The sequence below is a fragment of the Sphaerodactylus townsendi genome, linkage group LG16 (genome assembly GCF_021028975.2).
Source record: "Sphaerodactylus townsendi isolate TG3544 linkage group LG16, MPM_Stown_v2.3, whole genome shotgun sequence".
NCBI classification, from domain to species: Eukaryota; Metazoa; Chordata; class Lepidosauria; order Squamata; family Sphaerodactylidae; genus Sphaerodactylus; species Sphaerodactylus townsendi.
In genome coordinates this window covers 27005797-27117810 of record NC_059440.1, presented here as the reverse complement: position 1 = coordinate 27117810, position 112014 = coordinate 27005797, and the positions used below count along the sequence as shown (strand labels likewise).

General features: G+C 48.0%; 4 protein-coding genes across 9 annotated transcripts; all 4 read right to left on the bottom strand.

Moving 5' to 3' along the window:
- Window positions 1-605: 605 nt before the first annotated feature.
- SSU72 (SSU72 homolog, RNA polymerase II CTD phosphatase) lies at window positions 606-41769 on the bottom strand. The gene is made up of 5 exons (XM_048518950.1): window positions 41518-41769; window positions 24165-24308; window positions 7011-7150; window positions 3867-3985; window positions 606-1302 (listed from the first exon to the last, which is right to left on the bottom strand). Exons 1-5 carry the CDS (start codon window positions 41595-41597, stop codon window positions 1201-1203), a joined length of 585 nt encoding a protein of 194 aa, XP_048374907.1. The 5' UTR covers window positions 41598-41769; the 3' UTR covers window positions 606-1200.
- A 1004-nt stretch (window positions 41770-42773) lies between these two features.
- LOC125445877 (actin-related protein T2-like) lies at window positions 42774-47674 on the bottom strand. Its single transcript, XM_048519302.1, has 2 exons — window positions 47658-47674; window positions 42774-43893 (listed from the first exon to the last, which is right to left on the bottom strand). The coding sequence occupies exons 1-2, from the start codon at window positions 47672-47674 to the stop codon at window positions 42816-42818; spliced, it is 1095 nt and encodes a 364-aa protein (XP_048375259.1). The 3' UTR covers window positions 42774-42815.
- Window positions 47675-51771: 4097 nt separating this feature from the next.
- FNDC10 (fibronectin type III domain containing 10) lies at window positions 51772-55679 on the bottom strand. Of its 2 annotated transcripts, none has more exons than XM_048518512.1 (2): window positions 54658-55679; window positions 51772-52948 (listed from the first exon to the last, which is right to left on the bottom strand). In XM_048518512.1, exon 1 carries the CDS (start codon window positions 55427-55429, stop codon window positions 54731-54733), a length of 699 nt encoding a protein of 232 aa, XP_048374469.1. In that variant the 5' UTR covers window positions 55430-55679; the 3' UTR covers window positions 51772-52948; window positions 54658-54730. The 2 variants fall into 2 exon arrangements, with proteins under 2 accessions (XP_048374469.1, XP_048374468.1); XM_048518511.1 differs by having other exon boundaries at window positions 51772-52952; window positions 54658-55676.
- A 6061-nt stretch (window positions 55680-61740) lies between these two features.
- LOC125445871 (Golgi integral membrane protein 4-like) lies at window positions 61741-99158 on the bottom strand. Of its 5 annotated transcripts, XM_048519291.1 has the most exons (15): window positions 98997-99154; window positions 98162-98755; window positions 87647-87721; window positions 84522-84571; window positions 84103-84156; window positions 80668-80818; window positions 78875-78957; window positions 74414-74566; window positions 73038-73340; window positions 71659-71795; window positions 70143-70354; window positions 66510-66571; window positions 65757-65927; window positions 64035-64106; window positions 61741-62325 (listed from the first exon to the last, which is right to left on the bottom strand). In XM_048519291.1, the coding sequence occupies exons 2-15, from the start codon at window positions 98346-98348 to the stop codon at window positions 62224-62226; spliced, it is 1812 nt and encodes a 603-aa protein (XP_048375248.1). In that variant the 5' UTR covers window positions 98349-98755; window positions 98997-99154; the 3' UTR covers window positions 61741-62223. The 5 variants fall into 5 exon arrangements, with proteins under 5 accessions (XP_048375248.1, XP_048375247.1, XP_048375250.1 ...); XM_048519290.1 differs by having other exon boundaries at window positions 98162-99155; XM_048519293.1 differs by lacking the exon at window positions 65757-65927 and having other exon boundaries at window positions 98162-99158.
- Window positions 99159-112014: the final 12856 nt, after the last annotated feature.

The window sequence follows — 112014 nt, the reverse complement described above, 5'->3', positions numbered from 1 at the left end:
GAGTTGGCAAAGTGTGCAGAAATTCCTATCCTCTCTGCAGAATGGGGACTCATTTTGCCAATTTCACGTTCTCTGTTTCACTAGCAGTATTTTGAATTGGATCACGTATAGCACGAACAGAGAAATATTCCCAGAAGCGAGCTCTCCGTTTCCCCCCTCTGCTGTGCCCCCTGAAATAGCACCCCCCCCCATCATACAAACATTTAGTAGAGTGGGTGGGGTCAAATAGAATCAGCAAGGAATGGGGAGAATTGGGAGAGACAGCCCTCTTGGCTGTTCTGGGTTTTCCAGGCTGCGTGGCTGTGGTCTGGTAGTTTTTGCTCCTAATGTTTCGGCCACATCGGTGGCAGGTAACTTCAGAGGCAGGTCACAAGATGTATTTCTCTCCATGGCACCATTGCAACATTTTAAAATCCTCTTAAAATGGCGGCAACGTCACATGGCAATCACGAGGAGACCGTCACACTGGATTTCATTGGGATCCAGGTCAGCAGAGGGAAATGCTGATATTCTAACAGATCCAGTCCAACAGGGGTTGATTTCACTGTCCATAACCCTCATGCAAGCCCTCCCTGCAATAAACCTGACGAACAACAGGGCAGAAATAGAGCGGTTTGGATTTATTGGAGACTTCCAATATCATTCTTAATAATATACAGATATTTATCCCAGTCATACTTTATATATCCCAGACATTCAGCCCCTTCTATTAAAATAAAAAAGGTATTCCCATCCTCCTCCACAAAATAAACCTCCAAAACAACTAAAATAAAACCTTTTTAAGCTGGAAAATACAAACAAGACCATTCTGGAAATATTATCTTTATCCTTAAAACCCTCCTTGTAACTGTTAAAAGTAGGATATTGAAGGGAAGAGGAGAGATGGCGAAAAGGCTTTTCAAAAATCTTGATTTTTTTAATCTCTCTTAAATAAAGCAGCTTTTACGTTTATAATAATTTCCTTTGTTTTCATACACATAGTTCGTCTTTGGTGTTTCAACATCGAAACACCCAAAAAAAGTTTAAAAAAAAACACCAAGGAAGGAAGAAAAAAAAAGAATTTAAACAGCAACTGTGAGAAAATGTAGGTCGTAAAGTCACTCTCCGAGGAGAAGGGCGAAAGTCCAGTCGATTGAGAACATGACTTCATGCTTCTTTTGTCTGCAATAGTAAGGCCTAGAGGAGGAGACAGACGTGCTTTCAATAAAAGCAGACCGTGTGCAGAAAAGTCCGTCCACTTTTCTCTTCGAATTCTTGTAACAACTCGTCTATTTCATTTTCCATGTCTTCCGTGTGCTGTATCTGGAGGGGGAAGAAAGGAAAAGGGGCAATTTACTCCACCAAATCTATTTCTGCCAACTTTTTGAAAACCTGAACAGAAAGAAAAAAACACGGCAGGTTTTTCTTCCCCAACCTTGTCCACTACAAGAGCTTCGTTTGGGTGAGATCATCTATTTGATTAATTAATTTGGACCCTTTACTTGGAGGAGGAGGAAGAAGAGGAAGAGTTTGGAATTATATCCCCCCTTTCTTGCCTGTAAGAAGACTCAATGGGGTCAACTTTCTTGCCTGTAAGGAGACTCAATTTATGATCTCCTCCCCCCCCCCCCAATAACAAACACCCTGTGAGGTGGGTGGGGCTGAGAGAGCTCCGAAGAACTGTGACTAGTCCAAGGTCGCCCAGCTGGCATGTGTTGGGAGTGCACAAGCTAATCCGGTTCACCAGATAAGCCTCCGCAGCTCAAGTGGCAGAGCGGGGCATCAAACCCAGTTCTCCAGATTAGAGTGCACCTGCTCTTCACCACTACACCACACTGGTGAGAAAAGAAAAGGATCAGAGACATGGTGATGCGGAGGCGAAAGCTACGCGAGCCAAGAGAAAGCACCAAGAACCCCGGTACTGGCCCGAGGTACTGGGTTCCTTCACATGGGATGTAACTTGGATGAAGATACTCTTAAGATTCTAAAAGAGGCAGAATTGAGTCTTAATGAGCTAAATTCCAGATCAAGGTGTAGAGCTCTGAATAGTCAGCCTTTGAATTCTGCAGTGTGAACTGTTATTTGTTCATGAAGCTTATTTGCATGTATTTTCAAACGCGGTATTCTGTTGCTACAGAAAATAGGGACATGGAAAGTTATAGAAGCCCTGAGTCTAAAGTCTTAAAAGTTTCCTTTTCTGGAACCCATGGCACACAGCGGCTTTCCCCGTATTTCAAGCGCTCAATTGTGCGGATTGGGAACTTGCTTTAGGCGAGCCAAAACACCTAGAATGCGAAATTCTCACTGGAAATTGTGGAACAAAGAACGCAATAGGGCAGCGATTGCTTTAAAAAAAATGAGTTTAAAGAACGTCTGTTGTTTTTCCAGCTGGTTCATTCAAAATGTAAGCAGAGTGACCTCGTTTTGGCAGGCCAGAGCCCTCCGGAGAGAAAGGTTCTATTCCCAGGTTTGCTCCAGGTTTCTTGACCCACTTACAAACACAGCCGGTCCCCATTTCTTCATGTAGCAAAGACGACAGACGCTCACTGTGCTTAATATTTGATTGTTGATGCCCTCTCCTAGTGGGCTTGCCAAGCAGTTTGGACATGTGCAGCCAAAGCTGATATTGTGTTTCGTACACACATGCCATGACACACACACACCACAGGAAGAGCATTGTAGGTTGGGAAACCACACGTCAAAGGAACGGTGTGTATCCCCAAATCCCTCTGTTCAGAAGAACCGGTCAAGATGTTACACGAATGCTGGTTGTGTTTGCCTTCAATGTGGGTGGAAAATGCCGTCAAATCAGAGCCAACTTATAGTGACCCTGAAGGTTTTTCAAGGCAAGAGACGGACAGAGGTGGTTTGCCGTTGCCTGCTTCTGCACAGTAACCCTGGACTTCCTCAGTAGTGTCCTATCCAAGCACTAACCAGGGTTCACCCTGCTTACCTTCTGAGCTCTGATGAGATACAGCTCAGTCAAGGCCTGGATGGGAAGAAGTTTGGATTTATACCCCACCTTTCTCTCCTGTAAGGAGACTCAAGGTGGCTTACAAGCTCCTTTCCCTTCCTCTCCCCACAACCGACACCTTGTGAGGTAGGCAGGGCTGAGAGAGTTTCAAAGAACTGTGACTAGCCCAGGGTCATCCAGCAGGAATGTAGGAGTGCAGAAACACATCTGGTTCACCAGGTAAGCCTCTGCCACTCAGGTGGAGGAGTGGGGAATCAAACCCGGTTCTCCAGATTAAAGTCCACCTGCTCTTAACCACTACAGTGTACACCATGCTGGCTGTCGCTTTGAGAGAAACTCTGAAAGCTTCACACTAACACAAGATCATTGAAGCAGATGGTGGGGGAAGATGAAACACATACGCCTGAACCAAAGAAGACCATCAGCCTTCATGGGGCCCCTGCAAGCTTCTCAGGAGCACTTGGCTGCACATTTTGGGAAACTGGCTGCCGGACTACAGTGTTCGTTGGATTGGCCCAGCAAACCACACACTGGGAAAGCTTGCACATGTGCGCTAACAAGAACAGGCGTGTGATCTGGCTTTCCAAACCAGAGGCTGGGGGGCAGAAGAGGCGGGGAGGATCACCACCTTACAATGCTCTGTTTGGGAGTTCCTTTGGGCAACCCGAGCAGCTGTAGTTCAAATTTTCTGGTCTGATTTTGCAAGTCTGTTAAGTTCTCTCAGTTCTCGAAGGCAGCATATCTGTGAACAGCGTGCCGAGTAAAGGCACAGGAAAGCCGCCACCTTCACGCCCTGCTTCCTGGGAACAGGACACCAGACCAGAGGACCCCTCGATTTGATCCCCAGTTGGGGTCTGGAGTTTTGCTTGTTTTGGCACACGAAAACGCCCCGAATGGCAACTTTGATACTTACACACTGACAGAGCTCGCAGATAAGAAAAGCCCCCAACGTTGCCTCTTCGTGATTATCCTGAATGTCCACGTTTATCACGTGTACGGGCTGACACGTCTCCTGTTCTCTAGAATTTAAATCTGAAACGGACACAAAGGGACACAAACAAGGCCATGAAGGTGACGTGAGATAAACACATTCTCTCCTGTGAAGGAAAACCCTCACCAGACTCGCCCTTCTGAGCTTTAAAATGAAATCCTGAGTTCTTCAGTTTGTGCACCTGATGAACTGCAGCACGGTTATGCAACCTGGACTGCAGACCCAGGGAGATTCGCTTCCTCCCCAGGTCAAGGTGGTAGAATTTAGACACCCACGTTGGACCGTGGCAGCTGAGCTACTCACAAGGAACAGCCACGAAGGGCATCTTGCCAGCACCTTACACCGGACTCCATTTTTGGTATGAAGACCTGCCCAAGTTATCTTTTGCACATACTTCTTTCCCAGTGGTGAAGCACAAAACAGAACCTTTCTTCTTTACAGTCCAAGGAAGGGTTGTGACAACAGAATCATGTCTCTTTCTGTTACAACGGCCTCCCTGTCGACCTCCCTGGCTAGGGAAGATTGCCTAGAGACCACCCTGCAGAGCAAAAGCCGTTCCCCTTAAGAGGAACTGTACCTGAGGCCCAATAGCAGAACCTACATCAGCAGAACCCAGATTTGGGAGCTCTTGTCTGACTGCTCCGGCTCAAATGCTTTCTTGTTCTAAATCGCTCGGGTTTTTTTTTTAATAAGTCGGCCGCCAAATAAACCTGCGATGGGTCGATTTGACACGATGGCGCGTCTTGAGAAAATATTGTTCCACGCGTAAGGTGAGAGCATCTAAGCAGATTGTGGAACGGTGCAGACAGCCAACAAAGCAACATGGACTCTGCGCAGCCTCAGGTGCAGCTTCTCCAACGTTAACGGCCCTAGTTTCTTGCATCCTCTCTACTGGAGCCAGGCCAAACAAAGTGAGCCAGGCGGGCCGGCTTAAAAATCTCATCATCTGTTCCTAGCAGGAGCTGTCAGCGGGGTTTCGCGCTCTCTCTTGTGCTATTTATGCGAAGAACCGCATAACAGAGTGGGGGGGGGGGGAGGAGAAGGGGAAAGAAAGGTGGAAATCAGCATAGATGGACTGCCCTTCCCACCCGCTATAAAATAAGTGGCTACGCATAAGCACGCTTCTCCAGGAGCGGCCGCTGCCGAATCGAGTGGCAATTTCATTCATCTCTCGGCGAGGTGGCTTATTAAAGCCACCGGAGAAAGTTCTGAACCACTTCCCTTTAATGCACTCCGGGCTCTGCAGCAGTCGAGTGGACGGCCCCCGAGCGAGGGCACGGCGCTCAGCCTAGCCAGTGAGGGACACCCCCCCCCCTTTCCTCAGTCCCTGGTCATTTTTTATTTATAAGATGCCAGCTTCGCTCGGCTGCTTTCTAATTTGCAGAAGATCCGCCACGTTGCAGCAGGAGACGATGCGCAGCCGGGCGCCGAAGACAAGAGTGGCAGCCCTGCCAACGTGGCAAGAGGCTGCTTAACTTTGCTTTAATTGCACAGGATTTGTTTGACTGCCTGGTTTTTTACAGGGAGGGAAGAGAACAAAGGCAGTTGTTGGTTTAGTTCAAGTCGCTTCCTATGCAGCCATTTACACATCTTCGCTTCTGCCAAAGGGCGGGCAGGGCGCTTTTACACACCCAAAAGACCTACTGGGTTCTGTCCCATCCTTCCTACTCCATTTGCCCCTGCACACCCTGATAAAGGAACCGGTTGTTTGAATGCCTGTGGTTTGAATACTGGAGCCGAGAGGGGGAAAATGTCCCCATCCTATTCTACTATGAAGCTTGCTGGGCCAGTCCCCTACCTCAGCTTAGCCTACATCACAGGGTTGTTGAGAGGCACCGCCTGAACTGTATAACACCTGCATGCTGAAGGTGGCAGGAGTGCATGTCTGAGGGCAGGAGTGAAAAATATGGAAGTGCACCATATCCGCTCCAGTGGCTACGGGTCCTGTGTTAACAGGGACGAGGCTGTAAGCACTGACTGTCCTTCTATCAACCTTAACAGGAGGATGGGTATTGACGGGGTCTGCTCTGTGCTGTCACGTTGACTGTGGAGCAGCCTTTCAGTGCACTCCTTAAATAGACAAGTCCACGGTTACACAGATGCAGACCACTGGTCGTTCTGCCTCGGTGATGTCTATTCCGGCTGGCAGCGGGATCTCAAGGTTCTTCTGACTACCAATTCCTAATGGCCGCTCTCTGGGATGCTTTAGCAGGAAACACGGGGGCCTTCTGCATGTGAGCCACGTCCTGTGCCACCAAATCAGACACCACCACCACCCCACACTGGCGTGGCTGTGGCCCAGTCATTTTAGGGACCAAGTTACACTGGTTTGATTCTCCAGAGCTTTTGCTTTGTCACCTGTTTTACCACCACGAATGGTTCTAGCAGGGAGTTTCATACGTCTCTTCTACTACAGCAGTTCATGGAGGTTAAATTCACATAAGGCTTTATTTCAGACCATAAAGCTGCTTTGAAGATCATAGGGTGGGAAAGCAGGGCAGGAACGGTTAGAATTTAATCATTTCCCCAGCAATTGTGCTTGAGAAAAGATATTTTTTTTTGGGGGGGGGGGGGGGGGGGATGGCTGGCTCGAAAGCTACCTCCCAGAAGGCTGACCACAGATACCAGTCCCTGATAAGAACCGGTTCCATGGCCAAGAGGGTGTATACTTTGAGCTCTGGCCTGTCCTGCAATTCTGCACCAGTTTACCCAAATTCTGCAATCTAAATTCTGCAATTGATATAAATTACACAATTCAACCAGATGCACAAATCCTTCTCAGGCAGTGATTTTAAAAAATTATCATCATTTGATTGGCTAGCTCTGGGGAGAAGCTCCGTAGGGTACTGAATGCCGTCACCCACCCAATCCCGTCCCACCGTGGACAGCTCCCTAGATAACTCTGCTGGCTGCACAGATTTCAGAACCATATTTCTCAAGCTTTCAAGAGGGGCTTTAATATTTCGAGAGAGATGTTAGCACGGCAAGCCGGCTACATTCTGGGGCTCCCGCAGGACGGCCCAGTTGACAGCTCTGCCCTGGCTGGAATTCAAGGGCAGCCCTTACCTTCTATTACTTGATCGTAGACTCTTTCTTCGCACGTCAATATGAGATCAAAGACATCTTTGCAGTTCTGGAATCTTTCCGGCCTTGGCTTGATCCGCTTGTTTCTGTCCAACATGTGCAAAATCCCGTTCTGTGTATAGCTGTGGGGGCCAAGAGTTAAGGAACTCCAAAGGCAAAGAGACTTTTTGTTCAGACAAACCAACCTGGCTGTGGGCAGGGACCGCAGCTGTCAGCGGCACAGGTGTTTTGAATTACAGGTTGTTTATTTTAAAAGGGTGGAGCAAACACCTGCATGGCCCCAGCGCTCAATACAGCCGTGCCTGCTCCCGAGAACCCCGAACTCCCAACTAGACCCAAGAACCAATTCAGATATTCAAGAAATACCCTTACAAATGCCTCGGGATAAGCTCCCCAAATCTTCGCATTTCAAAGAGCCGTAAACAAGCCGGTGGGGGGGGGGGGAGTTTTTGGATTAGGGCTACAATGTTGAGAAGGGTGAAGAGGGGAGTGTAGCCCCATTTCCCAGACAGCCCCCACCCCAAGATGTAGCCACAGCCAGAGTACGGATAAGACAAATAGACAACCAGCGTTTTATCTCCCCACCTTCCCACGCGATTACCCCCACTTCCAGATTAGAATCCACCTGCTCCTAACCACTACACCACGCTGGCTCTCAGTTATTTTGACACTCAACCATTCCACATACAGGTTTGCAACGAAGTTCGAAACCTGTTTTCTTAGCCAACTCTGGTTTGCATTAAGAACAGTGCCAAAATATTGATAAAATAGGGATGTGACGGAGGAAGGACGGGCGATCCTGTATGGAAACAGGCAAGAAGCCTGGGATCCGGTCAGTGGTGGGATTCAAATAATTTAACAACTGGTTGTTTACAAGCACCATTTTAACAACCGGTTCTGCCAAAGTGGTGCGAACCTGCTAAGTCCCACCACTGGATCCAGCACCCAAAACTTTTGGGGCCCACATGAATAATATTGTCTGGTGTTCAATGAACTGTGAGCAACATGAAGCTCACAGAACAGGACTTTCCTTCCCCCCTCTCCCCTTCTTCCACTACAGCTCACCGTGCCCTGCCCCAAATCCTTCTCCCAAGATACAGGGACCCTCACAAACAGGACGAGGGGCCACGTGGGGGTCTGCAGTAGGAAGGGGACTTTCCTTCCCCCCTCTCCCCTTCTTCCACTACAGCTCACCGTGCCCTGCCCCAAATCCTTCTCCCAAGATACAGGGACCCTCACAAACAGGACGAGGGGCCACGTGGGGGTCTGCAGTAGGAAGGGGACTTTCCTTCCCCCCTCTCCCCTTCTTCCACTACAGCTCACCGTGCCCTGCCCCAAATCCTTCTCCCAAGATACAGGGACCCTCACAAACAGGACGAGGGGCCACGTGGGGGTCTGCAGTAGGAAGGGGCACAGTCAGTTAAAGTCACCCTTCCGTCAACAGAAGGATGTTTCCATCAGTATGGAATAGCCTGGTGCAAGCTGTTACGTCTTCTCGGGGGAGCGCACTGCGTTCCAGAGGCAAGGTTGCCAAAACAACCTCGTGCCAGTCATCCTTCTCTCAGCTGTGACGATTGCGGGTGCTCTTCACATGGCCATAATTTGACGCGTGTCTTTCTTCCCCGCATCAACTCTTTTGCAATTGCAGAGAACATTGAGACAACGGTGCCGATCCCACAGGACGGACGCTGGGTATGGCTCAAAGCTGGGGCAAAGATCACCCGCTGCCAGAAGGAAGGTTCTTCAGCAAAACTTTCTGGCCTGGCAGCCACAAAGCAGGTTCCAGTACAGCGACCCCAGTTCACAAATGACATGGTAGCAAACCCAGGTTGGACTGCTCATGCGCAAAAAGGTTAGTGTCTATCCCAGATCCTTGAGTGTGCCTCGCAAGGACTGAACCCCGGACTATCTACCCCCAAACCCCAGCCGCTCCCCAAGCGAAACTCTTCTTAGATGTGTACCTCCTGGGCGAGAGGCTCTTAATAGACAAAAAGATTTCTGGGTGCCTCCACTCCTGAATCCTCTGGGATGCCTTCCTTCTCAAGTACCCTCCAGAAGTGGACTACAGATGGTACAGTCCCTCTCTGGATGCAACCGCCCTTACTATTCTCGTAATGTCTCAATGCCTCTTGGGAATTTTTCAAGTTGTACTTTAAAGAAAGGGGTGAGGGAAAAGTCAAAAGCTTGATTAGTTAACTGCTGCTTTGCCAAAATTATTAATAAATTTTTATTCTCAGTGATCTATGTTCTCATGTGTTAGCACAGGGACATGGGTTCCAGAGAATGGAACAGTTCCCCCGCCTTAGAGCTATCTGCATTATTTCAGGGAAATAAGAGTACTGTGAGAAAGTTGCAAGTGACAAGCTTTAGGTTTTCTTGGATAATCCCCTCTGGATAGAACTGGCTGATGAAGGATGTAATTGTACCTCTATTCTGCATTGGTTAGACCTCACCTGGAATATTGTGTACAGTTCTGGGCACCGCAATTCAAGAAGGATATTGACAAACTGGAACGGGTCCAGAGGGCAACCAAATTGGTTAAAGGTCTGGAATCTATGTCCTACGAGGAGAGACTCAGGGAGCTGGGGATGTTTAGTTTGGCGAAAAGAAGATTAAGGGGGTACATGATAGCCATGTTTAGATATTTGAAGGGATGTCATGTTGGTGAGGGAGCAAGCTTGTTTTCTGCTGCTGCAGAGACTAGGGCCAGGAGTTATGGGTTCAAGGCGAAGGAAAAGAGATTCCACCTAAACATCAGCAAAAACTTCCTGACAGTAAGGGCTGTTCGACAGTGGAATTCACTGCCTCTGAGTGTGGTGGAGTCTCCTTCTTTGGAGGTTTTTAAAGAGAGGCTGGATGGCCATCTGTCAGGAGTGCTTTGATTGTGTGTTCCTGAACTGCAGGGGGTTGGACTTGATGGCCCTTGAGGTCTCTTCCAACTCTATGATTTTATGAATCTCACATTTAGGAACAAGTTCTTCCATACAGCCATGCCAGTCTCAGCACCCTGTTTTGTAACTGTCAGCATGCACATTGTTAAATGTGGCCAGGTTTTTTTGCAAATTCAGCTTTACGCTTTTCTGTGTTTGCCTGGGCCAAGAATGGAACTCGGAAGCCAGCATCCAAACAGCCTCACCTTTATTATTTTTTAAAGAAGCTTCTTCCCTTTAAGGTAACAGCCTAAACGCAAACACTGGAGAAGCCAGGTGACTTCCACCGCGTTCCAATATTCACCATAATTTTGGAGGATAACTGTGCTGATCTGTGGTAGAATAGCTAGATCAGGGTCTAGTAGCGACTTAGAAACCCACAAGATTCTCAGGGTGGGAGCTTTTGAGAGTCAAAAATCCCTTCCTCTGATCTTGTGACACTGGAAACATTACAACGCAGCCCACCCACATAGCCAAGGTCTCTCCCCCGGCAACTGAGCCCCCCAGCAAGCGAATCGAGTGTTCTGCCAAGGACTGGGGGTTTTAGCATCTGCTGGGTGTGAAGAGCAAGGGAGCGGTGTGCTAATTATTCAAACTGAATGCCAAAATGCCTTAATGCCAGCTCAGCCTACGATTTCACACCTACATGTTGCAATGCACAATGCAGGAGGTTCTGGTGGGTGCGTGGCGCACTTCAGAAAAAAAATCAGGAGTTCGGCCAGCAACACCGACTGAACGGCACCTGTCTTGACTGGGTTTTGAGGACCGTGAACGGGAAACAGGAGTCTGCAAGTTACTGGCAATCTCTTGTGGGAAGCTCGCATGGGTAGGGATGTCTCATTTGCAAGTCTAAGCCCCATAGGATGCACAACAGGTTAAGAGTTGGGATCACTATTTTAGAAGGCCTGCTCTACTGTCTCATAACTGAAGAATTACGAAGTGCAGTTGAAGGTTAAAAGGTACCATTAAGTGGGTTGAATCTTTTAGATTGCAAATTGTACCATCGTGGGTGCCAACAAAGGCTCTTCCCCCTACTGTCGAATCTGAGAGGGAGTTCACAGTTCAGTCCTTTCTGCTAGAAGATAAAAGTGGCAAGGTTACATTGGCAGTAGCAACATTTTTGGTAGAGCTATTTAGATGGCAAAACCAGCAGACCCCTGATGTTGATTTTTAGTGTAAATAGTTTTGTATTAATAGTTTGTTTCTAGTGCAATGTTTACAGAATTTATGTGTTGCTTGGTTATTTGGCATTGTATTTTACGATTTGGACTTGGTTATTGCATTTGTATGGGTCAGTCGACTGCAATAAATAATTTAAAAATGGAAGAGGTTTCAGTCAGATATTTTGAATTGGGAAGGTGGGACACAGGGAGAGAAGCGCCAGAGGTTCAAATCTGTTTCCAAAAGTGATGTGAAGTATCTAGGTTGGTGACAGGAAGGGGGAAATACAAGGGACACAGGAGTTGCTAAGAGTGTCAGATCATGGTGGAAAGTGGGAGAGGGAATCAGCTGAAATAAACTATCAGGAGGTGGAGGATTCTCTCTCTGTGGATGTTTTTAAGCAGAGGCTGGCTGGCCATCTGACAGCAAGGTGGATCCTGTGAATTTAGACAGATTGTGGATCCAGACAATTTAGACAGACAGAGAGGACAGAGTCAGAATTCAAAATGACCTGGACAGATTAGAGAGCTAGGCCAAAACAAACAAAATGACATTCGACAAAGATAAATGTAAGATACTACACTACACTTAGGCAGAAAAAATAAAATACACAGATATAGGATGGGTGACACCTGGCTTGACAACACTACATGCAAAAAGGATTTGGGAGTCTTAGTAGATCACAAACTGAACATGAGTCAGCAGTGTGATGCGGCAGCCAAGAAAGCCAATGCGATTCTGAGCTGTATCAATAAGAGTATAGTGTCTAGATCAAGGGATATAATTGTACCTCTCTATTCTGCATTGGTTAGATCTCACCTGGAATATTGTATACAATTCTGGGCACCACAATAGATATTGACAAGTTGGAACGGGTCTAGAGGAGGGCAACCAAAATGGTCAAAAGTCTGGAATCCATGCTCTATAAGGAGACTTAGGGAGTTGGGTATGTTTAGTTTGGTGATGGTTAAGAGGTGACATGATAGCCACGCTTAGGTATTTGAAGGGATGTCATGTTGGTGAGGGAGCAAACTTATTTTCTGCTGCTCCAGAGGGGTTGGACTTGATGGCCCTTGGGGTCTCTTCCAACTCTATGATCATGAGAGTCAACGCTCAGCTATCGTGGCCCTTCCATACATGCTCTGGGTAAAGCCGGTTTCCACTTTGTGATCAGGAAGGAATTTTCCTCTGCGTCATATTGGGCAGGCATCCTGGGATGTCTGCTTTCCTCTGGACGTCGCAACAGAGCCCCGTGGCACAGAGTGGTAAGCTGCAGTACTGTAGTCAAAGGCTCAGCTCAACCGAGTTTAATCCAGACAGAAGTCAGGTTCAGGTAGCCGGCTCAAGGTTGACTCAGCCTTCCATCCTTCCTAGGTTGGTAAAACAGTTTGCTGGGAATAATGTGCAGATGACTGGAGAAGGCGGCAAACCACTTCAAAAACATGGTCTTCCTAGTAAACGTCATGATCACTTCATGGGTCAGTAATGACCCGATGTTTGCACAGGGGACTACTATGCCTTTTACTGGGCATTATGCAGAGGTCATGGTAGTTAGTATTTTCCAGTGCAGGGGTGGTGGTCTAGATGACCCCGGAGGCCCCTTCCAATTTTCTGTTTCCAGTCTTGGCTGTATATCACAAGCAGTCACCATGCAGAATTTTTAAAAACAAACTGATATTATCATGTAAGATTTTTTTTTTCAAATTTAAATAATCTGACCTTTAAGTTTTAGTCGTTAATTATACTTACTTTCTATTTTTATAGCAAATTATACATTGTGAATAATTTTATGTTTTCCTTGGAATGTTGTTCGTTTTAGTGGGAACTTGTTTTACTGTTGTTCTACAACTGTTAAAAAAAAAAAATCTGAATCCTGAATCCAAAGTCAACCCTGCTCAGCTTCCGAGACCTGGCTAGCAAAGGAGGAGGAGGAGGATTTGGATTTATATCCCTCCTTTCTCTCCTGCAAGGAGACTCAAAGGAGCTGACAATCTCCTTTCCCTTCCCCTCTCACAACAAACACCCTGCGAGGTGGGTGGGGCTGAGAGAGCTCCGAAGAACTGTGACTAGCCCAAGGTCACCCAGCTGGTGTGTGTTGGAGTGCACAGGCTAATTTGAATTTCCCAGATAAGCCTCTGCAGCTCAAGTTGCAGAGCGGGGAATCAAACCCGGTTCCTCCAGATTAGACTGCACCTGCTCTTAACCACTACGCCACTGCTGCTCACAGTACTTTCTGTTGTCCACCTCACTGCTGCAACTTAGGTCTGTTGGGGGTAGTGACTCTGCTCAGTGTCAAAATCCACGCTTCTAAACTGTCTCTCAAACATAGGCCCCTCCCACACTTGTAGAATAATGCACTTTAAATCCACCTTCAGTGCATTTTGAAGCTGGATTTTACTGTGTGGAAAAGCCAAATCCACTTGCAAACAATTGTGGAAGTGGGTGCTGTGTGGTTTCCGGGCTGTATGGCCGTGTTCTAGCAGCATTCTCTCCTGACGTTTCGCCTGCGTCTGTGGCTGGCCTCTTCAGAGGATCTGATGGTAGGAATGGAAAGCAAGTGGAATATATATGCTGTGAGGTCAAAAGGTGAGGCCATCTGAATAGAGTAGCCTGGCATGTGAGTCACAGAGAAGTCTGTAGCATGGGAGTAACAAAGAAGATAGCAAGGTCAATAGGTGAATGGATCTGAATAGAAGTATCCTGGTCTTGATCCTCTGAAGATGCCAGCCACAGATGCAGGCGAAACGTCAGGAGAGAATGCTGCTAGAACACGGCCATACAGCCCGGAAACCACACAGCACCCAAGTGATTCCGGCCGTGAAAGCCTTCGACAATAAATTGTGGAAGTGGACTGAAAGATTGAATCATTTGCAGAAGGGGCCATACTACCACAATCTGGCATTCATCAAAGTCTATTCACACACGAAGTGGTAGAATGATCAGTGCCGATTTCATACTGCAGGTACCAGGGTTCAATTTGGGAAAAGGATTTCACACCCTGCTTCTCCCTACCTTTAAGGAGTCACAAAGCAACTTACAAACTCCTTTCCCTTCCTGTCCCCACAACTGGCACCTTGTAAGGTAGGTGGGCCTGAGCGAATTCGGAGAGAACTGTGACTGGCCCAAGGTCATCCAGCAGGCTTCATGTGGAGGAGTGGGAGATCAAACCCGGTTCTCCAAATTAGAGTGTACCACTCTTAACCAGGACACCACACTTGCTCCTTATGCCCGCAAATCAAGATGGAGCAATTCTATGCCTGTTGTGCTTAGTAGTTAAGAGCAGGTGGGTTCTAATCTGGAGAACCAGGTTTGATTCCCCACTCCTCCACCTGAGTAGCAGAGGCTTATCTGGTGAACCAGATGTTTTGCCGCACTCCTACATTCCTGTTGGGTGACCTTGGGCCAGTCATGGTTCGTCGGAACTCTCTCAGCCCCACCTGCCTCACAAGGAGTCTGTTGTGGGGAGAGGATGTGAAAGGAGCTTGTAAGCCACCCTGAGTCTCGGTACAGGAGAGAAAGGTGGGATATAAATCCAAACTCTTCTAAAAATGGAGTTTCATACACAGTCAAAGGTGTCTGAAGTGGCACACTTTGAATTTTGCATCTACCTAATTTCTCTGGGCATCTGAACCAAGCCAACGAACTTCTCAGTAAGCAGATAAAATGACATATACAGATGTGATTACCACAGGTGTCAAATTCACAGCCCTCCAGATGTTATGGACTACAATTCCCATCATCCCCTGCCAGCATAATGGTGAGTTTGACACCTATGGAAGTGGCTGGGAATCACTGGCAGGAAGGAGTAAAAAGACTGTTCCATATTGAAGAGGTGAGACAAATGGGGCCTTTTTCAAAGCCAGCCAATGAACTCATGGCAGAAACTACATTTGAACCCAGAACCTCCATCTCATGCTGCCAATCATCAGCCTACATTATCTCTTGAGAAGGTCCTGAATATCTTTTGAGCACCAAGCAAAAGTATGGTTGTTCGTTTTACCAGTTCTTCCGTAAGCCTCCCTAAATGTGGCTCTTGTCTATTGGTGGGTCAAGTTATAAATTAGCATGGGTTTTATGTTATAAGCAGTCTCGAAAACTTGCATAGGAGACGGGATGTAAAACACTTTTAACAATTCCAAACCAGATCGCGAGCACTGCGATCGTGTAAAAGAGGCAGGCTTCAAGCACCCAGGTGCTGAAAACCTCCTTCCAGAGCTAAGCAGAGGAGGGAGTGAGGTGATTTGCTCAACTCCATGTGAACCCCTGGTGGGATCAGAAAGCAAACGAGAGAGGCCGGGCATGTGCCAGAAATGACGATTTGTGGTAGCAGCCATGACCTTGGAGTTCACTTGTACGGGACAGCCTTTAGAGTTGTTAGGTTATAAAATCGTTTCAATTTTGAATTAATTTTGTCCTGTGAGCCTACAGGTTAAAAAGCCAGGTACAAACACCACAGGTATGTCGAAGGCTTTCACCGCCGAATTCAACTGGTTCTGGGGGGTTTTCCACGGCCACACAGCCCAGAAAACCCACCAGAAGCACAGGTATGATTCAAGAAGACCCCAGTTCAAATCTTGCTACTGCCATGGATTCACACCGTACAGACGGGCAACCATTTTTCATCTACGGCTTGGGACACTGCTGCTTTGCCTTGTGGGATTGCAGTGAAGACTGAAAGCCAACGTTCATGAAATGTTTTGAATGCTCAAAAACACTACATAAACGCTGCCTGTCATTGACCATGGACCATTAGCAGTTTAGTATAAGCCCACGGTGAAATGGCCCAAGCAGGTAAAGGGAATTCTACAATTTCTTGGTTAGCCAATGGAATTGTTTACTTATGATAGAAAATAGAAGGGCTCAACTAAGAAAAGGTGCCATGTTTTCATGCAGTTAGTGGTGTGAAGAGCAGCACTCCTAGATCAGACCAAAGCTCCATCTCGTCCTGCTCAGTAGGCTCCACACACGGGGACGGGACAGGTTCACTCACAGAACAGGGAGGGACCGTGGCCACAAGCACACTTCTCCCATTTGCACGACGGCTGAGTGGTGTGCGTGGGGCGATTGTGAAGAGGAAATGCCCCAAGTGTATGGCCTTCCCTGTGATAAACGATGCTGTTTCTGGAACTCAGCTGATCACAGGGAGGTGTGTCTGCACATAAGCCCCATGCAGACCACTGGCATGAAAGAGTGGGGAAGATTTATACTCTCCCTTTGCACAAGTGAACACATGGATGGGATTGTCTGTACTGGGCTACTGCTGCTAGCCAATGGGCCCACACACAGTAGAAGAGTTTGTGATTTATATCCCACCTTTATCTCCTGTAAAGCAAGAAAGCAGGAAGGTAGGAGTGTGGAAACACATCTGGTTCACCAGATAAGCCCCCGCCACTCAGGTGGAGGAGTGGGGAATCAAACCCAGTTCTCCAGATTAGAATCCACCTGCTCTTAACCACTACACCACGCTGGCTCTCAGGGCACTGAGATCATGGTCTTCTTCTGCTGTTCCTTCCTAGGCCCAGTATTCAGAGGTTTCCTGGTTCTCTTCAGTCATCATGACTAAAAGACATGGATAAACCTGTTCCCCATACATATAATTCCCTTTTAAAGCTATCAGCACTAGTGGGCCATCACAATATGCCCACTGGCAGCTAATTCTCCATCCCTTTCCTCATCATCCCCAGCCTACCATTTGCATTCTTCACTGGTGCTGTGTACTGAGTTATTTTAGTCAAACTATCCGCTATAACCCCAAGAGGTGTGTACCTCTTGACCATGTGTTTGTCACTTCCTGCTGCCCTGCTTGTCTACATGTTGTCGCTGTCACACTATCACCCGGCTTGTCGCCAGCGTTTTAATCAAACTGACATTCATCCAGAAAGGAACTGCCCGTTTCTGGCAACGAAAGAGCAACACTTAATATCGCAATTGGCATCTTGAAGCATCCAACTGATTTTTGAAGGGGCTGACTGCTCTAACTTAAAGGACTGGGTATTTCCGATGCAGAGAATGGGATGGAAAGGAAATAAAACATATCTTGAAAAAAATGTCACTGTGAAACATGTCCCCTGGCCATTTTAATATTGCATAGGGGATTTATGGTCCTACTATAGAAAATGGCTTCTGGCCAATTAGGCTTTTCAGCTCTTTGACTTGACTGGGAAGATCCAAGTTCTTGGACCGTGCTGGGTGCAAAAAGTTAAAACAACTTGTAATTTCAAACCAATCAATATTTCAAACAGCACGTGCTGAACAGTGAGGTCCCAAACGCACATGCAGAATAATACACTTTCAATCCACTTTCACAATTGTTTGCAAGTGGATTTTGCTATTTCGCACAGTGAAATCCAGCTGCTGAAAGTGGATTGAAAGTGCATTATTTCAGTACACTGAAAGTGGATTGAAAGTGCATTATTCTGCATGTGCGGAAGGGGCCTACGTTCCTAAGGAGTTTTGTTTTCGTATATAAAGTTTGCCAAGAGTATAATGAGAAAGACATACATTGAATTTTAAGGTTAACCTTTTGACTTAATTATTTTAGCTTCTGTAGATTTATTTGATCAGAATAGAGAATATTGAAGAGTCCAATAGTTTTTGAAACCACTTTTTCAACGTAATCTGGTGTTTTGGTTTGCGATCATTTTTGGGAGTTTTGAATGTATATGTATTTGAAGGAATCGGCCAATGACTGTAATAATAAGATTGATTCAAATTCAGAACGTTTTTAGAAATTCTGCACACCGTTTGTGTTAGGATTAAACTGTGGTTCAAAGATAAGGTGGGATGTGATAACAGTTGTCCACACACATGATTTTCTAATGTGGGTTTGGTGAAGATGTCCAATCTGCTAGGTAGAAGATGGGATTTTTAAGGCATATCTGTTATGGAAGCCCGATGGTGTCTCCTAATGTCAATGTCTGTCTAGCATTTATATGAATATTAAAATGTATATGTATATTAATTTATATTTATATATTAAAATTACTCTCCAAGCGTTGGCAGGAAGATCTAAAAAAGTTCATACTGGAATTGAATCCCTAACATAGGCAGCAAAGCTGGAACCCAGAGAGTTCAGGGTGGGCATAGCAGCCTATTTAATGGGATTCACGGCATTCACAAGTCCTCGACCTGCAGGATTTTAAACAGAAGTGGAATTCACAGCTAGGGTTAAGGGATTTAAAAATAATAATAATAATGAGATTAATCAAATATTGTGTTAATTTGTTAAAATTGGTGGGGGTCAGTGTTAAGCCTGAAGAGCACACATTGGGTGTATTTTGTGTCTGGCGGGCTACCATATTTAAATAGAGGCTTTATATGGGTGGTGAGATTTGTTCAATTGTATGTTGTCTCAGGTGACATCTGGAAGGATAAAATACCAGCATTTATGGCAATGTGCAAGTGTGCTTTGAATTTAGTCAGTAGAATAATTGCTAGGATTTTTAATCAGTCGACAGCCCTTAGGAGAACATGCAGACTCTAAGGCCTCCGCCTATACTACCGGGTGAGATGACTGCCTATGCATTAATTTTCTAATAACAGGTTAACAGATGACTGACATGCTTCTCCTGCAATTAAGTGCTATTTGCAATGGTCAACTGATATGACTCAGCAGCCAGTGTTGTCACAAAAGACTATTATGCTAATAGACCCAAGCAGAATTCACAACTGAATCCTACTGAAATTAATCTGCACCAAGGAGACTCCCTTCTATGGGGAATTCTGGTTATTGACTTTGGAATGGGGTCCGCCAGAATGTGGGTTCCTAATGGATTCTAAAAGTATACTTTTTAAAGAAGAAGAGTTTGGATTTATACCCCACCTGTCTCTCCTGTAAGGAGACTCAAGGTGGCCTACAAGCTTCTTTCCCTTCCTCTCCCCACAACCGGCACCTTGTGAGGTAGGTGGGGCTGACAGAGTTCGGAGAGAACAGTTTCTAGCCCAAGGTCACCCCGCAGGAATGTAGGAGTGTGGAAACACATCTGGTTCACCAGATAAGCCCCTCACACCTGTAGGTGGAAGAGTGGGGAGTCAGACACGGTTCTCCAGATTAAAATCCACCTGCTCTTTACTACTACACCATGTTGGCTCTCTGTAACTGTCACTCTGTAACTCCTTTGTTATGTTTAGAACACACATGATATTGTTTTGTTGGTAATCACCTCCTCTGGTTTGGAATATGGTTTACATTGACCTTAGATAAAACTGCACTCGGTAGTCTTCAAATGTACAAAACAGTGCAGAGTTAACCCACTTACCCAAGGATTACCCATCCATTTTCCTTACAGTGGTTTCACCTGGTTTGCTACTCTCATTTTATTCTAGCAATCCTGTGAAATAGGTTCAGTTGAAACAGGACGATGGGCCCAGGGTTACTCAATAAACTTCATGGATGAACAGGAAACCAAATACGAGTTTCCTCCAACCCTGACCCAGCTCCAGGGCCCTATGTGGGTGGAAAGGCAGCATCCAAATGTGTGAAATAATTTTAAACACTACACCGCCTCTGCTCCCTATCTCGCTCAGCCCTGCCACTCTGACTACCAGCAACTTTTAAAGTTATCATTAGTTACTCGATTTTTAGGCCACCCTTTCCCATTGAGACCAGGTCAAGGCATCTCTGAGGAAAGGGACTTCCCATGAAGTTTTACTGGAGAACGTCAAAGATTCGACATGCAGGATGTTGTGAGTGCAAGCCATGTTGTCTACAACTCAACAATGACTGCCCACAATATTTCCTGGAGGCACCGATGTTTCTAAGTGTCTTAAAGGGGGAAAGAAGACAGAAATCCTGCATTTATGAGTATGCATTATGCTTATCAGTCATTGCAATCTAGAAGCTTAACCCCACCCCGCCCACCCAAAAAAACCCCTCATTTTTGCCCACACCTGCATTCCCCATTACTTTCCCTCTTAGAGGAAGGGGAAAAGAAGAAAAGGAAGGTTTCCCACGCCCCTTGCCGTTCTATGCAGCTTTTTACCTTGGCTTCCTTGCGTTCACCACTGTAGGGCTTCCTTGCCTGGTCAGGGTGGCTGCTTCCTCGAGTGGAGTGGTGGGGAGGGGAGATGGGATAACCAAAGCCTTCCAAGCAAATATCCAGTGTGTCTAGCTCGCACTAGAGAGGGGGAAACACCCTTGGGGCCAAGACGTGGGCCTACAAATCCCCACGTACTACTCATGTGCCGATACCAAGTGGAGACAAAGAGAGGAGCTGCCGCTTCAGACACAGAAGGCTGGAAGATGGAGCCCTCTTGTACCTTAAAGTAAGCAAATCTGGAGAGGAGGGCAAATCATCTGGAGGATGACTTCCGTCCACTTCTCTTTTCAGACTGCACAGTCAGCTGATAAAGGGCCTGCCTATCAGCTCTTCCTTCTCCCAGGGCTGTTCTTCTGTTCCTCTGTAGCCCCTAGGAGTTGATCACAATCCACCACCATCCCAAGAACCTTCCGGCCCAAAGATCTGCCTTGTGCCCGACTGTGCTAGGATTGGTTATTAAAGTCAGTATACAACGCCTGCTGCTTCATTGCTGCAACTCAGCCCAGAACCAAAAAGAACAGCTAGTCTGTTTGCTTTCCCAGCCCTCCCCGCTTTTTGAACAGGGCTCGGTCGCCACAGTGCAAAACACTGGTGGAAAGAGAACTAGACGCTTCTCTGTTGCAGGGCTGAACTTGCAAGTGGGGACAGGAGGACTTCTTATCTAGGTTCACAGCAAGCCAGTGCACATGTGGATCCTCACGTGTCCCAGGAGAATCCCCAAGTTAAAGTGGTCCACTAGTTTCATGAGGGCTGGGGGGCGGGGAGAATTGCTATTCCTGGTGTTTCCGAGACCGAATTCTCACTGAGATAGTCACCTGCTCTTGTTGGCGACTCTCATGACTGGGTCCTGCTTTTCTCTGCACACAGAAAATTAAGCTTGCCAGAGAGAAAGATTCAAAGCCAGCAATCTCAGGGCTGTGGAAAGTATTCAACGTATAGGAAGCTTTTTCTTGGGGGAGAATAGGCAAAGGCATTTGTTAGTTTTAGAAAACATAATTGCACCCTAGCTTTCTCTGCAAAGGAAATGTTAAGGCAGCTGATAGCTACAGTTCGGAGAAAGCTGGCCAACTGAACCCCTTCCCCCTTCTGCAAAGTCAATTTGAGAAAAGAAGGGCCAGGTGACAACCGGCAGCCCGAGTCTCTTCCCATCTCATGGTGGCGCCCTCCACCCCCCAGCTGAAAGGATCCAGCTTGGATATAGGTTGGCCACCTCAGTGAGAGCTAGGTCTGCGAGATGGCCTGGGGCAGATGAGCTTTCGAGGGCCACAGGTTCTGAGTTGCCCCTCCCCCCCCCCAACCCTGACCTCACAGACAGTCTTGGTTGATGGGCGAGGGCATCTGTCGAAACAAACCGACCCCCCCCCCCACGTGTGCTGTACAAGCCCAGAGCGGTCTCTGGCGCAGTTATGTCAGGTCAAGAAAACCGCCACTACTGGGAGCTGCAGGCTTCCGAGGTTTAATGTTTTCCCACCAGCAAAATACAAAACTGAAACTCTGCCCAGACAACCCAAGTCACAGTGAGCTGCGGAGGGGCGGCCTTCTGACACCACACCTTCGGTCTCTGACCATCATATCCCAGCCTACACAAGCTCAGGAGCCCAGTTCCACTGACCAACTGGATGGCCTTAATGCCAAGCTGTTAACTGTACTGGTTTTTGTGGGTGCCTGGTTGGCAATGTGCTCCTGACTCCACAGTCCGGGCAAGCTTTACTCCCCCTTTTTATATTTAAAAAGCTACTGGAATACCCCATCCAAACACAGGGAGTTGCCTACTGCTGACGGGCATTTGTTTGCAAGACTGGACTTCCCTCAGTGTGTCCACCTGGGAAAGAATACTCTCTTCCCTCTTCCTGTACAAAAGAAGCAGAAGGACCTTTTGCCACCTGGAATAGCCCTTCCTCCAGATTACAAGATTTTCCCTGCGTACATTCCACTGCCGCTAACAGGTCTGGGAAGATTAATTTTCAATTCCAGTTCTCAAGAAGTTCTGAGTTAGAATAACTGATATTTGAAAAAAAAAATCCAGTGTAATCCAGCATAAACTTAAGAGCTGTGAACAATTTAAGCTTCCTTTTTTTTTCAAATGTAGTTTTGTTTGCTTTGAGCGCCAGGCTGCATATTATTAGACCATGTGCCTTATTAAAAAGGTGTTGGCACCTTTTGTTATTAATCTCAGCAAAAGGACCAGGTCAGCCAGAATATACAGTAGGCTTACACTCTGTGCAAGTTTGCAAAGACTTTTAAATCTAACACACACAAAAAGAGAAAAATCTCCAAAACACCCCGGGATACTGAACACTAAAGATGTGCTCGAGACGATATTGAGTCTATACCCTTCGCGTTGAATACGGGCAAGCATGCTGACTCCTTGGCAACTCTGGTCTTCAAGGATGCATTTTTAGCTGCTCCAAAATGTGTGATCTGAGCTAAGAGCACATTTCCCTTGTAGACACGACACGGGAGGACCTAGGTTTTTTTTTTTAATTCTTACCTGCTTTACCGCTACACGAGCTACGTCACACTTTGGGGCAATCCACAGCCCTGCCCATAGCAAAGAATGCTCTTTGCACTGGCAAAGGACGGTACAATAGAATTATATAGAGGAAGGTGCCAGGTGTACTCCGTTGTTTCTAAGGGTGTGTTCGCACCACCGTTTTATTATGGCATTGGCCACAGGAAATGCCCCACACTCCATCATCCAGGAAGGAGTCACTATCTCGCCTCCCTTCCTCTCCCCCAATTTCCCCTGGGAGAATTTTAATGGAAAATGGGGTTAGTCGGACGCCTTCCTATTATTATATTGTTAGTATAGTGTTACCGCTGTTTTAATGTTTTTAATAACTTATTTATTGTATTTTAAGTTGTTGTACACCGCCCAGAGCCCCTAGGGGATGGGGCGGTATAAAAATGTAAACAATAAATAAATAAAATAAAACTATCTAATAGAATGGGGAGGGAAATCTCAGAAGGAGCTGTCCAAGGAGGCGGGTATAGCGAGGAGACACAGGATGCCGTTTTCTCTGTAGCGTAAAACAGTTAAAAGATTTTTGGGTAGCAAAAATACCTTTGCCAAGGTCTGGCTGAGCTTCCTTGAAGGAACAGAGAGATGCGACAGGTGGAAGGGTTTCTGGGTGCTATCATTTCAGTATTGCCCTCAGGCCTTAAAAGGAGGATGCTGAGAAAGCAAGAATAAGAGTTTGGATTTATACCACACCTTTCTCTCCTGTAAGAAGACTCAAGGTGGCTTACAAGCTCCTTTCCCTTTCTCTCCCCACAACAGACACCTTGTGAGGCAGGTGGGGCTGAGAGAGTTCTGAGAGAACTGTGACAAGTCCAAGGTCACCCAGCAGGAATGTAGGAGTATGGAAACACATTTGGTTCACCAGATAAGCCTCTGCCACTCAGGTGGAGGAGTGGGGAATCAAACCCAGTTCTCCAGATTAGAATCCACCAGCTCTTAATTACTACACCACACTGGCTCAAAGGAAGAAGCTCAAAGGAAGAAAGAGGCTTGTTGAAACAGGGGCAGGTAGATGGAGCAGAAGAGGGGAAGGCCAAAGGGGAGGGTTAATAAGAGGAAAAAAACTGGGAAGGAAACTAACCCACAGTGCAGGAATCACATACCAATCTGAAATCATATCAGCGGCTGCAAGCCTGCAGCTGTGATTTCACCGTTACAGGGCAATGATGGTGTGATCACTGGGTTGGGAGCCAATCCAATGCCGCAGCACAAAGTAAGGAAGTGCAAACACACCCTGAGAAAGAAACATTAGTCTGCCCCTAACAGTTCTGATGCATGCAGCATTGCTCAACAGAGGGGAAACCATTAAAGGGCGCAACCAAGAGCCCCGGCATCATCTGAAGCCCCTGCCTAGAACCGTAAAATACCAAGATCTTGCCACAGTCAAGTAGCAGCATGTTCCTTATGGAAATGGACGACAGACACCTTTCGCAAAGGTGAGCAGCAGCAGCAGCAGGGTTTTGAAAGGGGCATTCTGCAGGGATACAGTTCTTTGTCTTTCCTAAGCAGATCACTGTACATCTGATCGTATGTCGTTTTGAAATCGTAAACGTTTGGCTTGTCTGGAGCTGGTCCTGGCAGCTTCACGTGGGTCCCGGTCCCGAACGATCGGACGCTGAAGCCCCGTTTGCTGAAAGACAGGAAAAAAAGGGACAAGGGGGGGAGATATTTAATTAGCCTGGATTCCAGATTTGGGCGTCCCCCAAAAATGACAGCAGATGACAACAAGAGGGAAGGAGAGGCAAAAGGACTGTTTACAGCTGTAACAGGTTAACAAATCCGGCACACTGTAGATCACATCATAACAAGCATTTTCATTGGCTCGCAGCTGGGTCCATACCCAGTTCAAAACTCTTATGCCTCACGAACTACTGGATATTATGTAAGAATGCAAATTAACCTCACACTCATGCCTCATCTGATCCCAGGTATAAATACTGAGTTCACTATTAAGCCTTAAAATTCTAGTTATCAGCCACTCCAAAGTGAGATTCTCCATCATGATTGGGGGGGAGGGGTGTTTCACAAGTATTATCATAAAATATAGAATACAGACACTGCAGAACTCTGGTAAATACATTTACTGATTATTCTTGATGAAGCGATTAGACTACTTTGATTTTTCAGACATGAATTCTAAAATGTCTGCTTTTAGTCAAATCCCAACATAAACAGAATGAAAGGAAACCTGGGCAAACAGAGAAACTAAAAGAGTTCTCTTTAGTAGTTACCACAGTGGCCAAGAAAAGAGCCCAGAATTAGTTTCGTTTCCTCCTTTGGTTTCACGGGGCTGTATTTCTTTAAATATTCTAATCACTGCCCTTTCAAAGGCTGGCGACTTAAAAACATCCCTCAATTAGACTGTTCAGCAGGCAGTACTTCTGACCTTCGAAGACTCCATCTTCAAGTGCCTGAATTTGCCATTTCAGAATGCACGAGTCGTTTCAAAAAGACAGCCCTGCAATCTCAGAAAAAGTCAGCTGTGCGGTGAATAATTGGCCCTATTTTTAGCTGCTTCTTTGCAAATTAGCCCACATTGGGTTGCCAAAGTCTGGCCAAAGAACCTTCCCCCATTACAGATCAGCAACAGCTTCTGAAAGAGGGAAGGAAGAGCCATTTGTTTAAATATTGGATGCCGTTTCTGTCTCGAAGCATTGTATCACCAGGAAACAGATCTCTCCTTTTGATATTGCTATGGTGAGTCTGAAGCTTGCCACTTCTTCAAGGAAAATTCGTCTTCTCAGCAAACAGCTTGCCAACAGACCCAGTTACTCAAGGCAGCTTGAAGATACAGGCAAACTAATTTAAAAAAAATAACTGCTGAACTGATCCATCCTATTCTAGGAAAGGGGAAAAAAAATAACTGCTGAACTGATCCATCCTATTCTAGGAAAGGGGAAAATAATCTATCGACAGACAGGTCAGTAAACTGTGGGATGCCTTCTTCACGTCTGGGGAACCCACTCACCAGGTGGGGATCAATGCCAGCCCTGCCGGGTTCTTTTCTGCCCACTACAGGAATTGCCAGGTGGGTCTGTCAAATTAAAGCCCTGCTATGAAGCTGAGAATCACAGAATCACGAGCATCACTACTGGAGTTCAGTTCCACGGCTGGAATCCTGCTCTTTAAAGGAAAGGTTGTCACTGTTTAATGTTGTCAACAAGTACTGAAAAGTACCAAAAGCATTTTAGTGACTCTCTTTGCTTCCACGCACGAATGCTCAGGCGCAACTTTGTACACACACGCTGGATAGGTAAGTACCAAAAGTCAGAATGGCTCCAAAGGCACCCACTCACCCCACCCCACCCAAAATGTTTGAGAACATTGTTCTGGCAGATGCACATAGCACTGGCTAGAGGAATCCTTTCAGTACTAGGAAAATTAATGACTCACAGTTTTCAGGAGCCCAGATAACACAAACTATCAGACTATGGGGTTAGGAGGCTGGGGCCCATTTAAAGAACCAGAAACTATTGTCCATATTCTTTTGCACAGTCCACTGAATAATCAGCTGCACTCTCAATTGATTTATCCCTTTCTGCAAACCCCCAAAATGGAGGACTCAAAGAAAATTACATTTTTTTAGCTGATGACAATCCTGAGGTTACTGCAAGAGAAGCGGAATTTGTAGCAACTGTGTCTTCAAAAAGAGCTTTTCAGGATAAGTGTGATGTTCATTAACTAATCTTATGGCGATAAAATTATTTTATCTGTCTTCTGAATGCCACTAAAGGTTTCGATCGTGTGCGTGAGTCCCAGTAAGCCAGATCATGTGTCTCTTTCCTCCTCCAAAACCGTGCCAACCCACATTAGAAAAGAACCCTGTCATCCAGGAACAATAATCTTAATGCAACGGTCAAGAGAAGGGTTAATCTCATAAGATTTGATCCCAAGAGCCTCTAGCCAAGTTCCCTCTGATGGTAGAAGACTCAGTGCATCAGATGCATTTCTAAGACTTTATACTCCAGACCTGTTTCAAATCATCTAACTCATTTCGCACTCAGAAGGCAAAGTGGCAAAGGTGTTCCAGAAAGCAGTTAGATGCTCTCCCTCACTCTCTGCACACAGAAGACTAGGATATCAAGAAGTCTCCTAGCCTAGGCGTCTTCCCTGATACACGGGAGATTTTTTCCTTTGATTGGAGGAACATATAAACATGCAATTCCCTCCCCAGCCTGTCTTCAGCCACTTTAGTAATGTCATTTGTGGCATCAAGACCGAGTGACATCATAGCTCGAGCATCATAGTTAAACGGCCTTCTTGCTATCAACAGGTCGCAATACAAAGCTTGGATTAATCGCCAAGTGTCTTCTGCTACAGAAATTTACTGCTTCAACAGCCAAGTGCAAATATTTAACTACTCGAGAAGAGTGCCGCTACATTTGCAAGTGCGCTATGGCTTTGTAGGAGACGGTTCCCAGCACGCTGCTGTTTTCTTTCTTCAGAGGGGCTGGAGCTGGGTTTGCTTTTTTGCCTCAGCCCACACTTCAGGTTTATTTAGCTCTTACGGGTCTCAGGGACGACCTCTGAAAATAAAACACAAGCTTAAGCTGGTGAATCACCAATGTGATCGAGCTGCACAGAACATGACTAACTGCTGGCGGCAAGGGCTTTTCTGTCACCGGCAGTGTCAGCGCGCAAAGGAATTATTAGCCCCACTTAGAAGCAGGAAATAAGTACTTTGAAATTGCATTAGCGCCACTTGGCAGGTGCCAGAGACACACAGGTGGCACAAATGCTTACCCAACAACGTTACGCAAGTATTTGCAGTTCATGGAAGTGCTCTTCCTGCACTCTGGCAGTCATTACTCAGTCACACAACACACTCCCAACAGAGAGCTGCAACGCTGGCCAAAAGCCAAACATAGCTGCAATCACCCAAATGATTGGACATCCGCAGCTGATGATGGTGCCATCATATTCAGCAATGTGGAATCTATGAGGATTCAAATCCGGCAGATATTTCAGGCATACGAACAGTGAGGATGACTCTTTCATTTCAACAAGTAATCCTCTGAAATTAGGGAGAAGAGGGTGTGGCTTGGGGGAGAGCAGGTATGTCATCCGCCCAAGACCCAGGGATTCAATCTGGTTGGCCACTGTGTGAATAGACCACAGGACTTGATGGGTTTTAGTCTGATCCAGCAGGGTTTTCCTTATATTCTATTCCAGAGGTATCCAACTCTGGCGCTTCAGATGTTCATGGACTACAATTCCCATCAGCCCCTGCTGGAACACTCCTGTTCTAATCTCTGGCATTTCTATCTGAAAGATCCTGAGTAGCAGGTGCCCCCAAAACTTTTTTCAGCCCCAGATTCTAAACAGCTGTTGCGTTCAGTCAGAGCAAGCACTACTGAGCTATATGGACCAACAAGTGTGCTTGCTTTATCAATGTAGTATCAACGTCCCCATGTAGAAGTGCAAGTATCTATGTTCCTAGAACTTACAGAGTGTAAAAATGGGAGGAGAATGCAAGTTTGCAAAATTTGCAAGTTTTGAGAGGAGAATGCAAGTTTGCAAGAATATCTGTTTTTTTTTCCTTTTAAAATCATCTTTCTAGCCCTTATGGCTAGGAAAATCCACTTGAAACTGTGTGGGAATTCATTGCTATACCAACAAAGAACGACTGGATTCTGAAAGTTAAAGAATATTCAGAAATGGCAAAGTTGACAACATTATTAAGAGACAACAGTTTGAACATTTTTTAGAAAACTGAAACCCTTTTGCAGAGTATCTTTTGAAAACCTACTCAGAGAGGTAGTGGCAGGGTTTGAAATCTAAAGGAAACAGTAGGTTGTAAACATTGGAATAACAATCAGGAAATAACTTCTGAATTAATATCTTAATTATACAGGCATAAACCTAGAGATAACTTTTAATCAAAGATGTGATAACTGGAAGTCAATATATGATGTGCAGTGGGCTTGTGTTTTTTTAGTCCATTTTATGTGTGAAAAAATAAAAAATATGTTTAACAAAATAAACTGGGTGGGCATTGCTTGCCTATGACACAAAACTGAGAAGCTTTGATGAACAGGAAGGTTAACAGCAGAATGTAGTTCCCACCTGCACCCATATAAGTGTACCCATTTGTTTTCTGAAAATGAGCTTCTCTAGAATTCCCTCTCAGGGCTTTAGCAATTAAGACAGGTGGTGACCAGAGAGAAGGCATGGTCACCATGCAAAAACAATTACCCCATGAATAGTTTCAGAGGGTAGCTGTATCGGTCTGCAGTGGTACACATGGATTCAAGCCCAGGAACACCTATAGACCAACAAGATTTTCGGGGTACGAGCTTTTGAGAATCAAAGTTCCCTTTTGTCAGAGAGCCCTCGGATTGACACTGAAAAGGAGAAGGGAGTGGGAGAGACTGCGGAAGAAGGGTTTAAAATTTACAGCATGCTACATTTTGAATTACTATAAAATGATGTACAGATGGTTTCTAACACCAAAAACATTGGAACAATTTATAAAGATGTGTCAAATAGATGCTGGAAATGTCAACAACAAGAGGGGTGTTTCACAGGTGATGGATGGGTACAGAAGCCATGACTTGATGGGAGAGGTTTGTCTGCCCAATTTAAAAATCTCCACCGCAAAGTCACAAACTTGCCTGACAGGATGGGCTGCCCGCTGTCCTAACGCTGGGAAGTCTCGTCCTAATTAAGCACCAAGGAGTAATGAAGCTCTCGGCTATTGTGTTCAAATTGGCTATGATGTCACTCCTCAGTCCCACCTGACAACGCTCCCGAAAAAAACCAGCAACATGTAACACAACCCTGGCATTTTATAGGAAGCTGATGGTGGTTGTCCAAATTTCAGGTCAAGGTCCCTTCCAAAATCGCCGGTACACAAAAGAACACACTTAACCAATAAATTATGAGCCCCCTTTTCAACTTTCCTACATGCACTGGTAGGACATTACTTTGGTTACATGCACTTCATCCCCAAGAATGGCTGCTTTAGTTCCTGGGTCACAGCAACCTCACACTGAGCTACCAATATTTCCCACAACTGAGCCCCCCGAGGTGTCTGCTACCTTCAAGTTTTGACAGTCTGCAAGATTAAGCCTAAGCAGCTTTATGTTGTGGCAAGAGAAATATTCCAAGTCCTTAAGCCTTAGAACGCGACTGGCGCACAAGCAGGTCAAAGAAATCCACTCCAAACCCTCACCAAAAAGATACTGGGACAGCAAAACATGTTGGACAGCTGCATTACCCCAGCAATCCCCAAAGTTGTAAACAGTTAATCTCCCTACGGACTGAAATGTTTCGAATTCTTACGATCCAGCCAAGATATGGGCACTGAAAGCAAGCAGAAAGCAAAACAGCCAGGAGCTCTGATGCTACCTCTGGAACCAGAAGTAAGGCAGCAGAGGGGAAGCACCCATGGGCACTTCTGGAGTGCGATTCTACTGCGATGTCTGGCTTGCTTCAGCCTCAGAACTGCTGCCAGCAAGTTAGCCCTAAGTGAGTTCTTCACAGGAGGTACCACTCACAGGGCAGGGCAAGTCCAGGGTTTGAAGCTTTTCCCCCTCAATGCACAAGAAACTGGCACAAACCACCTGCGGAGGGGGAGACTGTTTGCAAGGATTGAACGTCTTCTATTGCAGTGTTCTGGCTCTCAAGGACTAACAGGGCCTCTTCCTCAAGGAAGTTCCAACAGATGCTGAGTGTGGAAGCTCCAAAGAGCCTATTCCCAAAGGATACCCCTTGGGCAGAAGTCTCATAATTGCACCCGCCGATGGTACAGGAGCTTGGCTTTAAATAAAACAAAGCCTGGGTAACTTTGCTGTTCTTTTCAATGTATTTAGCCCTTGGTGGAGGCAAATATCACACAAGTTTGAAATCTTAAAACCAAGACCATCCTCTGGAACTTACTTTTAAGGAGGAGAGTCACTTTGTTACCTCTGGCGATTAGAAAGCGACTACAGGGGATGACTCAAAAGCCTGCCCAAGTCTGAGCCCTCAAGAAAGGCAGAAACCAACTAGACATTTCAGTCTAACAGAATCCTTGCCAGTTACTGAGCCAGAACTCCGGTGACAGAAACCTGCTGGTTTTGTTTGGTGGAAATCTTTTGCATCTATTGCTCTGTATTTCACGCATGGGTCTAGTCTTGACAAAGAACCCCTATCCATTTCTCCTTGCCTTCAAGGAAAAACTCGACCCAAAGTCCAATTAGCAATTCAACATTTGCTCCAAGAGCCCTCCCAGAGAACTGCAAAGCCACGTAGGTGCGAATACAGTTCAACAGCTCTATCATTAGAGGGAATTAGGCAGCAGATAAGTGGAAGTAAGGTGGCATCTAGTTACTGGCCTACCTCATTTACTCTGAAGGTGTGTCAACATCTTACTAAAGTTCATTTGCGCCTGACCGCTTCTGCAGCAATGCTTCATTTTGCGTGCCTGCTTCAGAGAAGACAATCCTTCCGCATGAGTATACAAGATTGCTTCTGGTTGAATAAAAAACACTTCACTAAGGCTCAGAGACAATCCCTGGAAGAGTTCTGACCTAAGCAGATCTCTTGACTCAAACGATTGGGGGGCGGGGGGGAGTGTCATACACACCCAGTAGTTTGGACAAATACAATTTTGTTTCTATCCCCAGAAAGTTGTGCAAACATACTTGAAAGAGCAGCTATCCAGGGAATCTATCGCTACAGGCTGAATTCCTCATCACTACCCTACTTCAACCAGTTGTGGTCTATCTCTTTCCCTCCTCCCGTCTCAAGCTACCTGACTAGTATTTACCAACTACCAACTTTCTCGTATGGGATGTTGTTTTATTGTTTTAAATTGTATTGTTTTAATTGTTTAATATTGGATTGTTGTTCTTACTGTAATAATTTTATTCAGTGTATAGTTGTTCTTCTGTTGCGACCTGCCCTGAGGCCGGCTGCGATAGGATGGGATATAAATCCAATAAACAAACAAACAAACAAACTCTGGCAAATTAAAAAAAAAACCCCTTTTAATTTCATAATCCCAGAGCCATTTTTTTCATCAAGCATTTGGACTGTGATTAAAGAACTTATGTTCTAAAGGACCAAAAAAAATATGCTGATTTGCACAGGCAGGCAACTGAGAATTTTTGTAGGTTAGTGACTTGCACAAGTTTATCTGCAAAACTTATTCAGGTTCCAGGGCCAACCCGTTTAATTGGCAAGTCTGTGAAGGTTCTTATTTGCGTTAAGCATAGGTGTCAAACTCGCAGCCCTCCAGATGTTATGGACTGCAGTTCCCTGTAGTTTGACACCTGTGTCATTAAGCATGCGTCTTGCTCTCAGGGGAAGAGTTCATCTGAAGCAGCCTATGGCATGCTCTTCCCTGTTAACAGGACTGCTTTCCCTCCGGCTCAGATGAACCCATCCCTGAGGCTTAGCAATAAAGCCCCTCTGGCAGCGCAAGGCATTCGCCAGAGGAGGACGCAGCAAGGAACTTATTTGGCCAGGATTGGCTTAGAGACTTCTCAGCTGGGGTTCTTTGAAGAAAATCTCGCAGCTGCGCTGCTTCCAGCAGACCTCTCCTAAAGAATTTGCATCATACACACAAACACCCTGACTCACAGGCGAAGAACTGAGCCCTGTTTTCATCACCTTCCCTCCCGTTCCATTCAGGGGCTGCTTATCTAGCATCCAAAAGACATTGTATTGTGCGAGAGACACACCCGTCCATCACTCAGGCCCAAACGCAGCACTGCTCCATAAACTGAGAATACCACCCGAAAAGAACACAGTGTCTCATTCCAAATGCAAATGATGGAACTAATTATAGGATGGGCAAGATGAGTCAGGCTTCACCAGTGTGGATGATTACAGAGGGACATCTGGTATGGCAACTCAAACAAGAGTAGTGCTTCTCTGATTCTGTTTACTCCCTGGTTATTCAGGACAGAACTGAGGACAAGGCCTCAGTTCTTCTCTTTGCAGTTGGGACAATCATTTACTTCCTGGCATCATGGACCAGAGGACAAGGAAAGTTAGGACTGGACAGGATGGAAGCTGTGAAGGGACACACTGAAAAAATGAATAAATTGTCGAAGGCTGTCACAGCCAGAATCACTAGGCCGTTGTGATTTTTCTGGGTTGCATGGCCGAGTTCTAGCAGCATTTTCTCCTGACGTTTCGCTTGCATCTGTGGCTGGCATCTGATCCTCTGAAGATGCCAGCCACAGATGCAGGCGAAACGTCAGGAGAAAATGCTACTGGCACCATGCAGCCCGGAAAACCCACAACTCCCTAATGAATAAATTGGTAGGTGGACTTTGGGGGACTGCTAAGCATTCAGGACAAAGCAGCTGCAGAAGACAGAGCTACAGTGTTAAGTCCTCCAAACAACTCTGGGCAGATATTAAACAAATTTCACGACTGATGTGGAATGCGTAATGCTGCAATCTAAGGAGCGCCTCCACTGGAAGGCTCTCTGCATTCAATGAATGCCTTAGAATACTTTCTCACTAGGGACTGAAATTCATGCCCATATCAACTTTCTTCTTCCTTAGAAGCGGCTGTCCAGCAGGAACTCACCCCATCTTCAAGGAACCGTGACACAAAAGCAAGCGAAGGGCAGAAGTCAACAACGAGGTAGATGCAGACTTTGATCTTCTTATACCAGGTAGATTTATCTTGCAATTCAAGTTACAGCTGAAGTCAGCCTAACAACTCAGGGGTTGGAAGGGCAAACAGATATTTATAGGTTTGCTGCCTCTGATGACTAAGATTGCCTTTAGTCACCATGGTTAGCAGCCACTGAAGGCCCTCTCCTCCATGGACTGAATTCCCATTTGGAGCCACCTATGCTAAGAAGCGATGATGAATTAAGGGCAGCAGGGACAGGAGATGAGGCTTCAAAGGGATGATACTAGTAGTAAGAGGCTCTGGATATGTGCTACTAACGCCAGATGTTTTCCTGATTGGGGTCCTGTTTCTGCCCCATTCAATTCTTGAAGGAAGATGCATTAACAGAGATTTCATTGGGTATGTTTGTAAATCAGTGTTTCCGTGTTAATTTGAAGAGGGACAAGTATTGTGTGGGGGAATGGTCATTGGTGAATAAATTACAAGAAGACATTTTCACAGGATCCCGCAGATACCTAGGTAAAATGGCTAGGTATAAAAAAAGCACAGTTTAGGATAGTACAGAAGATACGTTTGGGAAGCAAAATACACGACCTTCAATGACACTGCGGTTCCTTTAAAAATGAGCAGATTTGAGCCCTACGTTTTAGGACAGTTTGTTCTGGTATAGTGGATGAAGGGCCCACAACTTGGATCCCTTTAACCAGTTGGTGTATCACAGTCTATTCTCCCTTGCAGGACAACAGGAAGCAGGGGTCCAACTACACATGCTGCCCTATGTTCCTTGGAAGTGGGGATAGGATAAAAATATAAGAAGCCCAGAGGTTCAAGACCATTTACTTTATGCATCTGAGAGGGATAAAAGTACAACTTGCAGACCCTAAAGCAAACAAGGTCTATAAGGCACCACAGCAATACCTGTACAAAAAATGTGACTTCAGTAAGCATCTATTTTCCAGTGGAACCAGTTCTCAGCTTTTTAAGAATGGTGGCAAAACAAATGGCTAGCAATTACAAATCAGTGAATCCATACAGAACACTTTCTGTAACTTAAGCGGCGACATGAGTGTAAGGAAGAAAGTGTGCCAACGCACACAACCTGTTCACATCCATCCAGAATGAAGTCAGACATTTTTAGAAATCTTTTCATGGCAAGTAAGCTTACATCATCCCTTTAAAAGGGCAATGGCTTGCAGCTTTTGGTGGGATGAGTCATTACACAAAACATCAGAAGCAGCTCTGTTCAATGCATGAAAGAACAAAATGCTCTTTAGATTGAATAGCAGCTTCTAATGCTTATTGGGGTTTACAAGAGCACATGTTTTCAAAATGAGGACTGCTGGGTTTGCGGAGATCCATTAACAGTGGCACCAAGAATTCTTATGAGCGATAAATGAAATTGGCAGTCCAATCTGGGGAAGGGGGCTAAATCCCCCTCTAGAGGCAGTGCTGACTTGTGCCGGCAAATTTGCCCTCCCCTGTGGAGGGGCAAATCTGTCAGCACCCAGCTGCTGCAGGGGGCCCTGGGATGTCTGGTTGTGGTGCCCAGCTCCATGTCAGCACTCCCAAGACACATGGGTGTGGTGTGTTCTTGGGGTAGAGCCACCTTAGTCAGTTTCCACTGCCCATTCAGCTCCCTTGCATCAACACAGCTGGCCTTGGAGATACACTATGCTTTCTGTGGCATATCTCCACTTTCACTATAGGGGACTGGCTGGTTTTTGGGATTTTTTTGCTATTTGGTCTTCCCATACTGTGGAGTGGGCAGGGCAGTGCCAGAACAGTGCCATCCCTGCCCACAAGCCCAGTCTGGATTTGGCTGAGCATCTCTCAGTGAAGCCTAGGAACCACCCAATACAGAAACCAAGGTACTGGATTCAAGAACATTTAAAATACCATGACATATGTGAGATTTAAGCAGTGTCAAATCACAACAATCTTGGTTTAACTGGTTTCCTGATTAGGGAGCAAAGCATCACACAGGCTGCAGCAAGAAAATATGAAAGTCTGAAGAAAAAAAATTTCCCCAGGCACACATAGTCTTTTTTTTTTTAATTCAGCGTAAGAACTGGAAAATTTTAGGGGAGAACTGAGCTAAAAATCCCACATAATATTTTCTGTCTTGTAATGAGCAAAATGATTACCGATTTTTCACATTTCAAATATATAGCACGAAAAAATCTGACGACTTTCTCTATTTTTCCAGTGAGAAAACAATTTAAAATTTCGAGGAGAACTGAAAAATCCTCTTATACTATAGACATCTTCACAATAATGTTGGCAACAGTTAACATGCCAAATTATGTTTAATAATATATATTGAAGAGTTCATATTTTCATCGTCAGAATAAATCCTAAAATTAGGCATACCGCATTCTCAAGCCTACAGCTATGATGTCACTCCTCAGTCCCACCATTGTGGGCCCTTCATGCACTATACTACAGCCCCTTTTCATCTAAAACAAAATTATTAACTGGTTCCAGAATTTCAGCAACTATACAAATAAACTGTTTCAAGCTAACTGTTCACTAAGGCACTTTAAAGACAATTTCTTTGATTGTAAGTAATGTTTCTATAAACAGAAATGATTCACTGAACAATTATATAGATTTTAGCTTAACCTCAGTAGGGTCAGCTTTCAATTCTACTTTTCTAGAATAAATATTAAAATAAAATAACATAAGAAGAAAGTAAAACAAAGCTATTAAACAATTCTGTGGGGATGCCTGCAGTTATTGAGGGTGGCCAACAGATGAAGCTATGACAGTACTGTAGTCTACACTCCATTCTTGATAACAAATGCCTCTGTAATGAAATAATAAAAAATAACAGACAACCCACACAGTATATACTTGTGGTCAGATATTCCATAAAGCAACTGGTGGTCCACCAACTACCTCTAAATTGGCCAAGGGATCGGTGTATCAGACCTAGAAGACTGCAGTCTCCTTCCTGTTTACATGCAATATTAACATTTTAACAGACCCTGGTGAACAGTATTAAAATGAGAAGATCAAGATGTTCAGGTAACGCCAGCATTAGCCAAGCTATACAGGAAGTACTAGCCTTAATGACGGATTAAACTGGTTCACTTTTGCTTTCCCAGATCTGACCACTATATGTCGAGTGGAAGCCACCACTTACAACTGTGGTCCTTTTTACATCCTTTTTCTATACCCTAGATCAGGGGTGGCCAACCTATGGCGCTCAGATGTTCATGGACTACAATTCCAATTGGTCATGCTGGCAGGGTCTGATGGGAATTGTAGTCCATGAACATCTGGAGCGGCATAGGTTGGCCACTTACGCCATAGGTCCTTGTACCATTTAGGTAATCCAACCTGATTGAAATCTGCCAGACTACAGAAACCTGGCAGTTAGTGCAATTTCATGGAAACATTTTTACATTTCGGTTATTTCCCATCCAGCCAAATCTAGAAACACAACCTACCATCTCAAGATTTCAAGTAGATCCCTTTTATAACATACCAGTTCATTACAAAACACAAAAAAAGAATGTCGAGTAGATAAGGGGGAGGATTACTGTTATTTTCCACTCCACTGAGGAAGTGGATAAAAATGCTCAAAACTGACAAGTAGGCACATTCTCACAACAGACAGAAATGCAGTTTTCTCAGAAGTTTTCCCTTTGACTTTCCACCCTCAGGGCAGCTGGAGTTAATCCAATCCAGTGCTGTGATGAAAGGGAGTGGGGAAATGGAGGCTGAGTTAAATGGAGTGAACAAAGGACTTCGACAGTAACTCCACACAGGATTCCTAGGTTCTATTGTGACCGACACAGTAAATACTACTTGCCTGACGTTGGTGACATTGGTGATTAAGCGCAGCTGCTAGGCCAGGAAGTTGTTCTACCTTTTAAGCCAAAAATGTCTAATGTCAATATGTGAGCAGGTATGCTAGTCAAACTTTTGGGATATGATCACAAGGACTTTAGTAAGCAATGCTTAGAACCTACGCTGTTGGCAATTCTTACTGAGAAATGAAGCTTGACAGTTACTTGGAAATGATGCAACAGAGTGCCAAAAACAATTTTTAAGACACACAGGAAGTAATTTGATGAAACAGAACTGCTCCCATTAAAATCCTGGCCCACCAACCCTCAGGCACTTCTGCATGAGCTGGAAATCAGGATTTAATGAGGCAGACTGGGAATGCTTGGGGTTATTAATAACATAGGGCTTTCAAATACACAGTATTCAATTATTAATGGGTTCAAAGTGAAGGAAAAGAGATTCTACCTAAACATCAGCAAAAACTTCCTGACAGTTAGGGCTTTTTAAGAGGCTGGATGGCCATCTGTCAGGAGTGCTTTGATTGTGTGTTCCTGCATTGCAGGGGGACGGCCCTTTTGGCCTCTTCCAACTCTATTATTCTATGATCTAATGAATACAAGGCTCCCTGCCCCCCAGGTGTCCGTGTGCCTGAACCACAAAGGTATCAGTGCTAATGAGCTTTGATTTTGTGAACCTTGTGGAGAGGAGAAGAAGGCGTGGTTTTGTAGCAGAGCTTCTAAGAGACAAAGCTGCCCGTTGGCAAGTCAAGCTTTGACTCTTTCACCTGACATGGCCTTACTTAGGTTGCCCTGAACACAGTCCCCCACATGTAGCATTACAATAGTGACCAACCTTGTTGCATGAAGTATCACAAGATTATATGAAACAATGTAAGCATTATATAAAACTAAAACACTTCTTCATAATGTGTAAGACCAAGCAGTAAACCAGAATTCATTAGCATCCATTTCACTTCTGCCAAGAGTTCACAAGTCCTAGGCAAGCATCATTCCATCGGGGTGGCAAATGTGACCCATAGACTAGCAACCTTCTCAACACCTTCATACATTTACAACAGTTGTGAAATTGTAGAGGATTCTACATCATAAACCCCCATATGAGATCTACATGCTTCTTGAGTTTTCAGATACAATCCAAACAGTCTCGTTGAATGGAGCATAAAAGAACAAGGAACTTCAGGCTGCTCCTTACCTGCTGTGTGACTAGGAATGCAACTGAGCTCACCTGGGCGGACCTGTCACACCCAAGTGCCCTCAGCTTGGCCACAGACACAGAATATTGCCTGTTTGGACTTGGAAATATTGGGAGTGTTGTACAGAGCAAGCCCTTCCATTGGAAGCTACACAGAACCTTTCCCTAAGAGGAGAGACAATGTTGGCTTTCTTCCACTGCCTTTGAACGGAAGTGCTTCACAAGAGTCCGAGAAACTTCGATTTTATATCTGCTTAGGAGCAAACTAGACATTATGGTATCCAACCGCCTGACCCATGGACAGCACTGCTTGTTTTAAAATGTTGTAACTCAAGTGCTCTAGGTTCCCCACCCCCACCTTTTGTTGTAACTCAAGCGCTCTAGGTTCCCCACTCCCACCTTTTAAAGCGCCTCTGCAGTCCCGGGGAAGAAGGCAAACTTCTAGTCTGACCCTTAGACTGCTTACTGGCAACATTGCAGGAAAGGAGGTTCCAAGCCAAACACAAAGATTGGCCCCTCTGTCCACAGCAGCCATTTTGTGGTAGATTCTACTGTCTCTCTCAACATTCCAAAAGCACCCACAGGTGTAACGAGCTGGGGGGTCCCTGCTCTAAGTCACTCTTAACAGACATCGCATGTGTGAAGGAGGGAGTAGTTGAGAGTAAAGGTACAATTGTGAAAGGGGGAAATGTAAAACCACAGCAGCCACAGGTTCAAACTGAACTTTCCACATACACTATCCTTTATAAATTACACCATATTTGTAATATTTCCTATCCCTCACAGGGAACAGGATCGTGGTTTGCTCCCTATCATTGTAAAGAGTCAGGGTGGTCTAGTGGTTAAGGGTGACTAAAACCTGAGAAACCCAGGTTCAAATCCCCACACTGCCATGGAAATTTGCTGCATGACCTTGAGCCACTCAGGCTCTGAGCCTTGCAAGTCTTTTGGATGGGAGATCTCCACAGAATACCAGGTTCAGGACACGGAGGAAATCAATGGCAAACCATCTCCAAAAGTCTTTGCCCTTCAAAACACTACAGGGTCGCCATCAGCTGTGTCTTGACAGCAAAACCCCCCACTATTATTGTATGTACTATCTTGTTCTGATGGGACTGTCTCCTATTTTGGCAAATCCTTTCCCACAGTTTATAATTATATTGTATCTTCCGCTTTTTTGTTTTATAATCTTATGGCTTTGTGATTCCTCAGGAGACCTTGTGATTCCTCAGGAGACCTTGTGATTCCTCAGGAGACCCTTCTATATTCTGAATTCACACTATGACATGAGTGGAGAAAGAAAACACATAGTGACATTGGGCAACCGTACTGACTTTGCTTAACCACCTATTGGTAGGCCCCTGTGATTTCCTGGTTCCTCCTACTCTCCTCTCTGCTTTCAAGCCCACACATCACTTTTTAAATATAATTTTGCATTGATTTTCCTTCTCCAATAGTAGCATTTATTTTTAAAACACGCTGGAACATAAAAAGAAAGGTTTTGTTTGTGTAGGTGTTCTTTTTCCCAGCACACTCAAAGCAGCTTGTAATAAAAGGTTGACAAGGGCTATATCACGATGAAGCAGACTCCATGTTCGTATACGCTTGTCACATGATGTGAAGCTCTTCTTTATTCCCTCCCTCCAGTCTCTCATGGGGGAAGGTAAAAGAGATGAGAGAGAAAAATATTTCAGTCCATGGTAACAAAAAAAGGTGTCCTTAAGCAGCCTCAAAAGCCACTTGGTGGGCAGATTTGGATTAAGGAAAGCATTGATAATGTCCTCACTTCTTGGTATTTATTTATACACACACCACGATTCCAGAAGGGTAGCTAGTCTGTCGCAGCAAAATTAAACAGAACTCTGGTTAGCCTTGAAGGTGCTACAGGACTTCCGCTTAGCTTCAGCAATGAGAAAACAATCCCCACCCCGCCACCCCCCGCCAAGCCTCAAACTGGAAAAGGGTCTCTGCGTTTGCCACAATGGCAAAGACCAAAGTAATTGGTTTTTTTTTAAATGAGAAGCCTGGGTAGAAAAATTAGACACATCTGAAAATAAGAAAATATAATTCCTCTCTCTTGAAGTCACACATTTCTTGAGTGATGGGAAGCCACCTCCCACTCCCCAAAAAAGCTGGCAATAAAGGAAATTCACATTGGCTTTGCGGCCACCACCCCTCCCCCACAACAGCAGACTGATCTTACCGATAATGTGAAGTTTGACTTTTCCTCCCCCCCCCCCTTCCAAATGGGTAAGTTCATTACATGAACATGTTTGTTTGGCGTCTGGAAGGCTGGTTTTGGGAGGAGTGGGGACAGATACAGTTTTGACGTGGTGGAAGGAAAAAAGAGATAAAATAAAGGGAAAATACTAATAAGGGGAGGCGGGAATCAACCCCCTACATCCCTCACTCTACACAAAATTCCAACATTAACATTTAAATATGGAGTTTAAATGTGTTTTTAAAGGATTTTTAAAGGTTTAAATCTCACACCTAAAAGAAATGTCTTTCAAATTGTCGGAGGAAGTAAAAGAAACAAAAGGGGGAAAGGGCTATGTCACGATGGAGGGGACCAACCCCGTACAACCCTCGTCCTACATACAATTCCAGCATGAACATTTAAACATGAAGTTTAAATGTTTTTAAAAGGGATTTTTAAAAGGTTTAAATACAGCTACCAGACATGGCTTTCAAGTTGGGAGGGAGGAGTAAAAGAGAGAGAATAACAGGATTTTCGGGGGGGCAATCAACCCCTACGTCCTTCATTCTACCCAAAATTAACGTTTAAATATGGAGCTCAAATGTGACTTAAAATAATTTTTAGAGGTTTAAATTAAAGGGGAAAACATAATGGGGGAAACAACCCCATACTTCCCTCGTTCTGCCCAAAATGCCTACATGAACATTTAAACGAGGTTTAAACCTGAGCTTTAATTGTACTTATAAAGGATTTTTAAAGGTTTTTTTGTACTTATAAGGGATTTTAAAGAAGGTTTTAAATTTCACACCTATGAGAGATGCCTTTCCAAGTTGCGGGGTGGGGCTGGATAAAAGATAAAAAGAAAAAAATACTAATCCCATACCTCCCTCGTCCTGCCCAAAATTCCTATATTAACATTTAAACCTGGGGTTTAAATGTACTTATAAAGGGATATTTTTAACAAAAAGGTTTTAAATGCAGGTCTTTTGAAGGTTGGCGGGGGGGGGGGGGAGAGGGGAGCTGTCCGAGGCCCGGGCGGCGGGTCCGTCTTTACCTGAGGATATTGTGGGCCTCCATGCTGCGGTTTTGGTTGCTGGAGCAGACCACCGCCACCCGGAGCGGCGAGGAGGGCATGGCCGGCGAGGAAGGGGCAGGGGCCGGGGGGCGGATGGGGAAGAGAGTGGGCGGCTAAGGGCGCGCGGCGAGGCTCCCTGCCCGCGGCTCTCCTCACGACGACGACGGCGAAGTCCTCCTTGTTGCCTCTCGCTCCTTCTGGCTCCCACAAAATGGCGGCTGCGGCGAAGGGAACAGGCGGAGCCTTGGCGACGTGTCCCGCGCAGGCGCAGAGGGAGGCGCCCCGACCGCGCCCTGGCGTTTCCGAACCAACCCGGAAAAGAGGGCGGGAGGAGAGCCGGGTACTTTCTTCCCTTCTCAACCGTGGCCTTTCTATCTGTAGGACTCTATGTCTATCCCTCCCCCTCTCCCTCCAGGGTCAGAAGGCGCCCAACAGCCTATTTGCATGTTTCCATGGAAACGGTGGCCATAAAAAAGACCTGAAGGAGCGGCGCGGAAGAGAAGCGATGGGAGCCTTTCGGCGACGGGACAGCGATCCCACCATAGTCGTTAGAAACCATCATGGCTTCCTAACAACAGTACAGTGACTTACGGTTGCCAACTTCCAGGTGGGGCCTGGAGGTTCCCCCGGGATGACAATTGATTTCTAGAGGACTGAGATCAGTTCCCCTGAATGGCCTTGTGAGCATTTAGGCTGAGATTTTTTAAATTTAAATTATAATTTAGAGTGTAATTTTAAAGTATTTATGACTTTATGTATTATTGTGCTGGATGATAAAAACCGTCCTTAGTCTTTTCAGGAAAGGTGGTGAATAAACCCAATAATAAATCAATATGCCAAATATTACAATTGAGTGCCCTAAATTATAAATTATACATTTTGTATCGTTAAAGCAGCGGGATAGGTTTAGATGTGATAAGAAACTAAGTACTATATGTATTTAAATTTTTCCCAATATATTTCCACCGTAGGAGAAATCCTATTCTCCTGGCCTGCCTGACTTGAAAATGTCTGGAAACTGCAAATTTCCTCTTCATATTAGGAAAGAAATCTGTCCTTTTCTTCATTCCAAAAGCTCCATCAAAACCTAAAGTGTGAAACCTACAAAAAATGAAAAATATTCTCACAAACAGAAAGACAACCTATGGAGAGGAACACCTTTGGATCTTTTATTCAAGCGATAATATAAAAAACATTGATTTGTGAGATTATTTCATTCAATATGTGCCCTTTATCAGTCGTTGCTGAAGGCTTTCATTTGGGTGTGATGTCAGACCTTAAAAGCATTTGCGATGGACTGCAGCTACCCCAAATTCTGTGTAATCCTTTAAGGTAATCCACATTGGTACAAAGGAGCATAAGGAGGTGATAATTGAACCTCCTAGCCAGGAAGCCCATGATCTCTCTTTGGTCGCAATGATCCGCACCGGAACTTTGTTTGGAACTTTGGGTTCTATCTCTTTAGAAATCCTCTCCTCCATCCCCCGAAAAAGTGAAGAGCCCCCTGAGAGAACCAGGTTCCCATAAAGGTCGCCACAAATATCCTTGTCACACTTCCTGATGCTATCGGTGATCATTGTGTGAAGACCCGGTGCCTCGACACCAACGGTCTTTGGCGCAAAAAGGATTTCGGGTGCCCTGCAGGGGTGGAGATGGATTTGGATGCTGTTTCCGTCTGGTAGCTTCAGGACTCCCTCCGTTTTCTTCTCCACTTCTTGCTTGGGATCCAAAGCTACGTAGCAGAACTTCTCCTTGATGGCCTTCACCGTGGTTTCCTCAGCTCTGCTCGCAGACAAATGGCTGTTGTCTAAAAGCAGATGGGTGAGGTATTTGGTAATGTCCCTTCCGGCAATGTCAAGTCTGGACACCCCATGAGGTAGACAGTAGCCTTCATAGATGGGGACAGTGTGAGTTACCCCGTCTCCAGCATCCACCACCAACCCAGTGGTGCGTCCCGACGCATAAAGAGCCAAAGTGGCTTGGATGGCAAGGTACAAAGCTGGTACCTTGAAGTGTTCAAACATCACCTCGGTCATTATTTCCCGTTTCCTAAGAGGATTTAGGGGAGGTTCTGAGAGAAGCACAGGCCTCTCGCTGGCTTTTAAGTTAAGCTCATATTTGTAGATATGTCTCCACAGATTCTCCATGTCCTCCCAATGAGTAATGGTGCCACGCTCAACAGGATAGTTCAAAACCAGGCTGCTTTTCTTGGAGATGGCTTTCCCCCCGATGTAACAGTCCTCCATTTTCTCTTTAGGGTGGCCGACAGCTGACACGATAGTCGACCACGGCTTCATTTCACCTGTGATCCCAGCTTTACACAATCCGGATCCATTGTCAATTATAACGGCCGGCCTGTGTAAGATGTCGGCACCAAACATTTCCCTCTTTACGGAAAAGCCACAGGGCTGGTAGTCTGGGGATTTCCATGTGGGATCTCTGCATCATGTTGGAATGTCTAGCCATCAACTGTTCCATCATCCTGACATCACAAACAGGTGAGGCCCGCACAACAACCATTGTACGCCCTTGAACTGTCACAGTCGTTCTCGCAGAATCCTAGAAACAAGATGGGGCATAGTAATCTACGCCATGCTTTACATTTAGCCAGTTTTACTGATTCAAAAACACATACTCCAATTGTCGCTGTTAAGTAGGTCATATTTTGAAGTCTCTGTCCCTGGCAAATCACCAAACAAATTTTGACTTTTTAGGATGCTCTGTGAAAAGGATGCTTGTTAGTGTTCATTGCTGTCCTTCAGAGTTCAGTCCCTGATCTCTCGTAATTTATCGAAGCCAGTGTGGTGGTGTGGTTAAGAGTGGCAGACTCTAATCTGGAGAATCAGATGCAATTCCCTCACTCCTCCACATGAAGGCTGCTGGGCCAATCACTGTTCTCTCTGAACTCTTTCATCCCCACCATCCTCACAGTGAAATGGGGCTGAGAAAGGACTGTGTTGTGGGGAGGGGAGGAGAAGGGAAAGGAGTTTGTAAGCCCCCTTGAGTCTCCTTACAGGAGAGAAAGGCAGGGTATAAATCCAAACTCCTCCTCCAGCGTGGGAATGAAGAATTTACCCGCTTTCCCAATCCCACCACCACCAGCAGCAATTATTTTTGGGAGGCAAACTATGAGCCTTGAATTCCATTCACAACCCCTGGACTGTTTGCTATTTGGCCCTTAAGATTATAACTTAAAAAGAAACACACACGAGGAGTGTGTTGTTTCCTAAGCGACACAGTTGTAGGGCTTCATTTGTGCAAGCCTGCACCTAAGAACCCATAAGGAGAAAGGTAGCGTATAAATGCAATAAACAAACAAATCAAAGAATCTATGGAGTTTCGCCCGGGCCCCAGTTTTCAGAGGGTCTTTCAACAAGTTCAGAATGCATTTCAGCACCCAGATTACATTTCTTGGAAGCAGCAGATTGGGTTGGAGGACCCAGTTTCCAAACAGCTGCTAACCTCTGCTTTAGAAATCAAAGCCCACCCTTTCCTCTGCCACCCCCTCTTTTCGTCTAGCCCAGGTTTTCTGTTGGGAGATCTTTGGAGTTATGACTGCAGGGGAACGCTAGGTGGCAATCTCAGGCCAAGAAGTCTGACAGCCTCAGGCAGATGTGAAGAAAACCACTGGGGAGAGGCACCGTGGGGTATCCCTGGATAATGAAATTGGCCGGGGAAGTGGAGAGATAACGCTGACGGGCCAAGGAGAAATAAACTCCACATAATTATTTTTAAGTGTTTATTGGTGGTGCAGCCTTTAGGTGGCAGCTGGATATCACCTGCTATTACACCTGATCTCCAGGGGACAGAGATCAGTTTCCCTGAATGGCCCTTTGAAAGGAGGAGGAGTTTGGATTTATACCATCTTTCTTCCCTGTAAGGAGACTCAAAGGGGCTTACAATCTCCTTTCCCTTCCGCCCCCCCCCCACAACAAACACCCTGTGAGGTGGGTGGGGCTGAGAGAGCTCCGAAGAACTGTGACTAGCCCAAGGTCACCCAGCTGGCGTGTGTTGGAGTGCACAAGCTAATCTGGTTCCCCAGATAAGCCTCCACAGCTCAAGCAGCAGAGCAGAGAATCAAATCCAGTTCTCCAGATTAGAGTGCACCTTCTCTTCACCACTACACCACGCTGGCATTGAAGCATCAATTCCACAGAGAATTTGTTTAAAAATGGGAAAAAGCAGGAATCGTTTTGAGGGGTGAACGCGGACAAGTGGGGGGGGGGGGGACCAAAAACCTTTTGCTGGAGTTCTGCAAACATTTTCAGGGACTTGTCCTGAGTGGGCCGTTGCGTCCCAAAGGACCTCAGAAATCTGCAGAAGGTCCTTGCCCACCTCCATGTGGACCCAGAAGCGCTCTGTGGATGTCCCCAGTGGCCGGGTCCTGCTCTTTAAAGCTCATGCTCCTTTTTAGCCAGCCACGTCCATTGAGAGAGCTGTCTGCAAAATAGCAGTTAACAAGAGGTTTCAGCAACCAGCAACAGAGTGCAGCGCAGATGTCAAGAGGAATGATTCTTAATCGTAATTGGGAGGGAGCCGTCGGCGATGCTGGGAGCGACAGGCAGGGTTCCTTTCTCTTTTCTGCGCGGCCGCAAAATGTAGGCCACAGAAGAAACCCAGTTCAAAGCCTCCCAGGGCTATTTTGTCAGCTGGCGAGGAGAACCCCCCAACACCCGGGGAAGCCATTTGGAGGCCACCATCTCTTCCCAGCCTGGGGCACGACCGCATTGACATCTTGCCTACCGCAGGCCCATTACGAGTCAAACGCTAAACCGAGGATGGCGAGGGGAGCAGATCTCGAGCAAAAATCAATCTGCTGTTAAAACAGACACAAATTAAAGAGCGCTTGTCTGCAGGGACGGTGCCGAGCACAGCTGACGCAGGCGGGGATAATGTCCCGATATATTGCTGGACTGGGGGATGCCAACCTTTGCAGTGTGGATCCCCCTCCCTCCCTTTTCGTTAAGGGCTTAATTAGAAGTTCTGGCAGATATTAAAATGAGAATTAGGGACCGGGATCTGGATGTTGTTGCTGGCTTTTGTAACTGGCCCCCGATTTATTGTGGCAAACCAGCAGCCTTCCCTGCAGCGGCTTTGGGGCAATGACTATTCATAATTATCATCATCGCTTAGTTATCGAGTTCCTGCGGTGTGCCGGTCGCTGAAGAGACAAGGTGGTTTCTTGGCTCTTCCTGCCCTGTTTGGAGGAGCTGACACAGCACAGAATCTTGCAGGATTCTCAATCATCCTCTGCTCAAGAGCCAGCGTGGCTTAGTGGTTAAGAGCAGGTGTACTCTAATCTGGAGAACCGGGTATGATTCCCCCCTCTGCCGTGGAGGCTTATCTGGGGAACCAGATTAGCTTGTGCACTCCAACACATGGAATATGGTGCATTATATACAGTGGTTAAAATTGTTCCTTTTTTAAAATGCTGTGTGGAATTTCCCAAAGGCAACTGGTCAAAAGGAACACATCAGCTCAGTCGGAGACTTAGCAAGGGCAGCAGGCTAGACAGAATGGTTTTTTTCATGGGACAGCAAAAGACACCTAGCCACTGGACACCACCAGTATAGGAGGAGAAACAACCGATTCTGCTTTGTGTTAGACCTGGCTGCGTGAAGGGGTAAGCTGAGAAGGCAGGAAACCCAAAAATGTACTTTGAAGAACCAAGCTATAGCCAGAGTCTTTTTGGAAACAAGATAGAATTCTATTGGCTCCTTGTGTCACCTGACCCTGCTTGAGCTGGTAGCTGCAATACCACTCTCTGGCCATGTGTAGTGGTGGCGCTGTAGTACAGCAGAAAAACAGGTCCTGCCTTGAGAACCCAGGCACCTTACTGATTAATAATCCATGCTATGAGAAAAGGGACATGTATATCTGTTGGCAACAGGCAAGCCAGTGCATTCAAAATGTCAGACTAGGACTGGAAGATCCGAGTTCAAATTCCCCTCAGCCACAAAGCTCAAGCTCCCATTCTCCCAGCTTAAACCACCTCTCAAGGTTGTGCAAAAACAGAGGAGAGGAAGGACCACATAGGTCTCACAATTTTGGAGGATGAGCGAGATAAAAAGAAGGCTGATTCATCTTTTCCATATCGCCATCTCTCGTACCCTTATTGCGCTTCGTCTCCACACATCCGTGTGCGCTTGCCAGCATTTCCTTCGTCCTCCTTCCCCTCCTATGTTTATCCTGTGACTTTCCTCTGCCCGGGTTGGCAGCAAAATGCGCTCTTTATTCACAGCCCTGGGAGAAAGACGCGAGGGGCGAGAAGCACGGTTCTATTCCTGCCTCGCACGTGCCCACCCATTCTAAAAATAACACGAGTGTTTAGCCAAGCTGCCTGGCACATGTTCAGTCAGGGAGAGGTTTTCTTCTCATTGCTGCCTCTGAAATCCGGGAAAAACCACCCTGAGTACCCATAAGGCCTAGGGAAAGGACCCAAGAGTTCTTATCAGACAAGAACAACTCTCCACAGCCAGCATCAACAAAGCTGCCCCATACAGAGCCAGACCACTATCAATTCATTCAAGGCAGCGGTTCTTGGAAGTCCACCTATACCTTTGTCTCGCTGTGCATATCGCCCAATCAGGTTCCTCCGCACCTCAGAGAAGAACCTGCTGGTAGTCTCCGGCCTGAAGGATCTCTGGCCAGCCTCGACAAGGGCCAGGGCCTTTTCGGTCCTGGCCCCTACCTGGTGGAATGGGCTTCCGAGTGAGAGCAGGTCCCTGCAGGATTTGAGTTTTTTCCACAGGGCCTGCAAGACAGAGTTCATCCGCCGGGCGTTTAGGGCCAGCCAGGTTGAGTTTTATTATTACTGACCTCCCATGGGATAGTGGGGGTTAAGTCACCATCGAAAAGTCGATCTGTGATATCGTTATATAGTTGTATTTTAAATATTTATTCTATTTTATTGTACCGGTTTGATCTTGTTGTTGCCGCCCTGAGCTCTTCGGGGATGGGTGGGGTATAATTCTAAAAATATTTCACAGATGTGTCTGTTCCCACATAGAAAAGGACAGGGACTATCCACCTGCATTTCCCGATGTGGCGTGCCCGACAGGCGGTGCCAGGGAATAATCAGGCCGCTCGGCATCTTATACTAAACCCAGCAAAGCCGTCGTCACACAGGAAACGGCCTCCCCAAAGAACCATCTGTTCGACTGTCCTCATCCCGTGCAGCACCATCTGGCAAGACTCCCCTCCCGACCCCCACACACAGGGAGAATCTATTTATAGCAGCCTCACCGACTGAAGAAAGCTGTCGCCCAGTCCTGAAGGGGTATCATTAAAACAAAACAAAAAGTGTCAAAGCCGATCCCATGAAAGGGCAAGGGGAAAGGAACGGCCCAGTGTCCACAAAAATAATCTCCCCTCCTCAGATCTTTTGTATAGCGCTGGGAGCTTAACAATTCCTTTCCACTTCCTGTAGCCACTCTTTTTAAAACCTGGTGCATATGGAATGCTCACACCTTAGGGAAAAGCCAAACTTTTGTCTTGAAGTGCTGGCTTTCTGCCTTCAAGGCCTTTGTCTCAAAGTGCTGGCTTTCTGCTTTCAAGGGACCACAAAATACCAGCATGTGACTCGCTCACCCACCCAAATGCCGAAATGATACGATCCAAGGACAGTCGTACCATACAGTCCATCACCTGATGGAAGAGCCAGCATTTAAACCACAGACCCATAAAACAAGTCAGCGTATATTGTACACAATTCACATCTTACAAACGCAGTGGGGTAGTGGTTTATTCATTACAAACGGATACATTTATGCGCGCCTGCGCACACACACAAACACAACACACGAAAAGAAAGCATATGGGAAACCGTACCCTGTTTTATCAGAGGGTTTTTGCCCCTTACAGAACGTTGTGGAAGCTACTGAGATTTAAGCCCAATGCTACTTGTGTAGGTTCACCAGGGATGCCATCTCTTGGTTACATCCCAGTGTGACAAAGCGATGTGTCCAGGAACTGGGTATCTTACATAAACAATTTGTGTCGTAGCCACTATGAACGTCTACCCCCAAAAGATTTGTTAATACCAATCGGTAACATAAATAAGACACAGCCACAAACACACACAAAAATGATCTTGGACTACCTATTTACTCTCAGCCTCGGGTCCAGTTCGTACCCAGAGGTTAAATGCAGAAAAGATTCCAGAACCATCTACGCACGTCGGCATCGCTACAGGAATTCTGGATAGTTTGACAAGAGTGTTATTGTGCTTCCCGAGCAAGAGAAATCACAATCGCTTTCCCGCAAACAGATCTACCGGAGCTGTGCCCATTATTCTCGCCATTAGCTCCAATACCATTCAAGCCGCGACTGAAAGTGATTTCTCTTCACGTTTTAGCTCTTGTGGAAACGGACAGCGAGGTGGCGCCTGTGATTCTATTTTAAAAAAGACAAACATCGCAAGTACGGATGCCGGAGGAAGCGTTCGACACTAAGGCACGAGATCATTAGTCCCAGCGTAGGTCTACCGTTGGGATGTCACAGCAGCGTGTACAAGTGCAATCCGAAAGCTGGCGAACAGCCAGCTAGTAACAGCTGGAGGCTTTGGCAATGATGAGAATCCTTTTATCACAGGACCATTTCAATGCATTAGTGACCAATGATAGAAGAACGTTGTTGTTAAAGGGGACCATCACTTGGGAATTCTTACAGATATGCAGTGCGGCCTCAAAATGGTTCCCCCTCCTCCCCTGCAAAGAGGTCCCAATGTTATAATATCGCTCTCATCAATCTTCTACAGAAAGTTATCTCGGGCGTTCGCAACCTTTTTTCACTCACATTTTGTTTTGATGTATTTATTTATTTTTGCGCTTATATCCCGCCAATCCCCCAGAGGGATCGGGCAACCCATTTCCCTAAAATTGGACCCCCATATTAGCAAATCCACTAAGTAAATGTTTGTGTACCTTCAAAGGCTCTGACACAAACCCCGGAGGGGACACTTAACCCAGGTTGGGAATCACTGGGTTAGATCCTGACAGCTTTATTTCTGAAGGTTATTTTTGCTTTTTTAAAATTTAAATCCCACTTTTCTCCCCTAAGTAGCTTTTCACATCCCCCCTCCACTTAATCATCACAACACCCCTGTGAGGAGGTTAGGCTGAGAGTGGGACAAACTGAAGGTGACCTGGTGGGCCTCCACAGTTCATTCACCCCAGGCCCCAGTCCATCTCTCTAACCACTGTACCGCACTACTTCCAAAAAGGCTATGCTGGGGATCTCTGGAACCCCATGGACACAACCCCAGGAAGGACTGAGGGTTGGAGGAGTGGAATCAGGCGAGATGAGAAGCAGACAGGTTCAGAAATTCAGTGGGTAGCTCTGGGAGAATAGTATGTTTTAGCAATGGTTTTGAGACAGCGGAACTCCCTGCCCAGGGACATTTACCTTTCTCCTTCCCCAATAGAATGTCCACATTGGATTAAACCTGGGCTATCAAGAAGATGCTTTGGAGCTTTACTGTTGTTGCCTGTCTCTGCTTTTCTCTCGATTTTTGGCCATTTTATGGTATACTTTGTTGCGTGACATATTTTTAGACGTTTCCAGCTATTCTGATCTAGCATTTGGCTGTGGTTCTCCCAAGTCCCAACAGCAGCCGATTTAAACAGCAGGCGGGTTCTACAATCTTTTAATAAACGAAATTTCAAAAGTGGAGTTGTTCCACTCAGAAGTGACCATCTGCCCAAGACCCCCTGACTTTCATATCACGCCCAACAACTGTGATCATCGATGGCCCACCCGTTCACCCCAGCAAATGTTTCACAGTTTATTAAGTCTTCCATCACAGAAATGGAAGAATATCTGAGCACCCGAGTGACAGCAACATGGCACAAGACAACGACTAGACGTCCTGACACGGTATTTGGCTCTAAAAAGCACTCGGGGTATGAGAGATCCAGATGAGGATCACAGGACTTGGGGAGCAGAGAATAACCCTTTCTTCTATGCCATTTCCCATATCAGATATGCCCGCAAGCCACCTGGGAACACAAAAAGACAGATACTTATTCTGTGCCAATGTGGTGTAGCGGTTAAGAGCAGGTGCACTCTAATCTGGAGAGCAGGGTTTGATTCCCCGCTCTGCCACTTGAGCTGTGAAGGCTTATCTGGTGAACCAGATTAGCCTGTGCACTCCAACACATGCCAGCTGGGTGGCCTTGGGCTAGTCATGGTTCTTTGGAGCTCTCTCAGCCCCACCCACCTCACCGGGTGTTTGTTGTGGGCGGGGGGGGGGAGGAAAAGGAGATTGCAATCCCCTTTGAGTCTCCTTATAGGAGAGAAAGGGGGGATATAAATCCAAATTCTCCTTTTCTCCTCCCCCCCCCCCAGCTAAAAGTAGGAGGCGTTTTTGATAAGGGAAACAGCACAGGGAGGGAAAATTATATCGCCTTCCCTTCTCTAGTCCCTTGGCTCCAATCCAGCTACGTCCCTGGTTGCCCTTGAGTGACAAAACACAGCAGTGGAGTTCCAGAACTCCATGATTCGTAGTTGGGCCCTAAAATAAAGTGATTTGTACCTACGGCTGAAAAAAAAGACGCACTTCCCTAGCTACTGACCCACAGGGAATCCAGCAAGCAAAACTTATCTGCATTCAACTGGCCTTTTTAGAAGCAAAGTCTAAAAAACCCATCCATCGCTAAAGACCTTTTGAGACATACGGGACGCAGTAACTGTCTGCCATCTCCACTTTACCTCATGTGACACAAAAGTGATGTGAATTTGACATGAAACAACTTCTTACAACTATCTGGAACAAGTGAATTCGGACAGAACGTTTGTGTATTTAAAAAATATGGTATTACTTTTTTTCCCCCCAAGAGATCCATCTCTTTGTGCTGAGAACCAAACTCTGGAGGACAAAACATACCGGGAGTTGCTTTGAGATTTGAGTATTGCTGGAAACTACCCCACCCGAACAGAACACTGCTCCCAACAGCATAGAAAACTTCCAAAAAGTTGCTTCAAAACCCGGAATGTCATATTTACATCTGATCTGGGGTTCCGCCGTCAGCTGTGGAGCAACTCTTATCAGTCTGTGATGCTGGTAACTCTCTAAAACCAGTTACGAGAATATTAAGTGATCAGATGCCAGCCGAATAGAGACACGTTGGTCTCGTCCTTTGAGATGTCTTTCCGGTCGCTGCTGGGGATGTGGAGGGCCGTTTGTCGACTGAGAACCGCTCGTTTCACAATGGATGAAGAGGCCCTGCATGTGGATCTGGATACTGCTGGTCTTTGCGGATGCTGTTGGCATCAGCTTCCCCTCTTATCTGGACAGCAGTGCTGCTTATTGAATGAGAGCGCCGACCCGTTGTTGAAGTGCAGATGAGAAACTCTATGGAAAGCAGGCGTTTCCGGGCAGCACCCTCTGGAGCATGGATCCATCCAAAGGCTGTCTGGAAAGAAGGAGAGCGCTGTCTTAGAATCATAGAGTTGGAAGAGACCCCAAGGGCCATCCAGTCCAACCCCCTGCCATGCAGGAACACACAATCAAAGCACTCCTGACAGGTGGCCATCCAGCCTGTGTTTAAAAACCTCCACAGAAGGAGACTCCGCCACACTCTGAGGTAGTGCATTTCTTAAGAACATAAGAACAAGCCAGCTGGATCAGACCAGAGTCCATCTAGTCCAGCTCTCTGCTACTCGCAGTGGCCCACCAGGTGCCTTTGGGAGCTCACATGCAGGAGGTGAACGCAATGGCCTGCTGCTGCTGCTGCTCCTGAGCACCTTGACTGTTAAGGCATTTGCAATCTCAGATCAAAGAGGATCAAGATTGGTAGCCATAAATCGACTTCTCCTCCATAAATCTGTCCAAGCTCCTTTTAAAGCTATCCAGGTTAGTGGCCATCATCACCTCCTGTGGCAGCATATTCCAAACACCAATCACACGTTGCGTGAAGAAGTGTTTCCTTTTATTAGTCCTAATTCTTCCCCCCAGCATTTTCAATGAATGCCCCCTGGTTCTAGTATTGTGAGAAAGAGAGAAAAATTTCTCTCTGTCAACATTTTCTACCCCATGCATAATTTTATAGACTTCAATCATATCCCCCCTCAGACGTCTCCTCTCCAAACTAAAGAGTCCCAAACGCTGCAGCCTCTCCTCATAGGGAATCACATTGGCTTTCTTGACGCTACTATTGATACAGCCCAAAAATCACATTGGCTTTCTTGTTTGAAAAATTAAAGAGTGGGGAATAAATGGGGGTCCGGTGCCCATCAGATTGTTGGAAAGGAAAGCAAAGGTTCCCAGGTGTCAACCCGCTGCCTGGCCCCAGAAATCTTCACAACCCCACTGGGCTTAAAGGCATCCAAAAGCAGTGACTGACCTTACCCCAAACTTGCTAGAACAGAAAAGCTAAAAAATGTGTCCCTCTTCAGCCAGTCTTTACACGCAAAGGCAGAGCTTTGCACAACCAACAAAAAAGTGAGTTCAGGTTTTGCCCTGGGTACCTACGGTAGCTCCCCCCAGCTCAACACCTGAGGGCACCCCCCCCCGCCAAGCGGGCACAGGCTCAGGTGGACAGGAGATCACACCTGGCACTGTTTGCATTCGCCCCGGTCGAAGCCCTGACCAATTCAGTTCAGAAAGGCTGGCTCCCAGGTGGCCAACATCAGCCCTTTCCCATAAAAAGATTTCCCCATCACTGACTGGGGAAGAGGCACCCAGCTTAGATATACTTGATCTAAGATGCTTGGATCCACCTTAGATTTGCCTGAAAGAAAGCGGAGAGTCTGTTGGCAAGCAGGAAGTGGCAAACCCTTTCTGAACATGGCTTGCCTCCAACACCCTATAAGTCACCCCTCACCACCACTTCCCAGCTCCCCCGTCTAAGAAGGACCAGCTTAAGTGGGCACGGGAGAGCACGCAGCACTAAAGGGGAGGCTGGTTGCAAGCCCAATGGCAGGGCATCAAAGCTGGCCGCCCTGGGCGTCCAGGCCAGCCGGGTGGCTTCCGCGTCCCCGAGGGCGCGTCCCGGGAGGTGTTGCGCCTTTCTACCACTCCCACCTACGGTGGCTCCGGCACAAGCGGGCACGGGATCGCAGGGGAAACTCTGCTTGCAAATTCAATCCCAGAGCACAATCCCTGCCGGGGCTGCTTACCTGGCCGTCCAGGTGCTGACCGCAGCGTCCCCGAGGGAGCGTCCCGGGAGGTGTCGCGCCGCCGCCGGGCGGCTCAGGGGGCCCTCTTGGCCGAGCCCGGTCCCCGGGGGGCGGCGGCGGCGGGGGCCGGGTCGGGGGCGGCGGCGAGGTTCTCGGTCAGGTAGGCCACCAGCAGGCAGATGAGCACCAGCATGACGCAGATGGCGCCGCCGACGGCCGCCATGGCCACCACGAGGTCCCGCAGGCCGGCCGGCGGGACGGTGAACTCCACGCACTCGGCAGCACTGCCGTTGGGGCCGGAGGGGCCGCCCAGGGCGCGCAGGCAGAGCCGGTAGCGGACGCCGCCGTGCGCCTCGGCCAGCAGGTAGTCCCGGCAGGCGGCGCCCAGCTGCACGGCCTCGCACGGGAAACGCGTGTAGGCGCCTTCCCACGAGCAGGCCAGCGAGAAGCCGCGCACGGGGGGCCCGGCCGGGGGGGCGCCGGGGGGCGGCCAGGCCCACTGCAGCAGGACGCTGCCGTTGAGCAGCGCGTTGGCCACCAGGGCCCTCCCGGGGGAGCGGTGCGCCTGGCACCGGCGGGGCGCGCACTGGAAGCCCCGCGCCGGGCGGCGGAAGCACAGCCGCTCCCGCCCGCCGCTCAGCGCCACCTTGTACGGGCACCACGCCTCGCCCGCCTCGCCCGGAGGAGCAGCCGGGGAGACCCCCGCCACCGAGGCCCCCCCAGCGCCCGGCGCCTCCAGGCCCAGCAGCGCCAGCAGCAGCGCCAGCAGCATGGCCTGCTCTGCAGGGACGGCGTTCTAGCGGGGCGCCGAGGGTCCGCCCCGGCCGCCGCCCCTCCTCCGGGCAGGCGGCACGCGCATCTTCCCAGGGCCGCTCCGAAACGGCCGTGCCGCCTGTGCGCCTCCTCGCCGGCTTGGGGGGGGCGCGGGGGGGGGGCCGCGCCGTCCGGCCCGCCCAGCGGCCCTCCCCCCGGCGGCCCTTAACTCTCGCCGCGCCGCGGTGCAGGAGGGAGACCCGGCAAGGAAAACTATCCTCCTCCCCTCTTGGCATTGTTCTGCATCCCTGCAGCTCTCCAACTGCAGCTGATCTGGCTTCCTTGTCTGTCATTCATTCGTTCGTTCTCAGCCATTCATTCATTCGTCTTGAACCAGGGCCGGATGAGGATGAAGAAGAAGAAGAAGAAGAAGAAGAAGAAGAAGAAGAAGAAGAAGAAGAAGAAGAAGAAGAAGAAGAAGAAGAAGAAGAAGAAGAAGAAGAAGAAGAAGAAGAAGAAGAAGAAGAAGAAGAAGAAGAAGAAGAAGAAGAAGAAGAAGAAGAAGAAGAAGAAGAAGAAGAAGAAGAAGAAGAAGATTTAACACCCCACCTTACTTGCCTGTAAGGAGACTCATGGTGACTTACAAGCTCCTTTCCCCTCCTCTCCCCACAGCAGACATCTGGTGAGGTAGGTGGGGCTGAGAGAGTTCTGCACAAACTGTGGCTAGCCCAAGACCACCCAGCAGAAATGTAGGAGTGCGGAAACACATCTGGTTCCCCAGATATGCCTCTGCCACTCAGGTGGAGGAGTGGGGAATCAAACCCGGTTCTCCAGATTAGAATCCACCTGTTCTTAACCACTACATCAGACTGGCTCTTTTAAGACCATCAGACACTGTAAGCATTAAAAAGATTACTTCCACCCCACCCCACCCCACTCACTGTATGTGCAATTCAAAAATTCAAAAACCCCACAACAACCAGCCTATTATTGCCATTTTACTGAATCAGAATTTGTCCAATTGCTGCTTCTCCTAAAATGTCTCCGTGAAATCCCTCTCTTGGCCTTCCCATGTAGGGCAGGGGAAGCCCTCCTTCTGGGCATTCCCTCTGCTTTTCGTGGTGACCTACCTATACTCCCGATTATTGGCATCCCGTCTTCCCCGCACTAAAGTGACTCAGGCCTTTTGGCACACTCCCTTCTCGGGGCTGCCCTGCGAAAGGCTTATTTTTCCTGGTACTCCTTTCCATTAGTTTCCAGAACCCAATTCAAAAAAAGAAGAAAAAGGGAGGAAAAATTATGTGCCCAGACCAGGAAAATGTGATTATTTGGAGCACTGCTTTTGATAGATAGCTGCCCTTGCGTTCCATTAAGCACTTGGCTGCTCTTCGAGACCCGTTCCCTCCCCAAGAACACGGAGCACTTTGCAAAAGCAGCCATTAATAAAATATTGCTGGGGACCTGGCCATCTTGGCTGCAAATGGAGCCAATTTTAGAATGCAATCTATCTAATGGAATACAGTCGACAGATGAGGTCAAACCAAGGGTCTTTACAGCTCCTGTTTCCCCCCACCACCACGATTTGCTCTCAAGGGGGACCCTTGCTGTGGGGCAGAGGACAGACTTTGCATACAGAACATTGGATAATTTGCACCCAGAGCTCCTTGGCGGTTGGGGGTGATGGGAAGGCGACCCATAAATGGCAAAGAGTCTGGTTAGTGTGGGTCTGAATTCACAGATGCTGTAGGGACCCAAAAAGACTGATATATGGCTTCCAAAGATCCGCCAAAGATGAACAGATGTTCCAAATGAACAGAGGAAAGGGATAGTCTGTAGCGGCTCCAGAATTTGGGGTGAGGCAGTAAAATTGATAAATTATGGGTTTGAATAAGCAAAAGGACAAATGAATCACTTTCAACATTCCCTGTCATGAGACATAGCAAAAGTCTTCAACGTAGGTGACTTGAAAGGCAGAGTTGTCATATCTGTGAAAGAGAAGTCTATCAAGAGCAGCAGTGGCGTAGTGGTTAAGAGCAGGTGCACTCTAATCTGGAGAACTGGGTTTGATTCTCTGCTCTGCCGCTTGAGCTGTGGAGGCTTATCTGGTGAAGTAGATTAGCTTTTGCACTCCAACACATGCCAGCCGGGTGACCTTGGGCTAGTCACAGTTCTTCGGAGTTCCCTCAGCCCCACCCACCTCTCAGCGTGTTTGTAGTGGGAGAGAGGAAGGGAAAGAAGATTGTAAGCCCCTTTGGTCTCCTTATAGCAGAGAAGGGGGGGGGGTATAAATCTAAACTCCTCCTCCTTTTCCTGGGCTATTCCAGAATTTCACACCTCTGAAAAGTTTTGTTTGTTTCTATAAAAGTGCTTTCCTTGGAATCTCAAGTTTGTCAATTCCCAAAGGGCGAGCTTGCCCTCTGTTCAAAAATTGCTGGATGGTCACATGCTGGGAGGGGTGGGGGGGTGGGGAACCTGCATAGAAAGCTCAGCAAAAATAAATCCCATGTTGTTATTGCTTTTTGGTTTTTTCCCTCTGGGTGAAAGAAAGCTAATTAGATTACAGTTCTGGTCCCATCCCATTTTTAGAAAGGATGCAGCCGTGGATATTTTAAGAGGGGACACCTTGCTATAAAGGCTGACAAAGAGAGACTCACTGGCAGAACTGAGGATATTCGACATTGTGCTGGTTTGGGGTCCCAGGAGAAACCAAAAAGGGGAAGGGGGCGCTTAAGACACAACCCGTCTCGGTCAACCCGGGGAGTGTCCAATCAAGATTTAGCCCACAAACCAGCTCACCTAAATTAGACCCTTTGACATATAGTTTGAAGATGGCTCACGTGAAACCTTCCACAGAGTTGAAGAGAGAGTGACAGAATTGTAAGTCCCTTTGAGTCTCCTTACAGGAGAGAAAGGGGGGATATCAATCCAAACTCTTCCTCCTAAAAGGAGAAGCGCCCGCCTTGCAGCTTGATATGGCGAAGGCTCTCTGCGAGTTAGAAACAGCAATGTCAGAGGATCACAGAGTCACAGAATCATAGAGTTGGAAGAGTCCAACCCCCTGCAGCGCAGGAACGTACAATCAGTGGCTGAGTCTTTTCAGGATCCTGGCCACATTAGCAAGGGGGTCCTCTATAAACCCTGTCTTGGGCTCGGCTCTGCCTGGGTGCAAGGAGTGGAAAGCTCCACACTGCATGCTCCAGACCCTTCACCGTCCTCCATTGCCCTCCACACTCCAGCTTGCTTCCGCCCTTCTTAAACTACATGTGTGAAACAAACCTCTCTCTTCTGGATTTCAGAAGCCTGCATTTGCTAGAGACTTCGGGAAGCCAGAATGCAGAGACAGGAATGATTAGATTAAATCAGACACCTCTGAATTGGGTTTTGTCATGTGAGTCTAATTTCCGCGGTTCCTCCCCTAGCTGTCGTCACCCGTAGAAGGGCTTAGCAATGCCTGACGTGAGGCCCTAGTCAAGCATCCATTCGAATTTAGCAATTCCTGCTCAGAGAGCCCTCCAACTGGCACAAGCTTTAACCTCAGATCCCTCTGGTGGAAGCTGCTGCCCGCCAGGTGGTTAGGCTTCGGACAACACGGCCGGGCGGAGAAGATTGGCAGAAATGAAGGAAGTTGAAAAGGCCGGAGCCGAAAATCCATCCCCATTACTCATTTCTCGGCGGAGGCTCTGATAGGAAAACGGTCACGTCAAAAAACCAGACCGCGTTGCCTTCGATCAAGACATCGGCTGGTGGGAGGGACGTGCAGGACCGAACAAGGGTCGTCGTTTGACTGCTACATGGCCTGGCAGATGAATTAGCTTGTGCTTAATCTGTTTGGAAAGTGCTATTTATAGCAGGCAGGCAGGGGCCGGCGTGCATTTAAATCAGAATTCCAAAGGAAAGAACAGAACACAGCGGTGGCTGTGTTAACATCTTGGTGGGCCTGCAGCAATGTCCTGGGCTGCTCCACCAAGTGGCCAGAGCGACAGGACACCCCTACGGAGTTGTCCATACTGTGCCCAGTACCCTCTAAATAGGCACCTAAAGGAACAGCTTTATACAACAGAGGCGTATCTAGGCAAACTGGAACCTGTAGGCAAAACCTGAGTTTGGTGCCCCCACCCCACCCTGCCTCCCCGGGCAGCAGCCCTCCCCCACTGTGACAAACAATGATTTTTTTTTACTGCAGGTAATTTCAAAGTCACCATCACATTATAGAACATGCCCCAACTCACAAATCTGAACACAGCATTGGGCCATGCCACACAGCAGAAATAATTTTTTTGAAAACATTTTCAAAATGCTTTCAAAATGTTTTATTACTGCTATGAAAACATTTTTATGGTGTTGTATCCAGTCCCCCCAATTGGGGGAAACAGCATCACTTTCAATGTTATTTAAACTGGGGACCCCAGATTCTCCCTTTAAGGTGGATTTAAAAGAAGAATCTGGGCTCCCTAGTTTAAACAAGTGATGCTGGAATCCACCCCCAAACAGCATCATTTTCAACAGTGTTTAAACTAGGGAGCCCAGATTCTACTTTTAAATCCACCTTAAAAGGAGAATCTGGGGTCCCCAGTTTAAACAAAATTGAAATTGATGCTATTCTCCCCCACACTGAACAGCATCACTTTCAATGTTTAAACTGGGGATCTCAGATTCACCCTTTAAATCCATGCCGAAGGGGGTGGATTTAATAATAATAATAACTTTTATTAGGCATTGAGAGAATAAAAGAAAGAAAGAAAACAAGCATTGGCAGGAAGGGGGTGGATTTAAAAGGAGAATCTGGGGAAATGTAGGGGGTGCCTGATGTCAGGGGTGCAATTATTAAGATAGCAACACCAAAATATCAGAGTATCTTCATGGGACCATACTGATGATACCACCCAGGTTTGGTGAAGTTTGAATCAGGGGGTCCAAAGTTATGGACACTCAAAGGTGTAGCCCCCATCTCCTATTAGCTCCCATTGGAAACAATGGGGGATGGGGGCACTCCTTTGGGAGTCCATAACTTTAGACTCCCTGAACCAAACCTCAACAAACCTGGGTGATATCATCAGGAGAGTCTCCCGAAGAATCCGTGACATTTTGGTGCTGCTAGCCTAAAACCTGCATCCCCTGCAGGCCAAAAACGGAAAAATGCTAAAAATACCAAAAAAACCCACAAATGAACCTGCATTTTTGGCACCTGCCACAAGGGAGCGCCCTGGGCAACTGCCCACCTTGTCCAATAGGCAAATATACCACTGCAACATAACACTAATGCAAGCCAGAGCCCCTGCCCTTGCCTTAACTCTAATCCTAACTTATTGTTTTTATGTAATTTATTCAGTCATAAACTGTTCCCAAAATTGTTATAAAAACCTGAAACTGACCATAGCCCTATTCACGGACTGCGCCCTACAACTCAACATAATACTAAGGCAAGCCTGAGCCCCTGCCCTTGCTTTAACCTTAACCTTAACCTTAACCCTAACCCTAACTTATTATTTTTATTTAATTTTTTCAGTCATGAATTGTTCCCAAAATTGCTATAAAAACCCGAAACCTGAAACTGACCATAGCCCTATTCACAGACTGCACCCTAGAACTCAACGTAACACTAAGGCAAGCCCGAGCCCCTGCCCTTGTGTTAACCCTAACCCTAACTTATTATTTAATTAATTCAGTCATAAATTGTTCCCAAAATTGTAACAAAAAATAAATTAGGCTTGCATTAGTGTTATGCCCGCCTGCGGAGCCCCGCCCCACTTACCTTAGTTCAGTCAGCTGCAAAGAGCTACACTTCCCAGGAGACCTTGGGAGCTCCAACTCCTGCAGAGGCCTCCTTGGGTAGGCTGACCAGACGTCCCGCTTTTGGCAGGACAGTCCCACCTTAAAACAATTCGTCCCGCGTCCTACGGGTTTTTTCAAGTGTCCCAGTTTTTGAAAGGCTGCCGCACTGCCTTCTGGAACGCAAGGCAGTGCGGCAGCCTCCCGCGCGCGCGGCCGCAGGAGGACATGGCCTTCTGGGGGGCTCCCATTTCCCGCCCTGTGACAGGGTGGGAAATGGGAGCACCCCAGAAGGCCGTGCGCTCCTGCGGCTGCACGTACCCCCGCCTACCCACCCGTCCCGGTTCACAAAGGTGACCATCTGGTCACCTTATCCTTGTGGTTTCCGCTCCTGCTGCACCTGGCGGGGAAGGGGGAAGGCTGTGGGGGAGCAGCACGCCTCCTGTCCCGTTACAGCTACACGACTGCCTCCAGGCCCCACCTGGAAGCTGGCAACCCTACTGGGAACATTTACCCCACTCCCCCTGCCCATAATAAAACAGACAACAATGCAGCCACACCTTGGTACCAAAAGAATTTGTTTTTATATATAAAGATAGACCTTGAATTAAAGAGCGCCTGAGCGAGTCCAGGACTACAGGAAACAGGCCGACGCAAGCAGGCCGAGGATAATGGAGTCGCGCAAAAGTTGGCGTCTCCTCCCCTCCCCATCTCAAATCTTAGAAAATAACTCTGAAACAGGGAGGGGGCAATCCTCCAAAGAGAAATCTTGATTTCCCCCCCTCCCTCAAGAAATCACAGAAAGAGAGGGAGGGAGGGAGGGAAAGTCTACTATTCAGAGAGTTCACCTGTCTTATAGGCCAACCTGGACTCACTATCTGGATACACAGAGACTTCTGTGTTTGCGTTTTCAGTGTTATCTTCTAGCAGTGCGGGCCATCTGGGGTCGAGGCTCAAGCCACAAGCCCCGTTCCCTCGCCACAAGCTCCAGGCCGGGTCCCCCTTCCAGCTTCTTCTCTGATCTCCCCCAGGCTGCCAAAATCCTCAATAGTAATCATCTTTCTTGCCGACTCCTTCTGCGTGGCCTTTGGCTCCTCGGACCGGCTCCAGGTCGTCAGCATCTTCCACCTCACCTCCGTGGTCCTCCTGCGGTCATAGAGAATAGAGGAAACATAGGAAGCGAGATCGAAATACAGCACCAATGCATGGAGAAAGCATCAGGACACAAGTTTGGAGAGCTCAATATCCCCCACCCGAACGTGGCAAAGAAGGACTCCTTGCATCTGGAAAAGCAGGGTGTCAAGAACCAATCGAGGGAAGACATCCTCTCCCCCATGTGTCAGATTTTCACTTGCAGGCCATTGTTTACAAGGGTCAGCATGCAGTCTTTTCCCATCTTTATCTTCGTGAGGCACCCTCTCTTCTCCCCCTGGTGTACGGCTCGCCTCCCTCATACAAGAAGAAGTGGAGAAGTTTGGATTTATATCCCCCCTTTCCCTCCTGTAAGGAGACTCAAAGTGGTTTACAATCTCCTTTCCCTTCCCCTCCCCCCACAACAAACACCCTGAGAGGTGGGTGAGGCTGAGAGAGCTCCAACGAACTGTGACTAGCCCAAGGTCACCCAACTGGCATGTGTTGTGGCGCACAAGCTAATCTGGTTCCCCAGATAAGCCCCCACAGCTCAAGTGGCAGAGCAGGGAATCAAACCCGGTTCTCCAGATTAGAGTGCACCTGCTATTAACCACTACACCATGCTGGCTGTGAACCACTAACACCAGCATGGTTAGTTCACAACGGGCCGTTGCCTTAGAGGCGCACTGGCAGGCAGGTGCCTCCTGAGCCGATACCCAGCAAGGCTGGTCACCCCAAAGCGAGCTGCTGCGCCCAGGCTTTACCATTGGGTGTCAAAGCTGCACCCGCTGGCCAGGCCCGAGCCGTCTTTTTCCTGCGCTTCTCACGCACTGGGCATCCACCGCCCATCTCTCTTCCAACCCAGTGCACCCGCCCAAGTAATGTGCTCAGACAGCAGCCTGACCTACTTTCCAAAATGCACTCCCTGCTGGTCCAGCGACAGGTGACCAACCCACAGAGGCGCTTAAACAGGGCTGTTCATTTTTTATGTTTTCAAGCGAGGATTGCTGCTCTGCCAGAGTCTTCTCTGGCTTTCAGTGGCCTCCACTGAAGCTAAGGTTGCCAGGTCCCTCCCGGCTACCTGCGGGAGGCGGGGGGCCAGATCCAGAAGAAGAGTTTGGATTTATATCCCCCCTTTTCTCTCCTGCAAGGAGACTCAAAGGGGTTTACAATTTCCTTTCCCTTCCCCCTCCCCACAACAAACACCCTGTGAGGTGGGTGGGGCTGAGAGAGCTCGTGACTAGCCCAAGGTCACCCAACTGGCATGTGTTGTGGTGCACAAGCTAATCTGGTTCCCCAGATAAGCCTCCACAGCTCAAGTGGCAGAGTGGGGAATCAAACCTGGTTCTCCAGATTAGAGTGCACCTGCTCTTCACCACTACAGGAGGCAGTTGTGAGCCAGATGGATTGACAAGGTGGCTGCGTATTGGGAGGGGGGCGGGCTGTGGTAGAGCCTACCATTTCAATCCCTAACATATTTGGTTCAAGGATCTTAGGGCGGTTGTTGGGAAAAGACCTTTCACCGCCCAAGAACCACTCTAAATCAACGTGGACGAACTCGCCGACTTTCTGAGTGACTTCGTAAGCTTTTGAGGGCTTCAAAGACAACACAGCCTTTACAACACGCATTTGGGTGTGTACGCGTGGGTGTGTTTCGCTAACACTCCCCCTTGCAGTTGTAGAAAGAGGGGGCAAGAGAGAGAAAACAACTTTGGGTTTCATACCAGGTCTTGCTCCTGGTCTTCTTGATAATCGTCCGCTGGATCGTCTGCAGCCTTTCTCAGTCCGGCAGCATCCTGGTAGGGGGAAAAGACCAGGGCAGAGAGCGGAAACACTCTTCAGACATGCTTATTTCTAGCTACGGAACAGCAAACAGGTCACAAGAAAAGGTGGGTTTGGGGTACAGTGTGCCCCTGAACATCTATTGCTGAGGCATTAAAAAAAAATCACGGAAGGTGTCTGGTATTATGGCCTGGCTTGGAAACTTCTCAGAAGCTCCTGGAGAGAACTGTGACTAGCCCAAGGTCACCCAGCAGGAATGTGTTGGAGTGCACAAGCTAATCTGGTTCCCCAGATAAGCCTGCACAGCTCAAGTGGCAAATCCGGTTCTCCAGATTAGAGCGCACCTGCTCTTAACCATTACGCCATGCTGGTTTAAGATGGAGAGAATGCTATACGGTGAGCTTTTTCACCTTGAGACAGGCAACTGACCCTACCATGCCATCACTCTCTTAGAACGTGGCTTCTAAGGTAGCAAAAATCCCCAATGTCAATGCACCAAAAATGAACCCCAGTCCAAAGCCAAAAGCAGCCACAGGCTACGAAGCTCGACGCGCAAACGCCAGCTCACAAGCGGTCTTTGTTTTTGAAAGAACACGCACCCAACCTACCAATTTCCCGTTTTAGATTTTGACAGGCAAAATGCCACCTTGCGGACAAGCAACGGAGAAAGCGCGGCAGCCTGTCAAAACAAGCTAGTGTTTCTGAGCTTGACTTGGGGATAATCGTCATGGAAGCAAGCCAAGGAAGCAGGAGGACAAGTATCAGGCAACAGGGCGGTCCGAGAACAGTTCCTTCTGTGTCCAACAGCTGGAGGCTACTCAGACTGTACAACCAGACTCAAAAGTTTCATGGGACCAGGTGGGACCGTGCTGGTTCCTCCTTTCTCACTTGACTTCACTGAGTTTGCAGCTGCAATTTCACCCTCTGTCCACATGTAGTAGGGGCGCTGTTAAGCAGCAAATAATTTTCTTAGCAGAGGGTAAAACGCTAAGGTTTTTTGTAGCAGGGATTCCCCAACGGTTTTGGGGCATCTTTAGAATTCTGACATAGAGTGACGATGCCGAAGGAGGGGACGCCAACCACAAAACATCCAAGAGGGGGGTTAATAGTAACTGCTCAACATTTCAGGCAGTAGCTCTGCTTAACCTTTTAAAATGGACACACTGCTTTAAAAGAAGAAGAAGAGTTGGATTTATATCCCCCCTTTCTCTCCTATAGGAGACTCAAAGGGGCTGACAATCTTTTTTCCCTTCCCCCCTCACAACAAACACCCTGTGAGGTAGGCGGGGCTGAGAGGGCTCAGAAGAACTGTGACTAGCCCAAGGTCGCCCAGCTGGTGTGTGTGGGAGTGCACAGGCTAATCTGAATTCCCCAGATAAGCCTCCACAGCTCAGGCGGCAGAGCGGGGAATCAAACCCAGTTCTCCAGATTAGAGTGCACCTGCTCTTAACCACTACGCCACTGCTGTCTTGCATACAAACAACTTACTCTCGGTCACTCCGTTAAGGTTTTTGCGCCAGTAGGTACTAGGAAAGGTAGTGCTGGCCAGTAAGGTGCCCAACGTGTGCCACACTGGATGCCTCCTTAACGAGGGTCTCCAGTTCAAAACGTTACCGACTCAGAGATGGAACTGGTTTGCCCAGCGTACAAAACCGATCGGTTACCTTTTGGAACTTCTCTTTTGTGGCATCTTTAGCTGGCTGGTCAGTATGGCCAAGTTGGCCGGCTTGGCCCGCTTTCTCTTCAAAGTCGGGCCGCTCCAGCTCGGCCTCTTCAAACTCATCTTCTCCTTGATTATTGGGGTCCTGGGCAGGGTCTGCAACGTTGTCTGGCACCTGAAGAGGATCAGGGAGTTGGTGATATCCCTGTGATGGTCAACACTTAAGGGCCAGTTGTCAACACTTAAGGGCCAGTTGTGCAAACCACGGGTGGCGCGACTGCTCTTACAATCATTAACTGGGGTTCGTTATCTTGAGAGCATTGGCTATGACCTGGGCTGAAATATGATCTTGGTCAGAAGCTCATTAGGTAAGTCACATCCTCTCGGACTCAGCCCTTCCGCCTGCCGCGTAGGACCAATAACACGGATCTCACTAATAGGGCTGTGGTGAAGATCACCAAGGCAAGAGATGAGAAGCACTTTGAAATACGCTATATAGAAGCTAATCGGTAATACAACTGCAGATCTGCTAGCCAACGGCCATAGGGAGAGCTATCCTCTGTGAATTTTCTAATCTTCTTTTCGTAACAAAGTTAGATGACATGATCCAGTGACAGAGGGAGGGGAGACTGCGCCTGGGACATGAACTACCTGTGCGCCCCCTCCCTACCCCACCTTGCCCCACTCCCGAAACACCCTGTGTATTGGGGACAGGGTGGGGCGTTTTGGAAGTCAGTGTTTTCTTTTATCCTCTTACCATAGGTTCCTGGATCACCGATTCCTTCCGAGGGTTCTCTTCTCTCTCGATCATACCAGCATCTGCACACACAAATACAAATATGCCAAGTTACAACACTGAAACCTGGCACTATGCCAGGAGGTGCCTCATTACTCCTACTTTCCCCTCCCCCCCGAGGTCCTTAATTTTTTCACCTTCATAATGAACTTTTTTGTAATTTCGAGGGCACTGCTGAAATTCCCACACTGTCATCTCAATTTCTACTGGACTAACTGCAATGACAAGTATCTCCAAGGTATAAGGTGGTATGGTGGAATGATTAAGGTGGTAGATTAGGAGCAGAAGGACCCAAGTTCAAATCTTCCCTCTGCCACGGAGCTTGCTGCAGGACCTAAATGCAATTATTCTGTCCCGGCCTGGAGGGCAATCTTGATGAAAACTTCAGAAAAATTTAAAAGTTTGCAAACTCTTTCATATTGTTTGTGTTGGTCTTAACCAAAGATGGCTTTTGTTTTCTGGATTTCTCTGTTAACTGACTCCCAAAAGGATGGTCCTGCACAAATTTCAGTCAAAAGGATATTGGTTCTTATATGTGCTCGTCTTCATACACTTTCCTGGATGCACACAAAAGACAAGGAATCCATTTCCCCTCTCGGAAACTGAACTTATTTAGAGACGCTGCTGGCCGCTTGAAACTAACACGGTTTTAATAATGCCTCTCCAAAGGTTCCAATAAGGGCAATGAGGACTAACCTTGGGAAATAGGGGCAGCAACCATAACATTGTCTCACATGTAATCCTGGCTGTATAAATAATCATGACAAACCTAACTGGGTTGTTGTAGGAGGGATAGGGTCATGTTGTGGGAAGTACATTTGGTACTATATAATTTGCTAAGTGTTACTATTCGGAAACAGCAATGATGGAAAGGAGAACCCACATTATTGAGATTTTGTTTGGGCTCACTTGACACCCAAGGAATTCGCAAAGCTTCCAGAAGGAGGAGCAGAGTTCTGCAGGTGCCTTTTTAAGCACTACGGATTATGGATTCTAGCATGGGTGATACAGAGGACCTGAAAACCAGCACAATAGGTATCGGCCCGATCCTTTTACAAACAGAGAACCGAGTTAGCAGGCAGCCCTTTTCTAATCCGTACATTCAGGATGCTGGAGTCTGGGCAGTAACCATGGAAACAACACAGATGCTCAGCCAGTTTAGGGACCTGCATGGCTGCATCTTCCATCGCGATGGCAACAAGCAGGCCCGCTTTATTTATGGAGGCAGGCCTGAAGGATATGCCAGGGGCCAGACGGGAAGCTACTATATGGGGCTGGACCAAGCTTCTGGGACCCCCAAGTTCTCCACTGCGGCAGATATAAATGACACTCTGGGGTTTCCATCTCCCTCATCCAATGTTCAAGGTCCCACCCATCATGGCAGCCAAAAGCACACTCCCAACGCCAATGTGACAGCAATAGAGGTTTTGGCTGAAATGTCAGGTCAGTTGGGGGAACAGGCTAGAAACCACGTTTGGAGCCTTCAATCAGCTTTCAGCATTGACTTGTGGAACTCACTGCCACAGAACGTAGCAACAATGGCTTGAAAAGGGAATTAGACAAATTGACAGAGCCTTGGCCCACCAACAGCTGTTACGGCTGGATTCGAATCCAGTAGCACCTAAGAAACCAACAAGATTTCCCGCCTACGAGCTTTCAAGAACCAAAGCTCCCTTCCTCTGACTCTCAAAAGCTTCTACCTCCCAAATGTTGTCGGTCTCTAAAGTACTACTGGACTCAAATCTAGGTTTCTTCTGCAAAGTAACTTCGCCACCCTCTGAAACTAGCTTTTCTGGCTAAATAGAACTTCCATATTCAGAGGCAGTATACCTCTGTATATCAGTAACTAAGGAGGCAATGCTGGAGCAGGCTGAGGCTTCTGTGTTTCGGCTGCTGGCTCTTCTGGAGCATCTAGTTGGCCACGGGGGGGTGGGGGTGGGGGAAATACAATAATTGAACAGATGGGCCATTGGTCTGATCCACAAAGCTGTGCTTATTTTCGCTCCTGTTCCCAGATGCACTGCTTTAATGCGGAAGAACCGGAGGCTAAAAGATGTCTTAAACCAAAGCAAAAGCAGGCATCACCACAGCCAGCGATCTTGTGGGACGAGTTTGTCAGATGAATTGTTAAGAAATTGGGTTTTTAGTTTTGGCCTCCCTCTCGACATACAGATGAAGCAGTCAAAAGGATCCAATTAGACGGCTTCGTAGCAGGGGCAGGGAAGCCTCTTCCTCAGGTGTTAATCCAAATTAAAGACACGGAGGTCAGACTCCCGACGGGCCCCTCTGCCCCATGCTGGGAGCCTCCTCCCTCCTGTGTGGATCTTGGCTTTGATGCGAAGCAATTAGTGAAAATCCTTTTGAGGGGACTTGTTGAAAAGTGGGTCAAATTAAAGCAGAAGGGACCAGTTTCGGATCCCTGTGGAGAAGGGCGGAGAGGTCAGTTCACCAAACGAGGCTCTTCATTTTTTCCCCCAGGTCTCCGCACTTACACCTAACTCTTTGGTGGGGTGCCAAAGCTTCCCCCAGCAATCAGCTATTTCCTACGTTCTTTTCCTAGGGAAAAGGTGGCCAGATCGAGTCACCATAATTCTCTGGCAGGAACCAAAAATGGCTGTGGGCTTTACCCCAAAGTTGTGAACACAAAAATCCCTCCAGGCTCTGGATTTTGAATGAAAGTGGCAAAGGGTGAGAGTTGAATGAAGAAGAAGAAGAAGAAGAAGAAGAAGAAGAAGAAGAAGAAGAAGAAGAAGAAGAAGAAGAAGAAGAAGAAGAAGAAGAAGAAGAAGAAGAAGAAGAAGAAGAAGAAGAAGAAGAAGAAGAAGAAGAAGAAGAAGAAGAAGAAGAAGAAGAAGAAGAAGGAAGAAGGAAGAAGGAGGAGGAGTTTGGATTTATACCCCACCTTTCTCTCCTGTAAGGAGACTGAAAGGTGGCTTACAAGCTCCTTTCTCTTCCTCTCCCCCCAACAGACACCTGGTGAGGCAGGTGGGGCTCAGAGAGTCCTGAGAGAACTGCAACTGGCCCAAGAACACCCAGCAGGAATGTAGGAGTGCGCAAACACATCTGGTTCACCAGATAAGCCTCTTCCACTCAGGTGGAGGAGTGGGGAATCAAACCTGGTTCCCCAGGTTAGAATCCACCCACTCTTAACCACGACACCACGCTGGCTCTCACCATGCTGTCTGAATTAGGCCCAAGGTGGCTTGTCATGAGCAAGCTGCAGAACGTTACGTCGCACTGACCACAGAACTCAGTCCTGTTCCAAGAGCCAGTTTAGTGCAATGCTTAATATATTGAACTAGGTGGGACCTGGGTTCACATCTCCACTCAGCCCTAAAGCCTGCTCGGTGACCATGGGACAGTTTGGAATTCTCCCCCTAGCCTACCTTACAGGGTTGTTGTGAGGATAAAATAAGGAGATAGGGAAAGCATGAGCGTCATTTAAAGTTCCTTGGAGGAGAACTGGGATAAAACCTTAACAGACGGAATGGCTACAAAAACGGCCCGGCTTGCCAAAGCTCCTTGCTATGGTTCTTAACTCGAACTCAGTGCCGGATCAAGGCAGCCCCCCACTCTAGATCACAGAAGCAGTACCCATTTGAAGCTCCTCTTCATCTGTCCCTCCTTTCCCTGCGTCCCAAGCGGCTCGCGGTTGTTGCCGTCCGGCCCCTTGCTGCTGGGCGCTCAGCATTCGATTGCGGTTCGACAGCGCTTGCTCGGCTCTGGCAGGCAGATGGAGAAGGCTTTGCCGGGGCACCTGTTCATCATCCATCTGGGCGTTCACTTTGTTCACTATGTCTTGCCAACTAGGGTGGAAGGAGAGAAAAGAGACCTCAGAATCGTTCCGGGTTTCTCGCTGTTCCGGATGGGCAGATGTGATTTTGGAATCACGCAGGCTTCTCGGTTTGAAGCGGGAAATAAGATCCCAAGCGACACTCGAGGAAAGAGGCTGGCATTTTTATTCCTAGGGGGGAGCTGGGAAGCTGCAGAAACAACCTGACAAATTCCACCATTTGGGCAGGTTTGTCAATCGTCCTGATAAATTATTCCTGGTCTTCCCATCCATGGCCTTCAAACCTACAGCTGAAGCCACATCAGTTTCATCTTGTTGGGCTGCCTGCTCCTACCTTACTTTGGTTACTGTTTTCATTTATTTCTTAATTCACTCATTTGTCAATTCTTGTTCATTTTTCCTCTTGCGTTTGTTTTCCTTTTCTAACTCCCCATCTGCTTCCCATTCACAGGTGTCAAACTCACGGACCTCCAGATGTTATGGACTACAGTTCCCATCATCCTCTGCCAGCATCATGCTGGCAGGGGATGATGGGAACTGTAGTCCATAACATCTGGAGGTCCGCGAGTTTGACACCTATGCTAGAGTTTAAATTTCATTAAGGGTGCCAGGGAGATTTACAGTTACAATTTTACAGATTGTTTTAAACTTTACTGGTTCACATGTATCGTTTTAGCCATGATGTGACCCACCCTGAACTTGACTGTTGTTGGGAAAAGATGGGCTATAAATCTAATAAATTGAATCTAATCTTCGCTCATGCAGTTTGCACACGGGCTTTGTTTTGGCGTGGACTGGTACTTTTGAAGCGATTGGTCAAAAGTCATCTAGAAGGGAAGTTCTGAGCCTGTATCCCCAAGATTCTTTTTTTAAAAAAATCACAGTTAACAGCAGGGATAGCTGGAAGATACGGCACGAAGATACAGCCTGGAAGATCCTCCCTCTAACTACTGTGTTTCCCTGAATATAAGACAGTGACTTATATTAATTTTTGCTCCCAAAGATGCGCTATGTCTTATTTTCAGGGGATGTCTTATTTTTCTATGTTCTGTTCGTTGGGCATACTTCCAAACAAAAACTTTGCTATGTCTTACTTTCGGGGGATGCCTTATATTTTGCACTTCAGCAAAACCTCTACTATGTCTTATTTTTGGGGGATGTCTTATATTCAGGGAAACAGGGTAGGAAGACAAAGATGATCTATCGACTGTATCCTCTGTAAGATACCTCCGCTACCATGAAGGATAGAGGAAGAAGATGGTAACATCCAATAGGAGGGAGAGTCTAGCGGACGGCCACGGACCTCACAACACTTACCTCTGCACCCGGGGTTCACGCTCCTTTCCCATGGAGGGGTCTTTCTTTGAAGCCTCTGCTTTCTCGCCATGCTCGATCCTGGGAGAATTGGCATTTTTCTCACTTTCTTCCGGCATGATCTTCAAAGCCTTTTGATCCTACCGGAAAACAATACCCAGCATTTCTAGTTAAAAGGCACTATGGTGCCAAGGTTGGAGAAACCCTACTCCGCATATCTGGGAGAGCCGATATCTGTTGAAGTAGACCCAGGCAGATGTGTATCTAGGGAAAATGTAGCCCAGTGCAAAATCTGAGTTTTCTGACCCCTGCCCTCCCCCACCACAACCAAACAACTTTTTTTGCACTAGGTCTTGAAGTCAGTGTATGGACCCGGGGGGCGGGAGGAGGAGGGGTGTGGGGGGCGATTTTCCACCAACAACAAGATTAGCTTGAGCATTTTTCGTTCCCCCACCCCCACATGACTAAATGGCCACAGCTCAGGGACATTTGACCCCATATGTCCCCCTAGGCGGTACGCCCCTGGGTGCAGGGGATGGGGGCCAACTCATCCAACTGTGAGACGGGCATTAAATGACCTTGACTGGACCATCTTGTGACAGCGTTTGGCTTGCCTGCAGCATCCCTACCCTCTGCTATGGCTGAGCCCAGAAGAAACTACCATCGGGCTACCTTGATCCAAAACGCCTGGATGAATCTCCTCAGCCATGCCTAGATGGATTTCCCATGCAGAAGTATCTCTCACGGAAGAAGCAGAACAGATGGAGGAGGAGGAATTTGGATTTATACCCCACTTTCCTCAACCGTAAGGAGTCTCAAAAAGGCTTACAAACTCCTTCCCTTCCTCGCCCCACAACAGGCACCTTAACCATGACACTGCCCTGGTAACCAGTAACAAAATACAAGTAGAATCGGTTTAAAGGCAATGGAGAAACACAGGATGACAAGACAGGGTCTGTCAAAACAAGAGTTCGAAGTCTGTTACCCGAGAGAAAGAAAGAAGAGGGACGAGGAACAAACAAAACAAGCTAAGACAATTGATGAACACTTCGGTAAATAAAAATAAATTGGATAACTCAAAGGGGCTCACGTCCAAAAGAATTTCATTACAAAGTTGTGAACATGCATACATTACAGCTATAATTATCCAAGCTCGTGGGTCCTTTTTAAAGCTGCCGCTCCCTGGCTCACCACAAGGGGGTAGCACAGTGCAAACATACCTGGTTCTACTCTGCACGACTCTTGTGACGGTGGGCCTGGAGTTCAAATTCTGACATGGGTCAACTGCCAGCATCAAAGAAAGAGGGGGTCACAAGGAGTCCCCCAGCATTTCAGGGTTCAGCCTCCAGTGCAGAATATTTGGAACCTCTCCGTTTCCTTACCTGGCTCATGCTCTGCACACTGTTCACCATCCTTGTGAAACGGATGACGTGGCCCTCCTTTTGTCCTGGCGGAGGCCAAGCTGCAAGAGGCAGGCGAGGTTCATGCGGGGGTGCCAGCTGGCCAAGGGGCGCATTGTCTTGAGGCCCAGGTCTATCGTTACTTCGAGAAACTTGGCCTCGAGGAAGGTTCTCGTCTTGCTGGCGTTTGGTATCTGGAGCCGGAGCTACAAGGGAGCTCTCCCTGTGAGCCGCAGCCTGTCCAAGGGGACTCAGGGGTGGCTGTTCCTCATTGCCTGTGGAGGCCTAGAGAGAAGAACAGGAATGGCAGGTGGCAAAATCCAGGGGTTCCCCGACGTGGTACCCGGGGGGGCCATGGTGCCCATGGAAACCTTCCCTGGCTCCAAGTGTTTTTAGAAACTGGTCAGGTGGGGTAGGGCTTCTGATAGGCTAAGCAGGTTGTTGTCAAAGGCTTCCTCAGCCAGAATCAACTGGCTGTTGTGGGTTTGCTGGGTTATGTGGCCGTAGTCTGGTAGTTTTTGCTCCTAACGTTTTGCCCGCATCTATGGCTGGCATCTTCAGAAGCATGTCACGATAGATGAAGAAGAAGAACCTTCCCTGGCTCCAAGTGTTTTTAGAAACTGGTCAGGTGGGGTAGGGCTTCTGATAGGCTAAGCAGGTTGTTGTCAAAGGCTTCCTCAGCCAGAATCAACTGGCAGTTGTGGGTTTGCTGGGTTATGTGGCCGTAGTCTGGTAGTTTTTGCTCCTAACGTTTTGCCCGCATCTATGACTGGCATCTTCAGAAGCATGTCACGATAGATGAAGAAGAAGAGTTTGGATTTATGCCCCACCTTTCCCTCCTGTAAGGAGACTCAAGGTGGCTTACAAGCTCCTTTCCCTTCCTCTCCCCACAACAGACACCTCGTGAGGTAGGTGGGGCTGAGAGAGGTCAGAGAGAACTGTGACCAGCCCAAGGTCACCCAGCAGAAAATGTAGGAGTGTGAAAACACATCCAGTTCACCAGATAAGCCTCTGCCACTCAGGTGGAGGAGTGGGGAATCAAACCTGGTTCTCCAGATTAGAATCCACCTGCTCTTAACCACGCTGGCTGTATTTGGCACAGAGAAGCATATCTGACCATGACATGCCTCTGAAGACGCCAGCCATAGATGCCGGCAAAACGTCAGGAGCAAAAACTACCGGACCACGGCCACGTAACCCAGAAAACGGGCAACAGCCAGTCATACAGGAGAACTCTTTCGTATGGCCAACTGCACATTTAAACAGGGGAAGGGGGACACATACAAATATCGGTCCTAAAAGAAAGCACACAGCGAGCAGACGTGACAGGCTAAGGATTTCGGAGAGGGAAAGAGCACCTTGTCTCCGGCAAGCTGCAACAGGCCCTGGGCGGGCCCTTGGGGCCGCTCGTACAGGATTGGCGGAGGCTGCCCGTTGACTGCTCCCGCCTCCTTAAAACTTGGCATCTTTTGAAGCGTCTCTTTGAGCTGTCTGAACTCGTCCATTTGGGCCTGGAAGAACAGCAAGGGGAGGTACAGTCGGTCACGTTTCACGATTTAAATTAGCACAGAGTTTGTTTCCCACCCAATTTCGGGAGGAGTGGGGAACGGTCCAAAGATACCATGTGCTGTAGAGCTGCCAGATCCAGGTTGGGAAACTCCTGAGCTTTGCGGATCGAACCTGGGGTGAACAGGGACTTCAGTGGGGCACAAAACCATAGAGGCTACCTTCCAAAGCATCTGTTTTCTCTGTGGGAACTAGTGAGAGCCAGCGTGGTGTAGTGGTTAAGAGCAGGTGCACTCTGATCTGGAGAACTGGGTTTGATTCCCCACTGTGCCACTTGAGCTGTGGAGGCTTATCTGGTGAACTAGATTAGCTTGTGCGCTCCAACACATGCCAGCTGGGTGACCTTGGGCTAGTCACAGTTCTTCGGTGCTCTCTCAGCCCCACCCACCTCACAGGATGTTGGTTGGGGGGGGAGGGAAAGGAGATTAGAAGAAGAAGAAGAAGAAGAGGAAGAGGAAGAGGAAGAGGAGGACTAGTAGTAGTAGTTTGGATTTATATCCCCCTTTCTCTCCTGCAGGAGACTCAAAGGGGCTTACAATCTCCTTGCCCTTCCCCCCTCACAACAAACACCCTGTGAGGTAGGTGGGGCTGAGAGAGCTCTGAAGAACTGTGACTAGCCCAAGGTCACCCAGCTGGCGTGTGTGGGAGTGCCCAGGCTAATCTGAATTCCCCAGATAAGCCTCCACAGCTCAGGCGGCAGAGCTGGGAATCAAACCCGGTTCCTCCAGATTAGATTACACGAGCTCTTAACCTCCTATGCCACTGCTGCTCCTTGCAGGAGAGAAAGGGGGCATATAAATCCGAACTCTTCTTCTTTGTCACCTGGAGATGAGCTGTAATTTTGTGGGATCCCCACGGCATGCCCAACATGCTTCCATTTGTAGAAGAGAGTGGAAGTATGCCGATCTATATTGCCATCCTGTAAGTATCGGGGTTGGTGCACTATACACATCCTAGCCTTATCACAGAGTGTTTGGGGCTGTGTTTATGTGGACTATACCACTTCAGGCTGCAGGTGAAGCAGGCCATTTCTGAAAACTCCCCTACTTTAACAAAAATATATTTTTTGATCAAGCACTTCATGGAGAATGGCTTTAGCCTAACCTTTTCCTTCCCGGATGCCTGCTACCATGCGCTGCTTCTATTCGGTGCACAAGAAGCAATAAGAAAACATCCCCGGGGCATTTGCAGGAACCATCTGCCAAAAGGAATTACAGTGAATGGTGAACAGAACGAACGAATGCTTAGAAAAAGGTTGCCTTTCATTTTGTGCCTGCTTAAAAAAGAAAAGAATCCTCCTCCGTTCGACAGCTGTGTACTCCGGCCTTTCTTGGTCCTTCCAAACTGCAGTGCAGAAAACAAAATGTCTTTTCGGACTGAATGTCCATTTCGTAGCAGATTTCCATCCAGTTGCAGCTGTCAGAAGGAAAGGGTTCTGCCAACTTCTTGAGAGCCAGCATGGGGTAGTGGTTAAGAGCAGATAGAATCTAATCTGGAGAACCGAGTTTGATTCCCCACTCCTCCACCTGAGTGGCAGAGGCTTATCTGGTTAACAAGACATGTTTCCGCACTCCTACATTTCTTTTGGGTGACGTTGAGCTAGTCACAGTTCGTGAGAACTCTCTCAGCCCCACCTTCCTCACGAGGTGTCTGTTGTGGGGAGAGGAAGGGAAAGGAGCTTGTAAGAGAAAGGTGGGATATAAATCCAAACTCCTCCTCCTCCTCCTCCACCACCACTACTGCCACCACCTTGGAGAACTTGGTTTGGGTCACTTGGTTCATCCATAGTGGAAGACATGCTTTGGTACATAGAGGCACATGAGCACCCAGGAAACTATCTTCTACTAAATCAGACCGTTGGTCCACCAAGGTCAGCCACGGCGGTCTTTAGAAAACCAAATCCAACTGGGATTCAGAACAGTGCCACTGCGCCAATTAGAGCATCCACGGCTTCCCGTGCCCCCATTCCAGCATCCCGGGGCTAGGGGGAAAGGAATTGTCCGAAGCGGCCATGATGGTTACTATCATCGATAAGTGTCAAATTAGACATGACAGAGGTCATCGGCCTCCCAGTGCCTTTCAAAGCTGAACGATGGTCGGCGGAGGGCCTAATTTGGGTCAGGGTTGTACAAGGAGGGGAGGGGAAAGGTAAAGTTAGCCTATCCCTCGTCCTGCATGATTTCACAAACAGAAACAACCCCCCACCCCGCACATACTGCTGATTAGCTCTTTCGAGAAAAACAGATAGGGATCCCCTTATTTTTAAGGGCCAGAACATTTTGACACCCGGTCAGTTTCGATCCACAAAGGTTCACTCCTTTCTTCTCTCCCGACAACATCCTAATCCGAGGCAGGTCCTCCTTGCAGGGCTGTATGTCCACTACGCAGTGGCGTAGTGGCTAAGAGCAGTGGCTAAGAGCAGGTGCACTCTGATCTGGAGGAACCGGGTTTGATTCCCAGCTCTGCCGCCTGAGCTGTGGAGGCTTATCTGGGGAATTCAGATTAGCCTGTGCACTCCCACACATGCCAGCTGGGTGACCTTGGGCTAGTCACAGCTTCTCGGAGCTCTCTCAGCCTCACCTACCTCACAGGGTGTTTGTTGTGAGGGGGGAAGGGCAAGGAGATTGTAAGCCCCTTTGAGTCTCCTACAGGAGAGAAAGGGGGGATATAAATCCAAACTCTTCTTCTTCTCTTGGGGGAAATCCAGTCTCAGTTCTGCCGGCAGGTTGTTAGTTTTGACCCTGCGTCCGGGAATGCTTTGGTCCCTGTTTGCAAAGTTCCATGGAAATTCACTCCATCCCCCAGGAGGAGGGTGAGGAGATTCCCAAGCCTAAAAACCAGATAAGGACGTTGGGGGCTGTTTTGGCCCAGCCCTGTCATTGGTGCCTGAGCAAACTACACCCCAGCCTGTTAGCCTCCAGGTGAGATCGGGAGACTCCCTAGAATTACAGCTCCTCTCCAGACCATAGAGATCAGTTCTCTTGGAGAAAATGAATGCTTTGGAGGGTGGACTCTGTGGCATTCTAGCCCGCTGAGGTTCCCGTCTTCTCAGATTCAGAGACTTTTATTAGGCATATACGGCCCAGGGACAAAAAGGAAACAGTAAACCCAATAGAGAACAGTGAAAATAGCGTGAACAGAAGCCAGGGGAACCTAGTTCAAAGCATGCAGCAAAAAATTTGGCTACGATTTCCGGTACTTCAGCCTCCGGATTGTTGAGCAGAAGAATCCTCTTTGCGGTGGTAGAAAGATCCGAGAACCCAGCCGAGGTTAAGGCAGAGAAATTGGGCCTAAAGCTCCTTTGGGCAGGAGAGCAAGACGTGTTCAAAGGAGTCCGTATAGGAAAGGCAGAGAGAACAATGTTGATCATGCCCAGGGATGTCTAAGAGCCGACCTTGAAGTAAAGATGATGGAAAGGTAGTGTGACCAGACGTCCCGCTTTTGGCGGGACAGTCCCGCTTTTGACTAATTTGCCCTGCGTCCTGTGGGGTTTTTAAAATGTCCCGATTTTTAGAAGGCTGCCGCACTGCCTTCTGGGCCGCTCCCCTGTGACAGGGCAGGAAACGGGTTTGGCAGTGTGGCAGCCTCCCGCGCTGCCGCACTGCCTTCTGGGGTGCTCCCGTTTCCCACCCTGTCACAGGGCGGGAAACAGGGGAGCGCCCCAGAAGGCAGTGCGCTCCTGCTGCTGCGTGCGTGCACCACCCCCCCCCCAATGGTGTCCCGCTTTTAAAAGGTGAAAATCTGGTCACCTTATAGAAAGGAATTGCACCTTGCTCTTGAGAGTGGCCATCTAAAGTTTGTGGTTTGGGAGTTTGTTCAGATAGTGGGCAACACAGAGCTTTCGGGCAGTGATCCCAAAGCACAAGGGTGAACGAGAACTCTGTGCCTTGCTCAGAAGGCATTGAAATTCCTGATCAAATAATTCATTTTTTAGTTGAAGATAAACCTCGTCGGCAGTGAGCATGAGCAGGGAGCCCCAGGCAAGGCCCAGTGAGGAGGTCTTCGCCTTGATTAGTAACCACCAGTCGGAGCTCATGCATCACTAGTTAGAATGGAAACAGGCGTCCCCAAAATTTGAAAGCGGCGCCCCACACCCTGGTTTCTCCTGTCTTCTCTAGGCTCCATCCCCAAATTTCCAGGAGTTTCCCGACCGGGATCTGGCATCCTGACCCTCTGCCTCCTGCCAGAGGTCAGGGAGGACTAGGAAACCCCGCCCCCTCCTCACCTGGCAGAAGGGCGTTCCAAACGTTTACCTGAGCACTGAGAAGCTGCGAGTGGACATCCTGGTGAGCTTTCCGAAGCAGTTTGCTCTCTTCCCGTAGCTTGTAGACCGTATCTAAGAGAAACCACACTGGCCTGCTTTAATCATCCCTGGCATTTCTAGAACAATTCTGGCATTTAAAATATTTCACCTACACGCGCGGTGGAAAGTGCCTATATAATGCTGCTGGCTTATGGGTTTTGAAGGCAAAAGACAATCAGAAGTGGTTTGCAGTTGCCTGCCTCTGCAACTCGTGGGCTCCCACCCAAATACCAACCGGGACCAAGCCTGCTTAGCTTCCGAGATCCGATGAGACCGGGCTAACTTGGACCATGTTACCTTGCGGCAGTATTAACAATGCAACTAAGATCCCAAGTTTGCCCAACCTTTTGCAAAGCCGAGAGTCTGCTCTTGCTAATTCCCCACCCTAAAAGGACAAACTCCCACCATTTCAGGTAACACCGGGTTTGATTCCCCACTCCTCCACATGTCCGGCGGACTCTTAACCAGATTTGTTTCCCCGCTCCTACGTTCCTGCTGGGTGACCTTGGGCTAGTCACAGTTCTTCGGAATTCTCTCAGCCCCACCTACCTCACAAGGTGTTTGTTGTGTGGGGGGCGGGGAGGGAAAGGAGACTGCAAGCCCCTTTGAGTCTCCTTACAGGAGAGAAAGGGGCAGTGGGTGGGATTCAGCCGGTTCGCACCACTTCGGCAGAACCGGTTGTTGAAATGGTGCTTGTAAACAACCAATTGTTAAATTATTTGAATCCCACCAGGGGGATATAAATCCAAAATCATCTTCTTTTGCTGGGAACCACTGCTGAGAAGTGGCACCTTTTCAGGCTAGAACAGAGAGGCTGAACAGGCTATTCTGTGGACCCCCTCACCCTCTATCAAGCCTTTCCAAAGGACAGACAAAGAGGGAAGCTACTTTGCAGGGGGAGAGGCTGTTTGCGAAGTGTGCCCCCTGCCTCAGCTCAGCCCTATTAAATTCCTCCATTACCAAAGAGAAAACAGCTGTTCCTCTAATTGAAAACAATTAGAACGCTTCTCTTGGCACGCTAAAAGCTCTTCTCTGCTGCAGTTCATCGCAAGGTCTTTGGGCCATTGCTCAGCTGTTAGAATCTGGTCCTGTTGACCATTTTAGCCCCCGACCCACTGAGACATTCCCGAGCCAGTCCTTCACATCCCATTGGATCTCAGTGAGTGATAAAAATGCAAGGAATCCACTGCCACAGAATGTATGAAGGTCACAGGCATAGATAGGTGGCTTTAAAAGGGATCAAACAGATCTAATAGAGGAATATTGAAATACCGAGGAAGATCGAAATAACAAGCCCCTCTGTCCTCCCACAGCAACAGCAGCGGCAGGAAGTGGTCCCTTCTTCAGCAGTGTGTGCTCCAATGAATTGCTTTGCCTCTTTCATTTTGGGGGGGTGGGTGTTTTTGGAAAGGGGCTACAATATTATAACTAAACAGCAATGTTGATATAGCAGCAATTTAAAGGACTTTAACAAAGCCAGACGCCTTGCGACTACCAGGTGTGGTGAGATCTGTGCCTTTAAGAGGGAGTTGATGGGCAGAGTTAAGAGAACCAGGAAAAGCAGATCTGGTAGAGTTCAGCACTGCACTGCAGGCTGCGGACTGCCTCTTGGCATGTAAACAGAGAAATGTGAGAAGATCCCACTACAACCCCACTGTTTAGCAGAGCCCCTAGAAAAGTGTTCCATGCGTAATAGGCCCGGGCTACCCTGTCTCTCCTACCCGCTGAGCCTCTTGCACTCACCCTGCAAAGCAACAACTTCCACTTCTTTCTCCCGTTGCAGCTGTGAATATTTTTGGCTGTGGGTTTCCAGCGCCTTCCGATGCTCCAGTTTCAGCCCATTGTGTTGCAGCTGCAAATCCAGGAGCTGCTTCTTAACGTCTTCGTGCTGGTTCTGAGCAGAGAGGAAAAAAATTAAAAGAAATATAGAGATATTGCAATGACCAAAGGCCAAAAGAATAATTAAGTTAATTGTCCTAATGTTTCCAGCCATGTTGTTCCATTAGGGTTAAAAAAAAAAGAAAGACATGGTGAGGATAATCCCTTTTTAATGACCAAAAAGTTACAGAACAGTTTGCAAACCTGTAGCACTTTCGGGCTGGGTGTTATTAAACCAAAGAAGCAACGGCAGGCATTTTTTAGAAATCCTAGAGTCGAGTCTAGCAGTGCCTTAAAGACCAACAAGATATTTGGGGTATAAGCTTCTCCCATCATTTGGAGCTCTTGAAAGTTTCAACCCCCCCCCCCAAATTTTGTTGGTCTCTAACGTGCAACTGGGGCGCAGCTTTATAAAACGGCGCCCCCAGCTAAACCCTGGGTGCTGTGCCCCCCTCTTCCCCACCACAGCTACGCCCTGCTGAATTCCACATGGAGATCAGGACAGAGCAAGCCTAGCTGCTCCTCTCCCTTCCCCCACCCCCACAACAAACACCCTGTGAGGTAGGTGGGGCTGAGAGAGTTCCAAAGATCTGTGACTAACCCAAGGTCACTCAGCTGGCATGTGTTGGAATGCACAAGCTAATCAGAGCGGGGAATCAAACCCGGCTCTCCAGATTAGAGTGCACCTGCTCTTAACCACCACACCACGCTGGCTCTCAATTGTAATTCCGGGGATCCCCAGATTCACCTAGAAGTTGGCAACTCAAGTCGGTGTTTATCTTTAAAGTACACTAAGATTCCTGGTTTGAGAAGATTTTATCAATGGGAGGGCATGAGTTTGGGGTCAGTTACGCTCCATGCATGAGCTTGGTACCAAACAGTCAGACCCCCCCCCCCCCGACCCAAAGTTTAGCAAGGACGCCTTTCAAGACCACACATGATCGCATCCTTAAAATCTAAAACTATCCTCCGACAGTCTGGCCGTGCAAAGAGTGAGCCGGGAGAATTCCTCGAAACGAGGCCCACAAAACCGTTCAGCAAGACCCAAATCAGTTGGCCGCACAGAACAGGGGGAAAGGCTTCTGGCTTTCCTCTGCTTCCCATCCACCACCACCCCTTCCCGTGCCCCCCCCCCCCCCAAGCCGGCCTCTCCTTTAGAATGGTTTCGGAGAATCAGCCATTGTGCACCCGGGGCAGAAGTTCACCCGCAGATCTGCATATCTAATTGGCAGTGCCAAGTCAGGACTAGTTGCGGGTTGCTATGGGAACCCAAAAGGGAGGCGAATTCCGGGTCAGTGGTGTTACGCAAAAGGATGTCTCGGCATATTTCAGTCCCCGGCCTGGGAATGGAGCGCACAAGAGAAAGGTGTCTTATATCAAATTCTGCACGCTCCAACTGCCCCTGTTTGCTAGAGACGGTGCATATTGTCCAGTCCCCGTCTCTAGTAAATCACCGACTGTGTTTCTGTCTTGGGGCGGGGGGATATCCTTGCGGAAACACTGGCAGTGTGTGATGCCCGAGTTAACATGCTGGAAAATTTTGTTCTCCCAGCCTCCCGTCTTATTTACATTTCCACATGCAGAATAATGCATTTTTAACCCACTTTTAATGCACTTTGCAGCTGGATTTTACTGTGCAGGATAGCAAAATCCACTTGTAAACAATTGTGAAAGTGGTTTTTATACCCCACTTTTCTTTACCTTTAAGAAGTGGCTTGCAATTTCCTTCCCCTCTCCACAACAAACACCTTGTGAGGTAGGTGGGGCTGAGAGAGTTCTGAGAGAACTGGGAGTGGCCCAAAGCAGGCTTTATGTGGAGGAGCGGGCAATCAAAATCGGCTCTCCAGATTAGAGTCTGCTGTTCTGAACCACTGCACCATGCATACAGCATGGTAGACGGACTTCAGTCATTCATGATCTACTTTCCTCTTTGTTACTCTGCAGCTCGCTGAGGTACATTCCAGTTACGACAGCAGAGAGCGCATACGCCAGATCTCTCAACAACAAAGCCATTCACTAGCCTGCAATGTGATCCTGAACGTTCACTCATCATTAAGAACATAAGAACAGCCGAATCAGGTCAAGGGACGCTTAGTTCAGCAGTCTTTGCAAGAATCCCAGCAGGTATTACGCAGTTTCCTGGAGATTGGCCAGTGTTTGTTACCTTCCAATATTTATTTGTTTGTTTGTTTTATTCAGTTCATACGCTGCCCTTCTCCTTGAAGACTCAGGACAGCTTTCCATGTATAAAACCTGGACTGCCCAGAGCACTGGAAACAGGAGGAGGAGCAGTTTGGATTTATATCCCCCCTTTCTTGCCTGTAAGGAGACTCAAAGGAGCTTACAATCACCTTTCCCTTCCCTCCCCTCACAACAAACACCCTGTGAGGTGAGTGGGGCTGGGAGAGCTGCGAAGAACTGTGACTTGCCCAGGATCACCCAACTGGCATGTGTTGGAGTGCACAAACTAATCTGGTTCACCAGATGAGCCTCCACAGCTCAAGCGGCGGAGCAGGGAATCAAACCCGGTTCTCCAGATTAAAGTGCGCCTGCTCTTAACTACTGCACCACGCTGGCTCTCTGTAGCTTATTTTACCTTATTTATGCCCCACTTTCCCCCAGTGGGCACCCAAAGCAGTTTACATAATTCTCCTCTCCTCCAGTATATCCCCACCATCAACCTGCAAGATAAGCCAGGCTGAGAGTGTCTGACTGACCAAGGAAACCCAGCAAGCTCTCATGGCAAAGTGAGGACTCAAACCTGTATCTTCCAGGTCCTATCAAATCTAACCCAGGGTTCCCCAACATGGTCCTGGTGGGCACCATGTGGCCTGGCAGTACTCCCATTGTGGCCAGCTAAACTTTGCAGAAAGTGGGCGGGGTCACGGTAAACCAGATTTCTTGTTGGTTTGCCTCATTCAGGAGAAAGAGTTGTCCACCGGAGGGTGAGAAGGATTGACAAGCAACTGGCCTTTCCTTAGTCAGTGTGTGGTTCCATTCCCACTCCAGGATTTCTTTCTTTCCAGGTGACAAGAGGGAGATATTCTGTTTGGCCTCGCCTCCTGAGACAGCCATTTTGGGGTTGGCTCCGCCTCCTGAGACCACCATTTTGGGATTGACTCCAGTTCCTGTGAAAGCCATTTTGGGGCGGCGCTTACCATCATGTCTCAAAATCCCAAAGATGCCCACAGCCTCAAAGAAGTTGGGGATCCCTACTCTAAACCCTACCCGACATAGGCTTAATGGTTGGAAGTTTTCTTTACAGGGTGGAGTTTAAGCAGGGAGAAAAGGTTGTTTTACCTTCAATATCTTATGCTGGGAGCTCAGAGCACCATATCTGTTCATGGAATCTTGCTGTAACAGAAGGTAAAAGAAACACATCAGAGCTGGTATCATTGACCTCCCATCTCCATAGGAGGATGCTTTGGCCAGTGGATTTTATGACCGAGGTCCCACCCCAAACCCCATCCTCCCTAAGCTCCGCCCCGTAAATCTCCAGTTATTTCCCAATTGAGAGCCGGCAACCCTGTAAAAATGAGAACAACTGAAGACCTGCAGGCTAAAATCAAAATAATCTGAAGAGAGGCAAATTCTGTGAATTTCAAGTCTGCAGGATAGAAGATGGCACTCTTCCCTTTGAGAAACTCTTAGGATGTTACACTCTGGTACTTTTCCTATATTCGCACGCTAAATTAAATAAAAAACCCAGCTTGACTCACCTTTTCTTTGTTCAGGGCTTCCTGAGCTTCCAGCTTGTACACTAAAAAATCTGAAAGGAGAGGGAAAAGATGAAGAAATTAACACAAAGGCATTTACAAGGATCTGGTTCACATTTTCGGGAGGGAGCCGGCCAAAAGTCTATGAACCTAGCATGATGGAATGCAACCGCTGAAGACCATTTTAAAAAGGCAAAGGCGGCGGGGGCAGGGGGGATGGGACTATATGAACCTTGAAAAGTAAACTTCATTGCACTGCAAAACAAAGAGGCCGCCAAGAATAAAAGCAATAGAAATATGTTGTGGTTTTGCAAAAATACTTATGCTTGGCAGTCACAGAGCACTTTGGCGGGTTTAAAGCAGGTCACATTATTGCAGCCATCTTTACAAAGACCTGGTAAGATAGGCCAACATTTTATTTAATTGTCACCCCCTACCCTCCCACACACACATCCTTCCAAAGTTGGCTCACCGTAACTGCATAAAAGCCAGCTCCCTTAAGAAAATCTATTGTAAGACAAAATAGCCCTGTAAACTATCTGAAAAGATCAGATTTACCTGCCATCTCCCTTGCATCTTGCCCCTCCACACTTCCTTTTGGTTTAAAAAAAAAAAGATCCAGGGATTTTCTTGTGAATTGGGAAGATGAAGGCTGAAAAACCTTAAAGGTTAAACCTTGGAAGGGTCTTCAAAAGATCTCAATGGTCCCTCGGCAAAAGGGAACTGGTTGACTAATGAAATTTTGGGCTGTATCAATAGGAGTATAGTGTCAAGATAAAGGGATGGAATTGTCCCTCTCTGTTCTGCATTGGTTAGACCTCGCCTGGAATATTGTGTACAGTTCTGAGCACCGCAATTCAAGGATATTGACAAGCTGGAACGTGTCCAGAGGAGGGCAACCAAAATGGTAAAAGGTCTGGAGTCCATGCCCTACGAGGAGAGACTTAGGGAGCTGGGGATGAAAAGAAGGTTAAGGAGGGACATGATAGCCATGTTCAGATATTTGTGTTGGTGATGGAGCAAGCTTGTTTTCTGCTGCTCCAGAGACTGGGACCAGGAGTCATGGGTTCAAGGAGAAGGAAAAGAGATTCCACCTAAACATCAGGAAGAACTTCCTGACCGTCAGGGCTGTTAGACAGTGGAATGCACTCCCTCAGAGTCTCCTTCTTTGGAGGTTTTTAAAGAGAGGCTGGATGGCCATCTGTCAGGAGTGCTTTGATTGTGTGTGCCTGCATTGCAGGGGGTTGGACTTGATGGCCCTTGGGGTCTCTTCCAACCCTGTGATTCTATGACTGAAAGGGGCTTTAGAGCATCTGACACCCTCACCAACCTGCATCCCAGGAATTCTGTAGAATTTAATGTCTGTGAAGCAAAAAATCAATCCTTTCCCACTTCCTTCCTGAATTTCAAATTAACAGGGGGGATTAATCAAGCTGCGGCAGGCAGCAAGGAATAATAGCTTTATTTAGGGCAGCAAGTGATCCCCTGCCGGGAGGCAAAACACTTGAAAGACCTTCAGCAAACAGGCGGCAATTGTCGGAATCGATCCGTTGCAAAGTCACACAATGCATCAAATCTGTGCAGAATCCTAAAAAAAAAGTTTGTTTTTAAAAAAGCACTGAGGTTGCTGAGTAGGAGCAAAATTTGCTTGCTCTGCTACGAGGCCTGAGTGCGACCAGGCGATGGACAGTCTGAAGTTTTGCAGGTAGTTTCTTCAGGAGGCTTTGCTCCAATGGACTCATGGTTTCAGGGCTGCCAGTCACAGGTTGGGAAATCCCTGGAGCTTTGGGGGTGGAGCCTGGGGAAGGCGGGGCTTAGGGAAGGGAAGGACCTCATCACTGTGTAATGTCATGGAGTTGGAGTTGTCAACCTCCAGGGGGTGGCTGGAGATCTCCCACTATCACAATTGGTGTCCAGGAAACTGACATCCGTTCCCCTGAAGAAAATGGCTGCTTTAGAGGGTGAATGAGGAGGAGGTGGTGCTTTTGGTGGTGGTGGTTGGGTTTATAGCCCACCTTCCCTTCCCTTCCTCTCCCCACAACAGACACCTTGTGAGGTAGGTGGGGCGGAAAGAGTTCCCAAGAACTGTGACTGGCCCAAGATCACCCTGCAGGAATACAGGAGTGTGGAAATGTAACCCCTATGTTCAGAATGGGTTGACCCAGAAAGGGGGTGGAGACTCAAAGCAGCAGAAGGCTGCAAAAACTGGTGAAGTTGGAGGAAGCAAGGCTACTAGGCTGGGACCTTGATTTAATTCTTTATAAGCTCTTAACACCTTGTTTAAGGTAACTGCAAAGTTGTTGGGAACTAGTAGGAAGGGAGTTGTTTATTTTTGCTATATTTGCAAATGTTAGAATTTATTGTTTCAGGGCTTGCTATGTATGTAATTGATGGGAGTTCGTTTGGGGACCTTCATCATCTTGGATCCCATTCACCAAGCCTCTGAAGTCTTCATAAGCCAACCACCAGCAGGAAGAATTGGACTTGGCATTTATCAGTAGATTGTCAAGATAAGGACTTGAAATGCAACCTAGAAGGACTGTAAATTGTTAATGTTAAATGTTAATGTTAAAAGTGTTCTTTGTTAAGGAAGTAAACCATTTTGTTTTAAAATTTAGTTCTTTGCAACTCCTTCCAAGTTCTGCCCCACGTTGGGTGCCAATTTGTAACCTCTAACTGTGGGTTCTGTGGGGCAGAACTTGATAAGCTTTCGCCACTCAGGTATCAAATCAAACCCGGTTCTCCAGATTATAATCCACCTGCTCTTAACCACCACAGCACCCTGGCTAGAAGCCTTGCTGGACAAAAGGCCTACCTTGCTCCATTTACTTCCTAAAAACACTTGGAATGCACAAGGAAAGGTGTCAGCTGGCACCTTGGCCCCCGAGGGTCACCTGTTGGGGAACCCTGCCCTAGAATAACACTACATCTCCATGGACCTCCATTCCCTCCCAAAGCTCTACCTTCCCTGGGGACCACCCCCAAATCTCTAGGAACTCCCCAACCCAGAATTGAGGGCGCCACACAGATTCTAGTTCCAGCGCTCTTAACGTCTACACCGCGAGGATTTCGTACAGCTTGCCAGATGGGTCTTTTGGCTCCGATTACCACCTAGGCCGAACACTCACCTTCTTTTGTCTTCTTGTGTTCCCCTCGCTCCTTCTGCAAGGATCGTTCTAGCCGTGATCTATGCTCATAAACCACTGGAGGGGAAGAGAAAAGGGAGGAAAAATCAGACTCCGTGCAAGTGATTTGCCTCTGTGTGTGAAAGAGAGAAACATTTCCATATTTTTCTCTGCTCTTCCCCATAGGCTCAGGGTGGTTCAGATGTTTTCCTCACAACGATCTGACCAGGTAGGCAACACAAAGGGAGAATAAATTGGCCCCGTGTCACCTCTGAAACCGCACATGCCACACAAAGGAAAACGAAGTCTATCCCTCAGCACATTATACAAATGGGTCACATTTTCAGGGGTTTTTTCTTCTTCTTTTGTATGAGTGATTTAAAACCTCACCTTACAGGCAACCACGTTAAAAGGTTCCTGCGGACTTCTTAGCACTGAAACAAGGCAAAACTTTTTTTTCCTCTTGTTTGAAAACTTTTAATAATATAGTTATTTATGGCACTTTCGAAACAACTTTTTTTTCTCTCCTTCCAGGAGTTTAACCATCTCAAGGCAAGTACATTTTGGCGCCCTGCATTCCCACCTCGCTGAGATCATAACCAGCGTTGTGGAGAAACGTACAGGAATGTTCAGAGGCAAGAGAACAAACCTCGTTTGGCTTGGAAAGGGTGGATCGGCACCGGGCCTTCTTGGTATTTCCGGCGCTAGCCGAGTCCTGCTTTTTGTGGGAGAGATCAATTCCTTTCAGCTCCGATCAAGAGACAACAAGAAACGTCGCCGCTTTTATTTTTCTCTCACTAAGCGAAAAAGACCGCCGGCACCCCTTTCCAACATTCAGACGCTTAAAAGGGGCTTTTTAGAGCACTTTGAAAGGGACTCGGTATCCTACGGGGCGCAAGTCTTTTGCAAGAAAAATTAAAGAACAAGACAGACCCATACTGTTATTCTTTTGACAAGGGTTTGATGCGCTCAAGTCAACATGGTAAGACAGGAGACTCCGTTTCAGGCGAAGTCAGTGGGGCCGCTTGTGCAGTAATCCAATTGGCAGCTACCAGAGTCCCGAAGACAGCTGGCTTTTCACAGGCCAGTTCCAAAAATACTAATGACAGCAGGGAAGATGTTTTCCAGCAGGCCAGATTGGACAGCGAGTGAGCTCCGGCCCGACAGAGATTGGTTCTCCTGGAGAAAATGGCTGGTTTGGAAGGTGGACTCTTTGGGGGACGCCCTTCCCCAAACACCACCCCAGAGGCGTGTGTAGGGAAAATGTAGTTCGATGCAAAATATGAGTTTTCCGGGGGGGGGGGTCTCCTGGTATGGGCGACCGCCCTCCCTCACCACGACCAAACAACTTTTTTTGCACTCCCTCCCCTTCCCTCCCTTGCATGCCACCCCTCACTCACTCCCCTTCCCTTGCATGCCACCCCTTCCTCCTCCCTCCCTCCGCTAGGGTGGGTGGGCCATGTCCAGATGCCAGGTCCCCTCCCTTCCCTCCCTTGCATGCCACCCCTCCCTCCCTCTCCCTCCGCTACGGTGGGTGGGCCATGTCCAGATGCCGGGTCCCCTCTCCTTCCCTTCCTCCTTCCCCTTCCCCTCTCCTTCTCCTCCTCCTTTTTCCAAAAGGTGCTCTTCCATCCAGGATCTGAAATGCTGCGTGCTGAGGAGGTGGGAGAGTGGCAGAATTGGGGTGGCTGCGTTGTCGCCGCTGGTGTAGTGGGGAGTGCTGCAGGACCCCCAGGTTATTTGACATGAGTAGCCCGCATTAAATGGTGAGTCTTGAAGTCAGTGTATGGACCCGTGGAAGAAGGAGGAGTAGTGGGGGGGGGGCGCAATTTTCCACACACCCCTCCATCTGACTAAATGGCTGAAGCCCGGGGACATTTGACCCCATATATATCCGTGGCGGTACGCCCCTGCCCCGTCCTCCTCAGGCTCCACCCCAAAACCTCCAGATATTTCCCTAGCCGGAGCTGACAACTCTAACTTCCCCTCCCCCAATAACAATTCATCAGCCTACCTGACAGGGTTGTTGTGAGGTTTATGGGGAGGGAAAAACCTTGGACTTTATAGACTGCACAGATTTTAAGGATCTTCCCTGTGTTATTCAAGGTAAGCTGTAGCTACCATTTTGTGGCTGTGCATACCATCCTATGTCAGGCCCCTTCCACACATACAGAATAATGTACTTTTAATCCACTTTCACAATTGTTTACAAGGGGATTTTGCTATTCCGCACAGCTGCAAAGTGCATTGGAAGTGAATTGAAAGTGCCTTATTCCGCATGTGCGGAAGGGGTCTCAGAATTGCAAAAATGCCTGCAGACTCAAAAGACTGCAGGTTTCAGCTCTCCTCAGTTAAGTTAGTTTCAATCCCACACCCTCCTTTGCTAGGTAGGTTTCTTTCTCGTAGACCCAGATCCCAACCCAACCTATTTAAAGCCCCCAAACTACCGTGGAGCAGGAAACAGGAGTTTTGACTCCATTCAGACAGGCAGAAAAGAGAAGCCGGCTAGGTGGGACAGCAGCCAGCGAAGCTATTAGGAGCAGCTACTAAAACGCCTTTTCCAAAAATCCCTCCGGAGCAATAAGGAGGAAAGAAGAGTTCTCCTCTTTGTAAATGTTTTCCAGAAAGGTAGTTACGCCAGCAGAGAAACTACAGTCTCAGCAGCCGTTCAACCGCATTAGGAAAACATCCTTCCTCGTTTGTCTGTTTCCCATTTCCAGTCTCTGAGGCAGACAGAATAAAGCCCTTTCGTCGGGCCAAAGAGCCAACAGACCCCACTTGGGAAAGACCCCGATGCAGCTCTGTTTGGACTTTGCCGTCTGAAATGTAGGGGTGTACAACTCAGTTTTGGAGGGATTTGGAGAGATGGGCAGTTCTAGAGGTGGCTTTTCGCAATGACAACAACACGGAGCTTCTATGTTTCAGTGCACTCTACCTCGGAATACAAATGGGCAGAGGGCATACAATGAAAAGGCCTGTTGTCTTCTCAATCTGCTTATAGCATTCCAAAAATGCAGCATGCAAGCATTGGACTTCTCTTCACCAGAGGTTATAAGTTCTCAAAGTCACAAGAGGGAAACCATACTAGAACCAGGGGGCATTCATTGAAAATGCTGGGGGGAAGAATTAGGACTAATAAAAGGAAACACTTCTTCACGCAACGTGTGATTGGTGTTTGGGATATGCTGCCACAGGAGGTGGTGATGGCCACTAACCTGGATAGCTTTAAAAAGGGCTTGGACAGATTTATGGAGGAGAAGTCGATCTATGGCTACCAATCTTGATCCTCTTTGATCTCAGATTGCAAATGCCTTAGCAGACCAGGTGCTCAGGAGCAGCAGCAGCAGAAGGCCGTTGCTTTCACCTCCTGCATGTGAGCTCCCAAAGGCACCTGGTGGGCCACTGCGAGTAGCAGAATGCTGGACTAGATGGACTCTGGTCTGATCCAGCAGGCTAGTTCTTATGTTCTTATGTTCTTAAACCAACTGAAATTCCTGACGTTGCCAACCTCCAGGTGGGGGCTGGAAATCTGCGATTACAACTAATCTCCAGACAACATAGAAGAACAAGTAGTGTTGGATTTATATCCCCCCTTTCTCTCCTGTAAGGAGACTCAAAGGGGCTTACAATCTCCTTTCCCTTCCCCCCCCCCCACAAACCTGGTTCTCCAGATTAGAGTGCACCTGCTCTTAACCATTACACCATGCTGGCTCTGAACCAGTTTCCCTGGAGACATCATTCCAAAAACTGTCTTTTCAGTCTCTACGGACCTCAAAACGTGCACGTCCATTAAAAAACAGAAGTCAAAAATTTTTTCAAGACCTTCGCTCTGGCATGTCCTTCCCTCCTTGTGTTTTGATACGGGATGCGGTAACGTGGAAAAGGGTACGAAGCAAACAAAAAGAACAATGTATTGCAGATAAGAAAATAAATATGTTTTGAAGGTTTGTTTTTCTTTCCAGTTCCTGACAACTTTTTCGTTTAATCCTGTTTCCGTAGGCCCTAAAATGTTCGTAAGCGCCGTGCCTAAAGCACCCGCTGGACGAGGCGGCCCTGTTTTATTTGCTGTGGAGAAACAGGCCAGCTCTGCGGCCCCTTCTGCACGTGCAGAATAATGCACATTTAATACCCTTTCACAATTGTTTGTAAGTGGATTTTGATAGTCCGCACAGTAAAATTCAGCTTCAAAATGGATTGAAAGTGCATTATTCCGCATGTGCGGAAGGGGCCTATGTTAAAACACCACATTCCTTTAGGGCAGTGGTGGCGAACCTTTGGCACTCCAGATGTTATGGACTACAATTCCCATCAGCCCCTGCCAGCATGACAATTGGCAGGGGCTGATGGGAATTGTAGTCCTTAACATCTGGAGTGCCAAAGGTTCGCCACCACGGCTTTAGGGCATCAAAACTTGAATCCCTGTTTCCCCTCACCCCTGGCACACATCGCAAAGGTGGCATGTGCCAGCCGTTCGTATTCGGAAAAGAAGGGTTCGTGCCAGAGATCAAAAGTTAAGCGCTTATGTGTCATTTGAGTTTTCCCACCAGACATGAAAGTTTTTTCCCCAACAAATATGCCCAGGATCCTCTTGGGGGTAGGGAGTTGGGTCCCCCCGTTGCTCTATCACTCTGCTGGAAGAAACTGCTGCCAGCTGAAATAGCCAGGCTATTCAAACCATAATTACCGGAAGGGGCACCGGGCCAGAATTCCTGAGCCGGGTCCCACACCGAGCATGCAAACATGAAAAATCTTTCGCTTGCAAAAGAACCATCTAGGGGGAATGGGGCTCCTTTAGGGCCCTGAGGGGGCAGCTGGAACGATCTGGGGTTTTTTTCCTGGTTATGAGGCAATTTAATGCCATAGAGTTGGGGTTGCCAATCTCCAGGTGGGGCCTGGGGATATCCCAGTATTACAATTGATCCCCTGACAATTGTAATAGCTCCTTCTGGTCTACTTCAGTCATTTGCTTAAGGGCCATGAATTCCAATTGGCTGATTGGTTGCTGACCTTACCATATGTAAAAGCTATCTGTCCATATCGTATATTTTTTTATCCTGCCCCTCTTCCAAGAATTTCATGGCTGTATACATTAGTTATAACAGTGGGGGAGCTTCAGCCACCCCCTGGAGGTTGGCAACACATGAAGAAGGAGGAGGAGGAGGAGGAGTTTGGATTTATATCTCCCCTTTCTCTCCTGCGAGGAGACTTAAAGGGGCTTTGAGGAGACTCAAAGGGGATCTCCTTTCCCTTCCCCCCCCAACAAACACCCTGTGAGGTGGGTGGGGCTGAGAGAGCTCCGAAGAACTGTGACTAGCCCAAGGTCACCCAACAGGAATGTAGGAGCGCGGAAACACATCTGGTTCACCAGATAAGCCTCTGCCCACTCAGGTGGAGGAGTGGGGAATCAAACCCAGTTCTCCAGATTAGAGGGCAACTGCTCTTAACCACTACACCACGCTGACACATCAAACGACGAAGGAATTATATAGCAGGATCATAGCAACAGAGAGATTTAGATTGCCAAATGGACATTGGCACTCACGTTTCCCCAGCCAGAACCCAGGTTCCAACCGCTATACGATACTGTCTCTGATTTGACTTTTAAAAAACAACTGAAAACTGAAAATCCAGGGAAATATCCTAGAAACCTTGGAGAATGTGGCAGGGAGGGGACAACTGGAAGGAGGACAGCTTCTTCACACATCTGCTTGTCGCACTGAGTTCCCAACAGGAACATATCATGTATCCTCCAAACACATGACCGTCAAAAATAGGTACAGGTTGGATTCAGACAAGCCAGCCTCTCGCTGCCCAGCAGGAAAGGATCCCGCTGTTTTGGGCAAAGGGGGAAGGAAAAGCAGCGAGCAAACGCTGACGGGAGGCCCTCACACCCGAGGAGATAACTTCAAAAGGTGCCGCTTGCCATAAGACAGAATACACAATTTGCCACCGAAAGATCAGAGGAGCCCCTCGCTGGCCCCAGCTGGCCAGCGGAGGGGTCTCTAGCAACTAGAAGAGGTCCTGCTGGGGTGTCGATGTGCTCGGACTGACAATCTGCTACGAGAGCCCGTGTGGTGTAGTGGTTACAGGCATTCCAGTAACCTCTGGGTTTGGAAAACTCAGGTTCAATCTTCTACCTGGGCCTTTTGGCATCGTTTATCATGGTGTCTTGCCCTTTTTTAATTACATTTTTAAAAGGCCTTAAATCTCAGCAGCAAATATGGATTATATGACATGAGGACAGATCTTGGTTCATTGCAGGCCCCGGTTGGAGACTGTCTTTGGGCACGAAAAGGTTTGCCTTCCAATGACTGTGAGAAGAGCATCATTTTCCAGCATGGGTCGCTGGTTGTTAACAATGTGTTCAGCCAGTTTGAGCTGAGAGCCATATTTTAATGTTCTAAGCTTGCTGTAACCTGCCCAGAGCCCTTCAGGGATTGGGCAGGATATAAATCCAACAAACAAACAAACAAACAAATAAGCAAAGTAATAAAACAGTGCCAAAATTCCATTGTGAGGTTTGCAAAGCAGCGAAGTGCCTCTGAGCATGACCTCGATGCCTTTCGTTTTCCTCCAAGAGTCCACACACAAATCCTGCTCGACGATAGTTGCTCTCGCTACACGCAAAATGCGTGCTCTGTCAGTTACAAGTTATCCCACCACCCTTCGTCCAAGAAGCACAAGACGACAGACACATGTCATCTCCTTCTCCATTTTATCTTCGCAACAGTTCTGCAAGGTAGGTCTAGACTGAGCTAGCATGGCAGTCCCAAAGTCACCCAGCACACTTCCATGACTATGTGGGGACTTGAATCCAAGTCTTTCCAGTCCAAGACTGGCACACAGACATCCAGGTCCCAAGTTTCACCTGCAGCACCTTCCAGCGAGTTAAGTCACAAAGCTGGACCAAACCGTTCTTGGTGAACTTCTGCCAGGTGGGCATAACTGGGTTAGATGTCTTGGAGCTCCAACTTTATAAATGGCACACACTATGGCCCCTTCCGCACATGCAGAATAATGCACTTTCAATCCACTTTCAATGCATTTTGCAGCTGGATTTTACTGTGCGGGATAGCAAAATCCACTTGCAAACAATTGTGAAAGTGGATTGAAAGTGCATTATTCTGCATGTGCGGAAAGGGCCTATGCCATACCAAATGCAAACCAGCAAGGCAGCATTCAAACAAGAAACATCTTAGAAACCTGTTTTCCTAACCATCCTGGAAAAATGATAACCAAGCTTATTGCTAAGCCTAGATTCAAATGCAGCAAGGGGACCGATCCCGACAACGGCTTGTCAACCATCCTGAGCCCTCAGTGAGAGGGGAAGGGGAGCCTTTGGTGCCAAAGAAGCCTGGCCTCTCCTCCTTTCCCTCGGGAAGGCGGCCTCTACTAAATTCTCCAAGTTTATGAAGTCAGAAAGCGTGCGTGTGGCAGGCGGTGGGGGATGGAAAGAGACAGCTAATGGAAACCAAACCCGTTTGCTGGTCTTGCGACCGTTTCAACTCCCAGCCAGCCTCTCAAGCCGGCTCTTCCAGAGCAATGCCTGACAGGCCGCCCCGCAAATGCGATTTCCTTCTCAATCCCAGGGGTGGGCCCTCCGGAGGAAACATCTGCTCAAAAAGCATCGCCCTGGCCTTGATTTAGCAAGTGCCTGCAGCCATGCCGGGAGTGGAAGATCCATTCCGCTTTCTAGATTCCTCGGGTTTTCCTTGCTCGGGCCAAAGCAAGTCTCAAATATCAGGTGTGGGGGGAGAAGGATAAACAAGTCGGGGGTGGGGGGGGGGGGGCAAACAGTTCTCCTCCAGGCCAGGATTTAGGTTCCTCGCTCGGGTTGCCAGCTGCAAGGAAATACCTGGAGAGTTGGCGTTTTGGAGAGGGGAGTTTCACGGGTTATAATGTCATAAAGACCGCCTTGCGAAGCGGCCATTTTCACCAGGTGAATTGATCTCTGTTGCCTAGAGATCCATTATAATTTGAAGAGATTCCCAGTCACCCACAGGAGATTGGCAGCCCTGTTCCCCCCCCCCCCCCCAACACTCCACCAAGCAGTTTCTCTCCAAGGCTCAACTAGATTTCTCCCAATGTAACCCCCAAGAATCCCCTCTCAAAGCAGATTTCTGGCGCCCCCCCCCCCCACTATCCATGCTCCACCAGAGTTTCCCAGTATCAAAGAGGGTGCCATACGATGTAGGACCAGAGGGTTGCCAATCTCCAGGCCAGACATGGAAATTTCCCAGAATTACAAGTGATCTCCTGAGCCAAAGATCAGTTCTGGAGAAAAATGGCGGCTGCGGAGGGCAAACGTTATAGATACGGAGGTGATGTTGTTCTCCAAGTTCCTCCGCCATGGACTCTACCCCAAAATCTCCTGGAATTTCTCAGGCCGGAGGTGGCAACCTTTTTCAAGCCTACGCACTCCACTTGGGACAAACTGCTGATGTTTGGGGTTCAAATCTCATCCGGTCTTTTCCGATAAGAGGTTTTCCTGGACTTGACAGGCCAACAATGATAACAAGTGGAAAATGAGGATTGGGGGATGTTCGGAAACAATAGCAGGTCAGTATCCTTACCACGGGGAAGCCTCTGTGCAAAAACACGGGTGGTCGTCTCCAGTGAAAAGGAGACCCTATTCACATTTGGGGCAAGGTACACCAAAGGCCTTACTTGGTATACAGCCGTGGGGCTGGTGGGAATTGTAGTCCAGGGGATGATGGGAATTGTAGTCCATGAACATCTGGAGTGCCACAGGTTCGCCACCACTGGTATACAGCCACATCATACCATAGTCAGTGGTACAGCCAACCAATCAACACATATGGATGCGTTTAACCCTCCACAGTAGTGTGATTAAGCCATGGCCTCTTACACAAATTTGTCCCGTCAATTTCTTGAACTAAGCACTGTGATTGGCAGCTGCTCTCTGGCGCCTATGTCGTCAGATCTCAGAAACTAAGTAGGGTTGGCCATGGTTAGTACTTGGACGGAGACCACCAGGGGAAAACAGGGCTGCCATGAAGAGGAAGGCAATGGCAAACCACATCTGTTAGCCACTTGCCTCGAAAACCCCGTGGGGTCACCGTAAGCTGGAATTCTGCCCCCTCCCCACCAGGGTCATATGCAAATAAAGATCTTTCTGAGAGCCAGCGTGGTGTAGTGGTTAAGAGCAGGAGGATTCTAATTTGGAGAACCGGGTTTGATTCCCCACTCCTCCACCTGAGTGGAGGAGGCTTATCTGGTGAACCAGAAGTGTTTCCGCACTCCTACATTCCTGCTGGGTGACTCTCTCAGCCCTGACTACCACAGAAGGTGTCTGTTGTGGGGAGAGGAAGGGAAAGGAGCTTGTATCCACCTTGAGTCTCTTTACAGGAGAGAAGGGTGGGATATAAATCCAAACTCCTCCTCCTCTTCCCTGAACTGGAAATATAGGGGGAGTAAATCTGGGACCCTCTTCATGCAAACATGTAATCTGCCTCTGAGCCATACTATCATTGGAATGTGCCTCATGCCCCCATTGGTCCATTCGACTCAGTATCTCTGATTGGCAGAGGCTCTCTCACATGGGTCTTGTGTCCCCTTCCCTGGGGCCAGAGACGGCTGGGTTCAGGCCTGCTTTCATGTCTCAGCCACTCCCCCTGCCCTAGACAGTGCTTGTCTCTGGCACTGCACCAACAGGTGCCGGCAAATGCCCAAGGCTGAAAAGTAAATTACGAGACTGATCCGTGTACCCATGTTGCCTGGTGGAGGCGTACCTGAACTTGTTCTTTCTATGCTACAGGAGCTGGTGGGATGCAGCGGCGAAGAACATTGAACAGCCGGGAGACTTGAGTTCAAATCCCACCAGCCATGAAGCTTGCCAGCTGACCTAGTGCCCATCCCTCTCAGCCTGACGTGCCCTCACAGAGTCATTGTGGCAATAAAATGGAAAAGAGGGGAGCTGGGTTTGCCGTTGGATAACTAGTCACTGAGCTTAACGGACCCTCAGCCCAATCTTGCGAGGCCGTTTGTACATTCATCCCACCTTAGCGCACATGTGCTCACACACATGCGCAGTTAGGAGATGCCACCCAATCTTCCTAAGTAGAACAAGAAGAAGAGTTTGGATTTTTATCCCCCCTTTCTCTCCTGCAGGAGACTCAAAGGGGCTGACAATCTCCTTGCCCTTTCCCCCTCACAACAAACACCCTGTGAGGTAGGTGGGGCTGAGAGAGCTCCGAGAAGCTGTGACTAGCCCAAGGTCACCCAGCTGGCATGTGTGGGAGTGCACAGGCTAATCTGAATTCCCCAGAGAAGCCTCCACAGCTCAGGCGGCAGAGCTGGGAATCAAACCCGGTTCCTCCAGATTAGATACACGAGCTCTTAACCTCCTACGCCACTGCTGCCAATGGCTACCTGGAGCCACCCAGCATGGATTGACGCCAGATAAACCTCGGGTCTGATTGGGCCAGAGCCGTCCTTCATTAATTGGGGGGGGGGGGGTAACTCGGGGAGAAGCCCCCAAGCCTAGCCAAGACCTACCTTGGAGCTGAGCAGACAGCGTCTCTTGCTGCTGCTTGTATTTCGAAGATAGAACCTCGGCCGCCGTCACTTTCTGCTGAAGATGGTTGTACAGGAATGCGCCGGAACCCAGGAAGGCGAGCGCCACCAGGCAAAACCCAGTTTGGAGCAGGCCTTTCTGCCTCCTGGTACAGAGCCCGGTCCCCATCACCGGGTCCTCCAGCCACAAGATTTCCTGGACCGTTTCCTGGGCCTCTACAGCATCTGGTCCAAAGCAACAGCGCTCAGTCCTCTCCGCAAATCTCTACATTCTTCCGGACGGGGAAAACTGCGTCTCTCTTCTCTGTCCCGGCCCAGAGCAGCTTGTAGCCTTCATAGTCCCTCGACAACAAAAGGGTGCAGGGGAACAGCCCTTGGCGTTCTTTGGAAAGGTGTGTTCGGCTGGAAATATTCAGAGCTTCCTCTACAAGGAAAGGAACTCGCTGGGACTGCTTCTTACCAAAAGATCTCGGCTTCCTCCTTCTCTTCCTTCTCGCTCGCCACCAGGTACGTGAAGCGGAAAGCAGAAACTTTTTTCAAAACTTCACCACCACCACCCCCCCTCCTCCTCTTGCGCTGCAAAGAAGAAACGTGGATTCAAACGCACAGCCGTGCCCTAGAGTTGTGGGGTTTCTCAAACGTGCCGGGGAGTTGCCATACCTTAAGGAACTTCCTTCCCCCACCCCAAAGGGGGGGGGGGGAATTAAAGGCAACTGGGAGCTCTTTCCCGGCGCCCCGCCTCCCTTTCGCCAAACTTGTCCGGGGGAAGAAACTGGGGATCCCAAAAGGGAGCCAGGAAATTGACCAGGAAACTGACCGGAGGATCTTGCAGCTGCTCCAAACGGACGCCCTTGTCCTTTTCTTGCCGAATCGCAGGGGGTCGTTGCAGGAACGGCTCGCAAGGAAGGGGGACCCGGGGAAGGAGGGACCGGGTGGGCGATTTGGGAGAAGGATGCGGAGCTGGGCGGAGCTGAACTAGGAAGGAAAGGGGGAGCGACGGCGGCCAGCATCACAGCGCAGGGGCTGGACCGGCGCAGGGGAGGGATCGCAGGCTCCGAATTGGCAAAGCGGTGCAAACGCCGAGGAGAGGCGCTCCCAGGTGCAGGCCGGGCTTCCTCGCGAGCAAACCCGCCCGGGAGCGCGCTTGGCACCGTCCTTTCACACACACACTCAAGCACACCCGTTGCGCGCAGCTGGACTTACTTCTGAGTAAACGCGCCCAGGCGAGGTCCTTCTGGCGCGTCCTTGGCTGCGGGAAGGTGAGGGAGGCAGCCTGCCAAGGTAGACTGCTGCCCGGCCTGGAGGCTCCACGCCAGCGTGGTGTAGTGATTAAGAGCAGGTGGAGTCTCATCTGGAGAACCGGGTTTGATTCCCCACTCCTCCACCTGAGGGGGCAGAGACTCATCTGGTGAACCAGATGTGTTTCCCCATCTCCTACACTCCTGCTGGGTGAATCTTGGGCTAGCGCTAGCCACAGTTCTCTCAGAACTCTCTCAGCCCCACCTTCCTCCCAAGGTGTCTGTTGTGGGGAGAGGAGCTTGTAAGCCACCTTACAGGAGAGAGAGGTGGGATATAAATCCAAACTCCTCTTCTTCCTGCTCCTCTTCTTCCTCCACAACCACCAGGGCTGATAGTTGCTGATAGACCATGCCCGCCAGGGATGTCTCAAGTCCTTGAAGCGGAACAGCCCCATCTGCTGTTATGTAGAGCTTAAAAAGAGCATATAAGTAATAAGCCTGCCCCATTATTATTTTTTTACTCCTGGTATTCAGGGGTATACTGCCTCAGCAAGTGGAGGCTCCACTCCGCTCTCCTGGCCAGTTCAGTCTATTGTAATCTTTAGCCTGCAAGAGCTAACCTTCATGTCTACCCGATTGACAGAATTCTATCCTGTGGAGCCTGAAAACGGTGGGTTTTGAGTAGGGGCGGGGATTCCAGTGAAGGGGAATGCCGTAGGGTTCACCTTCCAAAGCGGCCATATTTTCCAGGTGATCTCTTGTTATCTGGTAATAATATTAGGTGTAATAGCAGGAGATCTCCAGCCCCCACCTTGATGCTGGCAACCCTAAAGTTAGCATGGGCCATTTGTCCAGCAAGGCCAACCTTATTATGTCCACACTGCGGATAAGAGGGAGAAGCAGGCCGCACCGAGACTGCTTGAAGGTTATCAGCGGAGTTAAAGGCAGCCACAAGATTTTAACCAGGCACTTCCTGCTTGAAACTGTTGTGGGACGCCACGCAGTAACAATATTATGATTATACACAGTTCTGGGAATAGGAACGTGCCGGATATCTTTCCAGCCCCTCATGCGCTTCCGTTTGCTCCTCCGTGCAGCCTCTCTCTTTGCAAATGCAGAGTTACTTTGCTGCCCGAATCAATGGGAACGCCGGGCTCTGCAAACAGGCAGGATCAATATCTCAGAATGAGGAGGAGGTCGGTTTTCGTTGGCATGTTTATTGCCTGGGTGCATTTCGAGCTCTATCAAGGCTGGAAGATGGAAGAGGTTTTACAAAATGGACGCTCCTTCCGCGCCTGGCTACTCTACTTAATGGACCTGTTAGGCTGTGATGTCAGTTTTGCCAAGAATTCGACGGAGACCGTGCAGCTGTGGGTACCTTCGAATCCAGTTTCCTGCTTCCAACTGTGGACAGCCAAATGCTTGCTAACAGGACACGAGGGCGGTGGCCGTTTCCTGTAGTTTTTCATAGTATCCAGTCTGCAGAGATATACTGCCTTGGAATATGGAGGATTCAGCCTAAGGGATCCCAGCAAATAGCAGTTGAAAGAACTGTCTGAATTTATCTAGAACATAAAACAGACTTGCTGTTTTGGTTCAGCGTCGGGCTAAAATAAAACCTTGTGCCCTGAATTAATTTCCTCGCTCTATTAGATTGAAAATCGGCTGGGTCAGTCCAAGAGACTTGTTTTCAACAGCCGCGTGGTTTGGACGTTCACCGATCTCAAGGCCGCATCGAGAGGGTTGCAATCTGAGCTGTTCTCCAAAGGTGCCGGTTCTCCCCAGTAAACAAAGCAGCAGTTTGAATTTCTGCCCTTCCACCCTGCAAAACCCCGCTTTTAAATTCCGCTTCTCTCCCTCTTGCCAAGTCGGATCCCATCGTTTTGGTCCTGATTTTCATTTTCTGGCACAGATGTTGGCCTACGAAACTTCACCTTTCAACTTCCTCTTTGCGTCAGTCAACGAGCACCCTAAGCAATATTTACACGTACAGCGAACCTGTCGGCTGCAGTTGTCGAGTGCAAAATCTATACAAAATGCACACAAAACACAACCCGAGCTGCAAATTCATCCCTCTGACACTCGGTGGGGCCGTTTGGTTGCAAAAGACCATAGACAAGGTTGAAATTTTTGCAAGGGCGCACGGTGGGTGGGTCCCCCAGCTATGAGGAAAAAGACAACTTTGCAGAAGAACGGAAGGTCAAATGAAACCCTTCCCCCCGCCCCATGGTCCAATGCAGACTGAGCATGGTCCAGAAAGCAGTGGCCAGAGCCAAGAGGAAAGGGGACTGCAGAATAATGCACTTTCAACCCACTTTCACAATTGTTTGCAAGTGCATTTTGCTCTTCCGCACAGTAAAACCCAGCTGCAAAGCGCATTGAAAGTGCATTATTCTGCATGTGTGGAAGAGGTGTAAGAACTGACAGAATCCCAGCGGAGAAGTGCCTCACAGTTATGGTTCAGTTCTCTCATCCCGGCCCCGTCTGGAAAGCAGGACTTTCACAGCACAGGAGTGGAGACAGGAGACAGAGCTGGTCTCCCAGGGAGGAGAGCATCTGAGAGCGCAACCTGGCAGGAGAAAAATCAATCAGGTCTCCGCCAGGCATCCTCCAGGCTCCCCGCTGGCTGCTTTTTAAGACGCCAAAGGCCCAGCAGGCAAGTGACTCAGACGGGGTAAATATGCAGAGCCTGTGGTAATCTGCCTCAAGACCCGGCGCTGGGAGTGCGCATGTTTATGAGGACCAGAGATGAGTTCTCGCTCCCAGTGGTAATAAAAAAGACATTTCACCAAAAGGCCCGGCAAAGTTGGACGTGGGTCTCGCACGGGCGGCGAACCTGTGGTCTTCCGTTTCCTTTGCATCCTGGGAAAAGCAGAAGGAACAGCCCATAATGTTTCCAAGGGCTGGCAGTAGGGTGGGTAGCTCTGGGTTGCAAAACAGCTGGAGGTTTTGGGGTTGGAGCCTGAGGAGGATGGGATTTCAGGAGGGACGAGACTTTGTGTCGTGGCGGTTAGGAGCAGCCGACTCTGATGTGGGCAGTCGGGTTCGATTCCCCACTCCTCCACGTGAGCGGCGGACTCTTCTCCGGCGAACTAGGTTTGTTTCCCCGTTTCTCCACATGAAGCCTGCAGGGTCACCTTGGGCCAGTTACAGTTCTCTCAGAACTCTTTTAACCCCATCTACCTGACAAGGTGTCTGTTGTGGGGAAGGGAAGGTGAGCCACTCTGATTGTGAGCCACTCTGAGACCCCTTCAAGGTAGAGAAAAGTTGGGTATAAAAACCAATTCTTCTCATCTGGAAAACTGGGTTTGATTCCCCACTCCTCCACCTGAGCAGCGAACTCGAATCTGGAGAACCAGGTTTGTTCCCCTGCTCCTCCACATGAAGCCTGCTGAATGACCTTGGGCCAGTTCTCTCAGACCCCTCTCAGTCCCACTACCTCAGAAGGTGTCTGTTGTGGAGAGAGGGAGGAAGGTAACTGGTGAACTGGTCTCTGTAGCCTGGATGCCAGTTTTATCCCTGGTGATCTCCAGCTACCCCCTGGAGGTTGGCAGCCCTCGCAGAGGAGGCAGATCGAAAGGGGGAGAAAACGGGGACACGTTAGCTCAACCAAAAGCCAGCGAATCAACACCAAAGCTGCAGAGAAGACGGTGGAACAGAACCTGACATTTGAATTATATTAAACCCTGGGAAAAGAGTTATGACCCACAGCGCTGTTAATATTCATTTTTATTATGGTATTTATTGATGCATTTGCCGGTTGACTGTACAACAAGAATACAGATCCTCGGCTCTTCGGGGAGATTATACAGAAAATTCTGGCCCACAGAGAGCGAGAGAGAAAGAGAGAGAGGAAACACAGCCAAGATCCTGCCTGCAATGGGTCTTGAGTAGCTGGTGAAAGGCTTTGTACGGGCTGGTGGAGAGGACCACGCCTGGGCTGTCAAGTTGATGAAATAAAGCTTTCTCCGATCAATCACCCAGAGCCCATTTTATTTAAGGGTGGGCAATTTATTGGTGCAGACAGCAGGCCTAACTTTTCTGGTCAAGAGCTGCTTTGCGGTTAGAGCGCCAGGCCCAGAGTCTGGGGAGACCTGGGTTCAAATTCCTGTTCAACTCCCTTTGGGCAAGTCACTTTCCCCCCCTCTCTGTCTACCTCACTGGGTTGTTGTGTAGATGAACTAGCAAGAGGTACAAACCGCATGGATGACCCGGAACACTTTTGGGGAAGAAAAGAACTGAAGGTTCAGGACTGTTGAAATAAGAACCAGCAGAGAAAAGCAAGACTTTTTTTTAATCAGTAATGACACTCAAGATTTCATTTCATTTCGATGCTTAATGACAAAGTGCTGGAAAATTGTTTTTCAGGTTTAAGGGTTAATATTCAACACAGAAGACACTGGGAGTCTTTATGGAATAAGTACAAATAAAGAATTGAATTACTAAAAATAAACACGGCGTAGCCGCTAGATTAGGGTACAGTCAACGTTCCCCGTAAGGTGCATGGGTGTGCGGCTGCACGGCCTCCATATTGGTGCTGCGGGAACTGCTAGGACTATTGGGTCCAATAGTAGCTTAGAGGCTGAAAGCTAAGGTGCCACTGGACTCAAATCCAGCTGCTCTTCTGCAGACCCAGCAACTGCCCTGGGAAACTGTGTAGCAGCAGCACCTAGTGGTCAAAGAGCAACTTTCCCAGGCTGGCCAAGAGTTTGATCTAAGCATGGAGAGGGAGCGTCAGAACCACACCGACTCTGGGATCTCTACCATCTGCAATCTGTTCTTGCCCCGTGCAAACCAAAGCCACCAATCTTTTATTGCTGCTCCGTCTCCTGTTGCTTCGTGCTGAATTTTTCTACCAAACGTATGCTAATTGCTCAATGGTGCTTCGTGCATCGATCGCACGCTAATGGTGTAAGGCTGTGAAAGAAGCCAACAAATTAGGAATCTCAGCGATGAAAACAGGCAAACTGCAGCAGTTCTGAATAGCGTACGAAACAAACAAAATGAGAAAAGGCAGGCTTGTATTGCCGAGCAGAACAACCAGAAGCCATGCCTGCATCCGGGTCTCCCAGAGATTTTAATTTTACTTCAAAGCAGCCACGAGCAAAGGTGAACAGGTGGGTGCAGGCTGGGGTTTCCCAGTGCCCTTGTGCGATCTGCATCATCTCCTCTCATCCCTGTTATTTATTTGATAAACCCTTGACTCAGGACAAAAAGCCATATATCCACCTGTGTCATCCAAAAACAAGGATCCACATTCAGCCGCAGCATGAAAACGGCTTCCAAGGGACGCTCCAAGTTGAGGGCTTTGCAGCTGTCAAGTTGGGAAGCTACAGGTGCGTGGGTCTGCCCAGCAAAATTAAAATAGCCCGGAAGGGTTGTGATACTACACCCTCAATTCTGGTAATAAAGACCACTGTCAGCGGCAAGTAACCTGCTTTTTAAAAAGTAGATTTGGGATTCAGGAACCTCCTTTGGCTATTCACCTAAGAGATAACCATGACCTCATCTACATACTGGTACCAGAACATCAAAGTTAAGGGTGAGTCTCAATTTCTGTCTCAACCAAGAACTTCCTTTTGATTTTTCTTTTCCCGTCCTCTAGATCCATGGTTTTCACATCTTCCATTTCCTCAGACTGAACGTTTCTTGCGAAAGATCTGCATTTTTCAACATTATCTGTGCAACCGTAAATCAGTATTACGCACGAGACGTGTATTATGCGTATAAACTGCGTATAAATTAAAAACTGTCCAGCCTGCATCAAACTGAAACGGTTGATAAAAATGTAAATAAATATGGGGAAAAACTCGAACGGGGATCTTTTGTACCGTTTCTATTGATTCCTCTTAAATCAACAGAGGTACGTTCAGGATTCATACAGGTGTCAAAGAGGCGGTGGAGTGGATTGTACCACTTCAGATTGCAAGAGAGGCATCATTTTGGGATGGCCGTGTTTTTTAAACATTCCCTGAAAACAGAAAAACCGTACTAAAAGGAGGCAGAGACTTTCTCGCTGTTGTGGTATCTTTCTGTCTACTGGAAATGTTTGCATGGGTAGGGAGCATCAGCCCCATGCACGCCTCCCTTTCCCGGGACCAGAGCTGCCCCCTCCTGCTGCCCCCCTGCAAGCGACGGATCCACCGCCCCGCAGGCCCCCCCAGCGGAGCGCTCCTCCACTGACAGCCCCTCCCTCCGTCCATCAGGGCCAGCGAGGGAGGGAGGAGGAGGGCGGCCAGAGTCCCCCCAGCGACGACGACGACCCTCCAGCAGCAGCAGCAGCAGCAGCCCCTGCCGAAGGGCCTCCTCCTTCTCCCCGCCGGCCGCTTCGTTCCGGGAGCTGGCTGGACGCTTCCGCCTTTCCGGCCTGCCGGCCAATCAAGTGGGAGGAGGAAGGGCGGCAGACCAATCGGCGCGCTGTCTCGGGCGAAAGGCGCGGCTATTGGCCAGGGGGCGCCGGGGCTGCCCTCCCCCCTCCGCCCCGGCAGCAGCCCCCTCCCCCTCGGTGTCGTTATAACGACAAGGAGAGTCGATATAACGACACCAGCAGCAGCCCCCTCCCTCGGCCCCTTGGTGTCGTTATAACGATGCTCGGTGTCATTATAACGACAGGGAGGATCGATATAATGACATGGGGGAAGGGGGCTGCTGCGGGCGTCGCTATGTCGACCCTCCCTGTCGTTATAACGACACCGAGGGGGCGGGAAAGGGGGCTCCTGCTGGTGTCGTTATATCGACTCGCCTCTCTCTCTCTCTGTGGGCCAGAATTTTCTCTATAATCTCCCTAAAGAAACGGGAAACTGTATTCTTGTACAGCCAACCAGCAAATGCATCAATAGATACCATAATAAAAATGAATATTAACAGCGCTGTTGGTCATAACTCTTTTCCCAGGGTTTAATATAATTCAAATGTCATGTTCTATTCCACCGTCTTCTCTGCAGCTTTGGTGTTGATTCGCTGGCTTTTGGTTGAGCTAACGTGTCCCCATTTTCTCCCCCTTTCGATCTGCCTCCCCTGTAAGGGCTGCCAACCTCCAGGGGGTGGCTGGAGATCACCAGGGATAAAACTGGCGTCCAGGCTACAGAGATCAGTTCACCTGGAGAAAATGGTTGCTTTGGAAGGAGTTGGTTTCTATGCCCATTTTTCTCAACCTAAGGAGTCTCCAAGCAGCTTACCTTCCTCCCTCTCTCCACAACAGACACCTTCTGAGGTAGGCGGGGCTGAGGGGTCTGAGAGAACTGGCCCAAGGTCATTCAGCAGGCTTCATGTGGAGGAGTAGGGGAACAAACCTGGTTCTCCAGATTCGAGTTCGCTGCTCAGGTGGAGGAATGGGGAATCAAACCCAGTTTTCCAGATGAGAAGAAGAATTGGTTTTTATACCCAACTTTTCTCTACCTTGAAGGGGTCTCAGAGTGGCTCACAATCAGAGTGGCTCACCTTCCCTTCCCCACAACAGACACCTTGTCAGGTAGGTGGGGTTAAAAGAGTTCTGAGAGAACTGTAACTGGCCCAAGGTGACCCTGCAGGCTTCATGTGGAGAAACGGGGAAACAAACCTAGTTCGCCGGAGAAGAGTCCGCTGCTCACGTGGAGGAGTGGGGAATCGAACCTGGTTGCCCAGATCAGAGTCGGCTGCTCCTAACCGCCACGACACAAAGTCTCGTCCCTCCTGAAATCCCATCCTCCTCAGGCTCCAACCCCAAAACCTCCAGCTATTTTGCAACCCAGAGCTACCCACCCTACTGCCAGCCCTTGGAAACATTATGGGCTGTTCCTTCTGCTTTTCCCAGGATGCAAAGGAAACGGAAGACCACAGGTTCGCCGCCCGTGCGAGACCCACGTCCAACTTTGCCGGGCCTTTTGGTGAAATGTCTTTTTTATTACCACTGGGAGCGAGAACTCATCTCTGGCCCTCATAAAACGCACGCTCCCAGCGCCGGGTCTTGAGGCAGATTACCACAGGCTCTGCATATTTTCCCCGTCTGAGTCACTTGCCTGCTGGGCCTTTGGCGTCTTAAAAAGCAGCCAGCGGGGAGCCTGGAGGATGCCTGGCGGAGACCTGATTGATTTTTCTCCTGCCAGGTTGCGCTCTCAGATGCTCTCCTCCCTGGGAGACCAGCTCTGTCTCCACTCCTGTGCTGCGAAACTCCTGGTTTCCAGACGGGGCAGGGATGAGAGAACTGAACCATAACTGTGAGGCACTTCTCCGCTGGGATTCTGTCAGTTCTCACACCTCTTCCACACATGCAGAATAATGCACTTTCAGTGCGCTTTGCAGCTGGGTTTTACTGTGTGGAATAGCAAAATGCACTTGCAAACAATTGTGAAAGTGGGTTGAAAGTGCATTATTCTGTAGTCACCTTTCCTCTTGGCTCTGGCCACTGCTTTCTGGACCATGCTCAGTCTGCATTGGACCATGGGGCGGGGGGGGAGGTTTAATTTGACCTTCATGCCTTTGGCCACCGGAGTACACGTTATAACAATGGAAATGAACGTTATAACAGTGAAAATGAACGTTATAATGATGGGAATGATCGTTATAACGATGGCAATGAACGTTATAACAATGGGAATGAATGTTATAACGATGGGAATCCTTGCACGTGATGGCAACTGCATAGCTATGGATGGAAAAATGAGTAGGAGAGAACCTATGTAAGTTCAGGGGAAAATTTGTATGATCGAATTGCCTTAATTACAGAAGAAAATGTGAATGATCATATCAGATTCTCGGTGCCGCTCTGCAAAGGGGCTTTTGCTCCAAAGAGGCTATGCAGCCTTGATGTGCGGCCTCTTGAGAAGGCGGCGCCCGAGAAATGCCACCCTAGGCTCTCAGCTCCATTGTCCAAAGGGGCTGCCAGCTCCAAGAGGCTTGGAACGTTAGCAGAGTCAGCATTCAGATATTAAATCTCCCATCTCACATGGTATAGTCCATTCTGTTCCTGAGAACTTTGCCACCAACTTCTCCGGCTTGTCTCTAAGGCCAGATTCATTCATCCAGGTGAATCTGTTGGTAGAGACTGACATGGTAAAATGGACCACTCTGCTCTACACTGCAGGGGGTGGGTCACATTTTTGACCCCATGAAAATTTCCCAGCAAGCAGAAAGCTAGTGCACCAAACAAAGGCAGGCACTCCTGACTTGCTAGTTTTCTCTTTGCGAGGAGGGTTACAAAAAACACAAAAGAAAATTCAAAAGTAGACTCTTCTACTTCCTAGCAGCTAAAACGTAGCCCATTTTACTACCATGTCCTCTTCTATCTGTGAATCAAGTCGCAGAGTCATCTGGAGGGGTGATATCCATTGCTGGACCCTACTCTGTCTCTTGGAAATCCCTCCCTTAAATCAAACGCAATGTACAATTCCTGCCAAAGCCTTTCTGCAGTCAATCGCTCGCAACTCCTTTTCTCCCTTTATCCTGAATATTTAAAAAACGAGGCCATAAACACCATTATGATTTGGCAAATATTTACACTTCAGTTTGAAAAATGAGGGCCGTTAAAGACAACCGCGTGGCGCGGAATACAGAAATTTCCTTTCCCAGGCTTCCACATTTGTTCCTTCTGTGTGCCACACACAATGCTATTAATTCCCCAGAGGCAGATAAACTTATTGAATGTTCACAATGACTGTCTCTCTGACAACGGCGGGGGCAAGCTTATTTCCTGCAATAAATTCTGGGCACCCTCGCAGATAGGTTGCAAAGGATGGTTCTGGCTGCCAGTCAGAACGGGAGTATTTCCCTGTCTGTTCTGTGGTTCTGGCTTTTGGAATGCACAGGTAGACTGCCTATGGATATGGAGGTGCTATTTAGCTCTCCAGGGGTAAGAACAGGTACTATGAAAGTACATTCTCATACATGCAGAGCCTTCAGGATCCAATTCAAGCAGTTGAACCTTACGAGAGCCAGTATGGTGCAGAAGTATTTGGATTTATACCCCCCTTCTCTCCTGTAAGAAGACTCGAAGGGGCTTACAATCTCCTTTCCCTCCCCCCCCCCCCAACAAACACCCTGTGAGGTGGGTGGACTCAGAGCTCCGAAGAACTGTGACTAGCCCAAGCTCACCTAGCTGGCAAGTGTTGGAGTGCCCAAGCTAATCTGGTTCACCAGATAAGCCTCCACAGCTCAAGTGGCAGAGCAGGTAATCAAACCCGGTTCTCCAGATTAGAGTGCACCTCTTAACCACTACACCACGCTGGATCTGTGTTGGTTGAAGAGACCTCATGGGCATTTAGCAGTGTGGAGTGTGTTGCCAGAAATCGCATTCTTCATGCGGCACTTTGCACGTAGGTCTGAGCTTTGTGCGGATCCAAAGCAATAGCTACAGCGGTCACAAGTCCATGGAGATACCCTTCTATGCGGCAAAGCTTCTCCAGGCAACGAACAAATGTTAGCACAGGTCTGAGTCTCCATCTTGTGGCCAAATGGCACAGTGCCGGTCTCCAGAAATCCAGAGAAAGGCATGCTGAGAATTTAAACAATTCATGTAATTTTATTTAATTCATTTATACTCCTCTTTTCTCCTCAGTGGGCACCCAAAGTGGCTCGTATCTTCTTCTCCTTCATTTTATCCCCATGTAAATCTCTTGCCCCACTGCTAGTCGAGGGGGATAGAGTAACATTGCAGTGGAAAACTCTGTCCTATGCAGGTTCATCAGCTACAAGCATTTCTACGTTTGCAGTAACAGTGGAAAGAACTGGGAAAAACATTGTCCTCTTTATATGCAGCCGTTCACAGCACCATGAAAGTCAGCCACAAGGCAGTGAAAGAGAAGATAAACCCCATGAAGGAGAAGATAAAGTCCAGCTGCTAGAATTCAGTCACTCCAAGTTTCATGAACAGGGAAAGAGTTCTGTGAGCAAGGGGCCACCACAGAGAAGATCCCGTCTTTGACAGCTGCTCCCCTGAAATCCACAGCAGGATTTCCATGCTAGTTGGCACTGTCAAATTCCCTGGATGGCCTTGAGCAAGCAATTTCTCTTTAACCTCAGCCTGCCTGTCTACAAAAGTGGAGTAATACTAGTGTACCTCACAAGACTGTTGTTGAGGCCCTGGCAACCACATCTTTGAAGACTGCAAAGCACATGCATCATGCATCCCCCAGGCATGAGTTAATCCAGATTCCATTGAAGCCCTTTGCTTTGTTTAGAATAATTTCAGCAGAATATAATACCATAGACTCTATGGCCATGGTGGCGAACCTTTGGCACTCCAGATGTTATGGACTACAATTCCCATCAGCCCCTGCCAGCGTGGCCAATTGGCCGGGGCTGATGGGAATTGTAGTCCATAACATCTGGAGCGCCAAAGGTTCGCCACCACTGCTCTATGGCATAGAGTCTTGCCTCCAAAGCAGTCATGTTCTCCAGGGGGAACAATCTCTGTCGGCTGGAGACCAGTTGTAATTTTGGGAAATCTCTAGCTACCACCCTGCCCTGCTTTGAGGGGATCTTGTCTCCCATAAGTGCCAGGACAGACACCCCCCTCCCAAAAAAAAGCAGTCCAGATGACAGACGGTTAGCTTATGGCACTCAACGTCACAGGATATATGGCTAACAACTTGCTTAGATGCCTTTAAAAGGAGGCACTGGACAGATTCCCGGCAGAGAAGTCCGTGAGTGGCTACTAGCCAAGTTAGGTTGCCAACTCTGGTTTGGGAAATTCTTGGAGATTTAGGGAAGGGAAACGGCACAGTGGGGCATCGTGCCAAAACGCCTCCATAGCATCCATTTTCTTCAGGGTAACGAATTCTGTAGTCTTGAGATCAGTGGGGATTTGGGAAGATCTCCACACTCTGTCGGGAGTTGGCAACACAGACACTGGTGTGTAAGTTCAAATCCAGGGGCACCTCGAAGACGCACCAAATTTTATTCTTGGTATACGTTTTTGTGCATGAAAGCTTATACCAACACAGCTACCCACTTGAATGTACCTCACTGATGAGTAAAGGGAACCTTTGTGTTTAAAGGCAGTCTGCCTCTGAATTCTCTTGTTTTATTATTTTTATTTTAATGGCCATATTTGTTAAGAGATTGATACAGATCCGGGAAAGCCGGTGCATTCACTTCCCACAAAAGTGCAGCATTCATGATTATACCAACATCCCCATCCCTGCAGACACTGTACAATACGTTAAAAAATAAAATAGAAGCGACATGTGTGACTTAAAACCAGTGGTGGGATCCAAAAGTTTTAATAACAGGTTCCGATGGTGGTGTGATTCAAACAGTGGCGTCGCCGCACCCACGCACCTCCAGTCCCTATTGGGCTGGGAGGTTGCTTTAGTAACCCCTTCTCGGCACTCAGAAAAAATTAGTAACCACTTCTAGAGAAGTGATGAGAACTGGTTGGATGCTTAAAACCCCAAATATTTTTTCTGGCTTTATCTTCAATAAAAAAGATACACGGGAAAGCAGTACTAAGCCAAGGCCGACAGGATTCTTTAGGATCGCGGATACTTTGCTGAGTTAATCGATGCCTTCTGCAAATCCACTCTAATTGTTTTTAATCTGGTTTTAGCACGTATATCTTGTAATTTGTAATTTTGTACTGTTTTAACATGTTTTTGTAATCATACATTGATTGTAATGCCA

Bases quoted from the DNA above. Each gene is read 5' to 3' on its own strand.
- SSU72 (XM_048518950.1), bottom strand. From the start codon at position 41,597: ATGCCCTCCTCGCCGCTCCGGGTGGCGGTGGTCTGCTCCAGCAACCAA. The intron at 3,986-7,010 runs GTAAGGGCTGCC...TGTCCGTTTCAG, and splicing joins CTACGATCAAGTAATAGAAG to ATTTAAATTCTAGAGAACAG. The intron at 1,303-3,866 runs GTAAGTATCAAA...TTCCCCCTCCAG, and splicing joins TCTGCGAGCTCTGTCAGTGT to ATACAGCACACGGAAGACAT.
- FNDC10 (XM_048518512.1), bottom strand. From the start codon at position 55,429: ATGCTGCTGGCGCTGCTGCTGGCGCTGCTGGGCCTGGAGGCGCCGGGC.
- LOC125445871 (XM_048519290.1), bottom strand. From the start codon at position 98,348: ATGGGGACCGGGCTCTGTACCAGGAGGCAGAAAGGCCTGCTCCAAACT. The intron at 71,796-73,037 runs GTAAGGAAACGG...GTTTTCCGGTAG, and splicing joins GTGTGCAGAGCATGAGCCAG to GATCAAAAGGCTTTGAAGAT. The intron at 62,326-64,034 runs GTATGAAACCCA...CTATGACCGCAG, and splicing joins AAGACCAGGAGCAAGACCTG to GAGGACCACGGAGGTGAGGT.